Raw genomic sequence first — 127,137 nt, forward strand, 5'->3', positions numbered from 1 at the left:
TTTGACTATTTCTTTAACTTTATCACTTCTTTAAACTACGTCACATTGCAAAAGCAAACCATCCTCAAAGCAAACTATGACCATTGAAAATTTTTTATTAATATTTTTTTCATTTTCTCGATATGTATCGAAATTCAGCTGTCGCGCTCGTCAAATGTCCTAAAAATGCGTACTTCAACTGATTAACTGGTTAATCAAATTTTTTGCAAATCATTTCGGGAACTTGAAATAACTCGAAATATCCCGAAACACAAATAATTCTCGTAATGAGAAAATGAAAATTTGGGAAAAATGAGTTTCGGTTGTTACGAGAATCATTACGAGAAACTCGAAACCGTTCTCGTAATGATTCTCGTAACAACCGGGAATTTCCCGTAACGTAACCGAAATGTTACGAGAAATTAGTTGATTTTTCGAAATCGCTCTCGTAACTGATCGAAACCTCTCGTATCGTAACGTAACAATTTTCTCGATTGATTTTTCCCGAAACGTTTCGAGAATCCCTAGCTTAGTAAAAACAGTGTTTTTTCAGTTTAAAGATAGATTCCGATGATGACGTCAGTGAAAAAATGTTTCGCAAACAACATTGGGTGCCAAGAACTGTCCGTTGATCAGTTGGAAGATTCTGTTATCTATCAGTTGGAAGGTTTCTTATTGGTAAACTGATAAACTAATGCTAATGGTTTATTAAACAATTGTGATCAATAAATAATTCCTTATTATTTATGCATTTTCAAGACTATTGTTTACATTTGCACTGTTGATTGATGTTTTTTTATTTTAAAGCCAATCTATTTATTCTAAAATTGTAAATCCCTAAGATTATATTAAGAAAAAAAAGTTTCATTCGGAAAATGCTGTAACACCTCACTTCACACATGTCTGAAGACGTTTTTTTATCTATCCCCATAGAAATCATAGTTTGGTTAACTATGATTTCTATGCCTACTAAGGGTCTGCGTTACGACTTATTAGGATTTTACGTGATGACGTAACGACGACCAAGTTATTACGTTACACTTGGCAAGTAGATATAAATGAAAGGTTGAGTTGACGTGCTATTTAATCACGCGATATTGTACGGAAAAAAAAACGTTATCTAGAAAATGATCGATTTTTTTTACTATTAGTACTACTAGCTAATATAATTTTAAAAAGTGCGTACATAATACCTATAAAGGAAAATAAAATTCAATTCAAAAAATCGTTGTTATTTATTTGCCTATTAAACCAACTCAATGAGGAAGATAATAATTTATTTGTATTTAAAACCAACTCAACGAGGAAGATAATAATTTACTTGTATTTAAAACTTTAAAAGAATTAAGATAAATAAAAGTTAACTTTAAGATCTTTACTAACAAAGCTTCGATCAATTAAAGATCTTCAGTAACAAAGGAAAGTTCAAATGTTCATAAAGAACTTCATTCGGAAGTAAAATCCTGTGAAGACATCAAACTTTCTCTCTTCTTCCTTTTTAGTTTTTTTTTTTTATGCTCCTTTCTTCTCCTCCTCTGTTTCAACAACAGAAAAATTGGTCCCCAACTTGACATACTTCAAATTTGTAAACAATCCTGTTTACATACTCTGGATCCAGGTTGTATCTTTTGTCAGCTACCACGTTACCACCTGCCCAAAAAGGTCTCTCACTACTGGCACTGCAGCAATCTATTAAGTCTTTATAAGATAGCTGCCTTTAAAGAATGCATCCAATAGTTTAGCAAGTGCATACAAACAATTCTCACACCCAAATTGTGGGAACTTTAGTTGCATTTTGGTGTTGATTGTTAGTGCAAACCTGCAGTGTAGTGTGCCAACCTTCTTTGTGTAATTTTCAGCTTGCCTTGCAATTTTTTCAAATCTCGTCTGGATTTCATAGATTGCAGACACAACCTTTTGAATTGTAGGCATCAAATCAGCAAATAATTCATCGGAGAAGTTTCTAAACATGTTGAGAATTGGTTCAATTTGCTTTATTTTGGTCTAATTTTCTTCATTAACGAAGACAGGAACTATTAAATATTTAAAAATATTTAACGGTTCTTAAAAACGAGTTTAGCCAAGATTTTATTGAAAAATACAAGTGACAAATGTAATACTTTAAAATTTATTTTTTATTTACTAAAGCGATGTCTAATAGATGACGCGCCACTCGTATCGCATGATTTACCTCGCGCATGCGCACGATAACGCGGATACCTCGCCGTTACTCCACCTAACACCAAGAATTGAAATTATTTTACGACGCGACGTAAAGTATGTTGTAATTTTTTGATTACTAGCACGACGTAATGTTGTTAAGTCGTAATTTGACATAACTTTACGTATTGAATTTTTTTTTTGTGGTAAAAAAAACAGTTCTTTTTTTTTTGTTGCATTTTAACGGCAAAGTTTAAGTTTTGCATAAAGAGTTTTAAAGACCTTTTTTGAATAATTAAAGTAGGGAATGTCATCGGGTCCCGTTTGGCCACCGAACGGGTAATTTCATAAACGTTTTCAGGTCTCGAACCCTTTCGAGTATAGGCACGTTAAATACCCGATAGTCTGAGCACTCAAAACGATGACTGAACAGGTTAATGAGCAAAGGCAGTTAAGGAACCAAAACCAATAAATCATCGGGTACTCGATCAAGTATTGAATTTTTTAATACCCGAAAACCCGTACCCATTCGGTTTTTGGCTTCATCACCGTTAGTGTCTCGAAAATTATTAAAAGACATTTAAAAATTGGATAAATCACAATGTACAAAGTTTACAGCAAATGGACTTCCCCGACAGTTAATGAGTTCCTTTTTTAGAATCAGTTTTTTAAAAACATCTTGGAAATTCAGTGAAATAGGGAGCGCTTCCGTCTACGAGAACACATCAGTTTTTAGCGACCATCTAAGACAACAAGTTTAATAAAAATTAGGCCGAATAATTAAAATCAATTTTTAAACTTTGAATTCTTCCTTTTGATACCTTGCAACTATAAGAAATGCTTGAAGGCAATTAGCACCCTGTGTTTAATTTTTTAAGCACGGAACAAAGAAATTAAATTGATTAGCATTTATCACCTGGATTTTCTGCTTCGCTTTCATTGGGAAACAGGTCATCTGCATCGGAAGATAGTGTTGGAATGTCTTTTTCATGTTAACTTTCTTCTTCGTTTTCCGTATCAACATCGCCTAGACTTTATGATGACTGAGCACATGACTGGCTAGCAAACATTTTCGAAATGTTTTGCTCTTTTTGTAATTTTAAAATTAAAATCGTTCTATTTTATTTTTAAAATTACAGCCTTTTTCACATAATTTCAAAAAAAAAAAACGGAAAAGGAAACGGTTCTGAAAACACACAATGATACTTTACGATGGGTTTTGATGGTTTTGGCTTACCTTGGAATTTTTCGTAACAACCAATCAGAGTCGAACATTTCAGATAAAGGGTGAGATACAAGTAATTTTCCAATCAGATAGCACGAATAGCCTGACCAATAATATTAAATTTTGTTAATCTACAAAAATGCTTCGTGAAAATGCGATTATTGCGGTTATATACCTTTTTCACAGAATATTTGACAACAGAACCGTTCGGATATTATTCTTTTAACGGGTAATTGGGTTCCTGTACCGATAAGACCAATAACTTTCGGGTACCGATAATTTAAATTACACGAAAGATAGAGTCTGGTTGGGTAAAACATTTTTTGGCTCTTATTGGTGTCCGATACCCGTTTAGAGATTGCCCGGGTCTCGATCGGTTTCTATCGGGACCCGGACATTCTCTAAATTGAAGTAACTTAAGTGATTTATTATGTAATCACGGAAAATCTTGAGTGTTTTGAAGTAGAGGAAGCAAAAATTGCCGCTTAATATCGAAAATATATGTATGAAATTCTATTTCTAAAGGTAGCTTACAAAAAACTTTCGAAGGAACCTAATTACTTTATAATGCCTCCAAAAAGTGATTATGCAAAATCAAGAGATTTTTTCAAACTTTTCACAATTTTTTAGAACAGAATTGTTTGCTTCATGTCCTTGATCGTCCAGATGCTATTTACAATGTTGATTACATAAACTTTGAATTGAACTCGATCATGAAGAGCATTCTTTCAAGGAAAGGTGCGAAAACAGTTTAAAAAGTTAATTAATCGAAACATTAAGAAAACATCAGTGCCTGCTATTGCTTTGGAGCTAATGGTTCTATGTTAAAAATCCAGGTCATTTTGAAAAAAAAGTTTGCTCGGATGGGAGACCTTGTTTATGCTCCCGGAACTGTCAGTGGTGATTTTCTATTTACTTAAACTTAATCTGGAAGGCAAAAGCAACGCTCTTTCAAAGATTATATTCAGAGAATTGAAGAGGAATTGAAACATGTTGCCTGTTTTCATATTTTAAAACAACCATCAATGTTCATTTCTTTAAACCAATAAAGATGGAAAAAGAGAAAATAAGATTAAAGCCATCTAAATCTGTTGCTAAAAAGAAGCGTAGAAGACCAGCTAATACTCAATAATATGTTTTTTTAAAGTTTTCAGTGAAATTTTCAATATTTTGAAAAAATAGATTAAAAGTTCTTTAATTCTTATGAGATAAAATGTAATAAAAGCAATTTAGCCCTACTGTTTTTGAAACTTATCACATTTCTTCATAAAAGCACCTTTTTATGGTCATTTTTAAAATACCGCAAAAAAAAGATTTCATACCGTACAAATAGATTTATTAGTTAACTTCGTTTTTTGTTAAGACCATTAAAGCTGCAGTTAAAATGGGATATTAAGGTGTATGATATTTTCTTTACCACACTTTTTGGTGATGTTTCTTCTGAAAAGAGTAAACGACTCAAGAGTTGTAACAAAGTTTCTAAGAACGGAAGTACCACAAAAAACAAATCTTTTAACCAATTTACGCCAGATTTGAGAATTTACGCTAAAATTGGGAATAGTTATTTTGCATACGCTACTCCAATATTCTAAATTTCTATATGATTGACCCCAGATTTAAAATTTCCTTATTTACGGATCATCTCAGTGATATTTTTTTTGCCTGAAAAGGTCAATAAATTTTATTGATCGCAAAATTTATTTTATAATCTATTCAAAAACTTGTTAAAAACCGTTGATCGAACGAGCTATAATAATGTAAGTTTGCTGCATTAAAATAAACTTTAGTTCATCCTGATAAAGCAATGAGAGTTCAACGAAAGTTGGTCATCTGCTGTCAAGTTTAATAATGTGAGGAGGGGAGTCTAAAGTAATTATAAACATCACCTTTAAGTTTTACTCGACTCAAACATATAACGTATTCAATCGAAGAAAAGAGCGAGACAGCCGAAACACCAGGTGGACACATGTAGAATTACATAAAAAATAAAACAGTCAAACCATTAAAGTTTAAAATTGCTTTCGTAAAACGATCAGAAACTCAATTGTACCTACACTGATAAGATGATAATAGTTCAATTAGTAAGGTACGCAAAAAATCTCTTGATTTTGAATCATCACGTGAGAAAATCTATAGAATTTTTTTTTGGGAAGACTTTATGGAAGATTAACAAGAAGATATTATAGGAGAATTTTTGGGAGATTTTTAAATGAGAGTTTTGGTAAAAGAGAAAAGATATTTTGAAAGAAGAGCTAAAGAAAAAAGATAATCAAAGTAAAAGAGTAGATTTAGAAGTGAGAATAGTCCTAATATAGTTAGGCACTTTGGTCATGAGTACAAAAGTGGTAAGAGAAGATTTTTAAGTGACTTTTGATTACATATTATTATCTGTATTTGTAAGTATTAATAGAAAATACTCATGAGATAAATAGTTGAGATTGTTTGTTAAGTAATATATGTAAGAAAAGAAAAACCAATAGTAATTATTATTACTTTTATTATTATTATTATTATTATTATTATTATTATTATTATTATTATTATTATTATTATTATTATTATTATTATTATTATTATTATTATTATTCTTATTCTTATTCTTATTCTTATTCGTATTCTTATTCTTATTCTTATTCGTATTCTTATTCTTATTCTTATTCTTATTCTTATTCTTATTCTTATTATTCTTATTATTATTCTTATTATTATTATTATTATTATTATTATTATTATTATTATTATTATTATTATTATTATTATTATTATTATTATTATTATTATTATTATTATTATTATTATTATTATTATTATTATTATTATTATTATTATTATTATTATTATTATTATTATTATTATTATTATTATTATTATTATTATTATTATTATTATCATTATCATTATTACTTTTATTGATTTTATTATTTTTACTATTGCTATTAATATTTTATTATTATTATTGTATTATAATTGTTATTATTATCATTACTATTATCATTATTTATAACATTATCTTATTATTACTATCATTGTTGTTGCTGTTGTTGTTGTTGTTGTTGCTGTTGCTGTTGCTGCTGTTACTATATACATTAATATTTTTATTGAAAAATATCACCGTCATCACAATACTTTAGCCACATCTGAGACTGTTAGATTTAGGATATGAGCGAGGCGCCTAAAAGGCTCTTGTTGACTAAAAATTTTTTACTTTACCTTTATGTATTGCAAAATGAATAAATGCTGAATATAAAAACATACACGTTCTACATTAATGTGTTGAATGTTTTCTCGGCATTTTATTATGCAAAAAAAAAAAAAAAAAGATTAGGGAGTCAAGCAGTCGTTTAACTTGCAAATGCCTCGGGCAGGCCCTCGTTTAATATTACTAACATCAGTGATCCTGGCTAAAATTGAAGCATAATATTATGTATTGATAATTTATTTCAAATTTTTATTTGTAATTCTAGCGATAATCTGTTAAGGTCATTTAATGTAGTCTTACTAATATATGTTGTATGCGAAGAAACAGATTCGAGAATGTTTTGACTTTTTATGGTTTTGTCCTCAGCTTGTGTTCCATATTGAAAGTTGTAGAAAAGTTTGATACATTTGTAATTGAATTGAACCATCCAAAAAACCATCATCTAGGTGTACCCAGAAAGATATATTTTGACTACAATGATATAGTCTCAGCCTGCTGCAGTTTTTATCTACTTGTTTCAGTTTAAAATTCATACTTAGTTTATTGCAATACATTAGATTACATAGGTATAGTGTAAATTCATTTGTTTTTGGGTTGAGCTATTTTAAAAACTTTTTTGTAAGAAATGTTAACGTTCCATCCTGTTATTTCGGAAAATGTTTGTAACGAGGCAGTGCAATTGGTGTTCACTTTTATTTGTAGTCTCTTATGCAAAATTGATCAATAAAAACTAGTCAAATAAAAGTGAAGAGTTTTTTAATTTTACCTTGTTTAAAATGTTCTCAGTAAGAGATTTGAAAACCGCATTGGAAATCTAAACTTTCTTTACATCATAACCGGTGTTTTAAAGGTAGATGTATAATTTTTGTAAGTATATGAAATTTAAATTTTGTAATTATATAAAATGTGTAACTTAAAATTTATTTTTTCCACCCATTGTAAAATGGCGCACAGGCCTGCAGTACCACCCCTTGTAAAATGGCGCGCACTGCATTACTACTTGTCCAAAATATATATTTTCACCTCGTTAAATGCAGTTAAAAATATTTGAAAAAAGTTAAATTCCATATTAAGCTGCAAACGTAATTTTCTGTTTAATAAAAAAATGTATCGATAGTTATATTAACAAATATTAAAGATATATTCCATGAGAGTAATCCTTTAAACTTTTAAAATGGAATTTTAAAAAGATGATCAAATGCACATAGAAGGTCAAATCACATAAAAGAAGAATCAAATGGCACATAGAAGGTAGAAATTAAATGCACAAAGATTTATATCCGAAATCTACTCAATATAATTTAAAATATTCATATAACAATTTAAATATTGTAGACTGTTTGCTTAATTGCTTTTGAAAGCCAGCTCTACCAACCAATCATTTAAGTAGAAAACCGAACATAAGTAAACTAAATGGCAACATTATTTTGCTTGTAAACGCAATTAATTTCTAAAATCTTTTTTGAAACTCAAACATTTGACCAAAAACTTCAATACTGAGTTTGTAAGAGAAAACACCCCAACCATGCTGGTATAGTAAATCTGAAGACAAATAACTTAAAAGATAACTAGTTGGTTGCATGATTAAGCTCGAATGTCATCTTCTTTATAGATACTGCTGTGCAGTGTATGTAGACGCTGAAACTGCACATTCTAAATCGTTAAATAAACAATCATTAAGTAAATATTCATTATGAAAAATGATTATGAATTTAAAAAAATAAATAAAACCTGGTGCAGCTTCTTGTAGTAATTGGTAATTTCTCTCAGATCCTAGATGAATCATTTGTTTATGCTGAAAGTTGCGATATATTGCTGGGTCATGTTGCGCTGTGTAGTGAAATACGTTAGCAGAATAGTTATTTGCAGGAAGGTTTTGAGTTGACGTAGAATCAGTCGGGGAATGCTGAGCTATTAAATAAGTATGAAATCTTTTGTATATTTAGGTAAAAGATCTTTAAAAATATATATATTCTGAACTAGAATTTCTTCATGAAATGCTTAAAAAAAAGCTTACAAAATAAGTTATTAAATATCTTAAGTTTTTTCAAATTAGCACGAAGGTAACCTTGGCTAAAAACGTAGTTACATGGCGATGATATCGGTGAATAGCTAATCAAATTGTTAAAGGGATTTGGCGAATGAGCAAGAGTTGCTGGGACAAGCATCGACGCGACATTCTGTTGAAAAGCGAAATGATCATCTTGCATAGATCCTACTCGGCCGCAAATAACATGTCTATTCTCTAGCTTGACACGTTTGTTAAACACAAGCGTGCTACTTTCATCTTGGCGCTTAATATAAAAAAGTCAAGTTTACTTGTTATTTCAGCTTTTTGCACATTTTAACCAGGAAGTAAGAAATTATCATTTGGAACCCGGAAATGAAAATATGCAAAAATATAACATGGCAAATATTATCAATTTGTTAACATACTTGAGACTCGTATGCTTGCACAAATATGTCATTTTCCTCATTTGAAACTTCAACTAAACCCTCAATCAATTCAGATTTATTTTGTGGTCGGACAGTCAGCATGTTACGCGAGGTTCGTTGAGGAGATGTTGCCGTGTTGTTATAGTAGGGAGATTGAGGCGAGTCGTAGTTATTTGATATAACTGGTCGAATGCTTTGAAAACCATTTTGTTGAATTGGCGAGGAAAGGGAGTATAATGATTCTACTATATCTGCTGCTCTTTTTAATAAATCTTCCTAAACGGATTTACATTATTTTGAAAAATCTCATTAGAGAAAAATTGATTTAAAATATACAATATGATTAATTACCTTAGTTAATTTGATAGGATCATTAGGATGTCTTGGTATTAGTTTAGTTAATCTTGAAAATCCATAATCAAGAGAAGGTTCGCCTAAAAATGTTAAAATATACTCCAACCTTAAAGTAGGGGGGGGTCCAAAATTCTATATATTTTGTTTAACCAGTTATTCTTAATTAACTTTTGTAGAAAAGTTTTAAAAACAATTCAGTTTTTTCTATTTTTTTGTGGTTGGCCTTCTACTTCTATTTAAACATTTTTAAAGATACATAAAAAAAAAAAAAAAACATAAAAGAAAAATCTTTGCAGCGGTTTTTTTGCGTATAAAGTTACGCAACTTTATTTTAAAATTTATGCAATTTAAATTTTGATTGGATAAATTTGAATTAAAATGAATAATAGTTGCGTCTTAAAAAAAAATGTAATAAAACTTTTTTTTGTTAAAACGTAAAACTTTTATATACTTAAAAAATAGCTTATTATTGTTAACTAAATTTAGATATCAATTAAAATGAAAAAAATTGTAACAAGACGTAATAACAAACTAGTTTTAAATCAAAATAAACAAACTCCTTTAGAAAGTCTCCCTGTAGTTGATAAATTTTATCATACAAAGTTGCCTTTACTCAGAGATGTTCTTGCACTTGTCTTTAACGAAGTCAACAATAAAGTATCTTTTGAAAGTGCTTGTCGAAGAGTTGCAAAGTTAGTAGAAAGTCATTGGACAGAGCGTAATATCTACACAATATCATATCAGGCCATTTTAAAACGTCTGCAATGTGAAATCAATGAATATCGCTACTTAAAAGGTGTTGACAAAAACAAGCAAGGTGATAGTTTTTTAAGTAGATGTATTTCTATGAACAAATCCCTTAAAAAACTTTTTGACGTTTTCTGCTTTAATCCAGAACGTCGTGAAAAGCTAGAGAAGTTTTTCGGTATTTCAATGAATGCTGAAGACTACTCGTATCTAGAAAACATGCGTGGTAACAGAAATTTTACTTGTCAAAATGTTGATAAAACTTTCCATCAAAAAGTTGTTAATGAAAAAAGAAAAATGGAGAAAAAGATTAGAAATGAAACAGCAGTTTATCAGACAATGTACGTTGATAATGATGATAGTGAGTTAAGTGAATTTGAAGATGAAGATGAATTTCTTGAAAAAGAATTAACAAAAAATGAATATCAGTTCTTTGAAAAAGACACTGAACCAATTAAAAAAAAGAGAGTGATGTTTGTTGATGTAAGTGAACCAAAACAGCCATACATGACGAGATCAAAATCAAAATTAATGTTTGAAGATAGTTCTCACAATACTTATGTTCCACCTAATGTGCGACAATCAAAAAACTTAGTCTTAAGTGATATCTACCATGCATGTGCAGAGTTAGATGGAGAAGGATTCTCGATGAGGGAAATGCAAGTTGCACTGAAAGTAATCGGCAATCAAATTTTTAAAACAAAATGGAAAATTCCAGATGAAACTGACCGTACATCAAAGTACGATAAAAATAACTGTGAAGCTATTGAGAACACATTTATTGATTCTAACACACTCCCAACACGCAGTGCCATTCGTAAAAAACTAAAACAGATGCACGCGTATTCTCTTGGCTTGATTGCAGACAGAGTTGTTCAAGCTAAAAATAGTGGCGATATAATAACTCACGCAACTGACTCTACCACTCGAAAACATGTTGGGACCTTTGCACCTTCTGGTTTACATATTAACCGAGAATATTATTTTCCTTTGCCTACATTAGCAATTGCTTCAGAAACTACAGCAAATATTGCAGATGGAATAAAAACAACATTCGAAATGTTACAGGAAGCCTCAAAATACACCTCAGAAGAACTATACCAGAAGGTAGACGTTCATATGACTGACAGTACTGTTCATAATATAGGAATATCTAAAGTCACAGCTGATATACTCAATAGAGAAATTCCTGCTGGTCAACTGTTTTGCACTTCACATACAGCTTTAGGTTTTGACAGAGCTATTGAAAAAGTTCTAAATCAAATTGAAAATGAAATGAATATGGATAACCTTTTCAAAGGCTTTCTGTTAGATATATCTATTAACAAAAGTACGGAAACGTTGTCCTTAACCTTTCTCTCATGGGTACTAAACTTGTTTGGTCCGAGTTTTATTCAAAAACCATGGAATTATTATAAAGAATTTAAAACTTTTATGCAGCGTAAAAACAAAGATATTTTTCTTTTTGAATTTAAAGATGTTCGATTTGAATGTCTTTCGAAATGTTCTTCTATAGTTTGCTTTCACTGGGATGACTTTAAGGAGTTTTTGGACCAACATGAATATATTACAAATAAACTTGCTTGTTTAGTCCGAGATTCTATGAATTTTGATTACATTATAGTTACTTTAGTCGTGGTAGCAGCTTTTGGAATGCAAGTCATTTCACCATTTTTCTGTAAAACTAAAGGTAAAGCCACGCATTCTAAACTGCAAATATTCTTTAGCAAGATGCATTCAAGCTTATCTAATGATGTCATAAATCAACAATTCTTTGAATTTAAAGAGCCATGTGTTCAAGGAGTATCAAAGAGACTATTTGAAAATCTCATTAAAGAAGATTATGGCTTAGAAGTTGTTGATGTAGTTCGAAAATACTCATCAAAGAACTTTGATGATTGCATTATTCTAGCAAATATAGTTCGGAAAAGTTTAGCTATAGTTCTTCAACACCAAAGAGGAAAGCATTATGGGTTTGGAGAAAGAAACAATGAACGGTTACCTGATGAGTATTACGTTTTTAATCAAGTCGTTGGAGTTGATAAAGCAATTACAAATAATATTGAACTTGAGCGTCAGTGTGGAACTCATAGCAATCGACTTCGAAAAAAACCGTCACTTTCAACAGTTTCACGTGGTAATGTTCTTAAATATTCAAATAATTTAAGAAATGAAGATTCAAGTAATTTAGAACTATTTCGGAAAATGGGTCCTATTGTTAGAAAAATTGAAAGTATAGAATATATTTGGAACCAGCGACAGATTCAGCTGAGACAAAGCGGCTTAACTAAAAAAGAACAACAAGCTTTACATCAGGAGAAATTCTATTTTAACTTGTTTAAAACTACAAGGCGGCCCATTTACTTTTGGATCAGATGTAAGTGAATATATTGAAAAAGAGAAAGATCTGATAAAATGCCAAAAACGATTGAAGAATGAAGTAATTTATTTTAGAGATACAAGTAGGTCATTGCCGCGGAAATCAACTCTATTTAAAATCATGATTTTTGATAAAAATACAAAAAAGCGCCGTCTTATGACTATAGAAGAATATGCTACTAATTTGAAGGTTCTACTTGGAAAGTCATCACAGAAATCCACAATCACCTACGATGACTTCCACAAAGTTATTTTGCACTTTCAATAGAGATCGAAACAAGTTATTATTAATATTAGACTATCTTAATGATGTGCAATGTCTAATTTTTTGTGTTATTTATAAATAGGCATAATGATTACATATTTTATTAATAAAATGAAAAAAAATTTACTATGTGTTTTACATCGCTTATATTTGAAAATAATAATGATTTCATTTAATTTACCAGTAAATTCTTTTGTGAAAAAAATCACTTTTTTAAAAAATTGAAGTAGAAGGCTAAATATTGATAATGAAGTAAAAAAATTGTGAAATTCGAAATCAGCATAAAAAATTAATTAAGAAAAAGTGGTTAAACTACAAAAAATCTAAAAAAAGTTAATTTTGGACCCCCCCTACTTAAAGTGCCAAATAATAAAGAAATTTGACTTGTAAACTATAAATGAAACTTACAGCTATAAAAAAAATAAATTGGTGGTCCATTGAAAATGGGTTTTGAATTTACAGCAAGTACAACTTCAACAGTAGCTGGTATTGGATGAGATGGAATCTGAACCCTTAATGCAGACGTTGAAAAAACCTACAAGCAAATTCATTCGTCATTTGAGTTTGTGCATAAATTAAAAAGCGAGTTACGTCATTTAGGTTTGTGCTTAAAAAAGCAAATTATCTTTTAGAAAAAATCACCTCAACACTCCATACTAAAAAACTTCCAAATATGACTTGGATCCCTTCAAAAAAGTTTTCTCCTAAAATAACAACATGCATGCCACCAGTAGTCCAACCTTCGTTTGGAATCATAGCCTTAATTACAGGAGCTGCATCTGTTGTATTATCAAGTTTTAACTTTACCAAAGATCTGCGTCCGTGCTTAGAGTTGTTATGCACAAACATGTTAGTAGAAACGCCGATTACATCATTTGTGTCTGGGTTGGTCACAATTGCAATCTGCAAGAAAAGTTTAGCTAACGTAAATTTGACAATGCAAGTTTTACTTTCAAAGAAGTAATGAATTTGTTTACTTTCTGGGTGATTCAAAAAGACTAGATAGTACCCGAGATATACTTCAATATATATTTAACATTAGACGAAGTTTGTTTTTTTTATAGAAAAGAATGTCTTTCATTAACTTTTTAAAAAATTGCTCGATTTCTTGTGTTATTTTCACTTTGATACAGTGGAAAAAACAATAAAAATTTTATCTTCAGCATATTTACTTTGAAAATATTTAAATTATTTTGACAGACTTATTATTTGCAAAAAAAAAAAAAAAAAAAAAAAAAAAAAAAAATATATTGCTATATAAAAAAACAAACAAACAAACAAAAAAAAAAACAAGAAAAAAACTAAATTGAGTTTTATCATTTTAATAAGAAGATTTAATTAAGATTATCGTTTTTCAAAAAATTATTTCTTTTCTAAAAAAGATATTTAAAAGTTTTATCTATTTTGTTATATTTTTGAATTTACCTGAAACCTTCTTATATCTCTCGGGTTTCCAGCCGTCTTTAAACAATTTTGGTTACATTTCATGAAGAATTTTACAAAATACCGCTCAACTATTACGCAATCTGACGGTGTCTCGTTTCTGTTCCCACAGGATTTTTTTTCACAACAGCGACTGGAATGCAAAGTAATTTTTTCAATTTTTCTTAAATTATTACATTTAATTTAATCTTAAACAAAGTTCTTTTAATCTATTTTTATCTTAAATACAATTTAAAAAAAAGCAAAAAAAAACTTTGTTATCACCAATAACATTTTTTTAACTTCAAAAATGTTATTGGTGTTAACAAAATCGGATGGTAATATTTTGTCACCTGGCGCAAACTTCTTGGAAAAACACATTTTAGGAAAAATACATTTTAGGAAGAAACTTGAAAAGTATACTGTTTAATTTTTATCTATATATTTTTAGGTTTTAATTAAGCTCATAAAAACAAAAATTTAATTAATTAGATCCTTAAGCTATTATTTCTATAAAATCTTTAATCAAAACCTAATTATCCAAAGATTAAGAGATGATGATTTCGATGGAAGGATAAAACCCAGATGTATTAGATGTACCCAATAAAAATACTCATTATTTAGTATGCGTGGCCATTTTTATCATTTTTTCACAAATTTCAATACCATTTACATTTGTATTAAGACCATCTGTTGATGTTAATAGCAAATCTATAAAATATTTTAACAATTCTGATTTGTGTTTATTTTTAAATTCATAACAAACATTATATAGAAATTCGTAATATATTCAGTATATTATTTGTTCAAACCCCTAGTTAAATTACGCAAACACCGATCAAGGAGGGTGAGAACTCTCTACCTTTACTATTGATAAGAAAATAAAACTGTCTTATTTTTTATGGATTTTTATTAGGAGTTGTCAAAGTTGATTTGATATTGTTCTATTTAGCAGGACCCGAAGATATTTTATAAACGGAATAGTAAACGGAATAGCTTCCATATAAATTTTCCTCATCAGTGCTAATCTAATACTGGTAATGATGGTGGTAGTTCAACTTCAGATTCTGATGTATCTATCAACACCTCAATGTTTTAGCTGGCATCTGAATTAATGCTTTCGTTAAAGTTAAAGGTAGCCTTTTAATCGGTAGTTAAATGATCGTCAACTACGGAGGTAATATTTTTATGGAAAATATCACCAACAGAGTACGCAGCTGAAGATGAAGGGATTTTAAACAGTGATTTGGTATAGTAAGACTTCATCGTATTCTTCTATTTGGTCTTTTGAACTGAATATTTTTTCTCATCCTATCCAAACATTTAAAAAAGTTATTAATTAAAAAAAAATTAACATTTAAAATAACAAGCAAATTGTAAACAGCAAATCTAAAGTAAAATTAAAAACTTACGTCGGTCTCAGTTATGAGAGCTGTTCATCCCAATGATGAAAAATGATTTCAATGATGAAAACTTACTTCTCAGTGGAAATCAAATTAATCAATTCGCTGAACTTTAATGCAAACTTACACAATTAACTAATATTAAACAAAGATTTCCGCGTAAATATTTATAATTATCATTTACAAATATATAATTTTATTTGTAAAGATATATTATTATTAGATTGTTCGTTAAAATAAAAGTTGTAAAGTTCAAAGATTTAATTTATTACAATAACCATGAGCTATAAAAACAATAAAACTATATGAACACTTTGAATACTTTTGTTCTAAACATGAGCGTTTATATGATTAAAAAGCAATGTAATTTTTAAAAACGACGTTAGCAGTCTTTGCAAAATACCCCATTAACACCCAAAGCTTAAGTGTTTTTTTTTTAAACACCTTACAGTGAAATTTCGTATTTCCCAAACACTGAACACTGAACAAATTAAAAAGAGAGAACAACAAAATATAAAACTATTAATTTATATATATATATATATATATCTATATATATATATATATATATATATATATATATATATATATATATATATATATATATATATATATATATATATAAAAGAAAAGAATAACCTGCAAGTTGATAAAAAAAAAAAAATTAAATATCATAGATTAATTGCGTTCCTTTTTTCTTTTTTTTTGTTAAATCCTAAACATTAAACAAATAATACACGATCTGCACATCACTTACGCACGAGTTAGAAGTACGTTTACCTGCACATTACTTCGTGAGTTAGAAGTACGCGACACATCTCAGGATTCTTATCCTGTCCTTCGTAACGTATTACCTGTAACGTATACAAAAATACTTTTATTTACTTATTCACTTTTACAAAGTGAAGTAGTGAAAGAGTGAATTCTCATCAAAACACTTTAAAATTTTTTCTACTTACCGCACCGCTTTGTGCATCAATAAGTTTGACGTATATATCTTGAGTAGTTTGAAAACCTTTCAAGAGATTATATATCTTTTTAGAGATTGGATAAAAAGAGAGATTTAAAAAGAGATTCGAAATATGCAAAGAACATGCATAATAACAAGTGCTGTAATCATTTACATATATTTGCGCACAAATATTTTTTTCAAAACTTACAAACAAAATTTTAATTACTTACCGCTAGCAAATTTTAGGCTCAACTGGTATTGAATTCCATTCCGCTTTTGATTTGTGACGTCATTATCTTGGACAAAGCCAACAAAAATACCTTTTTCAACTTCAATTGCGGCATCGTTTTTATCGTAAAAGGAAAGCACAAAATGGAAGAAGTTGCTTTTGCGAAGATTTGTCGGTGGTTGCTTTTCAAATACCACTTTCTTCAGTGCGAAACTGAAAAAATATTGTTTGGTTGAAAAGAGATTTTCATGGTTTTTTAATTTCATAGTTTACAGCTAACTTAATTTTACGGTCAAACATCGATGAATTAAGAAATAAGAGGACATTTTTTACATACTCATAAGCTGGTGAGTTCTGCTGTAAAAGTGTTGATTTTATCAGCAATCGTGAAAGATTATCTTCTCCTGCAATAGTTGACGCATAACTGGTATCTTTCGAGGTTTCATCTAGGAATGTGAATATAGTATTGCCATTGATTTCCTGAAACAAGAACAATAAAAACGCTAACTCAAATCTCCTTGGAGTGAAATAATTTTAAATATGGTCTAATTTTCCCTCGGGGCGCAATAGAGTTATATGTTTTTCGATGGTAATTAATGGTATGAAGTTTCAACATGACAAAACTATATTTACCAAAGCCATCACTCTTTAGAAACAGCGAAAGTAAACTGAAGTCAGACTATCTTTTTCGAAAAAAAACTCAGAACCAGCAATGTATGAAACATTTTATCCCCTTAAAATAGCACAATGAAACTGCATTTGTCATTATTGTCTTTTGTTTACGCGTTATTTGTCATTAGACTTTTATACACTTTTTCTTACTTTTTACGCTTCCTTAAGCATATGAAATACAAATACATTTGCAATAGGCACGTGAAAATGGCTTTGTCAACTACAAAAATGTTTATGAGAGTTTCTTATAAATCACGACTTTTGAGTTTGAGATAATTATAAACAGTACAATTAGCTTAAACAATAATTTTAAAGTAAACATCTTTTTGGTTTTTTTACATTTGCTTTGGCGAGTTCGTCGTCTGAGTGCCGTTAATGCAGTCATTCTGTAGGATTGAATTTACAAAAAATACTCCTTATTTACATATTCAATAATATTTATCGTTTTTATTTTTTAAAAATACTTTTTTTTTCTTTCATGATGACTTTTAATTCGGGTTTAAAATTAAACTGTTCTTTTAAAAACTTCAGTATAAGTTTTTTAAACGAAGAAATATTCCCCGGAGTCAAAGTTGTTAGAAAAGTTCAACGATTTCCTTTTGACGATGACAAAAGTATTTTAGTGTTTTTTCATAGTCAATTAAATTTTAAGGTTTTCGCATCCGAAAATGCTGCACGGCAGTCTATTTACTAAATAGTAATTAAACAGTTAAACTTAACTGAAGTGCAATTTATAGGTAACATATAACCTATTAGAACGCAAAATATTAAGTTCTCAGGCCGAAAGTTACATTAAAAGTTTTAGCTGTATTAAGTTTAAGTTACGTGAATCTTATGCTATAAATAATTACATAAGTTTAATAGAACTTCTGCTTTCTGTATGAAACAAAAAGGTTTTTAACAATATATTTAATTTAGTTCGTACTTAACAATATTTATAGTTCAATTATGCATCTGTTGTACATTACCGGAAATGTCTTTAGTTACTTCAATGTATGTATATACTTTTAACTTTTACGTTTGTATAAAGCGTGTGTTAGATCTCGTGCATCTAGTCTCACTTATTGATTTTCGTCTAGTCGTTTTATAAATAATTTGGAACAGCACAACAAAATTATGCTTTATTGAAACATGCTATAACTAAAAATTTGTGTAATCGCTGGAGAAAGCTTTTTTTTTGTAAAAGAAAAGTTTAACGAACGTTGTCATTTAATTTGTGCCATAATGGCGATGGAATTTACTTAACTTTCTCTTAAAGTTTTTCACATAGGTCCATTTGATAACCGTGAGTGCGCTGGCCATTGGAGGATATAACTCAAAATCTGTTTATATCGTCCGAGAAAGGAAACGCAGTTCAAAATTTAGAGTAAAATTATCAAAAATGTAAACAGTATTGTTAATTTTGTATGTTCTGTTGTAATTTTATTCTGAAAACATCATCTCCAGCAAGATGCCTACCGTGGAATGGCTGCAGCTTTCTTTAAAGTAAATCATCGAATTTCCCTACTTCTTGCGCATATTGCCTAATTGCTGTACAGCGTCTGTTTTATGTTAAAATAAAAACTTTTTTTAAAAAACATTTTTTTTTTTTTTAACTTACTTTACAGGGTTAACAAGTTCTTCTGAAATCATGAACGAACTCTACGTAACAACCATAGCCGCGTCAGATTTTTCCACGTTTTTCTGCTAGTCATTTCAGCTGTACAACGTCAAAACACAGTATCTGTATTTTTCATAATTGGATATGAAAATGATTTTGTAAAGTACGTTGGGCTGCCTCCTTAACTTCATACTTATCACTTGAAGCTTCATAGTATGAAGCTTCAAGTGATAAGTATCATACTTATCACTTCATACTTATCACTTGAAGCTTCATAGTATGAAGTTTCAAGTGATAAGTATGAAGTTAAGTTGGCGGCCCAACGTCCTTTACAAAATCATTTTCATATCCAATTATGAAAAATACAGATACTGTGTTTTGACGTTGTACAGCTGATTTGGTAGACTGTCCTTTAACCTTTTCCCGAAAGCCTCAGCGCGTCGATAACTTTTATGGACAAATGTGTAGTCGGCCATCATAATTGAATAAGACTGACCTTACAAGTATTATTTTGTAGAATTTCTTAAACCATTATTTGAAGGTAGTCGTTGGTATGCCAGTCAAATTCTTTTTCCTATAGGATCCATTTGTTAAAGCATTTCGACCATACTGATATTACGCTTTAAAATCGCTACCAGTTTGAAAGATATTTTTAATTCTTTAAGGAACTGTCAATTTCTAAACATTAAAATTTTAAAATTTTAGCTAATAGTTTATAGATATAACTTTAAAAACTTTGAGTCAAAACTTTTATTACAAACTTCGTAAAAATCAGGGAAATAACTTGATACTTTATCAAAATTAAAAACGAATCAAAAATAAAATCAAAAGGTTGATATCAATTCGTTGCATAAAATAAATTTTGACCATAACAAAAACATGTTCCTTACACTAATTTTCGGAATTTTTAATACACTAATTTTAAAAATTTACAAAAATTATTTCTTTTTTTACCTGAAGTTTCCAAATACGTTTTCTTCCGCTCACATTGTAAAAAGATTTTGGGACTTATATCCTAGTAACAAGGGCACTTATATCCTAGCAACAAGCTGATTGATTCAAATTTTAAAGTAAAACCTGCCTGATCTTCTCAAGGCCCCCCTTGTTCCATATGAAATTAGTGATTTTAATAGTGATTTTATGAACGGATTTGAAGCAAATCTGATAATGTTTAGGGGTTGCTATGATTTTTAACATTATTGTCGTTTTGACAATTATAATTGTATAACTTGCGCGTTACAGCAACAGCTGCATAAGAATAAAATAAAACAATTCAGCAATAAAAATAAGTCTCAAACAGCTTGTTAAGCTATCTATGATAGTTTCACCTTCGATGCAGTTAGAAATTTTTTTCTGTGCAAATCTACAAGACGAAGTAGAATATTGTTTGCGGTCTTCATCTTTTGATATGGTCAAGTTGAATGTCATGATAAGGGCAATGCCTCTTTCCTCGCAATCGTTAACGACTTTCATTGATGAAGTGCCATCTTGTCGCTTTAGAGCGACTTTCTGCTTAGATGGATACTTTAAGTTCTTCTCCATATCTTTTTTTATAGTGATATCGACACGGGAATTAAAAAAAGCTAAACCGATCAAACTCTTGGAAAAGTAACAAAGATGGCGATGCAAAGCTTTTGCCGCAGCATCTGAAATTAAGCGGCTAAAATATTCAAGAACCCTGAGAACAGGGAATTCGAGGGCCTGAGCCACTGTTCCTATAACAAAGAGTGCACGGCGATCTGAGATATTGACAGGATCAAGAGATGATGCAACATTTGGAGAAAGGACTGTCATCTTCATCTTTTTTGTTGAACTGCCAGCATTAGAAGCAGATAATGTTTGGAATTCTACATCATCTTCACATTCTGAGGAACTAGAGCAACTGCTGGTTGTATATTCCATATTTTTGTGCAATTCACATCGCAGGCGCTTGTCTTCAGCTCGATTTTCTGAGTCTCTTTCGAGTTTCTATAGCTGCTAAAAATTGATCAATTAACCCATACTGCAGCTCGATGGATATTCTTTTGCCATTTTTCATACAACTGTGTGTATCCTTTGTTGAAAAGTTAAAAAGTGCTGCAAAATAAGCTTCGAAAACTTCTTCTTTCATACGACAGCTGTCAAAGTTTTCTTAAACAGCTGTCGTATGAAAACTGTTCTTTTTAAGAAAAAGATACTCATGATAAAGTTTCTTGAGTTTTCTTTCAGTTAACCCTCTGAGTTGGAATTCTGTCCCTTTCTCTGATTGTTAGTATTGCTTCAACTGTAGATCCAAAATTTTCGCTTCTTGTTTTTCTTCTTCTTAGTGATGGGAAAAAAAAACATCCGAAGAGCGTCTCCTCTCGAAGGTAGCCGAGCAGCGGAGAGTGTTTTGGTTGGTTTACCATTGAGCCACATTTCAGATGATGATCTGAACCCCTAAATATGCTTCAAATAGTCCAATTATTGGTGTGCATTACCATAATTGATAAAGAACCAGAGGTATCTTTCTAAAACATTTTTTTTTTTCCATCAAATGAATCACCGTACAGTGCACTCATGTATATAAATTCCACATAATCTCTCTTTTTTTTTTTTTAGGTTACATTCATTAGGTAACATCTCATTTTCTGAGCAGGGTTGTCTTTTTATATGCGAAGAGCTTTGATGTGCGCGTGAAACAGAATCTTTTCTTAATTGAAATTGAAATATAAATGAGAAGTACTAAATGACAAATTTTCTTAAGCAAGTTTGGTGCAAATAGTCAGCTCCCTATATTAAAAACCTAAAACGTATTTTACTTTCGAACACGAGTTGTTGCCTGTTAAAATTTTGTTTCTGGATAAAAGTTTATAAAGTTTTTGTCGATAGACGGCGCCAATTTGCAAATAACTCAGGAAACACACTATGCGCTCGTAGGAGAGGTGACAGTTTGAACGTTATTTTACGTGTCGTAAAATTTGTGAAGTGGTTAAAAAGTTATTTTTGTTTAAAAACGAAAAAAAGTAATAAAAAATGGCGCTATATTTCGCAATATTGTCATAACAAAGGGAAGAACGCTGCGCAAGCTTATGAGAAAAATTTGTGCTGTGTACAATGAAGCTACTTTATCAAAATCTGCTGTGCGGAAATGATTCGCTCACATTCGTTCTGGTGAATTTGATTTGTAAGATGACTCTCGCTCTTGTCGTACATTTAATAAAAAAGCTGACGAAGTTCTTAAAAAACATTTTTTGTACTACTAATTCAAAAAGCGATGTCCCTTTAAAAATTGTTTGATCATGTAAATAAACGTTAAGGTAGACCGGGGGTATGTTGGCTCCAAGGCCTGGAAGGTCCTTTTGAGCTAGCTCACAGATTTTACATGTTTTAATATTTTCTGTTGATGGGTTAAGGAAAAAATCATTTTTACTCTAAGCATAGCGATGCGGAAGGTTTTACCTACGCAAATGAGACACGTTTGCCATTTGGGCTAACGTATCCTATTTACGCGTACGCGTTTTTGACTCTTAATAAATAGTTTGTGATGGAAAAAAATATTTTTTATTGAAACGTAATTTTTAAATGTGTTTCAATAAAAACATTTTTTGAAAAAAAGAAATAAAACATGAAAAGCGAAAAGTTAGGCATCAAAAAAAAAAAGCAGGCCAACTTGCCCTATTAATTTTAGAATGATTTTCACCATTTAAAATTGGAATTGGATATTTAAAAAAGTACGGAGTTCATTAGAAGCGCATCTCCCGAAGCAATAAACTAACGATTAAAAACATTCATAATATTATAGTTTTTCAGCTTCTTTAATATTCTTTTCTTTTCTCAGCCTCCTCTAATCTCTCTTTTTACACTTGCTTGTCCTTCTATTTGTTTTTGATTAAGATTTTCATACAAATAAATGATTTTAAATTAGTATAAGTATCTCAATCAGGTACGAAGCCGAACCTCTCGAAGCACCAACGTTACCGTTACGACGTTTAAAAATATTTCACAAAACTATCCAACTATGGAAAGACACAAGTTTATAATGGAGAGCATATAAAATAAATTTTGAAAGTTATAAAATTAATTACAAATCATTATACACGCACGCACACTCATTTATAATATATAAAAAAATGCTGTCTGAAAAGAACATCTTTAAAAACTTCGCTAATACCTATTATATATCAAACAAGTATATAATATATAAAAATGTTATCTGAAAAGAACATCTTTAAAAAATTCGCCTATCGCATATCAAACAAGTAGTTTCTCTTGTACTTAAAAATCACTATCATCACTCCACGTCATTAAAGCAAAGCTTAAGTTCTCGCTTCTCTTTTTTTTACTTTGATTGTTTTCGCGGACTTTTGGAAGCCAATCATCTAAAATTTTTCGACCGCAAGTTAATATGAGTTCTTTTTTTCTCTGGCTAATATCGTGACATGAAGAAACCATGCGAAACGGTACGATGATATTTACATATTCGTTGTAACATTTTACCCAAGTATATGGAATCATCGTGTAAGCGTCGCACGTAAATAAGAGACCAAAAGATGTTCCAACGTACATTTTATTTTCAACAATAACCAGAGATTGAATTTGACTTTGATCAACTAAAAAAATGTGTTATAAGAAAAAAACAAAAGACATCAGATCACATGAAAAATCCAGTAGATTAATAACACCATTTTTTTGTGACGCGTTGAAAATAAGACGAAAGCTTTTGTGAAGCTAGAGAGGATGTTTGAAGACTTATAATGAGAAATAAAATCAGTCAGAGGATGGTAGTCGTCATACTGGTTGTTACAATTCAATTTCTTTTAAGCACCAACAAAAAAAAAAAAAAAAAAAAAAAAAAAAGAGGAAAAAAAAACGATAAAATTTAGTTCAGCAGCATCGTTACTTAATGATTATTGCTATTTTACCCAAATGCTACTTCATAAAAAAACCAAAAACGTTTTTCTTATGAGGCTTCCATAAGACATTCAGAGAATTGATCAAAATGATGATGATCAAGATCATTAAGTGGCGATGTTGTTGAATCAACAGATAAAAAGATCAAGCAAGGTTATACTTTCTAAAAAAAGTTCAAAAAGCACTTCAATGTTGAAACGAACTTTTACTATTGACTAAAGTTTTTAATACATTAAAGTTTTTATATAAGTTTACCTTTAGTTACTTTTATCTTTTGCATATTCGCAGAGTTCACTAAAATTTCAAAAGTAGTTTGCGAATCAAAGATAAATACGAATCTTTTAGGACAACATTTGAAAAGACATTATAGGGAACTAACCAGTGTGTGACTCATCATATCGACGAGTATCAAATACTCCTTCAACTACCCTCAAGTTTACATTCCATCTTTGTACTTCTGTACCAGGGAATACCACCATCCAAACATTACTGGATGAAAATTTCTTATTTTGGTTATCGGAAACAAAAAACCGATTTGTTTCTAAGAATGTAACTGTATGATTTATGGGATCTAAACCTGATGATGCTTTTCCTCCATGAACTGGTAAAGTCTCCAACTTTTTAAAAGAATCTGCATCTACATCAAGTATCTGAAGAATTCCCTTTTCCTGACCACACCATAGCTCATATTTGTCAGGTGTTAGACAGGAGTCATCTAATGAGATGTCAGGATCTTTTTCTATAACTATTTTTTCTTTTTTGGCTGGATTTGATTTGAAAATACATATACAGTGTATGGGACTGCATGCAGAAAAAGAGTGAAGAGGAGTCAATCGAACTATTTTAGTTATAGGGTGTAAATTATAGTCAGATGATTCTGGAGCATTAATTCTACTTGGTGAACGTACGTCATCACTATAAACAAGAACATTACCATCAGAGAGGGTAAAAAAAACACGTTTTATTAAAGGACAATGTAAAATGCAAAGTATGCAAGCATGATTGATTTTTTCACCATATGCAACCATCTCGTATCTTAAGGTACAGTAGACTTTAAAAGAACTTTCATCTGTACCTAACCACATATTATTACCAACTAAACATGCTACGACGATTTTTTCTTTTAGTTGAAAATTCTAAAAAGAAGGTAATAGAATATTAGAGAAATTTTATTTAAACAGTTTATTTGCACATAAGTGCTAGAACGCATACATGCTAGAACACATATACCACTGTTCCATAATTTGGGGGTGAGTCAACAATGAAAACACCCGAAAAAATCCTTTGGAGGAATCAAAGTACATACCCATGGGATATCAGAAAAAGGGATTTTAATCAATGATTTCCGCCCGTGAGAGAAATTTGCATTTTAAGTTTTTTCCTATACCGGCTAAATTTGAGAGATTGCTTTTTGACAAATTTTTAACTTTGGCAACTATACAAAGATTTTTTCTTTCAAAATGTTTATTTTCTGAATAAATAACAAAGAAACAAGAACAGACCAAGACATAAAACTGATTTTTACTTCAAGAAGGACTTCTTAGAATGCTTTACTTTAATAGCAAAAAAAGACATTTTTAAAAATATTTCTAAACATGTTTACTGTTATAATCTACAACACAGTTAGCCAAATGAGATCCATATTCTGGGTGAGTCCTGTCTCTCTTGTACCGCTGTCATTGAGGTTTGAAGTTTGAATACAGAGCTTCGGTGGCCTGCTCACTGTAAAGTCCATGAGCTTAATTACTGATAGAGATGAACTGAGACACATGAAAGAACACAGTGTGGGCCTTTGGAGTGATTGAGATTAGAAGTGCCAGACAGGCATCTTTGAATTTGTCAATGTGCTCTTGAAAATTGTCATCCAGTTCTGTTCCAAAGCAAGCTGTGACTACCTTTTCAAATTGTTGAAATGCTTCAACAAATGGAAGTGCTGCATCTACAGGTGCTTTTTGAACTTTTTGTTTTAGAATATCAACATTTTTCAAAAGCTTGTGACAGTGTTGTCCATGAAAATGACCACCATGAAAGGGTTGAAGAGGTAGGTTTAATTCCATAGGCCAATCCTTCCCATCTGGCCAAATGTTGATCAGATTCTTGTACAGATGGTTGACAACTCCCAACAACAAATGTGACTCCATAGGTGGAATTGCTTTCAAAATTAGTGTCTCATCTGTTGCATTGAGCAGAGGTGTGCTAATGACATTTGTAAAATGCTTTGCACCCTTCAAGTCACTTCCTTTCTTAACAAATGCTTGATGAACCTTTCTGATATTTCCAAAAGTTCTCAAGGAACCACAAGTGCCAAGGAGGAGTCAGGATTACACCAACACCAAGGATGTCTGCTGGCGTGGGAATGAAGACCACAGACAATGTTAGCTACTTTCATTTCACATGACAAGATATAGGAAATAGAATTAGCATCTGTCAGCTTCAAAAGGTTTTATATTCTCATATGTCTCAGGCATTCCATCTGATATAGCTATCATTAGCTGTTTCTTTACTACAGAATCCTTTAATGAAGAGCTGCTAAGCCTAGGAGACTGCAAAACAGGACTGTTTGGTGCTGCAGCTATCTGAAGAACACCCAAACTTATCTTTAGAAAGTCACCTCCACCATCTAATCCAACCTTTACAATGTGTTCTTCAGGGACAGCTTGTGCTGATAAAACAAACTGCAATAGGTGACCAACATTTTTACAATGCACAACATCTCTTAGAGTCTCATTGATTGAACATTTTATTTTAGAAACAGTAAAATGATCCTTGAGCATCTGTCCGTATTGTGCAAACTTCTTAGCAAAATTTGACTCAACAAGTCTTTGAGGGGCAATAGAGAAATAACAAGTACTGTCTTATCTAAGAGTTTTTTCTTTCTGAAATTAGAATTTAAGTTTGAGTTTTAATGAATATTGGCACATATAAGAAATTTACCAAGTTTTAATGGTAATTTAGGACCTCCACCTGATTGGCTGAGTCGATGCGTTCCATTTAGAGATGCATCTTGAGTCCCTAACACTGAAGATGCCATATTTCAGCAGTTTTTGTGTTTGCTTTTGTTAGGGCAATCAGATTTGAACTTCTGGCTCCAGCAGTGCATTTATGGGGTAATCTTGGCCCAAGTAATGTTAGACATTTTGCACATCTTTTTTCAGTTTTAGTTGACTTTTCATGAGTTGTATCAACTGCCAACGGAGATGGTGCTTTGCATTTTGTTTTGCCAATTTGACAAATGATACAATCACAAGACAGAGAGTTTCTTGTTTGTTGCTTCACAATGATTGAGTTAAAATCATAGAGCTTGGGAAATGGCTTTGTTGATGTTCCTTTGTCTATTTTTTGGAAGTGAAAACGAAAGTTTGTACACATGCCATATGGAAGGCGATCATCTGCAAAGTTTAAGGGTACAGGGTTATGTTTTGTCAATCTGTTGATCAGGAAAGGTGTTAAGCAGCGATCATTCAGAATGAGTTTTTGCAGAATTCGGCATATTCAATAAATTTAAAAGTTTTTTATGAAATATTTGTCTCCTAATGTGAAAACAAAGTAAAAATGGTAAAAATTATCAAATGTTTAGGATTAACTGGAAATCCAAACATAAGTAGAGTAGAGTAGAGTAGGGATGTGGCAGCTCTAATTTTGAGAAATGCATTAAATTAAAACTTTTAATTTTACATACTATTGCTTAGAAATTCCTGTAAAATAATAATGTTATTTTTGTTATCAAAATAAAAAAACTACATTTTTAAAGAATAAAAAGTATTGAATTATAGCCAAAGTTGAAATTTTGTCAAAAACCCATCTCTCAAATTTAGCCGGCATAGGAAAAAACTTAAAATGCAAATTTCTCTCACAGACGGAAATCGTTGATTTTAAAATCACTTGTTCTGATATCCCATGGGTATGTACTTTGATCCCTCCAAACGATTTTTCCAGGTGTTTTCATTAATGACTCACCCCCAAATTATGGAACAGTGAAACACTCACACATACAGTAAACTAATAGAAATCTGAACCAGCAACAGAGCAAATACTTTTAGCAACCAATAAAAATGTATAAGAAATTGAAAAAAGCTCTCATTATTGGATTTTTCGAAACACTGCAGCTGATGCCACAAGTTATTTAATTAAAATTAAAAACCACTAATAAAATTAAAACAAAAAAATATTATAAGCAGAACCTTTTTTTAAATAATCAAGTATTTTCATAAAGAAAAAGAAAAAGAACAAAAGAGGAATTAAAAGGAAAAGTTAAAAAAAAACAACAAAAAAAAACAACAACTTACTATCTCATGGGTATACTGAAAATCCTTATAGGAGAATACTGTAACAATAGTCTCCTGGCGTATAGAATACTGATTCTTTCGACTGTTAACAAGCCAGATATGTGAACCGATCAAACTTTGACTTGACACAACATTTCGATTACAAAATTTTGGTTCAGAAGTTTTAACACATTGCAAATGAAAATTTTCATTAAGTGCTAAAAAAAAAAAAAAAAAAAAAAAAAAAAGAATAAAACCTATTTTTCTTTAAATATCAAAAAAATATCAAAGCAAAATCAAAAATCAAAAACAAATAAGCTGTAGCAGTGAATACTTCATGCATGTTATCTTAATATCTAACAGAATAAAAAAGCATTAGAGAAGCTTTTCTGAGAAATAGTGAATGGAATATGCTTCAATTGTTTTCTTTGTCATCTTCCTTTTCACTTAACAAAGAATATTAAGTTAAAGCACTTAGTTAAAAAACTTTATTTTTACTGACTCTTGAGGTTTGTATACATTCAGAATGTGAAGCCAACTTTAACAACATACAACTTTAGTAACTTCACTCACCTAATTTAGGACAAGGTGTCTTTTTTATTGCAGGTAACTTGAAATAATTTGCTAATTTTTTAAGTAAATAAAATTGACTACATAATCAGGATGTCAAATACCCAAAAAGCAAAAGCATATCAGCTTTTCAACTCAGTAACTTGATTGGAAAATGTATAAAATGTTTCTTTTATCAAAACTTGTTAATTCTGGAAAGAGAAATAAATGCAAAGTCAAAGACTTGTGGTTGTTGGCAGTAAAAGTTAGCAATGGCAATATCCATACTAGCAGCGATAGATTTATGGAAAAACTTGATTTTGATTTTTTTATATGCAATTGTAAAATACTACTTTGTTCTGAGAATAATTTTGAACTAAAATTTAACAGAATGGCTCAGATCAAATGTACCTGAAAAAGGAAATAAAAACTCTTTGTCATATTGAAAAGAAAAAAGAAGGAACCAAAGGTATCCTTCAAATAGCAGGCATTGATGTCATTGATTCAATTAACTAAGAAACAAAACACTTATTAAAACAGTGTAAAGTAGAAAAACAGGCAACCCAAATGAAGAAATCAACAGACATCCCAAACAAAGAAACAAACAAAGAAACAAAGAAACAAAGAAACAAAGAAACAAAGAAACAAAGAAACTGAAAACAGAAAAGAATAAATCAAGAAAAAGATTTTATGTTGTGCCAAAGTGACTCAAAAATGAGGTCTCTGAAGATTCCAATAATAAAATGACAAAAATAGTTTTTGAAACAAGCAAAGAAGTAAATGGTTTGTATAATACCATGACTTTAAAAAATGTAACTTTAACAAGTTACATTTTTTATAATCATTTTTTTATAATCAGATTTGAGAGAACTTAACAATAATGGTTTTAGTTGTATTCTTTTGACATTTTTTCAATATTGAAGTTAGGAAACTCTTAAGTATAGTTAAAGTAAAATATTATACTGTGTGCAGACAACCTGGTGGAAATTATCTTTTTTATTTTGTTCCTAAAGAATGAGACTTTAAAAAACTCACAGAGATAATTGCAGTCATTTAGAGGAACGACTGAAAGAAAAATGCTAATTAGACAGCAGGTGGATTAAAAAAAAAACTACATAGAAAACTTGTACAGATTGTATGTGACATACATATTAGGGAACACCCACTTGTTAAACTTACAAATTTTTTTTCAGAATTGTTTTACTTAAATTATCTACCCCTGTTCATATCACCATGATTTACCAATATTGCAAAAGCAAAAGAAATATAAAATTTAAGCATTTCACAAATAATTATCCGTGTGCATGTGTGTATATATTTAAATGAATATATATATATATATATATATATATATATATATATATATATATACAGCTGCGGAAAAAACTACGTGAACGATTGCAAATAGTTTTTTTTAATGAAATTTTCAATGTCTTAAAACAAGTTTATAGTTTAATACTATATATGGTTGGATAGAGCGTTTTTTGCTCTATAAGACTGTGTAAAGTGTATTCTCTAATAATTTGTTTAAAATTAAACATATCTAAATGTTCAAAAAGCATCAAATATTTTGCGCGACAAAACCACGTGAACGATTATACAAACGTAAAAGAATAATTTTACTAACATCAACAAATAATAGATTCTAAAAAAAAACAAACATTAATATTTAGTTGCATAGCCTTTAGAATCGATAACGGCCTTGCACTGTCTTGGCATAGATTCTACAAGAGTTTCTAGTAACTGTTTTGGTAATGCCTCCCATTCATACTGTACGGCTCGAAAAAGTTCATCCGGTTTTTGAAATTTGCGACCTCCCAAGCGTCGCTCAACTTCAATCCATAAATTTTCGATTGGATTTAAGTCGGGAGATTGGGCAGGCCACTTCAAAACCGTTATGCTATTATTTATGAGCCAATTTTTTACAGTCAAAGCTGTATGTTTAGGGTCATTATCATGTTGATAAACCCAATTGTGAGGCATTTTTTCTAGAGCGTGTGGCAACATTTGATTAGATAATATTTCCCTGTACTGTAGTTGGTCCATTATACTGTTTACACGGTACAACAGACCAATTCCAGCCCAGGAGAAACACCCCCAAACCATTATATTGCCACCCCCAAATTTTACAGTTCCTATTGTATACTCTTTTGCAAATCTTTTACCTACTGGACGCCTAACATAACCTCGACCGTCGCTGCAAACCATGTTAAATTTACTTTCATCCGACCACAAAACTGTTTTCCAATTTTCAACCGTCCAGTTTAAGTGATCTTTAGCGAACTGTAGGCGATCTTTGACGTGCCTGGGCTTAAGGAATGGTTTCTTTGCAGGTCTGTGCCCATAAAGACCTCCTTCGTTTAAACGCCTTTGAATCGTTCGTGTGCTTACGTTTTCCATGCCTGTTTGCAGACGAATTTCAGGGGCTGTCAAATGTGGATTCTCAAGAGATTTTCGCACAATTTTTCGATCAGTACTAAAAAATAAAATGTTAAACATTAAAATTAACATTAACATTAATATTATTAAGATTAAATATTTAAAAAAATAAAATTAAAGGAATATTACCGCTTATCCGTAATACGTGGACGACCACCTTTCTTAACGATCTTTTTGCTCTTTTCTTGGTGTATAATTTTATGTATTCCACCTTTTGACATCTTCACATGATCTGCAATTTGCCCAATGGACCATTTTTCTTCTTTGCGCAAACGCAAAACCAAGCTTTCAATTTTTGAATCAGTTTGACGAACCATTATAGTTTAATTTTTTTAATTTTTTGATGTTAAACAGAATAATCTTGAGAAATTTAAATGATTGTAAGTTCTTAGAATACCAAAACCACATGAACGATTTTTAAAAGCACTGATTTCGATGTGAATATAATATAATTTGCATCAAAAATGACGCTTTTATAAATCGTTCACGTGGTTTTGTCGCGCAAAATATTTGATGCCTTTTGAACATTTAGATATGTTTAATTTTAAACAAATTATTAGAGAATACACTTTACACAGTCTTATAGAGCAAAAAACGCTCTATCCAACCATATATAGTATTAAACTATAAACTTATTTTAAGACATTGAAAATTTCATTAAAAAAAACTATTTGCAATCGTTCACGTAGTTTTGTCCGCAGCTGTATATATATATATATATATATATATATATATATATATATATATACACACACATATATACATATATCTGTGTGTGTGCGTGTGTGTGTGCATGTGCGTATGTATAACTCCCAGTTTATAGGGGAAATAGTGGTTTGCAGAGGACCTGCTGGAAACTTGAGGAATATTTATATATATATTTACATATGCATAGTAAAGTCCCCTGCAAACCACTAGCCCTTCTCTCTAAACTGGAGTTGTATATATATGATATATATGAAATAAATACCCAAACAGCACATGACACTGGGCAAGAATTCTGGTGAATCATGGCAAGCCAAGTTGACTATATTAGTAACGGGCCAGTACTGGCGCAATTCTGGCAAGCTTCTAGCAATTAGTCGTATCCCATTGCGGTTGCATTTGTTATTGGGCCAACACTGGCCCAATAAAGAAAGATAATAACAATATATATATTGTTATTATCTTTATTTTTGTTGTTGTTGTTGTTGTTTTTGCTGTTATTAATTTATCTTTGTCTTTATTATTATATGTTCCTTTATTATTACTTGTTATTAAAACAATCTAATTAAATTTAAATTAGTTTTAAACTCATTTTAAGTGACCTTGGTTGTAATCTGTTGTCATTTACATTATATTCATGAAATGACTTTGTCAATCATCACTTTCCTTATTTTAGCAATTCAATATAAGAGTGAAACATCCAAATTAAATCTTTATATATTTTTCTATTTTAACTTCTGGATAATCTATTGTTTTTGTTACATGTATAGTTAGAGTTATTTTAAAATGCTTGCAACAAATATTTAAAGATGTCAAATTTGAAATAGTTAATCTACAGAACTCAATTGGTGAGATAACTGTTACCCCTCTACAAAAGACATTTTTTCTTGCTATAAGTGAAAACATGGTAGATAATGATTCAGTTTTTGGAACTGTAGTTAATATATTCTCTGATAACAATTTTAATGTTGAAACTGAACTTGATCATATTTAAAATCTTAGTAGTGATAATGATGATGAAACATTCTCGTCAGATTTGACTACCTTATTGGCTGATTGGGCTGTTTAGTTTTGCTTTAACTTGACTGTTTTGTCATCTTTACTGTGTATTATCCATCTGTTTCATCCTAGTTTGCCAAAAGATATGAAAACTATTTTAAAAACTCAACAGAATTTTATAATTGCTCATGGAGCAGGTGATTATAATTTTTATTTTGGTTTGGCAATTAGTTTAACAAATATATTAAATCACATTTATGAAAAAATAATTTTTCAGCTCTTTTTATGTGCAGTTGATTATTGATGGTTAACCTTTGTTTAATAGCAGTAAAATATTATTTTGACCAGTTCTGTGTCTTTTGCAAGGTTTAAGTATTAAAAAACCTGTGTGATTCAAGTCTGTTAAGAATATTTTTAGAATCACATTTAGATAAAGTTGAACACATTGCAATTTTAGATGACAGAATTCTCAAGTATGTATTGTAACAAGTTGATGATGGTTTTGTTGTTTCACCCTTGCTTCACTTGTTATAATTTAGTTTATTGAAATCTGCACAAAGCTTATTTATTTATTTTATTACAAACAAAATTAATATGCTTATTTCATACATAGTTTTATATGAGATGGTAAATGAAATACATTTTAAACTTATTTAGGCTAACTTTACTAGTGTCTTAAGTAATTTTCTTTCCTAATAATAATAATAATAATTATATAACAACATTTTCTAAATTAATACATTCAATAGCTGCCAATTGGAAAAATGACTTTGGTAAACATAAATGGCACTCTCCTCATTTTAGCAGTGCAATATAATAGGGAACCATTCAAATTAAATCCTTATATTTTTTTCTACTTTAAAATCTGGATAATACATTATTGTTATACATTTTTACACACACACACACACACACACACACACACACACACACACACACACACACACACACACACACACACACACACACACACACACACACACACACACACACACACACACACACACACACACACACAATTTAGTCAAACATTAAAGTTAAATTTTGTATTTAGGTGCTGTAAAAATTAAACTTGAAAGCATCAAGCGAAGGGGTTGAGCGTTAACTGAAGAGTATTTTCACCTTTAAGAAGATCGAAATGGTGGACGAAAAGCTCGGGAAGAATAAAAAAAATTTGTTGAATAAATAGTACTATTTCAAACTATTAATAATATCTGTACTATTAAAATTTTTTTTGTCAATTTGAATTGGAATAAATTTCAAAAAATATTTATTTTTGTGTTTGCTTTTTGTGTGATATCACATTTTCTTCAGAAATGGCTAATAATAGCGTGCTAGGGTATTACATTGGTTAAAAGTAACGAATCAGTGCTGGCATACGATCACGGAGGAGTGCTGGAAAGTGATTCCAGGCCGATGCTAGTCGATTGGCCGTTTTGATATTGGGTTGTCATCAATTCCTGGTATCGCGCCGCTATCGCGCCACTGTTGCAGGCGTATCTGGGCCAGCATTGGGCCTCTAACAGGAGGCTGTCTGGGTATCTGATGTGTGTGTATGTATATATGTATAAATATATATGTATATATATTGTAAATCAAATTATTACTTTTTCTAAATCATGCTTATCTGAATAAGTTTCTTTAACATTTATGTAAAAACTTGAAAATTGTGTAATTAATAAAGTGACTATGAAGAATTTTTTTTTTGTACAAAAAAAATAGCAAGCAAAAAAAATTTGTATTAAAGATTTTTTTGCTAACCATATATAAATTAAAACAAAAACAAAAAACCACACCCTGAAATGAAAATAAAACTTTAATTCACCTATAACATCTAACAAAGATGTGAACTCTTTCAAGGAGGTAAGAGTTTTGATCTCCAATGAAGTTGGTCTATCATCAGAATTAACAGCCCAGCATTGGCGAAGCAAGGATAAAACTGATATTGGATATTGTCTAGCCTGAATTTTAATAAAAGTTTATGAACTAGATTAATCAATAACAAGATTGCTGATTAGGATTATAAACATGTTATGACAGCTGCATATCACACTATGATGTATTTCTAATTATAAAATTATCCTGATTGTAGTCCATTAAATCTAATTGATGAATTTAAAAAAGGAAATTTCAATTTTATATAAATATAAAATAATTATATAGTGTAAAGAAAAAACAAGCTTACCATTATTGATAGTTTGGGTTGTTTCCCTTCTAATATAAACTTGTTAACAAAATAACTGTTAGAATTTTTGCCAAAAGGCTGACGAAGGTTAATCAACTCGTACACAAATGAGCCAAACAAAAAACTTAAAACCTATAAAAAGATTGTTTCATGATTTTAAACTGCAAACTACAAAAAAACAAAAAACAAAAAAAAAAAATAAAATAAAAATTACTTTGCTTTTACAATTTTCTTTATGAAAATAAACATCTGGTGCTACATATCCTGGTTTTCCCTTAAATCCTCTCATTCCAATACACATTTTTTGGCTTGTTCCAAAATAAGCTAATAGTAACTGCACATTGCCAGGTTGATCAGGCTCAGGGAACTCACGAACTAATATATTTTCACTTTTTAAATTATAGTACAAGATGCCTAGAGAATCCAGATAATTTATTGCATCACTAACCTAAAAAAACAGTTTTTTAAACACTACACCAAAAAACAAACTAAAATCAAATTAATGTATATTTTAAATTGACTGGTCAAAAACCATGTTTCTGTTGTGATAATCAGAAGCATAAAAAAGCATAAAACCTGTTGCAGTGTTTGTGTAACTATATGTGATGGTATTTCTTTTTTTCTCTCTTTAAATTTATCCAAGAAACTACTAAGTGAACCTTGGGGAGCAAGCTCAAAAAACATTGCAATTGGTTTAAAAGACACTCCTTTATACTTGATAATTCGTTCATGTTCTATAGGTAAGATGGTGGTGAGTTCCTCACGAAAAACTCTACATGCAACAAATATTTTAAATCTATAAAGATTCATCATAAAACATCACAATTTCTTTATCATAAGTATTAGAGGAAACTTTAAACTTAAAATTTTTTTTTTCTCAACAAGAAAATGGCCAAACTTTTATTTAAATTAAATGCAACTATTTAAATTATTTAATTACAATTATTTTATTCTTTTGAATTTTTATTCAACATTTTTAAAAGAATATTTTAAGAGAATAAACTTTTTATAGAGGTTACTTCTTTAAAAAATCGTACCTGTAAGTCAAATATGTGTCTGTGTTTATCAACATTACTCTATTTTCCTCTATGATGTGATTTCCAGGAACTTTCATTGCAGCCTTAACAGAAGAACCTTCTAATGCAACTGTTACAGAAAAAACATCACCAAACTCTCCTCTTGTAATCAATCTGTCACATTCAACTTTACCATAATCAAAAATGAACTGAATATTGACATCTAGAAAAAACTGAAAAACAACCTTTTTTTTTCAGAGAACCTTTTTTCCCTAAATTATATATATATATATATATATATATATATATATATATATATATATATATATATATATATATATATATATATATATATAAAATTTATGTAGTCAGAAAATGTAATGAAAAATAGAAAGTTTTAACAACAAAAAAAGATAAAAATGGGCCTCATGTAGTTTGACAAATTCAATTACTTAAACTTTAAGTGCAAATTGAAAATACAGCCCACAGATTTCTAAAACCCATAACAATATTTAATCAATTTAAAACTTGAATTATTTAAATATTGAAAATTGATATTGGAAAAAACAGTAATATTAAGGGTAACTTAAACATCATTATAAACTTAATAAACATAATATAATAAATATATAAATACATAAATATTAATTTAAATGCAAGCATTTAATTCAAATCAAACATAAAAGAAATTGATTTTTTAAAAATAAATTTTATATGAGCAAATTATGAAACTTTAATTCATAATTTTCTAATGATAAAAAGACACTATACTTACCAGGTCAGGAAACATCATTTTTATATCTAACACATCATTTTCATGGGATGGGCAAACCAAGTCTTCAGTTTTCTTCAAACAACTTAAAACCTGTTCAAACTCAAACAATGATAATTCACTTTTATGTTTGGAAGAAATTTTTTGTCCTTCTATAGCACTCTCAAGACATAAATTGCAAAAAGAAACTCTTCTGACATTTTTAACACCACATGAACTAATATGGTTATCTAATTGTGGAAACCACTCAGACATTAGATTATCTATATGCTCTATTGCAATAACAAATAGCCTGCAGGCTGTTTGATGATTAACGTGAGTTATGCCAATAACATGAAAATTGTCCATGTTGTGATCATTAATTTGTGATACTTCATAATCATCATTCCCTGATTCTATAATAAAAGGACAAAAACAACATGTTTTATAGGATACTTTTTCCACAAAAAAAGAAGCATAAAAAACTAAAAAACAATGAAACTGTATTCATTCATGCAGTTGCTTCAACATCTTTTACTGAACCACAAAAATAATTCAAACAATTAGATCAATGAGTTCCAATACAATAAAGTCCAAATTAGGCCATTTTTATTTTATGTTACAAACTGAAATTATTTCATAAAGTTCTTGATCTCAACTCATTCTTCTTCATATTTAAATTGCAAACAGAAAACAAATTATAAACAGTAATCATGAATGCGCTTTTAGAAACTCAATAGTTACATAACTGTAGCTCAATGTAAGATTCAGTTTACTGAGGGCCTTAAGCTGAAAACTTTATTGAAGACATTTACAAATATTAGAGCATTTTTACACTGTTAATCATTATAATGGGTGGAACAGGAGGTTTAAGACAATCTTTAAAGTCATTTTATTTTTAAACGATCAAAGCTCTTTATTTTAAATTTTAGACAATTATTACTTATTACTGTTCTTTAATTTTCAATGTTTCTAATTTGGTTAGCCCATCAGAAATCAGAAATTTTACAGAATTTTCCCTTAATTCCTTTCATAATGTCTTGTAAAAGAATTTCATCAAACTCTTTTACCTTTGCTTTAATGCACAACATTAACTGCCTTTCAGTATGAACTGCTCATCCTCCCTTATAAACTTTCTAAGCCAAATATCCACAAAAGTTCTCAATTGGTCTTACTTGAGGAAGATTTGATATGTTTATGTCATGCGGTACATAACTAACATTATCATCTAGCCAGCATAAAACCTATATAGCATAATGTGCACCTGCTGAATCTGGCCAAAATAGTTATTTTCCATCACTGTGGGCTAATTTTTGCAAACTTACACCAACCTTATTTATGCAGCTCTTTTTAAACAACCATGATTCTCATCGTTCCACACCTTTAAAAGAAAACCTTTACATTGTTGTTTAATATCTTTACTTTCTCTGCATCTCTTGTTGTTATTGTAAAAAACAGCTCTTGTGTAACCCTCTTGCAAAAAATGATTTACCACAATAGCATCTGTAGCATGTGAATTTTTTAATTTTTTTTAAAAAAAAGGTTTGTTTTTTTTTTAAAAAAAAAATCTCTCTTCTTGAAAATTAAGATTCATTTTGATTTAAATTTTTTAGATAATATTCCTAAGTCATTGTTGCATGATTTAAATAGTTAAGTCATTGTTGCATGATTTAAATAATTAAGTCATTGTTGCATGATTTAAATAATTAAGTCATTGTTGCATGATTTAAATAATTACAAATAATTCCTTGTGATTTCAAAGTGTGGCAAAAAAAATTAACTTCTGCCTTAATCCAACTGTTCCACTTGTTATTAGTTGCAGTATCATATGTATGAACTCACAATCATGAGATCATAAACTTTAAATCCATAAATTATCATCATATGTAAAACTAAAAAGTCTAAAAAAAAAGTCAAAGTTTTTAAGTAATGTATTTCACATTAAATTGAACAACTAAGTAGTCCAAAAGTTTGATTCAAACTTTTAAGCTCAGTTTTCCAGCCTTTTCGAAATTTGTATTAGCTGCAAATTATTATTCACAATGATAAAATATTTTAGGCTGGTAAGTGGTTGAAGTACTGCAATAGTTGTAACAATAATTAAAACAGTATAACTATTGATTAGAATTTAAAAAGTAGAGATATGCACTTACCAACTTGTTGATTTTTTCCAATATTAAGTGTAATAATAGGAACAGTAATTTCCAAAACGACTTGGTTTGATAAATCTGTTGCAGGATTTAAAACAATGATTGGTATTGACAAAGCTAAAATGAGAATCTTCAAAAAAATATTACAATCAAAGTTGCTTCAAAAAAAAAAGTCTAAACTCAAGAAATTATAAACTTGAAATAAAGGATCTTATCACAGTTACATTTTTTTAGATTTATTTGCCAAAGCATGATTAGAATTGTATTTTATGAAAACAATTTGGAAAAAAATACAAACGAAAAAAAAAAATCAAAAAGAAAAGTGAAAAATTTGCACATTTTAGAATAAATTTCTAAAAAGGTTTTTGCCAAGAAGAAAGGCTTATAAAGTATTTTTTGGTAAAAAAATTAAACTCAACCCTTTTGATATTTATAGGCAGATTAATTTTGATGCTAATAAGTTATTTTTCGTAAAAAAGTCATAAAGGATTTACAAAAAATAGTATATGGTAAGAGTTTGATCTGAGCATCTTTGTGAATCAACCATTAAAAGTATTTATGAACCTATTTCTTTTCAAGGTATTTTACAGTTGTGATGTAACTAGGTTCTTTTATAGCTGTGACAAAAAAGAATGAAAATAGTAATATCTTTTCTTTTCAAAGAAGTTCTCATTAAAATCTGTAAAAATATTCTAGTTTTTGAAAATCAAAAACTTACAACTTGATCCGTAGAAAGCCACTCCTGCATCTAACTTACAAATTCTCAACAATTTGAATCCAAAAAAAGATATCTCAATCCCAGTTTTCCAACAAGACCATTTCAAAAACTTTTTTAGTGAATCCAAAGATTGCTGTGTCTCAGGAACTTGTGAAGATGCTGATGGTTTCAAATTGCAACATGATAACAAAGCTTCATATATGTGACTGTCAGATCTTATTCTAAATAGTGAAAGATAGTTAAAGTTATGTAAAAAAAAAAAAAAAAAACAACCAAAAAAAAACAACCAAAAAAATTGTTTAAAAAAAGATTCTTCTATGCCTTTTAATCAGCATTGCCCAGAACCCACAAGGAACATAGGACATTATATACTGACGGCGAAACACTTCATTTTGAAGATAAGTTTGATAAAGCTCAGAATGTGTTGAACAATCTGGTTGTTTGTCAGGTAAAAGTGATGGAATAAACAAAGTTTTACTTGATAGTTCAACAGCAATATCAAAGCGGTTTAAAAGATCTATGCATGTTGAAATTGAAAACTTCTCCAGGATAACACTTCTTTCAATATCACTTATTTCTATTAAACCTGAATAATTTAAAAAAATTCAAAATGTAAAGAAGATTTTTTTTTTAAAAAAAAAGCAACAACAATAACTATAACAACAAAAAAGCAAATACTGTGATAATATACTCTCAAAGGATAACAAAAATTTTTTTGTGTATATTTAATAAGAAATATATATTCATGATTGATGATTTTGAAGTTATGAATCAAAGACAATTTCTTTCTGCGTATCTATATATAGAAAAATCTTTTACAATAAATTGAATCATCTATAAAATAAAAAATCTAATTTTACTCTAGCTAGTCAAAGGTAATTACAAAGGGTTGTAAAGACCTGTGGAACTCATTGATTCTCTGAAAAGAATCATCTCATTTCCTAAGAACAATGCCTCTTGAGTTTGACTAGTCACAGGCAATTATGATGGCAACCTAATTTATTGTTGGTACATTGAAGCACCCAGGATGCTGGCTAACAGGCACTTTGTCAGCCCTGATTATGAGCTTGTGATTGTCAGTAGGCATCATGTCAATGGCTGCCTTGAACAAACCCACACAATGCATTTATGTATGTTATCAGTAACCCGCACAATGTATGTATGTATGTATGTATGTATGTATGTATGTATGTATGTATGTATGTATGTATGTATGTATGTATGTATGTATGTATGTATGTATGTATGTATGTATGTATGTATGTATGTATGTATGTCATCAGTAACCCGCACAATGTATGTCATCAGTAACCCGCACAATGTATGTATCTATGTCATCAGTAACCTGCACAATGTATGTATGTCATCAGTAACCTGCACAATGTATGTATGTATGTCATTAGTAACCCGCACAATGTATGTATGTCATCAATAACCTGCACACATTTTGGGTTGAGTGTTTTGGTGGGAAACTCAATGGTTTGGCAGGAAATTAAAAAAAACTTTCAACTTTTAAAAAAGTTGAAGTCTTTAAAAATAGAACATTATATATAGTAAAATTGGACATTTTATGGGGGTTTATTTAGTAAAAAAAATTTTTCTTTTTGTTTTGAAAATATGCAAGTTTCTTGTTTAAATATATATATTTTTTGTTTAAATATATATATATAAATAATTTGTATATGTTCTGAGTTACTTTACTATAAATTGATTTTAGTAAAATAACTTCAACATTGCAGATAGAACAATAAAACTTTTTTGTAATCGTAAATTACTTTTTTGCTACATTACTTGATTATTTTGTATCGAATTATTGCAATTACAACCAACTCATGCCAAAATATTCTCTTAACAATTTTCAATTTCCCCACACATTTTGAGAAAACGCAGCTGTGAGCAACTTTGCATGATCTATACAATAACATTTATGTAACTTTATAAAGTCAAGTTAATGGTAGCATGAACTAATTATAGTATTTTGTAAATGGCAGTAATATATTGATATTTTTCCTCAGAATGATTTTATAATGCTTTTTTTTTTTTAATTGTATTTTTAAAATCATATTATTTTATTTTATTCATTCAGTCTTATCTGCAGTTTAAAATCTGAGCTAGTAACAAAAAAGACTTAAAAAGATTCTTTTGTACACTTGCTTTAAGTTACTTTTATCTTGCTTTATTATTTTTATTATATTGCTATATATTACTTTAATCATGTTCTTGCCTTTAAATGTATAAAGTATACATAAATGTATAAAGTATATATAAATGTAGATAGTATATATAAATGTATAAAGTATATATAAATGTATATAGTATATATAAATGTATAAAGTATATATAAATGTATATAGTATATATAAATGTATAAAGTATATATAAATGTATATAGTATATATAAAGCTGAAATCAACTTTTAAAATTTTTTTTTTTCAATCTAATCAAAACAACCCTTTTCATTATCAAATATTGCAAAGTGAATTAATATTGCAACCTACAATATAATGTGGTTTTCATTATCAAATATTGCAAAGTTAATTAATATTGCAACCTACACTACAATGTGATTCTTAAAAGTTAAAACCTACCAAAAAAAAAAATCTCATAATTTATATATATTTAAATATGATACAACATAATGATACAACATAATGATGCAACATAATGATGGCAAGTTATAGTAATACACCTAAGTTTAACAATTTTTTAGGTTTTAGTATTTTAGAGTAATTTCACACAAACATCAATGATGTCAATCATGAAGCTTCACCATTTTCTCAACTTTTCCACTTAACATATTAAGAGTAGTTTAAGTGTCAATTTGTGAAGCTTTTCCATTTAACATATAAAGAGTAGTTTAAGTGCCAATTTGTGAAGCTTTTGAGAAGGAATTTTCATTCAGTTTCCAATTTTTCATGCTCAACTTTTTTTGGCATTTCTAAACATTAATTGCATTCCATATCAAATATTGAAGGATAGAAACCAGTCTTTGTAAGTGGTTTTTGTTAGAACATGCTCAATGTAAGCATTTAACAAATGATGATTTTTAACAGTATTAGAAAATTGTTAACAGTTCAACCAAGCATCACTTTTTAAATATCAGAGTATTATGAAGCATGTTGATATAAAAATTTTTTACAAGATTTTTAAAAATACTGAAAACTTTTTAAACTCAAAACATTATAATAATTTTATATTATGCAATACATTTAAAAAGCATTTAAAAAGCATTTAAAAAGCATTTAAAAAGCATTTAAAAAGATTTTGGCAAAAGTAAATCTATTTCTCAGAAGCAATTTCAAATTTTGTAGATGTTTTTATTTACAAATCAAATCAAGCAAAACTAATCGATTATTTAAAAATCAAGCAAGACTAATTGATTAATTAAAAATCAAGAAGACTAATTCTTTAGTTAAAAAAATCTTATTAAAACTTGTTGCAGTTTATTTTGATCCAATAATACAAATACACAATGAACTTATAGAGCTGTTATAGTGCAATGTACTGCTCAAAAAAGAATTTTTGAACCTCTTTTTTAAATATTTTCTCCAGCTAATTCAACTTTCTTTGCTGATAAAGTAAAATAAGTTATTACAAAAACCATCTGTAAAGACAAATAAAGTTAAATAATGCAATCATCACCTTTTTATTTATGATGGTATTTTTTACAATGACTTAAATTGAAAAAAACCCCATTTGACAATCAATTCATGCAAGAAACTAATTATATACTAATCATAAGAAACTAAATATATTGTATGCATGAGCACTAATCATATTTTATGCAAAAGAACCACATCTTATACAGCAGTGCAAGAAAGTTTAAGTGCACTTGTTAATTTTTAACATTTGGTAGTGATAAAGTCACATTAAATAAAAACTATATAAGAATTTTTAAATTATTTTTTTAAATTATTTATTTAGAAGATATATATAAAATTAAGGCAAAATAGTTTAAAAATATAACAGTAATGTTTATAATAATGATAAACTAGCACAATATCGCAAATAAAAGAAATTACAAATGATAAATAAATTTAATCACACTATGTTTTCAAAGACAAAAAAAAGCAAATTAACAAAAATATTCTCCATTTGCTTTTAAAGATAATTTCATTCTATTTGGTGATTGACTCAACTCGCTTCATGAAAAGTTCAATTGGAACTGAGTTCCAAACTTCTACTAAAACTGATTTTAAATGCTCCACAGAGGTTATTTTACTTTTGATACTTTTGATACATCCAAGCCCAAATGTTTTTGATTGGATTGAGATTTGGTGATCTGACACACAAGCATTTCACATTTATCTTTTTTTTTTGTAGCCCATTCTTTTACAGAAGTTGCAGTGTGCTGAAGCTTCATCTTGTTGAAAGATGTATTTTGAATTGAAAACAAAGAACCTTGTCTAGCCATTCTATAGAGATGGTGTTCATCTCTATTTGTCAACTTTTGAGGCCTACCAGACCTTGGTGAATCTTTGGCTTTATCTGCCATGCTATATTTTTTAATTGTATTCCTTACACAAAATTCACTTCTAATATTTTTCTCCTATTTCTCATTTACTCTTACTGCCTTCTTTGCTCAAACCAGTAATTTGCCATTTGATGGCTTCACTGACGCTTTTCTTCCCATTTTACCACAATTTTGAGAAATAAACTCAATACTTGACCAATCTTATTATTATATAACTTTTTCAGGCTTTTTTCAAAAATTTTTATAGAGTTAAGTGATAATAACAAATAGAGGTGTAAAGATTATTCAAAAAAAGAGTTTTCAAAAAAAATTCTGTCAAAAATAAGTTCAAATATACATGCACTTAAACCTTTTTTGTCAATTTCTTCAGCATTATTTTTTATATAAGTTCATAAAACTTAACATATTTCCTGTTCTGGTTTTCACTATTTGATATTTTTTTAAAATTACAGCTTAACATGATTAGAATAGATTTCCAAAGAAAGTTTTGTGAAATATTTTATAGTTTTTATTTCATACAACTTTATCTCCACCAAATGTTAAAATGTTACATCAAATGTTAAAAATTAACAAGTGCGCTTAAACTTTCTTACACTACTGTACAAAAACTTTACTGTAAAAAAAAGCAATCTAAAGATAAAACAAATATTATTAAACCAACAAAATCTAAAACATTAAAAAGAATTTGCAAAACTGTATAAATACAGATCAACATTGATAAGCTTAAAAATGATTATACAAATTCTTACCATTTTTCTCTGGCGAAACAATTGTTATTATAAAAGCAAGAATATCACATAACCATTGTGGATCAACAAAGTAAATACCATTTAGAGCAGAAGTTTTAAAGTGCAAAACACTACCTAAATATTATAAAAATTCGTTTACAGCAGTGATTATCAAATTTAAATTTTGATAAAAAAGAGAATCTCTCTTTATAAACTGATAAAAATAATAACAATAGAGTGAGCTTGGTTTAACAATTTTTCATACACTAACAGTAGTAATAGAGTGAGCTTGGTTTAACAATTTTTCATACACTAACAAAAATATTATTTGAACATTTGACAACTTTTTAAATTTTATTAGAAAAAAAAAATTTTCAAAAAACAAAACTGTTCACATTGTTTAATGCTATTGAAGAAGGGCAATCTCTTACAAAGACAAAACATTCTTAAGAAACCCTTCAGAAATTGTATAGACTTTTAGAATTCTCCTATAAAAAATCTCCTATAAAAATAGGAGATTTTATAGCACTTCTGTAAAATTTATATAGAATTTGTTAAGACTTTTGAAACATTATAGAACATTTTATCCTGACTATTATATAGACTTTATAATAAAAACCCTTATAAAAATAATACCAAACTTATGAAGAAATTGCACAGCTTCATCTATTTCTTCAACTCCTAATCTCAACTCAACATTTTGTAAATCCAGTAATTCATACATTTGCAATCTTTAAATGAATAATAATTACAAGATAAACAGTTACAACAAGGAAATTAATAAAAAATAATATTAAAGTAATATAAAAAACAATAAGAAAAATACAAGCAGAGAGTTAATACTAAATGTAAAACATTTCAAATATTTTCATTTGTAATCATAATTTAGCAAAATCTAAAAGAAAAATTTTTCTAAATTTTTTTTTTAAAAAAAAATTTAAGAAAAAAATTTGGCTAAGTTTTTGTCTTAATAATTTTTTTTTTTCAAAAGACTCTAAGCCTAATTATTTACATAGATCAAAAAATAATAAGCAAACCCTCTCAACTAAATTCAGCTTTGAAAACTCAACACAGTAACATTTAACAAAATATCTTGAAGAAAATATCTAACCTAAATGAAGTGTCATCAAGAAATCTGTTCTTCTCAACTTTCATTCTATCAGCCACCACAAAAACAGCTTTTTCAAGAGCTTGATATGAGTCAGGAAAAGTTTGCTCCAAAACAGACACATTTGCTGAACAAAGTAAAATTTTTAAAATCAAAAAATATTTTTTATCAGAGCATTAAACACACCAAAAAAAAAAAAAAATTACTCAAAATTTCTACCTAAACTTAAAAAAAGCAACCCTTTTTCATAATTTGCAGAAAAAATATTATCATAAAAATATCATAAAAATTTAATTAACTTTGAATTTGGACTTACAACAAGTTGGCTTTAAATTTAAACTATAAGAAAAACAACAACAAAATCTAAGTAACAAGTAAAACGACTTACAATTGTCTTTCAAAGTCATAGCAGTTTTAGCTATCAAATCACACAATATTTTTATACTTTGACTTTTGTTGCAATCAACTTCAATATAATCTATGACATTTGGTAAGCCAACATCTGATGGATTATCTATGCCACCACCATTAGTTTTACTAACAAACTTTTTTTTAATTTTTTCTGGAGGAACTGATGGCAAAACTTTATTATCAATGTTAATTCGAACAATAATAACAGCAGAGCCAGGAGCATGAGTCTAGTAAAAGCATAAATCAAATGTTTAACCAAAAACTGACCAAAAAAAAGTGTTTAAAAGATTTTTAATGCACACAACAATAAATTTCAGAATTATTTTGTGTAAAATAAATGTAAAAAGATGAAAAAATAGCACCAGGAATAATCATAGAAATTAAGTCATTTTTCTATTTAAAAGTTGGCAAATCAACTTTTGATATCTGCACACATAATCACATTGATAATGAGCATGATTACATTTTTTGCAGCTTTCAGTTTGGAACATTGCCATTAAGGTGATACTTATTCAAATTTTTAATTTTTTTTAATGGCCTTAACAGTAAGAGATGAAACTTTTTTTAGTGACCTAAAAATATACATAACTTGATGTTTAGCTTTTAAAAATGTCCCCCATAGACAACATTTTTAAAAAACTAACTTGTTTACTTTTTACAGATCACTTAATTCAGTATTTTTCAGTTTGTAATTTCGCTTTCTATATCCAAAGCCTTGTTAAAGTTATTTTTTAACATGTAAATTTTTTTAAAATGTACTTTATAAATTTATAAATTTAAAAAAAAATTATTTAAATATTTAAACATATTTAGGTTGAGATGTATTAAATAAGCAATGATACCATTAAAAAAACAAAACAAAACAAAAAAAGCAACAAGAAAACTTGGCAAAGCAATTTAGTTTCTTTTGAGAAAGCAAAGGCAAAAAGAACAGAAATCAATAAAATTGTAGAACTACAAGATAAACTTAAAGTTCCAAATGCACTAGTTGTTTTAGGGAGGTTCACTTACTTGGCCTCTTTAGAGAAATCTGTTTTTGGAAAATGCAAAGTTATTGCCTATGAATTAACTTCATTATGGACTAAACTGAATTTTCTAACCATAAAAGAAAAATCAGTTTCAAGTTTAAAATTTTGTGAATAAAAACCATGAAGAACAGAAGTCATAGAATATCAGTATCAGCAATTATAATGACATATTATTTGATATCACAAATTAAAAAGGTTTATGGCTGAGCACTGAAGAAAAAAAGTTTTACAATTTGCAAGTTGAAAGTAATAGAAAAGTAGGATATGTTACATCAAAAATTGTTTCAACTCATCCATCTAAATGTATCAAAGATAAAGAAACTGTTTTCAACAAAACCCAGCATCAAGTAGAAATCTCTGACTCTAGTAAAACTGAAATAGAGACTGATAATAGTTATGCATAACTAGCAATCGACTATTTATTTATGCACACTATTATGCAATCGACTAGCAATATTTGTAGACCTAAAAGAAAATAAAAAAAAGCTTAAACTGCTTCAGCTGTTTCTTTAGTGAAGTATGTTAAGTACACACCAGAGCAAAAATGTCACCAATTGTCAGAAGAAGATACTAATAATGCAACTCAAACACAGGCAGGTATTTACAAAGCAGTAATGAAAGAAGCTGATAAAATTAAAGAAAACTGTAAAAAGATTTTTATGGGCACTACATTTTGATGGCACAAAGATTAAACAGAGAGAAGTGCAAGTTGTATTTTTAAAAAACAATGATCAGGAAATAAAGTTGGCAGCCTTGCTTTTAGAGGATGGAAAAACCAAAACAATTGTTTGAGCATTGATTAATTTGTTGAATGAATTTGATATATGGAAAGTAATAAAAATGATTATTTGTGACACAGCAAACACAAATACTCGAGCAAAAAGTGGTGTTTTAGTATATTTAAAAAAAGAGTTTGTAGCCAAGAAATTAGAAGTTCCACAATATATTGGTTGCCAACATCATGTGTTAGATTTGTTATTGAAGCATGTCGTGGATGAAATTTTTGGAGGCAAAACATTGTCACCAAATATCAATTATTTTTTTGTTGATGAAGTAATAAAAAATTATGATGACTTGGTAAAAAATTTCAAACAATCAACATCAGTCATAACCATTCCAGCAAAGGTATGATAAGATAATATGAAGTTTTTATGAGCTGGAGCATTCTTACAGATATTATTTGGGAAAAAAAAAGATTTTGCAAAAAATTAATTTTAAGGTTCTTCCAAATAATAGTAATGCTAGGTGGAATTCCAGAGGAATTCTACATTACTGGCATTATTGACAGAACATCAGCAGTAACTGCAACAAGCATGTAATTTCATTACTAGTAAATAGAACAAACTATGAAGTTCTATTAGCTGCAGTTAACCAATATGCAAAAGCAAGAAAATGCTTTTTAAGACATTTTCTTGCTTTTGCATATTGGTTGTAATCAAGAAACTATCATAAATAAGATCCAGCATTTGTGCAGAATGCACAGTTGAAACAGTGCAAGAAATTATGGTTTATGCAAAAACTGAAAAAAACTGTTAATAAAAAACTAATTTTTTGTAATAAAATTTAAAAGTTTTACTTTTAACTTTTTAAGCATTTAGAATTTTTTTTAGGATTACAGAACTTTAAAAAGGCTTGTAATCACAAATTGTTTTTTCGCTTTATGGGGGAATTTCTTTTTAAAAAAATAGATAATCAAGATATCTTTTATTACTGTGAGTCTAAAACTCATTGTGTGGGACCATGGCCAAACAAGATTTTAAAAATTTATCACCCTAATTGTCATCTAACCCAGCTCCTAATAATTTAAATTATGTGATTTAGGGACATAGTAAGGGGTGGGTATACTGGTGTAATTACACCCCTCTAAAGATTTATTGAAATTTTACAAATTAACTAGTTTTTATATTCATAGTTAACAATATAGAAAATAAATGGTGTTTAAAAAAATTTTATAGTCTTTTTTATTGTTATTGCACTACAAACCACATGAACTAATAAAAAATTAATAGCAAAATTTGCTTTCATCATCTACTGAAAAAACAGTTATTCTGAAAAAACTGACTTTAAAAAAATTGAACTTTCTGAAAATTACATATTTATAGAGAGCTCAATATAAAATTTATTTCTTATTTATAAAAGCGCTTTTTTTTTTAAAAAAAAAATTCTTATATACAACCATTTTTCATTACAAAAATAACTTAAAACTGTGACCATTCAAGTTATATCTATGGGAAAAAAACTTTTCAAATTTACTCCTGTAGAGCACTCAAATTTTCATTACTGAAAATTTAGCAAACAAAATTGTAATTCTTCATTAGAATCCTGTTAATGCTTTCTTGATTTAATTTTTTTCATACAGAATTTTTTTTTTTTTTAGAAATTTAATTTGTTCAAACTTTATATGAAAATTAAATAGATATGTGATACAAAAATATTTATTTTTTTCAATGCAAGCATATTTAAAATATTTCTCTTCAAGGAAATTCTGATTCTAGCTCCCTTATTTCAACTATAGATCAAATAATTTCTTTTTTTTTTTTAATAAAAAAATAAATTCTGATTCTAGCTCCCTTATTTCAACTATAGATCAAATAATTTCTTTTTTTTTTTTTTTAAATTATTGCTTAAAAGTTATTTTGAATTTATCAAGAGCATTTATAACATTTACAACAGATAAAAAAGACAAAAAAAAGAATCAGTGTGCTTCAAAAATAAAAGACAAAAAAAAAAAGCGTGCTTCAAAAATAAACTTAAAAGTGTCCAAAAAGTATATTAATGCTTCTATTCTATACTTGAAATGTGTCATTAAATAAGACTTAGATTTTTAAACTCAATTTTGAAAATAGTTTGAAGGAATGAGTTGGAGAGGTTTATTTATTGCTACAGTTGCATGAAAAGATGAGTTGCAGTCAATTTTATATAACTTACTACTTTAGTATAATAAGGTTCACTAAAATATTTAAAATGTTTTAAAAAAAAGTACTTGTAATGTGACATTAAAATCAGTTGTCTAGCAAATCCTAAGCCAAGTAATGTTACATTTGCTTTATGAGGTTTTGATACCTAAGCATCCATTAAAAGTTTTTTTTTTTATTAAGGCATTTAGAAATTTTCTTCTAAAAATATGAGAAATGAGGAACTGTTTGCTTGTAATTCTGCTGAGTCTTTTATGAGGATATATTCAAATTCTTTATCAATACACCATAAATAATAACAAATATACAGCTATTCACGAAAGTTTAAACGATTGCAGAATTTTCAAATCTAATCTTCGGTTTTTCTTGAATAAAAATCTAATGGAAATAGATATCAAAATAAATATTTTTCCAATTTGGTAAATAGGTTGTTTGATAATAGAATAAAAAAAAGTAGGTTTTGACTCATTACCATTTACTCAGAAATTTCATTAAAAGGTAGGTGATACAAATAAAGAGGTTTCACAAAAGTTTAAACGATTTTATTTAGGATCAATTATTTGCTAATTAATTGATAAACCCGCTGCGAAATTTTTTTTCACAGCGAATTTATCAATTAATTAGCAAATAATTGAGTAGTTTTTCAATCAAAAAATTCATCACAACATCATCAGGCAGCTTTTAATTCATTAAAAATCAACTTAAATTATTGTGAATTTCAAATTAATTTCAATTGCGTGCAAATGGGTCGAAAATCAGTTTCTAGTGACATCAAATGGCAAGTTATTGGTATGGCGCGGACAAAAATCACACAAACGTTCAAACAGGCAAAATACTTAACATTTCTGAATATTGCGTAAGAAAAACCATCAAAACCTGGGAACTTACCAAGGACATCTCCGACATGCAGCGTACTGGGAGACCATCCAAACTCAGCAACCATGACAAAAATGGTATATTCAGAATGAGCAGAGAAAACCCCAGACTCAGCTACAAAAAGCTAGCACAAATCTTTAATGAGTCAAAAAATAATCCAAAAGTTAGCAGAGAGCTCGTGAGACGAACATTGTTGGACAAAGGTATTGGAACGTACATAGCTGCTAAAAAACCTATTCTTTCAATCATGGATAAACGTAAACGACGAGTGTGGTCCAAAGAAAGGCTGGACTGGTCTGTAGAACAGTGGGCAAAAGTTATTTGGAGTGATGAAGCTAACTTTCAAGTTGTAAACCGCAAGGGAAGAATCTATGTCAAAAGATTTGCAACTGAGGAATGTTCAGACATGTTTTTGCAACATCGTCGACAAGGCGGTGGAGGTTTGGAAAATATTCGAAATATTTGGTCTTGGATCGACAATCAACTGACATACCATGAAATTCAATCAACTCAGCATTTAAAGCAACTTTTGAATGAGTACTGGCTGAAGGTACCTTGCGTGATGTGCATGAAATTAGTTGAATCAATGCATAAACGAGTTTATCTTTGCTATAAAAACAAAGGAGGACACTTCAAATATTAATTTGGCTTTTTTTTTCAGTTTTTGTTCGAATGTTGCAATTCGTTTAAACTTTTGTGCTTCTTATTTTTCCTATAAGATTTTTTGTAATAGCTTTTTTCTAACTAAATATTAAAATTTTTATAACATGTTCATATTCATTTTAAAGCTAATTACTTTTTCTTTAATAAATAAAAAAAATATCATTTTACAGTTTTTCTTTATTAAACAAAAACCAAACATACTTGATAAAAATTGTGCAATCGTTTAAACTTTCGTGAATAGCTGTATTATCCTAAACTTGTTATTCTTAGAAGCCATAATGAAGAGGCTCTTTATCAACTACCAATATTGAAACTGATGAGCCAAAAAAAGCTTTCCTATATAATTTTAAAGAACTTGACACTTTCAGGAACTTGATATACATAAAACTCAAAATTCAATAAAAATTGGATTTTGTTTGATTTGCTCACCACATTTGTCTGTAACTAAAAATTAACTAAAAGATTGGGTTTAGGTTAAATGATAAATTATATGGGGTTTAGGTCAAATTGCTTCTAATGTATACTCTCCATGTACATATACTCTGTATGTGCATATAAGTACAATACATATACATTCAATTCAAGTATGTCTTAATAATAATAATTTGTTTTAATATATATCTTTGATTAAAGGGGCACACCTTTTTAAACCTTTTTCTAAAAATAAAATTCCAGAATTAAATTCAGAAACATTTTTAACTAAAAAAAAAACTGTTTATTTAAGAGTAAAAACCTGAATCATGTGAAGCCATGTTTTGAGAGTTCCCATTTTGTTGTGGGGCTCATTAGTTAACTGCCATACAAGCAAATAAACTGCTTCTTGACACAGAAAAAAGTGATGAGTCACACTGTAGTTGTGCTAAATATAAATAAAATACATGTTAAAATCATTTTAAATGTCTCTTTTAAAAATATTACATCTGTTCATTGCTAAACATGTATTCTTTACATTATAAAAGCATTAATTCTAAAGAACTATATTTGGTTCATAACGTAAAACTTGAATTGTTAATAAAGTATAGAAACAAATGTATTTGGAACAATTGTGTGACCAATAGTTATTTTTCCTTGAAAAAAAATTACTTGGAACATTTTGTCTACTACTCTAATGCTACAAAAAACAACAAAAATCTTCTGTTAGATAGCAACAAAACTCATAAAAGCTTGACAGTTTTGGGATATACAAAAGAAGATGGCATTGTGCTATTTTGTTTTCTAGCACACTGTACACATCATGTTAAACCACTTGATATTGGATTTTTCACTCCATTTCAAGTATATTTTGATCAAGAGTTTTAGGCATGGTAAAGGACAACATCCAGGTAGTGTTGTGACACTTTTTCAATTAACTGGTCTTTAAAACAATTGATATTTAAAAAGTGCTATGCCAGCCATTGCTGTTTATACTTTTACCAAAACTAGAATATATACCTTTAAGGGTAAGATCTAGTATACAGAAGTTATCTCCAGTGTCTTTAGCAACTTGTAAAACTGAATTAAAAAGGGTACAATTACGTGGAAAAATTAGATCTCTGAATACTACACCAGATACCAAAGAACTAAAAGACATAGCGAAAGAAAAAGATAATAAGGGAAAGAAAAATTTGATTAGAAAAGCAAAAAGAAAGATAGTGGAAGAAAAATAATGCAGTAAGAATAAAGCAAGTAACAACAAAGTTGATTTTAAACTTAATGCAGTATGTTTAAATTTTGATGAACTTGATTTGCTTTCTTACTCTAAAAAGCCATGGATTTGTAGTCAGAAATCATGGTGTCATTTTCTACTTTGCCTAATTTATTTAAAATGTACCATCATAGAAGCAGCTGGTTTCCTATGATGGCATACTTGTATTTATTTTATTGGTAATAACTTATAAAAAAAGGCAAAAAATGGTTAAAAACTCTAAGGGTATTATTCTACATGTTAGAGGGAATACACCATGTTAAAAAATGATTTTTTAAGGTTTTCATACAATAAGTGAGTGAAGTATTCAAGTTACGTATGCCATCATAGGCACCTTTCCCCCAGGGTCGATTTTTATAAAGTTTTCTATATTTCTAAATTGTTTATATAGTTTTTTTATCTCTTTTTCAGTAATGTTTTGCGTATTACATTACATTTAATTGGCTGCTAACTATATATCAAGTAGCTGGTTGATATTTATGATTACTTTATTGTAGCAATGATTCTTTTTGATTTGTTGAAACTTTAGATTTTCAACAAATAGTTTTCAGAAGATTGATTTTCAGGAAAGAAATTTTGTGTTAATTCCGATGTTTAAGTTTCAAATTATTGCTTTTGATTTTTCATTGAGCATGTTTCTATACAATTTATACTATAGTATATTTTTGATATTATGATACTTGCATGTGATACAGCTTTTTTAATAACATGTTTTATTTATTTGCAGCCAAACTGTAATGTTTCATGTACTTTAGGGCATCCTGTACTTTTCCAATTTGTTTGTCTTTAGGTCTACACATTAAGGATGGGGATATATAAATTTATTAAAATCAAAGCAACATTTGCAAAAATAGACCTTAAATTTTGCAAATACTAACTCAATTGGGGAGGAGGAACAATATAAAATGTGAAAGAGTATCCCATGATACAAAAAACAACTTTTCTTTCACCAGATTAGATGTTAATAAATATGGATTTTTTTGGAAAATTTGGAGTGGTGCATAAGCTCCACTTCATACTTCATGTATAAGTGCCAGGTTTGATAAATGCTTATTCTACAATACAATATCAAGGTTATAAAATTTAACAAACAAAAATTAAACTCATTTTTCTATCTCCATAATTTATTCTATTATAGGCACTAAAGAAGACTGAAATGAATGCTAAAATGAATAGAGGCTCTTCTTGTTATCAAAAAGAAACATTATTGCTCTATTTTCTGCTCTTGTTTGGATAAAACCATCTCTTTTCTCAAAACCAAAGACTGTTTCAGAGTCTGCAGTTACCTAAAAAAAGCTGATTTTACCTCCTTAACAGCCCTCTCAACTCCATGTGTGTAAACAGAGAACTTGGAACTACCATGTCACTGTAGGATTTCTTACCATTCATTCATTTGACAGTTTAAGATGGGTTTATAAGCTTCTTTCCATGTTATAAGGTTGGTCAATGTGGTTGAATTTAAATTAAGAAACTTGTATGCTCTGGGAGCTAGGCTTCCCATTTTCTGATGTTTTCTAATTTCAAGAATTTTATTAACAGCAAATGCCCTTTCAATCTTGTTTTGGTTGAGTAATGTTTGCAATAAGATTTTAGAATGAGAATACCATGCTGAAAATCTCACATACTTTTTGAATGATTTTCTGTACATTTTCATCTTGAAATTTGATGAGAGTGAGTTAGTTCAAGATATGTTGTGGTCCCTCTATCCAACTATGCTTCACTTTGATTTGGAACCACATAGGGAAGTAAACTGATACTAGAAACTTAACAATTAATTTAACTTTTTTTTTAGCTCATCTCTCTCTGCTCCATGTTTGCATACCCTTCCTTGTTATACCCTCTAATACCCTTCCTTGTTGTTACATTTTTCCAAAAACTCATATCTTCTTTTAAAATGGTTCCAATTTAACATCTCCCTTTCTTTAACCTTCTACAGATACTGTTCTTTCTTACTACTTTGCTCTATTGCCTTTTGCTTCCTTGTAATCTCTTTATAATCTTTCAACCCTTTGCACTTTGAGCTTTCTTCCCAACTTTTATTCTCTGCGCTTGAATAAATTTTAACTCCATCAAGGAAATCCTTGTTGATTTTTTACATGTAGAGTTGATTTGAACTTTTCTTTCACATCCTGGAATATTTGATTCATTACAGAAAAAAACAGAGCATTTGCAGTTAGCTTTGTCAAAAAATGGCATAAAATCTTCTTTTCCCTGGAAATAAAATATTATGATTGTGTTATTTATTAATACTATTAATTTTATTGCTAATAATGTAATATTATTATAGATTATTACTTTTTATAAGAAAACATTATTTATAATATTAAGATAATGCTATAGTATATTTATTAAAAAAATATATATGTATTACCAATTAAATCAGACATAGCTATGCTTGCCTTTTTTCTTATTTTCATACCATTAGTGTTTTCTGATGATAATTCTGAACCTTGTACTTGGAGTACACTCTTTGAAAAGATCAAAAGTCCTTTGATATGGAAAAATTACAATTTACTTGCATGATAATTTTTAACTGATATCACTAGCAACAAAGAAACCATTGACAACCAATTGCAATTATTCTTAAAGGTGGTGATGATGAAGAGATCCTACTAATTTAATTATGCAATGTGCATATTTAAATAAAAAATAATAATATAAAAAAATTGAATTGAATATTGATAATCCATGCAAGCTTCTTTTAAGTATTTGGTGGGCTATCTGGATTATTAGGTTGTGCAGATTATCCATAATCAACACAAACAGGAAATTGACAGATAACTCACCTGTCAGAACAGACAGTTTTGGGACAGAAGAATTGATTCCTTTTAAATCAATTTATGCTGCAATAGCACAAAACTTGTTTTTTTGAGTTTCTCTTCAGGTGACAGTTATTTTTTTGTTTGCTTTTTCAATGAATCTTTCACAATGACTGAAGCTTTAAAATAGAAAAAAAAAAATAGTTTAATTTTTATTTCTGGTGACTTTAGTTATGTGAAGAACTTTATTGATTTCAGTTATTTGACTTCATTTCTCTGAATTGTAAAACTTATGGAGTTTGATGGAACTGCAAAAACTTATGACAGCAGATTTGCTTGAAAATGTTAGGGAATACTCAAGTCATCTGCCAATGTGACATCAAAATTAAAGAAAATTGCACAAATTCATTCATTATTGTGAATGATGAAAATACTCCAAAAAGGGCAATTTTCTATTTTTGACCTGAAAATAGATCTCTAAGATTCGTTTCATAGCAAAGATAGAAGTATAGTCTCATCTAGACTTTTTTTTCCCTTAGATGAACTTTGTCAACAAGAAGTCCATGTTGAATTTTTAAGAAGATATGAATGATCTTAAATTTGAAGACAGTTTCAGTGGAGCTAATGTAATAGAATTACCTTAGGGTTAAAAATATCAATTGTCAAATTTGGTGTTAGTTGAGATTTTATGTAGCATGTAATTGCTTAAAAATTCAGTTACAGCAACTCCAAAATAGTGAAAGACTCCAAAATAGTGAAAGACTCCAAAATAGTGAAAGAACAAAAAGAGAACTAAAGCAAAAACATCACAAAGAGCACAACAACAAAAAATATTAGGAAAAAATAAGACATTGACAATCGGTATGTGAAGACAATCGGTCTGATATGTGAACACCTATAAGTACCTCTTTAATTTGCAAAGAATACATAAACGAGGATAACAGATTAATGAGCAGTCTGTTTATGTTTTACTTTTCCAACCAATAAAATTGCAATGAGAAACTTTACACTTGTTAATGTCATTTTCCATATAAACTTATACTTTGTGCATATCTTTAAAATGTTTACAGTTTGATGGCAATAAGTTAACCAGTAAAGCAGTTTTTTAAGGTATCGTGTTTTTGGCATTAAGTGAGAGCATCCAAATGGATAACATTTCCAGTAAGGTATAATGCCAATCAAGAGCTACCACCATCAGATACATTGTACAATCAATGGACTCTAATTTATCATTTTCTCAGTTGGTATCATAAAAAGAAAAATAGTAACAAATGTTTAATTTAAAAACAACTTACTTATCAACATTTTCTTACCTTGACATAAAAATGAAGTAAAAATGAACTTTGCTGATGAGTTAAGATCCAACAAAAACTTTAAAGAGCTGTTTTTTTTTTCTTGTTGGGTTTTATTTAATTCAACTTATTAGGATTTGAAGCAAAATTTTATTTGCCTTTATAAGGTTCAGCTCATAATTTTTCAGGACAAATCTTAATATGCATAATGACTATTTTGCTAGTTGATCAAGGAAAAATTTGATCAGTTTTTCAGTATTATATATTTTCCAGATTATGTTGTTGAGAATATTTTTATACATATGCAGTTAAATCAAAGTTACCTCCCCAGCAAAGTCCCAAGTGCTAAACTTTACACTCTTCTTCTCATATGTATATGTCCAATCAGAGACATCAACCCCAACAGTAGCTAAGGTATTAGTACTAACACTGCTGCCTGTAAGGTTATAAGAAATAACATTTTAAACAAGTAGCTGTTCTTTTTCACTCCAACACACCAAATACATGAGTAAAATTAAAAAAAAAAAAAAGAATTAAACAAGAAATATCATTGTTAATGTAATAAACCTGTTTGTTTTTTTTTAATATTATTACAATTTTAGACTATTTGTTTATTTATTTGCGCTACAAACTATTTTCATTGCCACTCATTAAACATCGCAGAGCTAAATTTTCACAACAGAAAATAGAAGTAACTTGTTAAACACCACAGAACTTAAATTGAAAAACCTGCTTTATAAATACTTATTACAAAAGCTTTATTTGGCAACTTGTTAATATCTTTTTTGATTAAATTAAATAGAACAAAATTTATTATAAATCTCTTTTATAACTGAGTAAAACAGAAAAATATAATAAAAAGCAAAAAAAACTTTTAAAAATTCAGCTTTTTTGTGATTATACTTTTTTTAAAAAAATTATACTTTTTTTAAAAAAATGTTACAAATAAAACAAATGAAACATATTTTTTCAAACATACCTTTGACCCTATCATAGTAATGTCCAAGATAATTCATTTGTTGATAGCTCCCTTTTCCCTCTTTCCGAAGTGAATTAAGAAGCGTTGTTTTTCCAACTTTTTGAGGACCAACTAACATCAGCTTGATGTTGGGAAAAAATTCTTTGGCTTCTTCAGCCCTCTGTAGGGATTTAATGTTTAAGTTTCTTTCACAGCCAGCCTTAATACTTTGAGAAAGTTGTGGAAGAATCATATTATCATCATAAGTCATATAATTAAGTAATTCAAGCAACAAATCATCTATATTAGAATTTTGAGTAAAAAATAATGAATTGAGTTTTCCCAAGTTTTCTATGCCATCAGGTAAACATTTTAGCAAAGTATTTGAAATATTAAGTGATGATAAGTTTTCACAAAACAAATGTGTTTGAGAAATCTTATCGTTATGATTAAATGATGTAAAAAAATTGATTGAAGATAGTTTGTTTCCTGAAATGTCAAGATAAACTAAGTCTACAAGCTGAGTGTGCTGTCGATGTTGACAGATGCCTTTTTCAAATGTTGAATATGTATTTTCAAGGTACGCATAACAGTTGATATTTTGCTTTTGTATTTCAGAAAAATCCAACTTCTCAATGTTATTCTTAGCAAGTTTTAAATGACTTATATGTTTTGGGAATGCAGATATATAACTGATATCTGAAATTTCATTATGACTTAAATTAAGATCAAATAAGTTTGGTGCAAGACATGCAATTCCATCAGGTACTTCAAAAAACTTATTATGTGATAAATCAAGCTGAATTAAGCCAGAGTTAGGTTGTTTAGTTTGAATGTTAATAAAAACATCTTCCCAAATTAGTTTTCTGCTGTAAAGAAATATCTCTTTGGCAAGTTGAAATCTGAATAAGCGATCGTCAACTCCATCAGCCACTTTTTCATTGTTTTTTTTCCTAAAATGGTATAAAAGAAATAATATTTCATAATTTTATAAGATAAAATTTTTTTTAATCAAAAAAAGATTTTTTATAACAAAATCCAACATAAAAACAGTAAAAGCAAAATTATAATTGTTTTTAAAACAAGATATTTGTTTTTTGGTATTTTTAAAGCAAAATAACAATCACCTTTCGAAATTCTCATTAGTTACTAACACAGGCAATTGACTTAAGCAGTTATGATGAAGTATCAACACTTGTAATGATTCTGAAAGCCACATTTCAAATGGCAATTTATGTACCTTATTATGACTGCAGTTAATAGACAGCAAATTGTACATTTGAAAAATGTAATCTGGAAGAACTGTCAGTTCATTATGCTGAAGCTCCAACTCTTCTAAACTAAGACAAGTGAAATTTTTATCTCTTGATATTTGTGAGAATGTATATTCTTTAGTTGAGCAAGGTAATTCAGCAAGTTTGTTGTTAGACAGATTTAACTTCTTCAAAGAGGGTAACTGAAAGAGTAAAAAGGGAACAGATTCGAGATTATTATCTGATAAGTTTACATCAGTAATGAGTTGACTAAGCAACTCATTATTTATTCCATTATTCAAGTTAGAATGTATATTTAATGGTGCAGCTAATATCCATTTCTCTTTTAAGTAACTGATAAAGCGTTTCTTCCAATATATTGATATAGGAGTAAGTTTATCTTCAAAATCATTAGAAGTGAGTTTAAGTGTCCCTTCTATGTTTAGAAGAATACCTATAAGAGAAACTCTTTTAAAAACATAGAACTTATTAAATATATAGAAGTTTGGTGTAAAAATCAATCATAATAATAGCAAATGTATACAAAAATACCTAGAAATAGTTTGCTTAAACTCAAATAATTAAAAAATTGAGTTACCTAATGTAACATAATAAAATTTGATTTATTTAATAAAAAAAAAAAAAGAATTCAAAAACACTCCTGAAGAGTTTTTTATACTTTTAGCTTTAAAATCAGCTGTAAAACTTGCCAAATGGTAACAAAACTTTGCAGTGAATAAAATTTAAATGTTTTTTTTTTTTTTAACTAACCAAAGTTTTCAAGTAAGTAAATTACTTGAAAAATTTACAAAAACCAATAGTAACCCTAGGATCTGTTGTACTTGCTTAAAATGGGACTAAATCCTACTGTAAGGATTGAACATAAGTTAATTTTAATACAAACAAGAAGTAAAGTGGTGCAGTATGCAAAACATTTTTTTGTACTTTAAATTTCCCCTTTATTTGTAAGAATTGAAACAATTTTTATTTATTTAATTGCAATGATCAATTTTAGATTACATTTTTTAATTTTTAAGTTTAACTTATAACATTAATTTGTATTTTTTACAATTAATAGTTTTTTTTCAATTTTTAATTTGAATTCCTAGATGAGTAGTTATTATATTTGACAATAATTACTATTACCAAGTTCAGTGAAATGAAACATAAAAAAATAGATTGTTACCATTGCTAAGCAGCAGATTGACAACCTTGTCTCTATCATTTTCCATAGCTTCTTTTAAAGAAATTCCATTGTAGTCTTCTGCTTTGTGCTTCAACAAAAGTTCCAACAGCTCAATCTTTTCATTTCTACATATGTATTGCAGAGGCGTGCAACTTATATCTGAGTCCATAAAAGGAATATTATAATCTGCACCATTTTCCAGCAAGAGTTCTGCAATTTCTACACATCCATTCTCCAGAGCAAGATGTAAAGGTGTTTTAGTTTTGAATTTACTATCCAAGATTAAGCAGTTTGGATACTTTTCGACCTCTCTAAAACCATGAAAAACTAAAATCAGAATAAAGTGAATAAAACATGAATAAAACAAAAAAGGGATTAAAATTTTCATGCTTAACACACACACACACAAAAAAAAGAAATGTAAAGTTTTAGACAGGAAACTCAAAAAATTTCTGATAAGTGTAAAGGTACAACTTTTGTTAATCAAATGTCAGACAGAATAATAAAAATACAAAACAATCTTACTTTGATTTGAGTAAGATTGTTTTTTAATAAAATCTGATATCAACACAGTCCAACAATGTATATGCTACAGTAAGTATAATCAACTTTTATTAATTTTTTGAGAAAATCATAAAAATGAACTCTATTCTTTCTAAAATGGCCTCATCTTTAAAATTTCTCTCTTTTACTTTATTGCAATAAATTTGGTTTATTATTCATGTATAGGTATTAAACAATAAACAAGTTCCTTTATTTATAGATAAGAATAGATGAGAATCTAATAAAAAATTTCTTGCATTTTTAAGTGTTTTTTTTTTTTTTTCTTTTAAATTTTAGTATTTGCAGAGTTTTTTTGATTATCTGGCCTTTTTATTAAGTTATTGGCCTGTCTCTATAAAGAGGCAAAATTCAGCTAGGTCCATTTTCCAAAATTTTTTCAGTATCTTTGTGGAACCTTTTTTCCTGTTTGACATATTGCATCCTAAATTTTTTAATGCCTCATTTAGATTTTGAACTAGAGTTACATTAATGTGCGCTTTATGCTTTCTAACAAAACTGTTGTACGTTGTTGTGAATCCAATTTATTTAATGTGGCTTGTACACATAGTCTTTCATGAACTTTTGTTTTTTGAGGTCCAACCAAGACTCTTTTCTTAATAGGTATTTAGTTTATCTGCAATTGTTTCCTTTGATGTCCCAATCATACAAAAAACACAAAATTTGTGCATTTAAGCTACTCAGTAGAGCAACCAACTATGATCATTGATTTAATTTTATGTAAAATATATGCTCTAGGTTATCACAAGTCTCTTTCAAAATAATTGAATGAGCTACAGGTTGGGAATTTATTTCCAATGTGCAAAAAAACAGATTCGAGGTTGGGATATATCCCATATGAAGCACTCTTTGCCGTAATGCCTCAGAATAAGACTAAATAAACAGTAATAATTATATTATAATTATAGCACTTTTTAATTAAATTAAAAACATTAACATTGATTACAGTTACAATTTGTATTGATACAAAATAGAAATAGAAACTTTGTTTATTTACTATATATATTTTTGAGATGAATTTATTCTTTTAGTTAAATATTTACTATATATATTTTTGAGATGAATGTATTCTTTAAGTTAAATATTTACTATATATATACTTTTGAGATGAATGTATTCTTTTAGTTAATAGGGAGATTAATGACAAATATTGCAATTTTAAAAAAGTTGTTAAACCTCAAAAAAAACCTAACTAAATTTAAAAAAAAATCAGACAATCTCAAATATTTTAGGTTATTAGTTAAAAAGAATCATCTTTGTTAAAATCAATAACTCACATGTCCTGTATAAACGGTTTGCAAGCCAGAAGCATTAATAGAATATTTTTATTTTTTTGGCTAACTGCTAAGTGAAGAGGTTTTAATCCAGATGCCATGGGCTGATTAATATTAACAAAGTAGTTGTTTGATTGCAGTGAAAGAGCTACAAGTTCATTAAAAAAGCAAATTAATATTTTCAATTTAAGTTCAATACTTTTGTATAATAGTAATATAAGTATAATTATTGGAAAATTTCTTTTGTTAAACCTTAGAATAATGTCCATAGATAAGATAAGCATATTAATTCTATGTGCAATTATTTTTACTATTAATGGTTTAAAATTTTAAAAATTTACCCGAGGAATCATTTAAACTTCTGTTCTTTTTCTTCTTAACTTGATCAGCCTTTTCCTCTCTTATGCCATTTCTTAAAGTCAATAAATACTCTACAATTGGTTCTTTGCAATACAGTATTGCTGCATGAAGTGGATATATTTGTTCTTTATCACATGGCATATCAAGAAGTTTAGGAAACTCTTGCACAAGAAGTTCTACAATATCAGAATGCCCATTGCAGCATGCAATATACAGAGATGTTTCACGAGTCTCTTTATTACGCTGCAGCCCATCAGCTTTATTATGTATCAACAACATGACAATATTTCTTTTACCAAGACGAACTGCACTGTAAAAATTTTTAAAATTTTAAATTTACTTTAGAATTCTGAAAGTCCTTCAACATATACAAGCATAATGAACTAAATAGAAAAAATATGTTTGAAACATGTTATCCAAGTAAGATAAAAAAGTAGTTTTGATGAAATAAAATAGTTTAAAAATTAGCAACAACTTATAACAATTGAGGATATAACACAGGCTTTATTTATATGTTTTATATACTTTGGTCAAGTTAGAAGTGCTTTTGAATGATTTTGTAGTGGTAAATCCAAAATTGACTTTCTTGATTATCAACCTAGAGAATATTTATACTGAGGATAAAAATTCTGTAGAATGTCTCATAAAAGCAATGTGGTTATTTTAGCAACATGTTAAAAATATTAGAAATATCTATATTTTTAAACATATTTTGTTTCTGGAAAAACATTTAGCCATATCATTAATTCCAACAACATTGTAAAAATTAAATTTAGCATCATTAAAAGCATAAGCACATTAATAACATACTTTTGGAATAACAACAGCAAAAAAAAAAATTTTCTGGCAATTCAAGCAATGTGTCATAATAATAAAGTGTTTTAATTATATTGGATTCGAGCAAAAACCTGTTTACAGGCATGAAAATGCCAATCATATTTATATACCTTTATAACTTTTTCAGCTGTAAGCAATTTAGAATTTAAGTCATTTTATAATGGATGGTGATGTGCTAATTACTGGGCAGGTGCTGAGAAAGTGTCAACAAAATCTGAAAGGGACAAAGAGCATGCTGGAGATACTTGTCGACGGCACACAGTGACTCAAAACAACAAAAAAATGGCAATAAACCCCTCATAACTTTTTTGTAAATAATGTGCCCTTTTTTTGATAATGATAAATTACAATGATTATCTATTTAAAAAGTAAAAACACCTTTTTCATGAAACTTGCATTTTGTATTTTATGGTTATAAAAAGTTAAAAATTTTAATATTTTCAAAGAAATCTGAAAAATGAGAGATTTTCATTGAGTAAAAATAGAGACTTTTTAATCTAAATAAAAGTCTTTATTTACTTTTAAAATAATCTTTTAACTTTATATATTTTAAATACATTGAAAAAAAAAATTGCAATCTGATTTTTTTTTGTTCAAATTAGAATTTTCTAAAATAGTATAAAATATATGCATACTTTTTTGTTTTAAATATCAGCTGAAAAAATGTTCCACCGAGTTCCAAGGAGATATTTTTTTTTCAGTTAATTAACACTTTTAATTTTAGAATGTCAAGGGATTGTTGCAGACACCTGCAGTATAGGGAGTTATTAAAGAAATACAAATGAATCCATAAAAACCTTGTTTTGCGCCATTTTTTAACAGTAGTTTATTATATTAAAACAAATGAAAATGGTGGAAAACAAGGTTTTTATGAAATTATCGACATTTGTATTTCTTGAATTTGATTTTTTTTACTTGTATAACTTGTTTTAGTATATCAAATATTTTCAAGTAACATAGTTTTATCATCATATGCTACTTACAAGCTTGTTAGAATATTTATTTTTAATTTTAAATAATGATTTATTATTCGATAAGTACTACATATTTGATAATACAAGTCCTGCATAATACAAATAACATTATTTACTTAAACATTATAGAAAAATTAATGTGATAATTGTCAAAGAAATAATAACATAAAATGTTAAACAGTGTAAAGTGAAAATTATATAAAGTACTCAAAAATGTTTCTGATATATATTAATGATTTTATTAACTTGGCGAATCTTAAAAACAATGATAATAAAAAGAATAAATCTTATCCCAAATATACATAAATTAGGAGTGGATAAATTAGGATTATAGAAAGATTTACTTAACGAAATCAAATAAAACTGAAGAAATTAGCAAAGGGAACATAAATAATGACTACTTTAGCTACATTTATTTAAAAGTGAAGGAAAAACTAGAAGAATATGGTAGAAATTATGATTCATTTATAGAAAAAGAATATCAATTACTTCAAGAAAATCTTTTGACCAATAAAAGAAGCCAGTTTAGTTCTAGAAAACCCCATAAACAATGGGTAGTCCATGGAACGAAGCAAAAGAGAAAAACAAAAGAACTAGGTATTGAACATTGTTGCTCTATTTTTAGTCTCTGCAAGAAGTTCATTTTTAAAAAATGTCAAATGTTTTACAGGAAATTCAAAAAAGTTAAAGACAATTTGAATAAAACCTTTCCTTTAAATATGAGTGTAAAGTAAGCTCTTGATTTAAAAGTGAATACTGACCTCAGCGATAAACAATATTAAATGATCAAAAATATATTTATCCTCCTTTTGCATGATATTTTAGTGAAAAAAGTACTATCCTAAAAATTTTTTTTCCTCAAATTTCAGTAGTTACCGTTAATATTGCTAAAGCTCTGTTTATGTAGATGGTATAACAATATCAATAGTATCAGCTGAAATAAATGGTGGTAAAGCAGAGTATTATGAAAGGCTTAATTCAAACAAGTCTACCATGGATTGACATTTGTATGTGTAATTGTCTAAACAAAAATTTGGTTTACATTTTTAAACATGTAATACAACTCTTAAGGTGATGAAAACATTTTGTGCAATTAACATTTGCAACAAAGTGTGAAGCTGTTTGTTAATGTTTTTCTTATTTTAACTTCAAAAGAAAATTCTAAAATTTATTATTGTATTGTAAAGAACTTATCAAGCATAAAAGTGAATGTCCAAAACAACTGTTCACAAAACAATTATTAATGCAAATTTTTAAAAGTTACTATTTAGATACTGAACATTTGGGCAATGTGATCCCTAGTACGTAATCCATCTTTTGGTAACTGCACTTCTAAATTATCATTACCTTCAAGATTAGGTATAGTAACATCAAGTTTTGGCAATAGGACGTTAACTAATGCACCATTATGCAAAACGCAACATCATAAAATTACTTTGGATGCAAAAACTGGACAAAGACAAAGTGTTCCATCAGTGACATCAAGACATCTGAACCTGCTCTTAAATACCCCAAGGTAACGCTCAACAACTCATCTGGTTAACCTTTATGCCCTATTAAACCAATTTATGTGTTCACTTGTTGACTCTAAATATGGTGTAATCATATGATTTTACAACCTAAATCCTGAATCACCCACTATCAATACTTTGGCAACATGCTTAGATTTGATTGCATCATATAATTTCAATTTAATGTACACAAAGCTGTTGTTTGCTGCTCCTGGAAATTTAGAGTTAGCATACAAAATTATTAACTTAGTATTAGATTCAATCAACAAGTTTAATCTATGGATGCCTTTCCAGCTCACATAAACATGCTCATTCAAATGTGGCTTCTTTATTCCAATCAATAAACCAACAATAGCCGCAATACAGTTTGGAAATTGTGCAATTTTGAAGAAGCCCTCAATTAATTTGTCTAATGCTGTTTCTTCAGTTAAAAAGGTAATTCATCTATTCTTAACTTTCACAAATAGTCTCTATAAATTGCTTCACACAATGACCAACAGAAGCTTTGCTAACACCAAATAATTCAGCTAAGCTTCTCCAGTGCATTTCCATGTGCCAAGTACTTCAGTTCAATTAAAATCACAAATTGCAGTGACAAAGCATCATTTCTGAAAGTAGATCTTTAGAGAAAAACTTGGTATTCTTGGATCCAAAGTTCTATCTGTTGTTGAGGAAATTGGTACAACTCAATTAATTTAAAATCACTTAGGTTTTCCACTGGGTCTTATCAATCTCGAAAAAGTCTCAGCCGATGAAGCGATCTGTTGTTGATGGTCTCCACCAATTCATCAAATTTAAGCAAAACTACATGCACAATAACTAAATAAAAATTTTATGCTGTAACAGATGAGTGATACAGAATTTAAAATAACAGCTGCTTGCTTGATGCTGTTAATTTAACAACGAAGTTCCACAAAAAATGCTCCTTTTTTCTAATTTTGCCAAAAATCTTTACTGTTTATGAGACAAAAGTTGCTTAACCACATATTTATCTTAGTTTATTAATGTGGTTAATCTCTAATGATATGGATAATGCTATATGGATTTTATGAGACAAAAACAGTTTATCCATATGTTAATTTCCATAGTAATGTCATTAAAAGAACCATATTGCTTTTATGAGACACCCTACTGACTCATTGTGACAATATTATACATGGGAATGGTAAACTTTCAAAAAACATTCAGACCTTTTTTATTATGTGAGTCAAAGCTTTTATAACTCCTTGATATTTTTGTCAAAAAAAATACACTAATGAGTAATAGGTTATGCAATTTCCAGTTTTAATATAGTTCCAGATTAATGGTTTTGACTTGCGCTAGTGCTTTTTTCAAACATGTGAAACTGTTACAAGTTTGAGACCTTATAAGTTTTTTTTTTATTTTATCAAGTAGAATATGCAAAAAACAAAAAATAATAATGTAATGCAATCAAGCAACACTATGATCAAAATTACTTCCAACCTTTGCAGGGTGGTATCTGCTTTGATAACATGGAGGTTTCACTAAATTTTCATGTTTCATTAGTAATTTGGAAAAAAAATACTCAGCACCATTAACTGAAAAAGATGAGGTGACAGTTATTAAAAGAAATGCTAATATTAAACCAAAGGTAGCAATCAAAATATAATACTTCCTTCTCTGCATATTAAGTTAGACCTAATGATACAGTTGGTGAATTCATCAGCTAAGAATGGTACTTGGTTCTATTGTAGACCTTTTCCTGGCCTATGCTCAGAAAAGTTTTCTGATTTAGGGACCATCAACACAGATGAAATGTTAAAATGATACCTGATTAATGAACTTAAAGAATAACAGTTCAAACAAGTTGCACTTGATATTCTGCATACTGAATAAATAATTTCAGATTCAGTGAAATTGTTTAAAATGACACAAAACATTAATTAAAGAAATTTAATAAGATAATACGATAATAAAGAACTTTAAATGCTCGATAGTAAGGAATTTTCTAAATAATAAAAGACTTAAGAAACTAAGTATTTATCAAACCAAAAACACAGTATTTTCATAGTTTCAAACTAAAGCAATTAGATTTCTCCTAACTTACTTGTTAAGCAAGGTCTCATTTCCATCATAACAGTATTCATTTACTATTGTGCATGATGATTTCATGCTATCCAGAGCCTGCTTTGCACCATTGAAATCACAATTGTTAACAGAACGATAAAGAGCTGTTAAAGAATGTTATAACAATGGCAAATAATACTTTTAACTAGAATAATGCAACTTATATTATTTGATATATAAAGTATAGTTGTAACTTTTAATACTATGATTTAGAAAAAAAAGCCATTTTTAACAGTGGGTGGTATTCTGTGGTCTCCAACATAATGTCCACATTCTTTAAGAATGTGGTCTATCAAACCCATTTCTTAAAAGTAATAATAGGATCTTTTTAATGATTTTTTAAAAAGAAATAGGAGCTTAACGAGTATGCTTTGGATATTGAAATTCATGACAAACTTTAATTGAATCTCTACGGTATCCAAATATTGATTATAAATTTAACATATATTTGACACATTTGCCTCTTAATTCTTTGCTTTAGGTTCTTAAATGTTGGAGACCATTGGCATAAACAAAATAGTTATAAGTATAAGGGTCAACAACTAAGATATAAAAATGATCAGATAACAAATTTACTTAACAACTCCATTGAGGATCATTAGAGATTAGCTGTTAGTCTATGAGTAACCCTATTTTACAAAACAAACAGATTTTTTAAAGTCTTGTTAATTAGATGACATATTTAATTGGATCATTAATTTAAGTGATGAAAAAAAGCTTTTTTGTAAAATTTCTAATCAAAGCGATTCAAATTCTTTCTAAAGTTAGTTAGCATAAGAAGTTGTGAGTTTACAATAAAGAAACACAATTGGCATTGATATCTTCATCTGAATCAATGTGTAAACCATTGAAGAGCTTGAAGAATTAAGTATTAGTCAGATTATGAAAAATATGACACCAAATCTCTTTCAATTGCACTTGACAAAAAATATATAAAAAAGAATACCACATAATTCAAACTGTGATGTGACAAAAATTAAAGTTGATCTTGATTTTCAGTTACTTTGAAACAATATTTTATATTACTTTGAATTGATTTAAGACAACTCTAAGTAAATATAAAAAATTGTGTTAAAGACCAGTATTAAAAACCTAAGTTTATTCTACCTTCTGCTTTTTTAAGTTCTTCCTCTTTCTCACGACGTGCTAAAATAAAAATAGTTATAATATTACAATTATAAAAGTTCAAAACTTTAAAAAATCAAAAAACAAAATAGGGTCATTAGAAAGCATTTTCACACATTTTTAATATTCTTTTTCTGATGATTTGTTAACTCCAATCGAATAAGAAACTTAGAGTGCTATAAATTAGAGTGCTATAACAAAATATTAGCATTGAAATTTTAAAAACGTTTGCAATGTACAAAATTACATTTATTGTCAAAATGGTAGTAAAAGTACAACTGAATAAGGTAAAATATGGCAACCAAAAAAAAAAGACTTGATAGGATTCTGGCAATAAGGTTTTAGATTGCACTTCTAGCATAGAACCTTCATTAAAATGAGTAATAAGGAAACACATTCTTATACTATAATTCTCTCATAGATATTAAAAGCTGAAACATACCATACATATCTTTAAGATATTCAATGCACGCTGTTGAGCCATTATCTTCAGCAAGTTCAATGGCAAGCTTGCCCTTGCTATTTCTCATGTCAATGTTACCACCATGCTTCAACAAAGCATCTATACATCCAAGATTACCAGCTCTAGCAGCATAATGAAGAGGAGTCTAAGTATACAAATGTTAGAAAAAAGAGTAGCAAAATTATTGTTTAAAGGCTTTTATTTAACTGTAAAGAAATTAGGAAACTTTATGTTGCAAATTGTTGATTTTGGCTATAGAATAGAGACTGATATTACAATTTAATTTTTGATAACATTTTTTTATTTAAAACTTAGAAAAAGTAGGCTCAGATGAAAAAAAGTAATTAAGAGATGTTTTGGATTGGGTGATCGTGGAATATATACAAAAAAACAATCTATATCTAAATAAATTAGAGTTTTAGGATTTAAATATTAGTGTTTAGCTGATAGTAAGGTTGCAAAACTGAATAGTCACTACCAGATGATGCTATCTTTTAATAAAATTTGATTTTATTAAATCTTATTTTATAAAATCTAGAACAAATTATTTTACTTAGTCAGACTGCTTAAAAACATCTTTTACTGTTCTACACTTGAACCAGAAAAATTGTGTTTTTTAACCATCCTTGTGTTTTGTCAAGTTAGGAAGATATAGTTTGCATAAATCATACTGACTTTGCAAATTTTACTTTATAAATTAAGTAAATTATCCAACACCAAATACATGAACCTAATAAATCGAGATAATAGAGAACAGATTAATATTTTTAACAGTCTTAAAATGACTTAGTACTTAATTCCATCTCCTGAAATGATTCAAAAATCAGATATTCGTATCACTTGCATTTTTCTACAATTTTTATTTTAAATTAGTGACTAAGTGAAATAGTTTTACACTAAAAATCTGAAAAGGTTAGGTTATGATAAATTGAAACTTATCATACTCTACATTTTTAGAAGCATCAAATTTCAATAATATTCATAAAAATAAAATATCAGCTCAAATTTTAGATAATGTGAAGTAATACTGAAACTCTATGTAAGTACATTCCACACACCTTTTGACAAACTTAAATAAAAAATTTTGTTATTTGCTTATAGAAAAATATTAAAAGTTATGTAAAATTTAGTATATAAAAACAAAATTTTCTTTTAGGATTACATGACAATTTCATACACATGCATAAAATTTCTTTTCAAATTGAATCCTGGATACTTCATCAAAAAAAAAATTTTTCTTACTGAACACTGGTCATCAATTCCAGAAACTGCATTAGGATCAGCTAAAAAATATATACCATTTCAAAAAAATGTACATATATTAGAAAATTCATTTTCTCAAATAATATAAACCAATTTAAACTTGTTTATTTATTTAACTTATCATAAAATGCAATTTATCTGAGGTTATAGAAAAATATCCTTGTATTATATCATTTGTACTTATGCAGCCAGATGAGAGTTAATTTAAAAAAAAGCTTTTTAAAAGTTTATCAATAAATCTTTTGTGATGTATATTTAATTTCTGTCTTGTTTTTTAATTGTGATTGTTATGGCTATTGAATTCATTAAGACTTTTTATTCTGTTTGAACCACACTTTAAATGAACAATATTGGATAATCAAAGGCTCACATGAAATCTCTCAACAGCAGCTGCAGTTTAAATTGAATTTTAAAATTTCTCTGATAGTGATACTGAGAACTGGGATAATAGTTCAGTTTCGGTGTCTGAAAAGTTAGAGCATAAAAGTCTTGGTATTCCTGAAGAATACTTGAGTAGTGAATACTGAATAGAACTACTTCATTGGATATTTTTAAAAGTTGAAAATATACCAACAAAGCCAAAAAGTTTTAAGACATTTCAGTATTGAAAGTTTATCTTATAAAAAGAAGAATATTGATTTGCCACAGTTTTTGTATCATTTAGTCATTGAGGGTAATAAAACTAAGAAGCTTTGCAAATTGAAATGTTATCCCATATAATTAAAGAAAAGATTTAAACAAATATAAAGATCCTATTTTCATTGACTGTGAAAGTATTTTTCTAAAGACTACTACAAGATCAGTTCTAAGAATATTTCTAGCTGAAAAAGAATTTGAACAGAAGCTGAAAAGGTATTTGAAGTCCATTTTTATTACAAGCCTTCCCTAAAACAGATTCTGTGGAAGTTTTATTTGAGTAAATTAATCTAAAATTCATATTTGAATTTCAGATTATATTATGATTACTATTGATGATTGACCAGATCAAGTGCAGATAAGTATTCATTTTAGTATGAATACTTATCTATTATGAAGCCTATGAATATAAACCTGTAAGGAATGACAAGATTGACAATAAAGCATAGCATAAAGATAAAGCTTGTGCACTTTAAATACTGAACATTCCCATGTGTGTGTATGGTTTTTTATTTTTAAAACCCTCTATATTATAAAACTAAAATCAACTTTATGTGATGATTTAAAGATGTTCTTAAGTCTGTGATGATATACTTTACTTAGGTGATAAAACAATTAATGCATTTTTTTTATATACCTCTTTTTTCTAATAATAATTGAACACAGGCTACATTGCCGCTGCCACCAATAACAAGGTGCAGCATTGTTCTTCCTAAATTGTCAAACAAATTTAAAATTCCCAAGCCTTTTTCATTTAGAAATGAAACCATTAATGTGACATTGTTTGATGCAGCAGTTATTGAGTCAACATCTTCTGATGTTAGAATATTCATATTTAAATACTAAAAAAAAAAAAAAAAATTTCATTTGCAGCTACTATTGTGTATAAAACAGGTGTTAATGTGTGTGTATGTGTGTCTATGTATAGGCGATACCCGACTTTCTCTCCCCCCCCCCCCCCCTAATTTTATGATTAATTCTGATGGGAGAATTTTATGCTGATTAAGAATCGTATAAAAATATAGGTCTCAAAATCAATGGTATATATATATATATATATATATATATATATATATATATATATATATATATATATATATAGACTGGTTTAACAAAAACCGGAAATTAAGTTCTTTATACAAAAAAATTAATTATTAACATAGCCTCCTTTTGCTTTTATGCATAAATGATTGCGACGAGGCAGTGATTCAATTATTTTGATGAAATAATACTTTGGCAATTCCGCAAAAATCTCTGACAACTATTGTTTAAGATTTTAAACTGAAGTTATTTTATTTAGGGCAAGTTTTCCGTCAATCAAGCTATAATGCATGCTCAATACATGTTGCATACAATACAGCCAATACATGCTCAATAGGATTTAAATCAGGCCGAGCGCACCAAGGAAAAACTTCGTTGCCTTTCTCGTTAAACCTGTCTGGAATTGAAAGCGCAATTTAAGAACTTTCCTTTATAAAATTCGAAAGATTAAAAGTTTAAATATTATAATTTGTATAGATTTGCCCTGAATTTCAAATATATAAACAAGTTACTAGTTTATGTCGAACTAGTTTTTTTTAGCAAAATTAGCATTCCTAAAAATTACAATGTTTTTAGTTAATATATGATTAAGAGAAAAGTTATCCCCAATAAAGAGCTGTTAAAAGTTGTAAATATTCATTATGAAAAAATATATTTAAAACAGATGAATTTTTTAAATTTTTCGAATATTTTTACCACTTAAAAATGGATTCCAAATTGAAGACAAATTGAAGACGTTTTGAAATTGGTTTTAAAGTTGTCTTTAATTGGTCTCAAATGAAACACTGTAAGTCGTCTTATTTAAAACGTCTTAAAGTTGCCTTATTTAACACATATTAAAGATGGCTTAAACTGGTTGTCGGAAGATGTCTTAATGAAGTGTTGAAAAGCCGTCTTAAACACGTCTTTAACTAGTTGTAGACGTCTAGACGAGTTAAAGATAAGTTAAAATTGTTTTTAGTATTGTAAATTGGCGCTTTTATTGAAAAAAGTACTTTCTCCTTTCGAAAATTATGGTGAAAATGTCATCATTTTCTGGCAAAGGGTTTGTAAAATTTTCGGAATTGAAATTGCATTTTTAGCAACTTTCTCTTTTGATTTTTTAACTTTATATTATAGTTTAATAATCTACGATAAACACAATTTGGTTTTGAACAAAAAATCCAATTTTCATGGATTTAAAAAGTAAGTTTCTAACTGCTTGTCATATAAATCTATGTGTAAAAAAATAGTTTTGTTTATGTTTTCTGCAAATTAAAATTATTTTTATTGTTATTTATAACATTATTGTGCTTTTACATCGTCTTTGGGTTTTTTTTGCATTTTCACCCAAAACTGACCACTATTGCGCTGAAAATTGGTATACCCTGCTGAAAATTTTCTATTTTTGCTTCTTCCATTAAAAAAAATGTGACCAACTGTTTTAAACACCTTTTTTGAGTTAATATGTAGCTATATTGATTGATTATAAATATATTGCTGAGACATAGAGGTTTGTAATAATTACATCCCCATATTCCACCCTGAAAAGTCTGTTTCATGTTATATATCTCTTTCACTTTCACTTTAGGATTCCGTGGGCCGTTTTTTGACATGATTCTCAAAAGTGGGAATGTGCAGCATTAAAAAAATAAGTTAACTTGCTTTTTTTTTTTTTTTTTTTTATATTTCGGGATTACGTTTACCTATCCCCGGATTTTTAAATACATGTTCTTTAAAGATTTTAACAAATTATTTTAGTAAAATTTTAAGAAAATTTATAACACACCCAAGTACGTTTAGAAAAAACTATTTATTAAATTACAAAAAAAATTCTTTGGTTTTTTAATATTTATACGTATTTAATATTATAATATTATACATATTTGGTTATTAAATTATAAAGAGGTCGTTATTTTTATAGATATAATATACATATGTAATTATTTTTGATTATTTTTAAAATATGTTTTGAGGGAGCAGAGCACTTCCAACATTTCATCGCCCAGACGACTTCTTATTTTTGTTGCAAAAAATCTGGCCGCAGAGAAAGCACGTTCAGATTCTGCACTAGTAGGCTTAATAGCCATTAAAAAATTATTCGCTTCTTGCAAAAAATTACGTGTTCCTCCATTTTCAAACAACAGCATTTCTTTTTGAACTTTCACTGACAAAGTCTCACATCGAATCGGTATACGAAGCAAATGTGCTTTTTTTACAGCTTTATTAAGTTCTTCTAATATTCTTTTGCTCTTTTCGAGAACAAAAGAAATAGATTCAGATGGAGAGTCAGAAGAATCAGAAGCAATTTCGAGTAGTGCCTCATTTGAAACAGAAAGTTCAACTTCAGATTCAGACTCATAAGCTGTTAATGATGTAGCTGGATTTAAAGCCTCTAGTTTTTCGAGTAACTCAATTTACTGTTGTACTGTTCAATTTGCTGTTAGAAAATTTACTGTTCAAATAACCAGCAATTTTAATTTAAATAAAGCTAGTACTATAAAATAGTCACAAACAGATAACGTCTATTCGAGATAAAAATGGTAAGAAACTTGAGTAAATCTGATTAAACGCCAAAAAATATAAAAAATGCCATTACAACTCAATTTTAATTATTATAACAAATCTAATCCCATTATTCAAAAACATAATTGCAAGAATTTTGAATTTCTAAAGTTTGAATTTGACTGCAATTGAACAAAAAATAATAATTCGGGAATTTTCAATACAAAAATAGTCAAATCTCAATAGAAGAACTTTTAATTTAAAAATGTTCAACCAAAAACGATTTAAAAAAAAAACACCCGGGATTAAATGCTTAATCCCCTAAATTTGATACACTTTCACTTTTACTCATACACTTTCTCGTTAATTTTTATATTCAATTTAAATTAAATATTCTTTCCAGTAAATCTAGTTTTAATACTAAAATGTTTTTCTTAATAAAATTTTGATTTTTTTAACGGAGCATGGAACTGTTTATCAGCTTTTGCACAATTATGTTTTCAATAAAATTTGAGTTTCTTCCTTCTGTTACATGTTATCATTTTTTTGAGTAAGTTACACTATGTAAATTATACTAAGTCTTAATAGAAAAACAACTGTTAAAAATTATATTCATTTTCAGTGAAAAGGCAAAGAGTTATAACGAAAAAACTGAAAAAATTCAACTGTTTATAAACTTTTGCACGCTACTACATACACTACAATCTATAACTTAACCCTACCATTAATAACTATTCGAATGACAGAGATTTTTTGAGAAATGCTTAATTTTTTTTTTTTTTTACTTCTTTTATTATTATTATTATTATTATTATTATTATTATTATTATTATTATTATTATTATTATTATTATTATTATTATTATTATTATTATTATTATTATTATTATTATTATTATTATTATTATTATTATTATTATTATTATTATTATTATTATTATTATTATTATTGTTTTTTGTAATATTGATAAATCTTGGTGTTATAAACACAAATAGATAATTTAAGTAAAAAAAATGCCAAATAAAATCTTACAACATGCTTTCATATCATCACAAGCGGGTAATTACTGTCTCTTTACCTAATTTTTGTCTCTTTTCCTAAATTTAATACCTCAATAAAATAATTTAATACCTAAATAAATTAATTTAATGTCTAAATAAATTAATTTAATACCTAAATAAAATAATTTAATGCGTAAATAAAATAATTTAATACCTAAATAAAATAATTTAATACCTAAATATTCTCTTTACCTAAATTTACTCTTAAAATAAACCGTAATAACTTCCGCGGTTTTAAAAAATAATGTTCATGCGTCAAGAGTTAAAATTCTCGTTCTACCGTTTAGGTTGTATCTGGTAAACAAACTCTCGTACCATATTTATGTTTGAGAGTAATCTCTTTTTGAAACATTACAAATTAAAATTAAGCTAAAGCGATTAAGTCTGCTAAGTTTAGATAACATGAAGTCTAACTTTATTAGCCATTACTTTAAACTTTTGAAATAATTGTGTTATTATAAAAGTGAAAAACTTTTAACAAAATGATTTATTAAAATTAAAATTTTCTACGGTTTATGTCAATCCAAATTAAACCAAAATTGTATGTATGTATGTATGTATGTATGTATGTATGTATGTATGTATGTATGTATGTATGTATGTATGTATGTATGTATGTATGTATGTATGTATGTATGTATGTATGTATGTATGTATGTATGTATGTATGTATGTATGTATGTATGTATGTATATAATGTGTACATTTAATAAATAAATGCTTTTAGTATAATATGGAGAGCAGAGTGATTCAAGAATCTATTGATAATGAAAATGTTGAACTGCAAAATTGTCACCTGAAACCATTTTCTGTACAATCTGAGAGTGTTATAGAAACAGTTGAAGCTGCTGGCACAGACCTATCTCTAACTAATATAGGCCCTGAAAGCATTGCTTATGAAATTGAAAAGTTAATTGATGTAAGAAAAGATGAGGTAGGATGTTTTTTTGCTTTTGTTTTCTGTTTTTGTTTTTTTAGCTATGATAAATAACATGATATTAAACTATTAATGTTTACATCAATTTTTTTTTAAATTGAAAAATTCTTCTTAGCAAAAAATAACAAAATAAACAGTTGAGTTTTTTCTTGGCATTACTTGTATTTTTTAAATTTTTATACATTTGTATACTAATTCAAAATTCTCAAACAAGTTATTTATGTGTGCATAAAAACATTTAAAAATTCTAACAGACTTAAATTTTTTTTTTAACTAAGAAGCCTATAGTTGTTTGTTTAAAACTATTATATGAAATAATTAGGAATTAAAAAGTTAAAATTTTAGAATTATAAATTTAGCTTAAATATTGTTTTACATTAACAAAAATGCTAGTTATAATTTTTTTTATATGATACTACAGTAGTTTAGGCAAGAAAAGGGACAGGAGTAACTGGGTATAGGAAGTGAATATTTTTATGAAAAACAGTAGTTGTCTCTAAAAAAGGCAATAGTGACTTATAACTTTGTTTAGACTGGACAACTTCTTTACCAGGCTAGGTGGGTTGCCCATACATGGATCCCAGAAGAGTATTTACTTTCATTTCCACTTCTATTAAAACAATACTGGGAGGACAGACAAAAGCACAATCTTCAAAAGTTTGGAGAGGAATCAGAATCTCAAGATAGTTGTTTGGTATGTCTTCCATGTCTTTAGTAGTAAAATTTTTATGAATATTTCTTTTATTTTGTTGTTTTGTTGTATTTTGTTGTTTTGTTGTATTTTGTTGTTTTGTTGTATTTTGTTGTTTTGTTGTATTTTGTTGTTTTGTTGTATTTTGTTGTTTTGTTGTATTTTGTTGTTTTGTTGTATTTTGTTGTTTTGTTGTATTTTGTTGTTTTGTTGTATTTTGTTGTTTTGTTATATTTTATTGTTTTATTGTATTTTGTTGTTTTGTTGTATTTTGTTGTTTTGTTGTATCAAAGTTTTTCATGTGTTAACCACAGTGGTATCAAGATTGATAGCTTAAAAAATTTAATATTCTTGTGCAGATTTTTTACTGAAAGGTATTGACTGAATGTATTATGTAAGAAAGCAGGTCATTTGGCACCTTTGGATTGCATGAATTATAAATTTGATGCAAATAAATACCTGGGGCAAATCTGATGTTACAGCTTTGATGTTTATTGTTGGGCTAATTTATAATTTTTTGTTGATTTATTTTCAGAATATTTCTGGCACATTTCTTGGAAATTAACAATCTACTTGTCATTTCTCTGTTTATGATTCTAGAGCCATACTTCATAGCTATTATCTGGCACTGTTACTTTAGCTACTACTTTTCAAACCCATTTCTATGCATCTTAGCTTTCAGATCTTCTCAAAATTTCAAAAGAAAGATCTAAAATGATAAGGTTCTTTTGATTTTTTTGAAAAAAAAATCCTAATGCATCTAATTTTAGTTAAGGCACAGTTAAGATATTTTTTATACTTTAAGATATTTCTAGTCCCACTAGAAACATCTCATATCAAGATCTTAGTTACTTTGTAAGAAGTGAAATACAATATAATCTCTCTAATTTGAATTTCCTTAATTAGAAAAACTCCATAAGTAGATTAAATGTAAAGTCACCGTGAAATGCACTTATGAAAAGTTAATTTTCTATAATTCAAAAATCTCTCTAATTCAAACATTTTTTTTTCTCTATAAAATTCGAATTAGAGAGAAGAGTTTTTTAAATTTTTATAAGTTTTTTATAACAAAAAGATCTTCCTTAACATTTCTATGACAATTGAAGCTATGCTTTTTTTCTGATCATTGTAATATAAAGTTTCACTTTTAGATAGAAGACTCAAGAGAAAAAGCAGAAATTACTTCACTTCATGGTGAACAAGAAAGCGATAGCCTTCTGTCTTCAATTGGTATGAGAATTTACTTTTTCTAGAAATTTTCTTTAGTTTTTTTAGAAATTAATTTAGATGGTAATAATATATAATGATTTTGTTTGTTTTTATTTATTATTTGATTTTTCTTTTTTAAAGATGTTAAATTTTTGTGGCCTCTAGGCTCTGGAATTATTATTTGATTATAGATTTTTATCAAGTATACAGTAATATTGTTAGCATATTGCATGCTTTTAAATGTTATTTTTTAAAATATTGACTTTATATTTTTAAAGCTAAATATCTTTCAGATATTTCTATAAATATTTATTCCTCTAAAAGCTGAAAATTATATTATGTCAAATTTAGAGTTATATTAGTTTCATACAATCTATGAAGAGCTTAGGGCCAAAAAGTGATAAACCACTTGTATGTGTAAAACAAATATATAATAAGTTTATTAAGATTATATACATAAGATTATTGTGGTATTTTCCTGTCAGTTTGTGATTCCTTTAGAGAACTGCAAGAATATTGTTTAGATATATTGTGACATAAGTAAAAAAATAAAATTTAAAGTTATCAATATCAATGCATTAGTATTAAATTGAGATCTTTTTATTATTAAAAGCATGCTAATATGCTTGTAATTAAGGTGCATGTAATTATGTGAAAAGAAATAAAGTGAGAGCTTAGAATCATATGAAAGATCATACTGCATAGCTTGTCATGGTATGAATGCATCAATCTAAGTAATGCATTAAAATCAGGGTTGGTACCCAAAAACCCAAACCCAAAAACCCACCCAAAAACCCAAGAGCAAAAACCCACCAAAAACCCAACTTACTGGGTTTTTGGTCTCAAGTTTTTCATTTATAACTTTTTCGATCATAAATTAGTTTCCATTTAACACTATAGGTTAGATGCTGCTCAAAAATTGTCCTAATGATAACAAAATAAGGAGTTGAGTATTATATATTTCATAAATGAAACTTTTTTTTTCCCTTGGAACAGCAATATTTAAACTTAAAATTTAAAACAAAGTTATCAAACAATTTTGTCATCAGCAATTGTGCATCTTGATCTTAAGTGTCTGTAAATTCGTACAAGCATTTCAGTTTTCTCTATTCCTAAACAATTTCTAATTTTGCTCCAAATCATGCCAAAGGATGAGAAAAATCTTTCAATGAATCCAGAACTAGCTGGGCAAGTGTGCAAGTGCCGTAAAAACCTTGCAAAATTTGCAGGTAATTTTGAAGACTTAGACTCCTTCATTTCTATAATTTTCCACCAATTTGTTGCTGACGTTGTGCTTTTTACACTATCATTAAATAAATATGTCGGAAAACAATTAGCATCTTTTAGTTTAAATGCATAGTAGCCAGGCATAAATTCAGGATAGATTTCATTCAACCATTCCCCAGCTTCTTCTTCTTGACTTCTATTCAATGTTCTTCCTAAGTAAATATTGAATATATCATCATATAAGTATAATATAACATTATATAAGTAAGGGTATAAGATTAGTAAACTTAAATTGAAATTTTATTTTCTGGGAACTCTATTATTTGTTTAAATTTGATCACATTCAATTTTTTAATTTTTTTACATTTTTATAGTATGTTACCTTCATATTTTGGATCTGTTAAATTAGCCAGAAAATGACATGGAATGATTGCTTTCTTAAATCTTTTTAAAAAATCATCTTTCTACAGAGCCAATTTTTTATCATGTATGAGGCTTTGCCAAATCTCAACTGCTTCAGACAATGTTGTATCATCTGCCTGCAACTACAGCAAACACAATAATTTAGTTTATAATTATGTAAATAAAGTTAATGGTGCCAGAAATATGTAGTTTTAATATATTTACTATATTCAAATTTAATACATCTAGTAAATAACTAAGTAAACTAAATTATAAACCTTATCTAATGCAGCACCAATAATTTTTAGCTGTGCTTGTAAATTAATTGCTTCTCTTTGTATTGACAGAATGTCAATTAATCTTCCAATTGAAGGATCAATGGACTCCATATGCTCACCTCTAATGGCAACATACAGGGAATGATTAGATATGTATGTCTTTATACAATCTAATTGGGAGTTCCAGCGAGTATCATTGGGTAGCTGTGGCATTAGTCCACCTTTTTCAATTAACCACCCCTATAGAATAATTGTTTAAACAAAATTCAACAAAGAAATGTTAAAAAATAATCTTTGTGTACATTAGCTAGGATCTCATTTGCCATATTATTACTTAGGCCTATATCATTAACGCTGTTTTATTTCATAATATTGCATCACAAAATATGATCAGTAAGTCAATAACAATCTAAAATTTGGTACATACATGTGGTTGGTGATGATTACGAAAATATTTATGAATTTCTACAATATTCTTTATTATGGACTTCGAAGAGACATCCTTTTCAACTAAGTTTAGAAAATGAGCAGAGCAACCATATGTTATCAGCTTAGGGATTTCAGCTTGCAAAAGCTCTCTCATTTTAGACATTTTATTTTCATTGTCAGTGCATACTGCAAATACCTAAAAATGAAAGTATAAATATATTTATTTTAATTAGTTTTCTCCTCATTAGTTAACTTTACTTAATTCAAACTTTAAATAGACTTATGCAAAATTATTATGAAAATATTCTATATAATATGCATTTTTCAAATTTTTATTGTAATTAAGTGATTGTAATTATATATATATATATATATATATATATATATATATATATATATATATATATATATATATATATATATATATATATATATATATATATATATATATATTAGGGGTAGTCATTTTGAGGGAATTTTTGAAAACGAAGTACATACCCAGCTAAAGTTGGAGCAAATATGCTAAAACTTAGTCAAAATTTTTTTTAGGTCAATCGGGTGACTTTTAAGTCCCCCTCAAGACTAAAGTTGTTAAGAAATTGCACTTCAAAAAAGGAAAAATAGGGTATGTTCAGAGTGTTTGAGGGGGATCTAAGTGAAAAAATTATTTCCGTTTTTTTTTTTTTTTGTTATTTGTTATCTATATTTTCATTTTAAAAGGGTACGTCATCATGTATTTTACATATTTTTGGTTAAAACGATATTTACGAAAGGAAAAAATGAAAATTTCACGTTACGCAAGAGGTTATGAAACCAGCAAATTATGTATTTTCATACTTAAAATTCATTCAGATTGACAGCCGGAAAAATTCCCGCTTAAATCAACCAAAAAAACAAACTATTTTGAACTAAACAAGTAATTTACCATTAAATAAAAATCTTTACAAATACTATCAAAACAAAAATTATGTATTAATTGAAATAAGTATTTTAAAATGAACAACAATTTCCTAAGTCTACAATTTCCTTTTCTTCAGTTTAGAGAGTGACATCAGGCTTTCTGATAGTTTTTTTTTTGTAATATTACTTTTTCTCACACCAAAAACCTTGAAAGTTGACCTCACTTTGTCGACAGTTAAAAGTCTGTTCTGCTTGTCATCTTCATTTTCGTATATTTGCACAAACTGCTGCATCATTCCGATTGCTCGTTCAGAATGATCATTGACAACAATTAACATTTTGGCAAAGTTTTCAAAATTCTTAAACGAGGACTGGGTGTGCCAATATTGGGGTGGAAGTGACAACCAGTCTCTAACTCTCTGATTATCCAACCCTATCATTGAAAAAATTAAATATGAAAACTCATTAACCAAAAGAGAGAGGGTTGGTACCTTCATATTGTTTATGATATTAATCTCGTCTATTCGATCTTTGCTTCTTTGTTTAAAAAAATCTGGATCCGGCATTTGGAAGGAAAGCAAAGCATCTGCAATGGCTGTTTTTTTATCCATAGAAATATTTTTATCCAAAAGAGCCAAGGGAATAATCATTGAATCAAGATACCATGTATGCTTATAAAGAGATGCTAACACAGCGTCTACTGCCTCCGGATTGGAGCAAACTTTCTTATACTCATTCATCTGAAAGATTGCATCAAGGTCAGGCGCAGGAGATTGAATTGCTTTATGTACTTGAAGGTACCACCTTGTGTAAAAACATACAATGAACTCGCAGATGAGTTTCAAATCTTCACGTAGATTATCATTTTCTTGCACAAATGTCAATTGCTTGCACAAAAGCTGAAGTTTAAGGTAGTATAAACTCTTGCCTAAAAACCTAGCATGATGAACAGCTCCAGTTTTCTTTAATTTGAAATGTGCAGAAGGGGATAAATACTGCATGGTTAGTTCAGCCAACTCTCTTCGGTCATTCCTCATATTGCGTTTCTTAGTAATATAAGTCTCACAGTAATCTAAAGTTTTCGTTGCAGCTTCCTTCAAAACTGTTCCTTCCACGGTTTTCCAATCAAAAGAGGTCAGGTTATTTTTGTCGTATTTGAATTTAGGGTTCTCAAACATATGTTTGAACTTTACGAATAAAGGATTTTCAGGCCCTACGCTATTCTCTTTTATCACTGCTTCACAGAAATGAACCATTCTAAGCTCAACGATATGATGCCTACATGCTAGTAGAAGAAGGTATTTGTCTACCTCTCTTGCAATCCTAATAAGTGATCCTTTCTTAGACCCAGTATTACTTGAAGTTGTATCAAAGCATACTCCGCATACTTTTGAAATGAGGTCATATTCTTCTAGTATTTTCATGATTCCTATATACATATCTTCACCTGAAGAAGACGGCAAGGCAGGTACTCCAAGAAGATGTGACACCCCCTCAATGTTAACAAGTACAGCTAATCTTTCATTCTTCAGTCTTTTTCCATGATTCATTTCAAACAAAGTCTTTCCGTCAAAATGAATTATACAGGGAAAACGGCTTTTTTCCACGGCCTTCTTTATATCTAATTTAGCAATTTCTGCAGTATCCTTGGCAGTTTTTTTCATCTTCCTTAATGCTGTTGAAGCACTGGCTTTGCATTTTGCGATATCAACTCCACAATCTTGAAGAATTGCTCCAATTACTTTTTGTAAGACATTGGGGGAGATATCATTTGCAGTAGCTATGATAGATACATTTCCATCAAAAATATTCTTAGGGACTTTGGCAGTAATGTTATGATCATCTGCTCTTCTATGATTCCAAACTTCGGGTTCAAATTCTGAATCAGAATCAGCGCTAGTGTCAGTGAAACTCAAGTCTAATTCTGAGGTAGCATCAATCTTAGGAGATTCATCTTCTAGCCTTGTCCTCTTCCTCATACCTTCAGAAACCTAAAATTTGTTTTAACATAGTGTATGTGTATTAACAAATAATGTATGTTAAATTAGCAAATTTTAATAAAAAAGGTCAAATTAACCCACTAAAAACAACATAAAACCTTTTTGCTAAATTTTCTATCTTCTGATCCCAAACTAAAACGTCTCAGTCCTTCCTGGTCTTCCAAAAAAGTTAAATCATCGTGCTTATCTTTATCTGAGCGTTTTTTATCCTTCCTAATTTGGTTCTTTAAATCTGTAGAACCAATCCAAAACAGCTTTTTCAAAAATGAAATGAACTCCCCTTGATTAACCTTGTCTCTAGCTGTTCCTCTGTATTTATTTCTACTCAAATCTGAATACTTCTTGTCCATCTTCATTAGGTTCTTGATAATATTTTTATCTGACATTACTTGAAATCCCGCTTTAAGCCATGGTCTTTTAACTAAGCCTAAAATGCATTCACAATCATCTACTTCACATCTCTTGTAACCCTGAATCTTGTTAGGAGGGCATGATAAAATTGTTGACTTCTTAACATTATGAGGAAGTAGTGATCTTCTGTAGGAAATGTTTTGAAGAATATCCATTCCAGTAGGGAGTTGAAGACCTTAAGAAAAAAAAAATCAATATTTTAATTTTTAACATAAAGTTTAAAATTCAAAACAATTTTTTTAAATTAGATATGTACATGTAATAGCTGGTTTAGCCTCATTTATGATAAAAAGTTTGCTTTTGCTTGATCTGAGAAACTTCCTCTTGCCAATATCTTTTACAATTTTTTTTTCCATTTTTGTATTCAATCTAAATAGATTTTATGGTTTGTAATTAGTTAAAAACTTCAATACAATTTTACTTTATATTGTAATTCAATTAATAACAATCAAGTAAATACGAAAGTTATTTACAAAAATAAAATAATGTAACGCAATTTCATGTACAGCTTGTTTATAAAAACTCTTAGTGACTTAAAAATAGAGTGCAGCATCTTCAGCACATTTTCTTCGGCATTATTTTATAAGAATTTTTTTATCGTTGCCGATTTTCATAACCTCTTGCGTAACGTAAAATTTTCATTTTTTCCTTTCGTAAATATCGTTTTAACCAAAAATATGTAAAATACATGATGACGTACCCTTTTAAAATGAAAATATAGATAACAAATAACAAAAAAAAAAAAAACGGAAATAATTTTTTCACTTAGATCCCCCTCAAACACTCTGAACATACCCTATTTTTCCTTTTTTGAAGTGCAATTTCTTAACAACTTTAGTCTTGAGGGGGACTTAAAAGTCACCCGATTGACCTAAAAAAAATTTTGACTAAGTTTTAGCATATTTGCTCCAACTTTAGCTGGGTATGTACTTCGTTTTCAAAAATTCCCTCAAAATGACTACCCCTAATATATATATATATATATATATATATATATATATATATATATATATATATATATATATATATATATATATATATATATATATATATATATATATAGACACACACACACACACACACACACACACACACACACACACAATTTAAATACAAAAGTTAGCTTACACTTACGTATTTATTGAAGGTTTCTTTTGCAACTTTGATTGCATCCTTAGCAGCCAGAGTGCAAAATCTGCTGTTTTTGAATGGCTTCCAGCATCAACTGCAGAAATGAGATAGGGTTTACTTCCATTATGGATACTATGAGCAATTATAGGATCATTACGGACTGTACTCCAACCATCTTGAATTAGGGTAATAGCACAATCATCAGCAAGATCACTTTTCATTGAACTGATTACTTCTTTATTTACCTTTACTAAGAGTTCTGAAGATATCTGCTTTCTATTTGGTGGCTCGTATCCATGTCTTAGTTTTTTAATCAGTTTGATAAATTCAAGATTTTCTACTACGTTGAATGGTATATTTGCTGAAAAGAAAAACCTTGCAACTTGCAAATCCAGTTCATCCTTCTGATTACTTGTTGTTGTAGCAACAAATTTAGAAATGGATGTTTTTCATTGCACCTTCAATGGATTTGAATAAAAAATTGAAGAATAAGAATCATCACTAATAACACTAAAACAAACTTGTTCTTCATCTTCTGACTGGTTAGACATATTTGATGATGCAGATGTAGATGGCCTTGACTCTAAGACTGATATATTGTTAAATACTTCTATGGAATCATTTGCACTTCCTTTTTTTATTCTTCTGCATTTGTCTAAATGGCTCTTAACTCTCTCTATTTTTTTAGTTATGCTCTCTTTGCAATAATTACATATTACTCTATTTGGTTGATCACCTAATATGGTCACTTCATTCCACTCATTAGCCTTATTTCTTCCTCCTGAATGATACTTTGGCATGTTGAAGGATATGTAATCTACTTATACTTTATATTTAATTAAAATTCTAAAACAATAACTATATTCAAAATTATCTTATTGTATTAGAAAAAATGTAATCTAATTACTAACTTAGCTATTGTATAAGTCAACATACCTGTAAAAATTAAAATAGCTTTTAGATAACTATAAGTTAATCCAACTTTGTCACTAAAGATTTGTATCAAGCTAGAGATTTGGTTTTAGCAAAAACCCAAAAAACCAAAAACCCAAAAACCCAGTTGGGTAGGGTTTTTGCTCAAAAACCTGGGTTTTTGCCAACCCTGATTAAAATAGAAAAGAAGAGTTCATGTTTAAGATTTTAAAATGTAATATTATCACAATTCTACTTTATTATTTGTGGATTTATTGAAATCTATCATGCATCCCTTCTAATGGATTTTGAGACATAACATGCCAAAATAAAATCAACTGTTTACAGGTTCAGTGTATCAGAAAAGAACCTAGTTAATGCAAAATGTAACAAAAGATTTGTAGCCTTCTTCCAGCTTAATGAATGTTTAATGATGTATATATATTACTTACCTGTAAATATATTAAATATATTTAACTATAGTTAATTAGTGCAATAATTTTTGTATGACAAAACTTCAATGTTTATTACTAGATAGCAATTTTGGTGATTTAAAGCAAAAATAACAGCAATCTTTTTTTAAAACAGAGAGCTACCTCTCAGATTGTTAGATTGCTTATATTGTATCAAAGTTTCTGGAATATTATTCAATTAACCCATTATTTTCATGCTGTGAAGCATGACAAACATGCTGTGTAAGCTCAACTTAAACAATGTAGTTTTTGAAAAAAGTTTAAAAAATTGTTTGCTTAAGATTTTTACAGTAGCTTGCAACATCTTTGCTGGTGACTTCAACATTGGATTTATTGGTTGTTTAAAAATGATTATTATTGGTTGTTTGAAAATGATTATTATTGGTTGTTTGAAAATGATTATTAGAATTGTCCTTGCAGAAGTTACACTTATTGCTGAAGCAGTTTTATTATTTGTGTAATGCAAATGAAGTTTAATTATATCATATACTATTTGAAGAACTATGAGTTGATTTAAATAAGTTCTCTAATTTAAATCTCATATTTTCATGAGAGCTGCAAACACAGTTAAAGTTGGGTTTTTAGTTTTAATATTTTGAATATCTCCAGAAGTAATATTTTTTTAATAATATGTAAAAAATCTTTGATAATAAAACTTAGCTTATAAAATATATCAATAAAGCTTATTCATTTCATATTATATTGACCTGTGAGCTGTCTGATCAGTTACTTACAACAAATAATATATTTTATTAGTAAATTAATATATTTATATTATAAACAAAATAATATAGTACTCATAAACTTATATACTTATAATAATGAATAAGCAAAGTTGTCAAATATTAATAGATAGAGAAAATTATATAAAACCAAAAAAGTTTTCAGTCATAATTTTTTATTAGATTTTTTTTGTATAAGTTCTAAATATTTTCTTTAAAATTGAACAGTTTTATTATATTATGACATCTGCAATTCAACAACTTGATGCAAAAAAAGTATTTGCCCAACAATCACTTTATATGATAGTCAATTTATATCAAGCATTCAAGAGTTGACTTTGTTAATAGTTGACTTATAGTATAATTCAACTTACCTGATCAAGAGGTTTTCCTGTACAATTTGACAACCACTTTTTTCCAGAACACTTTGTGATGATAATTGACCATCAGGATATCCTTTAACATTTGCTTTAATCTTTGTTGTATAAAAACTTTTGATTTGGTTTAGCTTCTTGAAATATGGCTCTTCTTAGCTGGTTATTGATTTTGATCTTGCTTAGCTAGTTACTGAGCCAGTTATATCAAAGTGTTTGATAATAGAATTAATTGTGGATTTCAGTTTGGAAGTAATTGTTGACTGCATGTTTACAATAATATCAGATGAGCTGTAGTCTGTTATCTGTTTAAACCATCTGGGATGTTTTTTTTTTTTTTTTTGCATCAAATTAAAGTATCAAAAGGTTGATAAATACAGTATTTAAGGATTACATTTGTCAGCTGTTATCTATTTTAAAAGAAATACTTCAAAATAAATTTATTTTTAAAAGAAATACTTCAAAATAAATTTATTTTAAAAGAAATACTTCAAAATAAATTTTTTTTTAAAAGAAATCAAAATAAATAAGTGAAAAAAAAAAAAAGAAATTTGTTTGAGATTTTTTTTTTTTATTATAAAAATAAGAAAGTAGCTGACTATAAATATGAAATCTTTGTTAAAATAGTTTGTGATAGTTTGATATATTGAATGCTTGTCCATGTAAACTTAATTATGTCTGATTTTTTATATTTTTTTTACTCCTGTTTATTTTTAGTAGTTTAAATTCTTTTTTAGTTGCTCAAGCTTATCCTTGTGAAAAAGCTATTGAAGATTCTGTTATTAGTTGCCAAAAGTGCGATCAAGACTTTTTAAAAGTCAACCATAATGCTCATATTGAGTTTTGTAAAGGAAAAGATGAACACATAGAAATCCAAAGACCAGAAAATGTTGGTTATCTTTCATTAACTGAAAATTCACCATGTGTAACATGTATAACAAGGCAACAAGATAGCATAAAAAGTAATCTTACAGTTGAATCTCAGCTGTTTGTTAATTGTCATCTAAAAGTTATTGCTGACAATACACAAATATTTGAGTGTAATGAATGTCATAGAGATTTTTTGAATAAACAACCCCTTTCAGATTTCAGCATGAAACCAATTCTTTATTCTAACTTAATCCATGGTTCTAAATCACCAATAAAAGAATTCATTCAAAAGGACCTTGAAAAAAACACAGCAGAGATTCTTGGAAAGCCATTTAAATGCTGTGTTTGTTGCAGGGTATTTTCTACCAAAAATGAAATGAAAGAACATGAGATGAAGCATGTTCCCACATCTTCTCGGTATACATGTGCAACTTGCAGTGCAAAGTTTGTTACAAGAGTTCAATTGGAAGGCCATTATGATTCTGACAGTAATGAGTGTTCTCCTAGAAAATGTGAAATTTGTGACCGAAAATTTATTCATAGCAATCACTTAAAGAGACATATGACAATCCATGCAGGTCTTAAACCTTTTATTTGTCCAATATGTGACCATGAGTTTAACCAAAGAAGTGATCTTCAAAGACACCAAAAAAGACATGTTTTACCAGATGGATCTTATGCATGTAACAAATGTGCAAAGTGCTTTGAAACCATAGATAAGCTTAAGGATCATATACTATCTGAACACAAGCCAGATGAAAACTCTAAAACTAGTTCATTCAAATGTGAACGATGTGGCAAGGTGTTTGGTCGAAAGTCTCATTACAAGCGTCACCTAACTATCCATGAAGGCTTAAAGCCACATGTTTGTGAATTATGTTGTAAGTCATTTAATCAAAAGACTGATTTAAATAGACACACAATGACTCACTTGAGGAAGCATATGAAGATCTATGGAGAAAATTCTATGACTGCAAATACGTGTGAAGTTTGCAATAAAACATTCACAACACAAGCCAAATTTGTGGAACATTACTTAGGGCATCAAAAAATAATGATTTATTAGTTGTTATAATTGTTAAAAATCTCAACTAAGAATGAAACAATTTTAAATATTGTTATATTGTTATTTTGAGTTTAAAATGTTTTGTTTATAGTTGTGGTGGTCAGGTATTGAGTAATCTGTTAATGATTTTTTTGTGTTAGTAACCCCAAATTTTTCTATTATATGACCAGATTATCATTAACTTAGGTTTAAATTTTTTTGTTAAGTTTTTTTTGGTGTACTTCAGCATGAAAACATCAAAAAGTTTTGTTATTGCTACCATTATGAAAATTGATTGTCAATACTGTTATTTTATGATAGTGAAAGCAGGTGGTCCTAAAGTAATTCGTAAGTGCATAAAAAGTCATAAATTGAAAATAAAGCTAATATTTTTCAATGAAGTTCTGTAATGTTTTATTTAACATTTATTTAACTTTAAATCCAATTTGTTTGATCACTTTTATGTATTTAGTTATTTAACAAATGGTCAGAAATGGATAGATCATTTAAAGTTTTTGGCTATTCCTTATCTGTAGTTATAGCAATTATATTTGGCACATTTGGTATGTTGAAAGTTTTTCCATCTCTATCACCAGAGATCAATAAGAAGTTTGTAAGTCTCAGTGATTTTTTAACATATCAAAAATTTAAGTAAATAGAATCAAACAATCTTAAAAAGGTTGTGAAATAAAATTAATTACGTTTAGTTTAAATATTTATTTCTTTAAAAATTGTTTGAACTTATTTCAATGATATTGTCTCCTACAGGTGTTATTTTGTTTTCAGATGGGAGAGTTTATTAGATATGCTAAAATCCACCCTGCTACCAACTATGGCTATGTCATTGATGCTGGTAAATTTATGAAGCTAACTGGGGTAGTTGAAATTATATCTGCGGTTTTGCTGGTAATTGGTCCTCGCATTTTAAAGTTACTGAGCTGTACGATATTTATTTCAATAATTATAGGAGCCTTGTACTTTCAGTACACTCTGAATGACCCTTTCTTATATTTGTTTTTAAACTCCATGCTGCTTCTCATTCTGTTCTTAAGATTGAACTTTTTTCATCTACAATTGATGAATAATCACGTACAGACTGAAGAACAACCTGGTGGCCAGAAGCAAAAAATGAACTAACCTTCTGTGTGTGTGTGTGTGTTTTTTTAATTCATTTTAATTTCAAGCATTTGGTTTCGAAAAAATAGCTTTTTTTGTTGAGTAAAAAAAAAAAAGACATTTGAATAAACTTATATTTGTAGTATCGTACAAATATTTATATTTGAGTGCAAGTATTTATGTTTAAGATTTTATGTATAATTATTTATATTTGAGTAAAAGTATTCGATTAACCCTTAAATGCATGAATTTTAAAAAACGTCAGAACAAATCGTACAAAATGTATTTTGGTGTTCGTTTAAAAAAATTTTGAGAATGATATTTTAAAACAATAAAATTTTTTTCAAAGAAAAACATGTGTTGCATATCTGCAACATTATGCATCAAAATCTAATTCTATTGAGAAGTATGGTAATATTTAAAACAATTGTTTTTCTTATTGCAGCGCAGATGCTCCACACATTTCTCATAGAACGTTTGTGCATATCCTTTGGATTCAGGAAATTTAGGAAATTTGCGTCTGACTCGTCTATTTCGTATTTTTCCTTATTTTTTTGTTCAAGCGGTTTATGGTAGGCAATCGAAGCTTGCCTGCATATTTGGATAACAGACTAACTGCTTTATTATCTTTCCAGACTAAGGAGCTTATTTCTATTCCGTTTACTTCTCCAAAAAACTCATATTATGTCCCACAAGCATCTTTTTTAACTATTTTTTCTGTCGGAAGTTTATTATCAGGTATTCGATTGCGACGTCCCTAAGCTTAGTATACCTTTTTTAGCTAGATATGCTAATAGAGCAGGACATTTATAGTAATTATCAAAGTACAGTCTGTAATTTTGGTTTGCTGGGATAATGATAATACAACAAAAAAAGATTAGAATGTATAAAGTAGCATTTCTGCAACATACAAAGTTAATATCATTACTAGCTGTAACTTAGAGTTCATAAACAAAAAACAAGTTTTAAAATTAATGCTAACTTTTAGAAAAACAAAAGTAACTTTACTTGTATATAGATGAATTTGTATATACAGTAAAAGTCATTAGAGCATCAAATAAAGTAGTAAACTCAGGAAAATATGATGCGACGAACTAAAACCTCTCTTGTTCAGTGGTTTTAAGAATGTTGGTAACATGAGCATGCGCACATTTTAGTATAATTATGTGTCAATACGACAACACCATGCATTGCTTATAAACTAATTTTGTAAACGAGGTATATGTGTTAAACGAGATATGTGATAAATGTGTTAAACGAGATATGTGATATATGTGTTAAACGAGATATGTGATATATGTGTTAAACGAGATATGTGATAAATGTGTTAAACGAGATATGTGATAAATGTGTTAAACGAGATATGTGATAAATGTGTTAAACGAGATATGTGATATATGTGTTAAACGAGATATGTGATATATGTGTTAAACGAGATATGTGATAAATGTGTTAAACGAGATATGTGATAAATGTGTTAAACGAGATATGTGATAAATGTGTTAAACGAGATATGTGATAAATGTGTTAAACGAGATATGTGATAAATGTGTTAAATAAGTATGTTGCATTTCAGTAACACTATACATTTAAGTGTTAAGAAAATTACAACTTTTTATATTTGTAAGTTTGTTTGTGTAAAAATATCGAGTGTATAGATAAATTATAAAAAAAGTAGCTTGATTTTCTAATAGTATGTTGCTACAAACTTTATTTCTATCAGAATGTAAGATGAGAATCGACTGTAACGTAGTGGCAAATTTACATTCATATCCCTAATTAGAGTTTGTCATTGACGATTAAAACAAATTGATGGAGCAAAGTATTTCAAATTTTCCACAAAAATAAATAAAATAAAAAAAGTCTAATCAATAAGCAAGAGAGTCGTTTTTTACTGTAAACTAATTACTATATTTATTGTTGTTAGATCATGAAAAGTTCATAACATAAATTTATTGTTGGAAGGTATTTAAATGTTCAGAATATAGATTTTGTAGTCTTATTTTTCCTACATCGCTAAACAGTTGAAAGGTGTCAAAAATTCGACTACCAGGTAAAATCCATTATTTTAATACGGTTAGCAATATTTTTTGATGTCTGCCAGGTTCCTCCACAAAACAACAGCGTCGCTAATGTCGATGTACAGCCCATTACAACGTCACCTTTGTCCATCTTGGTTTTGGAAATATTTGCTCAATGATGTCGCAGATTGAACAATTTACATTGTTTGCAACTAATGGTTATAAAATTTAAAAAAAATGAAGAAGACTCAGTTCAAAATAAATAAACTGTGAAAAGGTAAAACTATTTTAGTAACTTTTCTTTTAAATAATAACTTTGTTAAACAACATAGTTAATCAAACATTTTTTTTTTAACATCATTTCCAAGATGTTCAGGTCTTATGTTAGGATGGCATTTGCTGTGTAATTGTTAATTTTTTCTTTCTTTTGAGATTTACGACGCTAAAGTTAACTCTTACCACTCCTATTTACCCAAAGATATTAAATCCTGTAAATAGGCAGTTTTTCTCTTTTAAGTTTGAAGACATTCCCTTAGATAAAAAGGTACCGTATTTAACTAATTCACAATTAATGTTTTTGGTAAAATCCTAAATTAATTATAGCTTAGTCATGATGATAAAGAACTTTAAGCGAAAGTTGTTTTTAAAAATTAATTTTACAAGTTCCAAAATTACTTCTTTGAGATATTTAGTCCAAACGCTGGTTTTTAAATAGTTTATATCTGTAATATGGTTATTAACTCAGTTGTAAATTACACGCTCAAGGATTTTAGAAATATTATTGAATAATATTAAGAAATATTATAGATTATAAAAAAAAGTTTACCTATCACTGCTTTAAGTTCTTTTGCTTGTTTAGCTAAATTTTTAGGCGTGTTGAAAGTTTGTGTCAATTTTGTGTCAGTTAAACATTCGATTGAATGTGATACCAATCACACAGTAACCGAATATATTTAAATACTAAATCAAAAAAGATCCTGTTAAATTGTCATAAAATTTCGAAACTCAACATACTTACGATAACTACTTTCGAAGATTTTTTTACAAACCATTCGTTACTAACTTACTGTTAAAGAATATTACACACATGCATTAGAACAGTTTGGCTTTTATTGAAGTTGTCATAAAAATGTTTAGAATTTTAAACTATGTTAAAAATGTTAAACTTGTTTGTACATGTATTTTCTAACAACAATTGCAACTTGTCATTTGACTGTTTTGGGTAAGTTGTATCTTCTCAGTTGTTTCATGGCTGGTGTTCTGACATGCTACTCTGTTGCTGAGTACTGAGACTGAAAGGTGTTTTGAGAACCAATTGCTCCTTTTTTTTACTTTCATCATCTATCTCCTCCTCTGAATCCGAGACCCCAGTGTTTCCTTTCGCTTACGAGTCATCAATTGGAGCATGACTAACCTCGCTAACCTTACCAAACCATCGCCATTTGGAGGATTTTGATATGTTAATGACGCTAGGACTGTAGAAATTTATTTTTTTACATATAATTAACAACAAGGTTTTCCCTGGGATTTTTGCTACCTCAAGGTTTGCTAGGTATTCCATGTTGAGTGAAAACCCTGTATATAGCACCACCTTTAAGCTCCATTCGTAACAATCTATTAATAACAAGCATATTTAACAATCATAAGATTATAGCTGATCTTTTTTGCATTGACTAATAATTCTTACCAATTACTGCTTGAGAACTCCCAGTTGATAAAAGCCTTAGCACTATTAGTACTTTTGCTTCTGAAGAAATTGAGTTGCTTCTCAATGTAATTGGTGAGAAATGATTGTGTAAAATGTTGAACTTACGCCAAACTTACGCCAAACTTACGCAAAAAAAAAGTTTAGTGAATAAGCTCCCTGAAGACCAAAATTTTCTTGAAATTTGGTTTTCCAATTACTGACATTTAAACGCCAGAAAGCTGACAAGGCTTAAATTTGATTTGCTTACAACATTTGTTTTAAATTTAAAACAATTGAAGGCAGCTTTAGTTTTTTTGTTCCACCCCATTTTCTATAAAAAAAAAAACTTTCAAATAAAATAAAATATTATTTTATCTTAACGCATACCAAGAATTCTCTTTCCAACTATGACGTTAAAGTATTACTTTTTTTATCAGCTTAAGTTAAAGTATGACGTCGTGTATATTATTTTTACTTTTCAACGGTTTCATGGTTGAATCAGTCACGCATCACTGTCTCCTTCAGACAATTGATAACATTATCTTTGTCTTTGTCAAATTACAAGTATCTACATAAGTACGACTTTGATAAAATTGATTAAGATATTTCTTATCCAAACGTTTCTAACACTTTCGTCGTTATTGCAACCAAACCTCATAAATATCGATTAATTTAACAAATGTCAGAACTTTTTTATGTAAAATATTTTTTTAATCTTATCTAGATTCGTTATATTAAACGTTGGATTTACTTATTTTAGTGCTACGTTATTGTACGAAGAACATATATTATTAATCCATATGACAATCGTTCCATCGTTAGATACTTTGTTTTATGAGATCGTAGCTGCTAGCGAACATATAAACAACAAGGTTTTTTAATAAGGGAGATGAGCACTTCACGTAAGTCGTTTGAAGACTTTTTTAAGTCCGCTCAAAATTTTGCAGTGGAAGTAAAAAAATTTTTTTTTGGAAGCTTAAATGTGGATGATTATGACACTTTGTCGTTGAAAAGTTTTTCAAAGAAAATAAGTCCTAAAGACAGTTTTAAACCCAGTACTCCAAATGTTGTCTTCAACCAAACAGAAGCCATCGACTGTTCAAGGAACTTAATAGTTGATGCAGATAATTTGTTTCGAAAGGGACCTATACCAATAGAAAAGCTTGAGTATAAAGATCAGAGCCATCTTTCTTTAAAAGCATGCTTAAAGGAAATGGATGACACTGAAAAAAAGAGTACTGGTGTAAAAGAAGCATCGGATCCGGCAAGTGAAATGCTACTTTCGTATTTTGCAAGGTAAAAATTTTTTTCCAAAATTATTAAATTACGTTAAAAGTCTCATATAATTAATAAACATTAAATTATTATTTCTAAAACCAAATTTATATTTCTGTACGCAGTGCTGCGTAAAACACTGACATTTTTATGTATAACTTATATACGCATACGCAATTTTAAAAGGTGATATCTTACAGAAATCTCAAAGGATTTTGGTATTTGGAAAGATTTGTTGGTGTCTTAAAAAAGGATCTTATAATTTCTTTGAAATGATAGAAATTAATGAAAATGTATTTCCGCCTCTTTTTCTAAATAAAAATTTTAAGCACTAGTCAAATGCACTATGTCTATGTACTATGAAGTGTTAAATATACTATAACTTGGTTAAATAAATAGTTGATTACTTCAAAAATTTCAATTGCATGTTATTAAGGATTAATAAACAGACTCGACTACGAAGAGAACGAATCATTTGATGTATATCCTGATGAAAAAACTAACTATTTAGGGATTGGGGAAAATTTTTCCTCATTTTCTGTAAAAATGTCATATGTAATAATAATAATAATAATAATAATAATAATAATAATAATAATAATAATAATAATAATAATAATAATAATAATAATAATAATAATAATAATAATAATAATAATAATAATAATAATAATAATAATAATAATAATAATAATAATAATAATAATAATAATAATAATAATAATAATAATAATAATAATAATAATAATAATAATAATAATAATAATAATAATAATAATAATAATAATAATAATAATAATAATAATAATAATAATAATAATAATAATAAAAATATTAATAATAATAAAAATATTAATAATAATGATGATGATGATGATGATGATGATGATGATGATGATGATGATGATGATGATGATGATGATGATGATGATGATGATGATGATGATGATGATGATGATGATGATGATGATGATGATGATGATGATGATGATAATAAATCATTATTATTATTATAAAAACTAAAAAATTAGCTGGATTATATAACATTATTTAAAGTTTCATGCAATAGCGATCATCAGATGTTATAAACCGTAAAAAAAAATATAATGTACATATACGTGTGTGTATATATATATGTATGTATATATACACACACTTACATGCATATATATATATATATATATATATATATATATATATATATATATATATATATATATATATATATATATATATATATATATATATATATATATATATATATATATATATATGTATACACACACACACACACACACACACACACACACATATATATAGTTTTTTGTATATATAGTTCAGTTGAGACATTGAAAACATTTTTTATTCAAGATATCAATTTGTAATTTTATTAATTAAAACTTGATTAATTGACATTTTTTTATAAATTATACCAAATAAATTTATTAAAAAACACATGTATTAAGACGTTTTCAATGTGCACTAAAATGAAACTAAAGTAGCAAGCACAATTTAAATTTTAAAATATTGCTTAATTTGTTATCAAACAATTGGAATTCGACATTCCTATATTAAGAAAGATGGTGTGGAGAACCTAAGAAAGATAATGTGAGGAACCTAAGAAAGATACTGTAGAGAACCTAAGAAAGATATTGTGGAGAACCGAACGATACTGTTAATCTCAAAGGTAAAACAAAATAAATTGACCTAAATGTGCTTGACTAGTGTAGGCTTTTCTAGCGTAGATATCTTTCAGCTTTACGGAAAATGTGTTCAAATGAAATGAGTTTGTATTATCGTAATATAATATTTTTGTTTTTTGTATGTAGGGCCCCCGAGAGAATTTTTGAGGCCCTTAATAGAATAAAAACTGTTCAGTACCTCAATGGCCTAGAGTGGGTTTTCCAAACGTTCTCAATTACTATAAACAAGATATTTTGTTCAGAACATTCATAGATGTTAAATGCCTTCAACTTTTCGTTACAAGTTCTGTTTGCATTGCTTTAAAGCCAGAGTTTTGGAATATTGATGTGTCCAGTGAAAACTCAACAAAAAAGTTTGAACATTACATTGAAAAAATGATAAAATTTGAATGGACCGATTTTAATTCTTGTTCAATTTAAAAGATGAGACCTTTAGAAGAGTCTTTTAGAGAAGATTAGGTAGAGATTTTTAGGGATGGGAGTTAAGGTTAGTGCTAGCCTAACTAAAATTAGCCGACTAACTTTTAAGTCTTACTAGATTTAGCCGACTAACTTTTTATTCTAACTAAATTTAGTCGACTAACTTTTTAGCGTAACTAAAATTAGTCGACTAAAATTTTAGTCTAAAATTAGTTGACTAACTTTTAAGTCTTACTTGATTTAGTCGACTAACTTTTTAGTCAAACTAAATTTAGTCGACTAACATTTTAGTCTAACTAAAATTAATCGACTAAGAATTTAGTCTAGCTAAAATTAGCCAACTAACTCTTTAATCTAACTATACCCAGCAAGCACACAACGTTGAAACAATGTTGAAATAACGTTGATCGACGTTGATCGACGTTGATCAACGTTATTTCAACGTTGTTTCAACGTTGTGTGATGCTGGGTAATTAGTCGACTAAACTTTTAGTGCAACTAAGTTTAGTCGACTAACATTTTAACGTAACTAAAATTAGTCGGCTAACTTTTCAGTCTAACTAAAACTAGTTGGCTTATACAAGATTTAGTGCTAAAAATAACTGAATAACCTATACCATGAAATTATATGAACATAATATGAATTATAACAAATAAATTAATTTGTTTTTAAGAAATTTAAAATACGTAAAAAAAATGTTTTTAAGAAATTTAAAATACGTGATATAATTTGTGACAATTAGGTAATAAAAATGTTTTGTTTGTACTTTGTATTGCCCTAAATTTTTTTTATTGAATTAAATAAAAATTGGTTTGTTAGCAGAACAACTCCGTCAAAAACAGCTGATATTTTATACCGAAAACATTAATAGTTATTAGCATTTTAATAATAATTTTTAAAAGAAAAACAAAATTGAAAGTTGAACGAGGTATATACTCAATTACACAACATAGAAATAATAAAAAACATTAATTGCCTAACTGTTTATTGCCCTATTGTTGTCACTGTAAATATCTGCGTTTTTATTAGTGTAGAACGAAATAAATTACACATTATTAACTCAAAAAATTATTGCAGGTATTTTATAAAGGAAATCCGAAAATGCTTCTGCACATAACGCACCTTTCAAAAAAATGGCCCCATTTTTTTTTATATAAATTGATTTGACGTGTGTTTTATAATTTGTAATTCACTTAAATTAGAAATTGAAAAAATCCAGATCTGAACCGCTTTTCATTGAAAGTTAAAACAAATACTTAATAATAACGGGGGACTAATTAGATAAGTTTTATTACAAAATTCCAAGTGTCTATGTCGCAAACCTTTCTCCAAAAACCTGAAAAACTCTGAAAATCGAACCTTGAAATAGATGCCCTGCAGATAAAAATTGTAACTTACAGCAAATTATAATTAAAAAGTTACGGTTAGTTACGGTTTTTTTAGTTAAGTTAGTTACAATTTTTAGCTTGGTCACAACACTAGAGATTTTTGTTGAATAAATTCATATTTTTTAGCTTTATTTTTAAGAACTTGTAGCTTGATAACAACAAAAAGTTTAAGATTAATGAAATTCCAAGATAATTGTAAACTTTTTCAAATAAATATTGAATAAATATTGAATATTCTAGGATGAATGAGAACATTGCCAAACCATGCTTTTCTGAATTCGTTGTTTGTTCTCAAGTTTTTTTTCCATGAGCCAATTTCGACCTCTGTAATCAATGTTATCAACAATAATGAGTAACTAGTATGAGCGATTATTATTTGATCATAGATAGGAAAGATCAGCAATTGATCTTATATGCGACCGTATTAGATCGCTGGTAAAAATGACTAATTAACAAGAATAGCGAATTACGAGATGGTTGATTAAAATCAGATCCTAAGCGGGTAAGAACGACATGCAATTAATCCGTTTATACTCACTCTCAGTCATTTAACCAGATATGAAAACATCTGGAACTAAACTAATTTTATTTAGTTTTATTATCACACTGCTACTTGAGGAAGAATGGGTCAAAATTGTCCATAAAAATCTTTGGTTGTTTTATTAAATATAAACCCTTCTGAACATAAAAATGTAACTATCAAAATCTTTCATTATTGTTTTAGAAAGAAGTTGATTTTGAAAGTTCTTTATAAAAATATAATATCTGTTCTTATACTTATGAGTTTTAATGTCCATTGAGGATACTGCTACTTCCATTTCTACCTGCTGGGGTCGTAACCAGGGTTTGCCATGGTTACCAGTTTTTTTTTTTTTTTTAGTTTTTATTTTTCAGGGGTAAATTTTTAGTATTTTTTAACTTTACAACAGAATTTAGTTACCTTGTACCATAATGTCCATTGTTCAGTGGCACTGCATAATGGGTCCATACTTGGCTAAACTCATAGGGGACTGACTCTCTAACTTGTTCTGAAAAGTATCCGAGTCCTTTTCACTTCAAATTGTATAAGTGAGAGACATGCTGAAAAACTGTATGTACTTTTGGAATAGCAGAAGTATTAAGTGTCCTGTATGCCATTTTAAAGGCACTAATATCTGACTGAGAAAATGGAAATAAATCTTGTCCAAAACATGAAATACAAATATTGTTAAACAGCTTAATAATATTGGCTAGTTTTTTAAGGGGAACTGGGGGAAGAGATTCTAACTCTGAAACTTTCATCTGTAGTTGCTTGCACTCTGGTGAAGCAATCAAATAAATTATTTCAGTTTAATCCTTAACATCTAAAATTAGCTTATTAATGTCGTTATAATAATCAGATGCCTTGCTTAAAAGAAGACCAGACTTTTGGAAACTTCGTCATAAAGGTTTTATTCTTCCTGAGGTTTTTAATCTTGAAGGAGTTTTTCATGGGGTAGACCCTTCACACCACGTAAAATAATATTTTGAAACATGGCTCTGAAGTCCAATTAAAATATTTGCTAATTTGAAATCAGTTCAAACACAAAATTTCTAAACTAGAAAGTTGTGGTGCATTAAACGAAGGTTTCAAGATATTCATAAAGTTCTTGAGCATCATGTGCAATAGCCAAAATGAAAAATGAAAATTTTATTTACACCTGCAATAGAGTAGTAGATCCACCAATATTTGGTTGCTTTTTTACAGGTGATTGACTAGGACTTATTTGATGAGTTATATTAAGACAAATTTTAAAGGATCCTCCACCACCATCTATTTTTATTTTCACAAGGTAGAAACCATCTTGTGGTTTCTGACATACAATCAATAAGTGCAGGCTCATCTTTTCAAACAATAGCAATTTTTTCTTTCAAGATTGTCTTTCCTAGATCAGGAAAAAAATTTAGATTGATAATTATTGTGAAAGCTTTTAGAAAGAAAAGCTTTGAACTTATTTTCAACAATCTACCATTGTTTTCTTAAGATGAGGCTCAACTGTTGCTCTACTTTCTACATCTTCTCTGATAGTAGATTTTGCTTGTAAGATTTTTCTGTCATCTAAGTTTAGGGGTGTTTTTTATTTTATAATTGTGTCATGAGATAGAAAGAAAGCAAGCTTCCTCTTTGCTGAATGTAGATCAAGATTTATTGACGTTGGTTTACAAAAAGTTGAAAGCTGGATAGAGTTTGCAGGTGATGAGTTATTTTCTCTTTGATATGCTGACTAAAAGTTAAATCCTTTGTCTTAGGTGAAGAAATGTTAACATGAAAAAGTAACTTTTGAGCAGTTATGAGGTTTACTGTAAGCAATTTTTGAGTAATAATATCTGCAAATTTGGATAAAAGCTACAATATCTTTATGTGATAATGGGTTAACTCTTGTCCTACCAATTGGGTTTTTTAATTCCTATGCACTAGTAATGCAGCCAAACTTTTGTCTACCAGCCTGACAAATGATAAAAGAACAAAGTGGAATTTGTCTTATTAGAAGAGGAAGATTTTTTAAGTCAGCTACAATTTGTTCATAGTTTAGCATTTATAATAGACATGGATAAGAAGTATTTTTTAGACTGAGTAACAAGACAACAATTGCTACAAATACCAACAGGAAGAATGTGGTCATTCTCAAGAAATCCATAGAAAACTTTAATAATGATCATGTTTTAGATTTTCAGAAAGTAGTCATTCTGCATTCCCCACAATTATACTAACTAGCTTTCTATTATCATTATGTGATTTAGGCATCTTGTTACATCTATCTGAATTTGTCTCATAAGCATCCTATTTATTTAAAAAAATATTGCATTTTTCTCACAGCAAATTTTAATTTTTCTGGCAAAAACTCCCCCTCTGCACTTATTGAGTGTCATTGAAGACTCTAATTTTAAGACACTGATTAAACTGATAGAGATAACATTTGTTTCACAGTTGCAAAATCTCAGTAGATGTATCAAATATAGTTTCAACATAAAATTACTGAAAAACAGTTACTTGTTTTTGAAAAAATCTGCTGAAGAGTTTTATATAAATTTCAAAAATTTCAAAATCACTTTTCTTTCTTAAACAATAGAAGAATTTAATGATATATTTTTATGTTCAAGAGAGTTCATACCACCTCTAGCAGAAGTGTGTTATATTTTTGTTCCAAGCCTTGTAATACCAAAAATCCTGCACTTTTTAATATATACATTTTTCAATATGAATAAAAGATTGTAAAAGTCAAAACTTTTGAGGCAAATTTTTAAAACATGCCTTTCAGAGAAAATACTTTTTTCAGCCTATCAATGAGTTATGTAAGTAAGATCGTTATCTTAAATATTCATATACTAAAAAAAGAAAAAACAACTTACAAAACAAACTTACTAAACTTTTTAGAAATAATGAAATTAATTTGAAAATATATAAAGAAAACTAAATTTAAATGCATTTTTTCAAAAGTTTAAGAAAATGAGTGTGTATAAATTGTTATTTGTTGCTGATGGTTAGATTGGGCACTGGAGAAGATGACGAGGACACTGTCAACTTACAATTTGTTCAAGCTTTGTTAGATGGAGGGGCGAACCTTAATTTTACAGATGAGTATGGCCAAAGTATTTTTTTTGCAATAGTTAGAGACTGGCATGTTAATGTTGGAAGTTTTGCAATCCAAAGGGGAGCTAATGTTAATCATAAAGACAAGTATGGCCGAACTCCATTGCATCTTGCAGCTGCTATAGGATATTCCGAAATGATAGAACTACTTATTCAAAATGGAGGTAAATTTAAACTAACTAAATTATCTAACTATAAAATGCCGTAAAATTTATTGCATTAGTCTGGCATGAGTCTCCAATCTGTGAAACTGAAACTAAAAAAGTTAAATATATTTACTGTTTTTTTTTTCTCCCTTATTTCATCCCATCTATTAAAATTTTTTGTACTTTTAAAGATTATCTTTCCAATCAAATGCTGTAACAATACACATGGAAAGTTATATTTTAGGAGTTTCCTTTTTTAAAAACCTTTTTTAAATCATAAGGCAGAGTGCTAAAAGTGAAAATTTAAGTTTGACATGATTTTCTGTTAGTAGATACATTTTAAACACAATATAATTATGCAGATGTTACTCACAAGAAGCAAAAGAAAAATCATATCATGAATATTTCAAACTTAAAATGTTGTCTGCAAGAATTGCTTGATTTAAATAATATAATCTAAATTAATTTAAATCACAATCTTTTAACTAGAAAAAAGCTCATGATTTCAACAAAGAAAGAAAAACAAGTAAATAATGCATTAATTTATAAACCTCAGTACTTTTTCTTGTTGCTTATTTAATAGGTGGCAGATATGCAGCTAAAAAGTTTTATTTAGATAGCTTTTAGTTAACTTCTACTATCTGGAAAATCACTTTTTTTTATTTTTCTAAAGTTTTTTTAAACCTGAGATCCTATTTCAAGAGCCTTATCATATATGTTTTTTATAGACCATATGTTTGTATATTTTGATATGAAAGAAAAGATACAATGATAAAGTTTGTATGGTCTATTTAGTCAACATTTTAATCTAATATCTTAGATGACTATTTGATCTCAATCAACATATTATGTTTTATTGTCATAAAACCACTGAAAAATTTTATATCTTCTATATGACCAGCAAATTCAGATATATATGGTGATTACATTGACATTGAATTTTCACTAAATAGTTTTTTTTGGTAAGTAAATTTTGTAAAGCCTCTTTAGCATTCATACATATTTTTTGGGTTTAAAATTAGAATTGTTCTAAAACATCTCATAAATTTATGAAATTGCATCAGATTACTTCGTTGGAGTTTTATTTCTTTAAATACATAATTCATTTGTGAGCCGCTATGGCTGTGAGTGCATATGATATATATGGACTTGGAGTTCTACTTTTCTTGTTCACATATTTTCTAATATGACTTACATAAATAGGTAAATTTATAAATTAAACCATGTTGCACAATATAACAGAATATTATAAAATATTGATGTGTTCTAATTTTTCCTTGTCTCAATTTGTTTGACTAACTCATACATTTTGTATGATGAATTTTAATGTGTTAAATTGTTAGTCTTATTACTAAAATGCCTTTAACTTTATGCATAAGTAAAAGAAAAACAAAAATATGAAACGCTGTCTTATTTTTATATAATTTTTTATTTCTTCAAAGCAATAATTGATGCAGTGACTAATGGTGAAATGCAATCAGTTTTACATTATGCTGCTCGTTATGATGCTGTTGAGGCAATAAAAGTTCTTATTACTCATGGTGCTAAACTTGATTGTGTGGATTTTTTACAAAGGACCCCTCTTCATGTAGCTGTTGAGTTTGGTAAGTTTTTTTTTTCTGAAATACATTCATGAAAAATATTTAAATTATCTGAGATTGTTATTTCCTAATAAATATTTATTTTAAACTTATATACTAAAAATATTTAAACTATATAAAAATATAAATGAGTTGTATATATTAAAGTTAAAAATATGAACTTAACATATTAATTTAGTAAAAGAACTCATTACCATGTCTATACAACTTTAAAACGCCATTTGTATATAGCTTTAAAATAATAATTAATGAACCAGAGTAAGGTTCATTAGAGAAAAAAGGCTTCAAAAGCAGCTGATCATTTTTGTGCATACTAAAGAATCATAGAAAAAATAGTTGAGTATAAATTTTTGATATTTATAGCATGATGAAAAGTTATTATTTTTTAAACTTGATATATAGATTTTTATTGCATTTGTTTAGGTAGTCATAGAGTCATAAGATATTTTTTAAAGCTGGGAGTACCTGTTGGTACATATGATAGCTATGGTAATTCAGCAGTTGGGTTAATGGTAGAAAAACTACCAACCTATACTTATGAAGCTTTGAATCAGTTTATCGTAAATAACAATTCAATGCGAAAAAGATATTATTACTTGGATCGTCTACAATTTGATGTAAAATATTCTTCAAAAGATTCTAAATCTGTTCTTCAGGTAAAAGCAAAAATATTTTGCAAATACTTGTTGCTTATATACAGTGGTTTTAAAAAAAATTAAACAACAATATCAATAAACATGAAAATTAGTATTTAAAGTTTACCCTGGCCAGTTTGATTACCAGATTTGAATCCAATCAATTCTGTATGGACTTGGGAGGACAAAGATTTAGTAAATGTCTAAATAAGTTCCATATGTAGTTGAAAAGAAGAACTAGATAATATTTGGAAAAGAGTTCCGACTGAAACTTGCAACATTCTTGTTAATCTATGCAAAGAGATGTATGGATCCCTCGTATACTTTTTGTGACCCAATTCTTTGTCCACCCAAATTCAAATAGAATTGCAGTGAATCAAGAAATCTACTTGAATGAGTGCACCAAGAAAATTATTTGTTTGATCAAAAAACATTATTCTGATGATGTTTATGTATATTTTGGCCTGATCTCACAACATCATGTTATGCCAAAATATTTATTGACTATATGGATGACAAGATGTCAATTTGTAAAGAAAGAGGAAAACCCTACAAACTAGCCAGAAATATGATCACTTGAAATTTTTTGGGGTGTGTTAAAAAGAGAAGTATATGTGCATAATTGACATGTTAAAAATCTCAATCATTTATGTAACAGAATAAAGTATTGCTTTAAAAAAATTGACTATAATATTGTATATGGCCTTTCTCAGTTAACACAGGGCTAACTCAATAATAGTTGCATGAATGATGTTATTGAAAAACATTAATTAAGTAAATAAAAAATGCATTTAAAATAATTTTATCTTCTATTATTTATATCTTTACCAATTGAATTAAAGGAATGTTCTTTCAAAGTTTTTAGTTATCACCTGTTAAATTAAATCAGCCCTAAATGCTAAAACTCCCACCACTACCTTCAACCTTAGTAAAACAAAGTGATTGCTATGCTTTTCAAATTTCAATCTTTTAACAAGTACCTTTACTGTTTATTACTTCAAAGTTACTTTCATCAGTGAAAATGATTTGCTTCCGCTTTTCCAAAGACCAATCAGTTCTCTACTTACAACAATTTAATCTTGTGAATCTCTTTCTTTCATCATGGGTTTTCTAATGTTTGTATAAACACCAAATATTTTCTGAAGTACTGTGTTTTAACTGTATTTAAAAAGATAAATTTGTCACAGTTTTTTCTAAGGTTTTAGTAAATTTATGATAAATTAATCTTGGATTGACACTTACTGGACTAAATATAAGACTTTTTGCTCTCCTTTGTTTTGTTTTTTTCATTCTGGATTCTGAATAGCATTAGATCCAACTTGCTATTTGTTATTTCTCTGTTGCTGATCCTTTAGACCTCCTTCACACCTCTTTTGGTCAGATTGTTGTTTTGCTTACTACTCTTTGACCCATTTCTATGTATTTTAACTTAAATCTTCTCAAAATCTCCAAAAATAAGTCTTAAACTTGGCTTAGCTGTTCATTATTAGTACTTTTGTACAAACATACAAAATGAAACTAACATTAACTAATTAAGTAGTTATTAATAATAGTTTGTTTATGAAGAAAACAGAATGAAAAAAAATTTTAAACTTTGTTTTCCTTTTTTAAAAAAAAAAATTTCTGGTATGTTTTATTATATGCCCTTTATAAAACTGAATTAATAAAAAAGTAATAAACTGGTAATCTTGTTTGTGATGTCAGTTTTAGAGAAATCTTTTTAGGAGATATTTTTTAATGATGTTTTCAAAAAAGAACTATCAAATAATCTTAATGAAACAATCCTTTTTTTAAACCACTGTATATGTAATTGCATACATACATACATACATACATACATACATACATACATACATACATACATACATACATACATACATACATACATACATACATACATACATACATACATACATACATACATACATACATACATACATACATACATACATACATTCATGCCTATATTAACTTCTATTTAGTATTGCAATGACCTTACTTTTAATGAATAGATGGTTGTTATGTACAATAGACTTGATCTGATAATGCATCCTGTTTTACAAAAGCTTTTAAATGTGAATTGGCTTTTATTTGGTAAACGTCATGCAATGATTAGTAATTTTTGGAATATTCTATACACAATGCTGGCGACAATTTTAGTTTATTCAATTCCATATGACACCTATGACCAGCAGTATTCTCCAGCCAAGAAAAAAGCGTGGAAGATTGTTATAGCTTGTGTATTCTTTACTTTGACCTTTTACTTTTTTATCAAAGTAAGATTTTTTATTTTCTCTTTTTTTTTTTTTTTAACTTTTATTTTATTTTAAGTAGACAAAAGGAAATATGATGTCCATATTGAATAAGGTAATTTTCTATAGCTTAAATTTAAAACAGTAACAAAAAAACTGTTGTTTCTTCCAGCAAATGCTGTTAGTTAATCAAAACATAAAGAGCATCAATGCCTACAAAGATTACGAAATTGCAAGACTTAAGAAGCAGCAAAAGTATTTCCATCCAGCATGGCATGAAGAACAACAGTACTATGAAGAAGAATACAAACGCATTAACACTCTTTCAGCTAAAACATGGAAAGATCGCTGGAACATCTATGAGTTCATCCTGGTTATTGTTGTACTTATCACATTCACTTTACACATTATAAACATAATACAACCACAGAAAAAACTTTTTAAAGCTGCAAACTTCATATCATGTATAATGCTTTTGCTCGTCTATTTTCATCTATACAAAACTTTAAGAATTTTTACAATATTTTCCAACTTTGCTGTGCTCTTAGGTATGTAAATTTAGATTTCATTATAATGCTTTGTTTTGCATTTATAAGTTGTTGGTTAATCTTTTGGGTTTTTACAATTTTACATTTTTTTTTTAAATACAGAACATGTTCTAGAAGAAACCATTCGCATCCTATTACTCTTCTTAGACATCTATATTCCTTATTTGTTCATCATATTTATGCTTTTTGGAGGGAGTGATGCTTACAAACAAAATGGAATACTTGAAAGTAGTGGGTTAAAAAACTTTGATGATGTTGTAAGTTAGACCATTGCAAAAAGAAATCTTTTTTTTTTAAATTCATGAAGCACCCTTCCTATCTTGTTTCTTTTGGCAAAATATGAATGTGTACAAAACTTTAGATCATTCGATGATGTCATTACCCTCACCCAACCCAAATAGCTGAGTGGTTATTCTGTTCACCTCCACTGAGCAGGATTTTCACTGTCTGGTTTATATTTAATTTTAATTAAATTGACTTGTAATTTACAATGTAATTTTACAGTCGTACAAACTATATTACCTTTCAGTTACCATGTAATTAATCTTTATTTTTTATTAAACCACACTGCATTAAAAATGTTTTGTTCATGATTTTAGTGTGTATTTTTCTTTTCAAAATATGAATGTGTACATTTGGTACACAATCATATTTTGCCAAAAGAAACAAGATAGGAGGGGCGGACTATATAATTTTAAAAAAAGATTTTTTTTTGCAACTGTTTATTGAAAGTTTAATTTTTGTTTTAGGTTTATGATTTTTTTTTCCTGTGTAAATAAATACTATGGATAAAAGTAAACTTATAAAATAAAAATAAACTTATGCTGAATTTTTTTAAAATTTATCCAATATATTAAATAATATCATGGATTAAAAAAAAAAAAATTCAGTATAAGTTTATTTTCATAAAAAGACAAAGGAGATTGAAAATTAAGATTAATCTGAGATTTAGAACATCTAATCATATAAATCAACAAGGTTCTAAAAAGTGAATAGAGCTTTACATATGTTTTATTCAAGGATTATTAAGTAGCTACAATCATTATATTTAGTTATTATATGTTAACATAATGATTTAGTTAATTGAAAAATTGGTCATTTTTCCTGATATTTTTTACCTTAAACGTTTTTATCAAGAATTTGTTTGGTTTGTATTTTTTTAAAATTCTTTTATCTGTTTGGCTTTGTTTTTAGGCTTACAATATGTGGATGATAATATTTGGTAAATCTTATCCCCATAAACCTTTAGAAGAAATCAACATATATGTTTCCCAGGTTGCATTTGGTGTATACTTAATTCTAATGACTGTATTTTTTATATACATTTATATTGGGAGAATGAATCTGGTATTCTGTAAAATTCATCAACGAACACTTGCTACATCCACCATGTTGCTTGCTTCTATTATTGTTAATGAAGAGAACAATTTGACGTTAAAGAACAAGCTGCAACAAAAAAAATACTTGCGGCATTTTTGTGGTCCTATGGTATGTTGTTTTGAAAAAATCAAAATTTGCTTCTCTACTTGATTTTTTTTTAACACTGGTTTCAGTTATTTATGATTGCAGGAATAAAAATAATAACAAAAATAGGTTTAATAGCTTAAATAGATTATGAATATACTGTATGTTAATCTTATCAAAAGCTACTTAAAAATGTTTATAATTATTGTATCACTATTGGAGATATTTTTATTTAAGTAAAGCTCATTTTAGTATCTCTTAAATTGTGCAATCTTTATCCGATAAATCTATAGCGTTGATTCTTTAGAAAACTCCTCTTTAAAAAAAATTAAAAAGTTGAACACTTTGAAAAAAATCTGTAGAATTGCTTATTTTAAATATGGTTAAACTTTCACAAACATTGGTAATATATTTTAAATTTTTAGTAAAGCCCAGAAAATCTTGATGAATTTTCCAAAATAGTAACATCCCTTGTGTTCAAGAAAATGGTCGTTCTTCTTAATAGCCTACAACTTGGCAACAATATTTATTAAGAGTCCGTTTTCAACGTTTTTCTCTTTGGTTTTTGGTTCTTACTTTAGCCTTTTTCAAGTCAAGTTCTTCCCAAAATGTTAATAATTTATTATTAATTACATAATTGAATCAAGTTAGATTTGATTTTAGTAATAGCTATAATTTTTAGTATATTTTATAGGTTTTTTTAATTCTGTTCCTTGTGATTGTAAATACATCATGCAGGCATTTTATTTTGCTGCACTTTTTTGGGTGATTTTACTTGAAGAACTGCTTATTCCGCTTTAGTTAAGCATTTGATTTGTGTTTTGAGTTGCCAAAGTTTAATTTAAGCCCATTTCTTGTAAGGATAGCACAGCCCAACATTTCTGCTTGTAATAATAACAAAGCCTAACATTTCTGTCACTTAATCAGCAAGATTGCTGGGAATCTTTTTTTTACCATTCAATCGAAAAAAAGCTGAACTAAAAACTGAATAGGAAGAAAGTTCAAGTACAAACATTAACTTTCTCCAAAATAGTGATATCTTATAACACAAAAACTAGACATGTAATGATATCTTATAGCACAAAAACTAGACATGTAGTGATATCTTATAGCACAAAAACTAGACATGTAGTGATATCTTATAACACAAAAACTAGACATGTAATGATATCCTATAGCACAAAAACTAGACATGTATTGATATCTTATAGCACAAAAACTAGACATGTAGTGATATCTTATAACACAAAAACTAGACATGTAGTGATATCTTATAGCACAAAAACTAGACATGTAGTGATATCTTATAGCACAAAAACTAGACATGTAGTGATATCTTATAGCACAAAAACTAGACATGTAGTGATATCTTATAGCACAAAAACTAGACATGTAGTGATATCTTATAGCACAAAAACTAGACATGTAGTGATATCTTATAGCACAAAAACTAGACATGTAGTGATATCTTATAACACAAAAACTAGACATGTAATGGTATCTTATAGCACAAAAACTAGACATGTAGTGATATCTTATAGCACAAAAACTAGACATGTAGGAAAAAAACTGATGTCATTTTTGAAATATGCACTCTAAAATTAATTTACAGTAGACAAAATCAACTCAATATTGGTGTTGGGCTTTACTATAATCATTAATTTTTAAATTATCTTCTTTTTAAAAAGACTTGCTCAAATTTTAATATTGGTTTTCAGGAAGTAAAGTACGAGAGTGCTACTACTGCTGACGTAAATGAAGAACGTGAAAGCTCTAAGATTCTAACGGATCACATTGCCGTAAAAGTGAGCGACATTTCAGCATTTCTCTGTAAGTTTATTTTTTAGTTTCACTCTTACGAGAAACTTAAAATTTAAAAAAAACACGCATGCACAAAAATGTCTATGGCATTATGTACAAAAATATTTAAACTTTTAAACTGACATTTTATATGATATTTTTATGTTTTTAACACGAGAAAATGTAATTTTAATGTACAAAACTTCAAATTTTCTTTTCTAAATACTATAGTTATGTTGTTATATTACTACAGTTTATGTGGTTACATTACTATAATTTATGTGGTTACATTACTATAGTTTATGTGGTTACAACTTCTGTGCTTTTATTTATCAATATGGTTTAAATTTTCTTCACTATTATTAAAATTATTATGATGGAGGTCGCTTTAATCTTTTAAGTGGAAATATTTCTTAAAATTCCGATATAATTTTTGTTTTTATTTTATTATTCCATTATTCTTTGTTATTTTGCAGCGAAGAACAAATTGAAGAAGAAAAAGAAAACCAACATTAACTTAAACAACCTTTCAGTTTTCAACACGGAAGTAGAAAAGTTGACCCAGCGGCAGAACGAAATTGAACACGAGTTAAACAAATTAAGGAAGCGTTTGGCTGCGGAGCAGCAAAAAAGTTTAGATTCTATTAAAGAAGGTTGGTATATCAGCTTGCATATAAAGATAGCCGGTAATTTGAAGCAAATATACTTGAGACGATATATTGTCTCAAGTATATTTGTTGCGAAATACCGGTTTTTTAGTTCAGTACACGGTGTTTTTGTTCCGAAATGTTGTTTCACTCTGCATATAACGAGCACTTTAACTATGTAAATTTACGACCAAAAAAATTTTTTTACTTTTGTCACAGATATTTTTGTCACAAACTTTTAGTGGATTAAGCCATTTGATATAATAAATCTAGTATTTTTTGTCACAAACTTAGTGGATTAAGCCATTTGATATAATAAATCTAGTATTTTTTGTCACAAACTTTTAGTGGATTAAGCCATTTGATATAATAAATCTAGTATTTTTTGTCACAAACTTAGTGGATTAAGCCATTTGGTATAAAAAATCTAGTATTTTTTGTCACAAACTTAGTGGATTAAGCCATTTGATATAATAAATCTAGTATTTTTTGTCACAAACTTAGTGGATTAAGCCATTTGATATAATAAATCTAGTATTTTTTGTCACAAACTTTTAGTGGATTAAGCCATTTGATATAATAAATCTAGTATTTTTTGTCACAAACTTAGTGGATTAAGCCATTTGGTATAAAAAATCTAGTATTTTTTGTCAAACTTAGTGGATTAAGCCATTTGATATAATAAATCTAGTATTTTTTGTCACAAACTTAGTGGATTAAGCCATTTGATATAATAAATCTAGTATTTTTTGTCACAAACTTTTAGTGGATTAAGCCATTTGATATAATAAATCTAGTATTTTTTGTCACAAACTTAGTGGATTAAGCCATTTGGTATAAAAAATCTAGTATTTTTTGTCAAACTTAGTGGATTAAGCCATTTGATATAATAAATCTAGTATTTTTTGTCACAAACTTAGTAGATTAAGCCATTTGATATAATAAATCTAGTATTTTTTGTCACAAACTTTTAGTGGATTAAGCCATTTGATATAATAAATCTAGTATTTTTTGTCACAAACTTAGTGGATTAAGCCATTTGATATAATAAATCTAGTATTTTTTGTCACAAACTTTTAGTGGATTAAGCCATTTGGTATAAAAAATCTAGTATTTTTTGTCACAAACTTAGTGGATTAAGCCATTTGGTATAAAAAATCTAGTATTTTTTGTCACAAACTTTTAGTGGATTAAGCCATTTGATATAATAAATCTAGTATTTTTTGTCACAAACTTAGTAGATTAAGCCATTTGATATAATAAATCTAGTATTTTTTGTCACAAACTTTTAGTGGATTAAGCCATTTGATATAATAAATCTAGTATTTTTTGTCACAAACTTTTAGTGGATTAAACCATTTGATATAATAAATCTAGTATTTTTTGTCACAAACTTAGTGGATTAAGCCATTTGGTATAAAAAATCTAGTATTTTTTGTCAAACTTAGTGGATTAAGCCATTTGATATAATAAATCTAGTATTTTTTGTCACAAACTTAGTAGATTAAGCCATTTGATATAATAAATCTAGTATTTTTTGTCACAAACTTAGTGGATTAAGCCATTTGATATAAAAAATCTAGTATTTTTTGTCACAAACTTTTAGTGGATTAAGCCATTTGATATAATAAATCTAGTATTTTTTGTCACAAACTTAGTAGATTAAGCCATTTGATATAATAAATCTAGTATTTTTTGTCACAAACTTAGTAGATTAAGCCATTTGATATAATAAATCTAGTATTTTTTGTCACAAACTTAGTAGATTAAGCCATTTGATATAATAAATCTAGTATTTTTTGTCAAACTTAGTGGATTAAGCCATTTGATATAATAAATCTAGTATTTTTTGTCACAAACTTAGTAGATTAAGCCATTTGATATAATAAATCTAGTATTTTTTGTCACAAACTTTTAGTGGATTAAGCCATTTGATATAATAAATCTAGTATTTTTTGTCACAAACTTTTAGTGGATTAAGCCATTTGATATAATAAATCTAGTATTTTTTGTCACAAACTTAGTGGATTAAGCCATTTGGTATAAAAAATCTAGTATTTTTTGTCAAACTTAGTGGATTAAGCCATTTGATATAATAAATCTAGTATTTTTTGTCACAAACTTAGTAGATTAAGCCATTTGATATAATAAATCTAGTATTTTTTGTCACAAACTTAGTGGATTAAGCCATTTGATATAAAAAATCTAGTATTTTTTGTCACAAACTTTTAGTGGATTAAGCCATTTGATATAATAAATCTAGTATTTTTTGTCACAAACTTAGTAGATTAAGCCATTTGATATAATAAATCTAGTATTTTTTGTCACAAACTTAGTAGATTAAGCCATTTGATATAATAAATCTAGTATTTTTTGTCACAAACTTTTAGTGGATTAAGCCATTTGATATAATAAATCTAGTATTTTTTGTCACAAACTTAGTGGATTAAGCCATTTGGTATAAAAAATCTAGTATTTTTTGTCAAACTTAGTGGATTAAGCCATTTGATATAATAAATCTAGTATTTTTTGTCACAAACTTAGTGGATTAAGCCATTTGGTATAAAAAATCTAGTATTTTTTGTCACAAACTTTTAGTGGATTAAGCCATTTGATATAATAAATCTAGTATTTTTTGTCACAAACTTAGTAGATTAAGCCATTTGATATAATAAATCTAGTATTTTTTGTCACAAACTTTTAGTGGATTAAGCCATTTGATATAATAAATCTAGTATTTTTTGTCACAAACTTTTAGTGGATTAAGCCATTTGATATAATAAATCTAGTATTTTTTGTCACAAACTTAGTGGATTAAGCCATTTGATATAATAAATCTAGTATTTTTTGTCACAAACTTTTAGTGGATTAAGCCATTTGATATAATAAATCTAGTATTTTTTGTCACAAGCTTAGTGGATTAAGCCATTTGGTATAAAAAATCTAGTATTTTTTGTCACAAACTTAGTGGATTAAGCCATTTGATATAATAAATCTAGTATTTTTTGTCACAAACTTTTAGTGGATTAAGCCATTTGATATAATAAATCTAGTATTTTTTGTCACAAACTTAGTGGATTAAGCCATTTGATATAATAAATCTAGTATTTTTTGTCACAAACTTAGTGGATTAAGCCATTTGATATAATAAATCTAGTATTTTTTGTCACAAACTTAGTGGATTAAGCCATTTGATATAATAAATCTAGTATTTTTTGTCACAAACTTAGTGGATTAAGCCATTTGATATAATAAATCTAGTATTTTTATTTATTTATATTAAACTTTGTTATTAAAGCAAAAAATAAAAGCTAACATTTGTCAAAAAAACTACACATGTTATAAATAATTATAAGTAAAAAAATGTTATAAATAGTAATTATAAGTAAAAAAATGTTATAAATAGTAATTATAAGTTAGAACGTAGGCTTTAAAAACTTTTTGAAAGTCAAAAAAGTAAATACATTTTGTAACTCTCTTTTTGTAGCAGTAGAAACGCGTATGAATGAAGCTGCAGCAACGAAAAGAAGGACTGAAAGTTCATCTGAAAACCATTAAATGTAATCAAAATTTTAATAAGGCAATTTTTAAAAAGATACTGTTGTAAGAGTTCGTTCTATAACTCCCCGCCCCACTTCCATCGAAAAAAAAATTACAGCTGAGGAGTTTGTACCTGAACGATATCTGTTTACATTAATTTATTGGAGTAAGGTTTTGCGCATGTGTAACAGTTTAGTGGAAGTTGTTTTTAAGACACCTACATGAAAATGTAAAATGGTAAGAGTTATGAAAAAAGTCTTTTAATGATATTTTGAAAATTTTGTGTTCTTTTAGTGTACAATTTCACTTAAGACTTATGCAGAACATACAATTATATTAGTTAAATCAAATTTGATTTTGTGTATTCAATACTACGTAATTATGGCGAGGCTCTATAATTAATGAAAAACCGGAACGCGGCTCTTATTGACCTTATACATATCCACACCTGGCATAAAATGTTATTCTAATGTTATTTTTCACGATGAATGATTTATGTAGTCAGACTTTTTCCATCGATTACCGTTTTTAAACATTACTTAATTGGACTTTTATAGAAATGCCAGAAATGAAATAAAGAGGTTTATGTGCTGCCTTGGTATTCTTTTGCTCATTAGAATTTTTAAATGTCTCCCTCCACAAGAGCCAAAATTTTTGTCTGATCTTATTAAAATAGTATTATTAAAACTTGGATTTAAAAAATGGCGAAACATCTAATAATCATCTAACAGACTTGATTTTTTACTCTTAACTTGTCGATAGTTGCGAAAGTCTCGTTTTGTAAAAGGTATTTAAACAAGAAAATCTCGAACGAGAACTTTTTTTTCGTGTGTAACTGAGGTAAATCGGGACGGAGCTTGAAATCTTTAGCCACGGTATATATGTTTTGTATCACTGGAATTAAGTAAATTAATAAACTTGATTAGTTGCATTTTCTAAAATTTATAACAATGATGCTTAAGAACTGTTGAATTTAAAGAGCTAATTAACTAATAAGTTGTTTTTAAAATGGTACGTGATAAAATTCAAGAGACTGTACATTATGATATATCGAATGTCTTGATGTAATACGATGTAAGAAAGTTTATGAATAACTGTTTTAGAAAACCCTATTTTCATCTGTTCTGTGGTGGAAATTTCCGTATACAGAAAGTTTACATAAATTTTATGTGTTCAGCAAGATGTCTCTAGATTCTAGATAATTAAATATTCAAGAGATGGTCACACTATGAGCCAGTAATTTGCGATGCTGCTCAACGACTTTCAATAATAATGTTGATTTCGTACATACTGTAGGGAATATTCTTTTGAAGATGAGAACCTAGCTTATGATTTGCATCAAAAAATAATGGTGGCACATTTTCAGTAGGCCTGAAAAAATGTACGCTTTTATACTTCTTACGAGTTATAGATTGCAACTTCTATGTCACAAAAAATCATAAGTAATAACATCCTTCATGATCAGATGCTATGCAAGTAAATTGGATGAGAAGCTTATTTATTTAAATACCGGTGGTATGGCAATGGATATAAAGTATGATAGAATAAAGAGGGGTCTTTAGGTGTATCAGGACACTACATAATGCGATGTTACAGGCCTAATAACACTATGTAACACAACTTTTGTCCTTTTTTCGAAGTGTTTAATTTCAATTGCTTACGTCTACAAATTGTGGAAAAGCAACTACATTAAGTACAAACTTTGATTTTATGACCGCAGCACAAAGAAAATTCGTTTTTATCGAGACAGAATTCGAAAAGTTTCATATTTTCATTCGTTCTGTCTGGTAAGAAATAACAGTTACTTATTGAATAGACAAAGACAGTAATAAATCGCTCAAAAAAACGTCAGAAATTAGTAGATTTTCTAAATTTGCGAGTGTAAATCACTTTCACGAAGTAGACCTCAAATGTAGTCCCCCATCATGTTTTCGTTATACTGCTTTTGATAACGATTTTCAAAGTCGAACGTATCTTGATGAAAACGATAGCCTTACTCTTCTGAGAAAGCTTCCGTATTTTCCTTGAATTTATCGAAATAAGCGTGGAGTATTGGACTTTTAGTGACATTCTTGATCCCATTTTGGCTTAACTCTCTATGAAAATCTGAACAAACTTCACATAGTTTTAGCCTTGTGATAACTCAGGAAACCATTAACTACTGCAACTATTCCAAGCTCCTCTCTCCTTCCTGTTCAGAAGCTTGGCGAACTTGTCATGCTCTATAATCCTCTTTATCTGTGATACAACGAAGATTTTCTGCACAACGGGTTAGGAAAACACACTTCCAACCCAAGGATAAAACGTAAGAAATTATTACAATAGTGTAATTTGAAATTATGGTAATCTTTGTTTAGCTGCATAAGAATTACCAAATCACGCTCCAGAAAACAAACTGCTTATTCAGTTGATAGCATGGTTTAGCAGTATACTATTTAGTTGATAGTATGCTTAATAAATACGCTATTCAGGAAAAAAATTGCGATCACTGACAATCCAGCAAATATGCAATTAAAACTTCTTTAAGTAGCAATCATAGTGATGATGTATAAATTGACGAAACATAAATCTGAAATAGTCTAGCGAAAAATATTTGGTATCATTCGTATTATCTAAATGCAGTAAAATTTGATTTATGCTGCATAAAGTTCCATGACATATTTAAAAAAGTTTTTTGAAATGAGTATGAGGATCCCTGCTGATCCTCATACTCATTTCAAAAAACTTTTATTTTATAAACTGGTATTTTTTTTATTATTTATGGCATTTTTGATTGTGTCAAAAATTCCCACTGGGGATATACCGTACAACTAATTAGTCATAATCGAAAATTTAAAAGTTTGAAAACAAACTTCATAAAATGCAGCGGACTAGTACAAATATCTGCACTAGTACAACAGGCTTTTACTTTCCCAAAAAAACTATTTTGCATAACCACTACATTTAAGAAAGAATAGCAAAAAAAAAAAAAAAAAAAAAAAACTGATTAAAAATAATACTAAAAAAAAAATAATTAAAAATGAACATAATAAAATCACCATAATTATAAGGCACTTCCTGACTTTGCAAAAACTTGCATGTCTACATGACTAAATGTTTGTATTAGCTATAAAACAACGTGTTTGCTTTCATGAGGCTAGTAATAATGTTAAAAATATTATTTTATTAGTTATTAATTTCACTTTCAGTTTACTATATGATATTTCAATGATTTGTATGAACTTGTATTTTATACAAAATATGATATATATTGGGTTGCAAAGAAAGTTCTTACGCACTTGCGTACAAATGAATCTCATTAGAACATGGGAAGTGCACTAGGATATCCGCACATTCTTGCTCTTCAAAAAGTGAATTAGCTTTTTCTTCCTAACATCATAACGGCTTACTACTTTTGTTAACAACTGGAAAAAATCTGTCAAAAAGTCACTCAAACGTAGCCACAGCACCAAAAGATTTATTCTCTGCACGACAATGTGCGGTCACGCACAGCAAAACTGACATGTCTTAAGCTTGTAGAGATGAGATTGGAGTTTTTTTCCCTACCGCCATATTCTTCAGACTTTGTTCCAAGTGACTAACACCTTTTCCGTGCCCTAAAGTTTCACATGCCAGAGAAGAGCTTTGATGATGTTTGCCAACTCGAAGCTAACATTCGTAAATTCTTCGAGAAGGTGCAACCAGGCAGTTTTTACAAGAATGAGATCCATTCCTTACCTAGCATATGGAGATTGTTGATGATAATAATGACGATTATATTGTAGATTAATCGTGTTTTTAACTTTTTTTCCAACGTTACAAAACGTTTTCAAAACGTTTTAAAAATGTTATTTTGCCGGCTGGGTAGGTACGTTCACTGTCACAATAACCACAAGCTTAGTAACGTGAACACCTCAAAAACCAAGTTAACAGGAAACCGAAAGTTTACGCGAAGTTTTCAGCAACTTTAAGTAAAAAACTAACAAAAAATTGGGTTGACATCGCTCGAGGCAAAAATGGTCCTTTAAGTATAACAACTATTCATTTTTTTCCACTGATTCATGTTGCTACTTTTCAAAATTGACTTTTTGACATTGTTAAAAATTTTTTCTGTATGAATTTGTATTTTTGTATTTATTTGTAGGTAGCTCATTTTTCGTCAAACTTTATTCATGGTACTATATATCACAAAGTTTTCAAAGAATGGTTTTACATGCGCATTAATCTGTTCTCAGGACAATACCACCTACTGAAATACTTTCTGAAGAAAGTTTTATATTTTTCTAAAACGATTTTTATATTTTACGTTTTTAAAGAAAAGAGGAAATGTTCTGTTTTTTAAAAAGAAGAAATGTTGTGCCCTTTTTTCTGTTTTTTTTTACTGATTTCAAAGTTAAACTTTATTTCCTTAAAAACTATGCAGGGTCAGTTGTCCTTAATTAAATGCATTTAATTAGATAGCTCAATTAAGGACATTTCGTTATTATTTATTCCGAACCAGATTATTTAAGATTTGAATGTTCAAAATTGTGTATTAACGTGGTTGTAGTCACATTCGCCATCCATTTTCCAAAAAAAATCTTCTGAAATCGAAAATCGAAAGTAAACTTCTAAATTTCGTTCAACAGCCGCTTTCGAAATTAGTTCGAAAAATCAGCTACTGAAATATACTGAATAACTTCTGTTGGATTATATTCGAAAACCGGTGACGGAATAAGATATATATTGAGATATATCCTTTATATGGATATTATTGCAACAATAGAGTCCTTTGCTTTAAAATAATAACAAGATTTAAAATGCGCAGGCTTTGGGAAAAAAATGTTCTACAAGAACTTAAAAAGGACAAAAAAAATTCAACCGATGAAGCTTTAGAAAAAAATTCGCGAGCAAATCGGTCTAACAAGAATTCTAAGTGAACATCCTGCTTCTAGCCATGCAGTTAAAGTTAAAATCTCTCACAACTTGATAAAAAGCAGCGATTTTCAAAAAGTGAGTTCCATAGTATATATCCAAGAGACCCCATTCCATCTCCTATGTATGGTGTAATTACAACAAACTTGAAAAATCCTATCCTATAAGAATAGTTGCATCAACTACCCGCACCCCCAATAATGGAATATCTAACTACTTAGTGAAGATAATACAACCTGTCTTAAACAAAATTCATGAATTGGAGAATCAGGTCCTATAGGTCTTTCATTCATGGTCATACTGGCGGAATATTTTCTATAATATCACGAAGAAAATGCTTTTAAAAACGCAATGGCATTAAATCCTCCTTCGATTTAAAATCATATCTAAGATACGTTAATGATAGTCATGCTTGACTTTTAAAAAGTCAAGAAGCAGAATAATTCCAACTTATCTTAAACAAACAACGATAAAACGCAATACACAAACGAAATCGAAATAAAATACACAAACGAAATCGAAAGCGAAAGTAAAGCAACAAACTTCCTCGATGGAACAATAATAAATAACACCCAAGGTAAATACGAATTTAAAGTTTACAGAAAAGAAGCCATTAAAAATATTCAAATTAAACATCACTCAATTTCACGACCCCAAAATTTTAGGCGCAATATTTAAAGGTTAGGTTCACACGGTTTACTCCATATGCAACAATTCGCATTTACAAAATGAGATAAATTTCCCAATTCAAGTATTCAATGAAAATGGTAAGTATTAGAAATTTAAATTGAAAATTGAAAATAGAGTAGATTTCAAATCAAATCTTGATTTAAGATAACTGCTAACATGTAAAAATAAATCTAAATTACCACGCAATAGCCAACCTGGAACTTATTTAATACAACTGCTCAAAAATAATGCAACTGCTTAAAAAGATACGTAGGCGAAATGAAGTTACAAATTAAAACTCAAGCTCAGTAGTATCTAAAACGTTACTGAGTTTGAATTCTGATTTGTAACTTGGCAACAAAGGCAAAAATGAGGACAAACACAATCAGTCTGCAATACCCTCTTATAGCAAGTTTTTTACGGAAGAAATAAACTGGGAGAAGACTAAAATTCTTAAAGTGGAGATAAAAAGTTTTGATCGAAAGCTCCATGAAATTTTTGAAATATAGATGCACCAATGTCCCTTTTTAAATGATGGAATTATTATCTTGATAATGTACAGATTGTTAAAACTAAATTTTGGAATCCATTTTTCACATTTTTACCTAAAAAAGAAAGAAGTCATTAGCTGCTGATGTCAGTTAATTCAAAACTTTTTTTAAAGTTCAAATAATTTGACGAGTTGATGATATTGGTGAACATAATCCAGCGAAAATTTCTTTTAATGAATTATTATTTGTTTTAAGAGAATTTGTTTTATTTGATGTTTTTTTTACAAATATAACATACACTCTTTATACGTGATGTCAACACTCAAGTCATATTATACATATACATATTTTATCTTTAAAAAAAATTTGAACTTGATAAACATTTTTAAATAAACATTTAGGAGAAGGTTTTTTTAAAATTGCAATTTTTTTGCGAACCATTTGATATCATATCTTTGAATCTAGCCATAAATGTGTCATACCCATAAATGTATCATACCTGTTCTAGCCATTACAGCTACGAGCACCGATACAGGGCGGCAATATCAATATATTAATATCAATATATTAATATCAATATATTTTGTGTTCGTAAGGATGTTATAAAAAACACAGGTCATTGCAAATAGTAATTTACTAATAAAACGCAATGACGTAAATAAGAAAAAGAAAAGACAAAAGAAAAACATTAGAAATAACTAATCACATTATAAAAGTAGAAATTGACAAAAGTTTTATAAATAACACCCATAAATAAAAGTAGAAATTGACAAAAGTTTATAAGTAACACCCATAAAACAGACTTTTAAAAGAGATAAAATATAGATCAAATAATTAATATAATGCATTCACATATACATGTCCATATACATGAACATATACACATATACACAAATAAAAAATTATAAAATATAAATAGAGGAAAAAAGCTATAGAGGTAAGCAATGAAGCGTAATATTTTAGGTTCAAATGATGGAATGACTTTTATTAATACTTACTATTTACTAGTCACATACCCCCACCAAAAAAAAATGTCTTGAAATATTAAATCATTTTTGAAAAAAGTAATGCTAAATCTGATCTGGTAAAATTTTGACCAAATGGGCAAGAAAAGTATCCTTGCGTTAAATGTCAAATTGTTGCTTTAAGTAAACAAGGAAGCCAATGTAATGTTGCTATTGCAAAATTTGTTGGTGTTTCAGAGGGCTGCATTTGAAATACAGTTTAAAGACACTGAGACTGTCAAATGTTCTCTAAGGCCTGGTAGGCCTTCAACGTTAACTGAAAGATATAAAGATGTCGTTTTTCGCACGGTCCGATCAAATCTTAGGATAAGCATTCGTAATCTAACCAGAGAATTCAATGATTCTTTAAAAAATGTTAAAATTACCAAAAAAACAGTGAGAAAGATGTAACTCAACAAAGGCATAGGATCATATATTGATTGACTGAATCCATACCTCGCCGCATCCGAACTTGCTTAAAAACAAATTGAAGTTTTTTCATATATTAATCTTTTTTTAGAAAAAACTTTTTTGAATTGATTTGTTTAACTTTAATTGCTAGTTTTTGTAAAAACCAATTTATTAGTTCATATTTTGCTCTTGTATCTTTATGTAGCTTTTAAAAAGCTTTTTAAAAGCTTTTAAAAAGCTTTTAAAAAGCTTTTAAAAAGCTTTTAAAAAGCTTTTAAAAAAGCTTTTAAAAAGCTTTTTAAAAAGCTTTTTTAAAAAGCTTATCAAGAAAAAAAAAAGGGTTTAAAAAAAAAAATCTTTTGTTTTAACAATTTTATCATCAAAAACTTGACAAAAAAAATTTGCCCTCGTATAAACTTTCTGGACATACAGTATGAAATTGTATCATAAATAAACTTCCTAAAAAGCACTATTTCTAAAAGTTGATTATTTCCTAAAGTATATGTAACACTATCACTATTTTTGAAATAGAACATTTACTAAAGTTAACCACCCTCTCAGATTTCCATTAAATTTTATTCAATCGTACCTATCAATCAAAAAAAAAAAATGTAAAATTTGAGTTCCCAACTCCAAATGGTTCAAAAGCTATAATGTTTTGAAATTTAGCCTAAAATGCCATATTTAAAACCATACGAAGCCAGTAAAGTTCATCATATTTGCACGATAGGTTTTGTGATAATATAGTATTGTCAATCTTAACCGTATCCTTTTTTTTTATTATTGAAAAAATCAAATATTAGAGCAAAATCATCATCCTCAGATAACTGTTTCATCTTTATGAATGAAGTAGATGAAAGTGTATATTGATGGAAGCTTGTGTTCCAGTAATAGTGTTTGCTATTGAAAATCTGTGTAAGTTTCTTTCGTGTTCGTTTCTTTCGCTTCATTTTTTTTTTCTTTGCCTTCTGAATTGCTTTTGGAAACTGAAAACTCTTTGCTGCTTTTCTGACAGACCAGGATTTTGGAGCTAATGTCAAAGTTTGAAGTTGCTGTCATCTGTTATAAACATTAAGTTTTTCTTTCATGCAGTCAACAAGGTTGTCTTCAGGTTTTTTCTTTCATGCAGTCAACAAGGTTGTCTTCAGGTTTTTTCAGATCATCAGGTTTTTCTCTCGCAACGCGTCGATGAGATGACAACAATATTCTCTTCAAACAAAAACCTATTTTTATAAATTTCTTTTTTTATAAATTCCTTTTATACCAGACAATATCCCTCAAAAACGTCATAAAAACCAACACATATTTACAATTAACACATAGTTACAATTATTTTTGTAACAACTATAAAAGTCATTAATTCCGTAACGTTCTACTAATTTTCGCAACGGAACTACAAAAACTAAAATAATTTTTGGGTTAATCACAACTGATTTCACATAACTATATTTAGACAACAAACAGTATATTGGTAAAAACAAAATCTATTTTTAAACTTGTAATGTTCGGCAACTTTGAATTGGGTTATTTTCTTTTTTTTTTTTTTTTATTTTTCATTTTTTCATTATCTTAGTATAGACGCATCCCATCAATTAGATCCAAAAATAATAAACGAAAATTTAAAAATAGATGGAAATGCTTTTATTTGTTAAAATTCTTCTAACTAATATTTGAAAATCTTCAACTTTAAAATAAAGATCGCATCTAAAGTCGTATCCTAAATAAATTTCTCTGTAAATTGAGAAACAACTTTAGATCATTAATAACGACGAGCAGTGTCCTTGGGAGTTTTAAATAATTGAACACCTGCCTTCTTTCCTTGAAAAATACACTTTTAGATTGCGGAATGTGCTTCAACTCCACTGCCTCCAAAATCAATTTTTTAAACTTTTTTTGATGTAGAAATCACTCATGTTAACAGAAATATTAAAAGCTAATATTTACCGAGATACATAACCCGAGAATATTACATCATTTTTAAACACTATATTAAAGGACTGCGGAGAGTGTGTCTATTAAATCTTTCGATTTTTTGAAATTAACTTTTTTAGTTACCGTGTAAAACGATAAATCAGGTCTTTTACAATTTTAAGAACCACTTTGAATTGGATGTTCAAACTTCAACTGGAAAATCATTTTATGAGCACTTGAATCAAATATGTACCAAATTTCAGTACCAAAACAAGTACCAAATTTCAAAAATAATTACCAAATTTCAAGGAAATCTTAAGGGTGAGCTTAAACAGCCTTATTTAGTTGATTTGGAAATACTCTTTTCCCCTATAAAAAGTAACTCGACTTTTTAATTAAAAGAACATAACATAGCTTCAGGTTTGGATACAACTATCTTATCAGGAGGAGGGAGTTTGCACTGCAGCTATTCCTCAACAACGTTTTCCACTCAACTTAGTTTAAAACACCTTTTTTTAAGAAAAAGCAGTTAAGTGAGGAGGAAAAAAATAGAAATGTAAGCATACCCGTGCTGTTTTAGTTACTGTTGTGTTACTACACAAAAAAGTATATATTACTATAGGAGGAGGGGCCGCCGCACAGTGGAAAATTGTAGAGCAACAGCATATCATAAATGTTTTTTACTAATGTCGCTACTGTCATTATACTTCAGTTTTATTTAATAGTTTAATAGTCAATCATTACTATAATGCAGGAATTTCACATAATTTTATGTAAAAATAAAAGTTTTGAAGCCCTATTGTTTATTACTTTTGCGGATGTTCATTTCAAACCTGTTCGCTTCATCACTTTAAAAGTTAATTTTTTATAAAACTTTCTAGGAATAAATATAAAGTATTATACATTTTTGAAAAGCTCATCTTATGGAGATTTTAAGAAAATTATACATTTTTACTTAAATGGTTCAGTTTAGGAGTAATTATTTGAACAATAAAATAAATGAAAAAAAAATAATATTCTTCAAGTTCACTGAGACTTTTGGCAGTTACCCACGCTTCCCCACGCTTTAAATTTAATATAGTATTGTAGCCTTGGTGTTTATTAAAAACATGTATAAGAATCAGTTGCAGAAACGTGCGGTTTCCGAAATTATCGAGAAAAAAGTGATAAAAGTAAAAAAAACAGAAAACCGCTTTTTATCGTGGTTT

The 127,137-nt window shown here is 28.3% G+C and overlaps 5 protein-coding genes and 3 pseudogenes across 17 annotated transcripts; 3 read left to right on the forward strand and 5 right to left on the reverse strand.

Annotated features, from left to right (window-relative positions):
• Nucleotides 1-7,801: 7,801 nt before the first annotated feature.
• On the reverse strand, nucleotides 7,802-20,972 carry LOC145202546 (transcription factor unc-3-like). Of its 4 annotated transcripts, XM_090082868.1 has the most exons (14): nucleotides 19,977-20,972; nucleotides 19,023-19,700; nucleotides 17,088-17,230; nucleotides 16,752-16,963; nucleotides 16,529-16,584; nucleotides 16,350-16,423; nucleotides 14,170-14,320; nucleotides 13,387-13,647; nucleotides 13,153-13,279; nucleotides 9,351-9,433; nucleotides 9,000-9,275; nucleotides 8,632-8,857; nucleotides 8,295-8,474; nucleotides 7,802-8,216 (listed from the first exon to the last, which is right to left on the reverse strand). In XM_090082868.1, exons 6-14 carry the CDS (start codon nucleotides 16,385-16,387, stop codon nucleotides 8,170-8,172), a joined length of 1,389 nt encoding a protein of 462 aa, XP_089938994.1. In that variant the 5' UTR covers nucleotides 16,388-16,423; nucleotides 16,529-16,584; nucleotides 16,752-16,963; nucleotides 17,088-17,230; nucleotides 19,023-19,700; nucleotides 19,977-20,972; the 3' UTR covers nucleotides 7,802-8,169. The 4 variants fall into 4 exon arrangements, with proteins under 4 accessions (XP_089938994.1, XP_089938991.1, XP_089938993.1 ...); XM_090082865.1 differs by lacking the exon at nucleotides 19,977-20,972 and having other exon boundaries at nucleotides 18,881-19,058; XM_090082867.1 differs by lacking the exons at nucleotides 19,023-19,700; nucleotides 19,977-20,972 and adding an exon at nucleotides 17,384-17,531 and having other exon boundaries at nucleotides 8,653-8,857.
• A 2,044-nt stretch (nucleotides 20,973-23,016) lies between these two features.
• On the reverse strand, nucleotides 23,017-73,002 carry LOC145200419 (leucine-rich repeat serine/threonine-protein kinase 1-like). 5 transcript variants are annotated; one of them, XM_090083619.1, is made up of 29 exons: nucleotides 72,736-72,999; nucleotides 71,442-71,482; nucleotides 70,179-70,344; nucleotides 69,719-69,757; nucleotides 68,592-68,715; nucleotides 63,183-63,511; nucleotides 62,845-62,989; nucleotides 61,007-61,317; nucleotides 59,695-60,274; nucleotides 58,589-59,520; nucleotides 57,933-58,045; nucleotides 52,608-52,733; nucleotides 46,370-46,619; nucleotides 45,985-46,108; nucleotides 45,510-45,604; nucleotides 44,895-45,008; nucleotides 39,993-40,257; nucleotides 39,672-39,892; nucleotides 38,957-39,070; nucleotides 36,828-37,219; nucleotides 36,074-36,261; nucleotides 35,613-35,808; nucleotides 35,251-35,484; nucleotides 35,037-35,168; nucleotides 34,677-34,812; nucleotides 28,181-28,377; nucleotides 24,274-25,030; nucleotides 24,150-24,188; nucleotides 23,017-23,593 (listed from the first exon to the last, which is right to left on the reverse strand). In XM_090083619.1, the coding sequence occupies exons 1-29, from the start codon at nucleotides 72,929-72,931 to the stop codon at nucleotides 23,259-23,261; spliced, it is 6,891 nt and encodes a 2,296-aa protein (XP_089939745.1). In that variant the 5' UTR covers nucleotides 72,932-72,999; the 3' UTR covers nucleotides 23,017-23,258. The 5 variants fall into 5 exon arrangements, with proteins under 5 accessions (XP_089939745.1, XP_089939743.1, XP_089939747.1 ...); XM_090083617.1 differs by having other exon boundaries at nucleotides 36,074-36,285; XM_090083621.1 differs by lacking the exon at nucleotides 68,592-68,715 and having other exon boundaries at nucleotides 36,074-36,285; nucleotides 59,695-60,023; nucleotides 72,736-73,002.
• LOC149890799 (uncharacterized) lies at nucleotides 54,591-57,340 on the reverse strand (annotated as a pseudogene).
• A 4,369-nt stretch (nucleotides 73,003-77,371) lies between the features above and the next one.
• LOC145202375 (uncharacterized) lies at nucleotides 77,372-90,840 on the forward strand. 2 transcript variants are annotated; one of them, XM_090081209.1, is made up of 4 exons: nucleotides 77,372-77,619; nucleotides 78,155-78,316; nucleotides 79,465-79,543; nucleotides 89,519-90,840. In XM_090081209.1, the coding sequence occupies exons 1-4, from the start codon at nucleotides 77,419-77,421 to the stop codon at nucleotides 90,715-90,717; spliced, it is 1,641 nt and encodes a 546-aa protein (XP_089937335.1). In that variant the 5' UTR covers nucleotides 77,372-77,418; the 3' UTR covers nucleotides 90,718-90,840. The 2 variants fall into 2 exon arrangements, with proteins under 2 accessions (XP_089937335.1, XP_089937336.1); XM_090081210.1 differs by having other exon boundaries at nucleotides 78,176-78,316.
• Nucleotides 80,635-86,436, reverse strand: LOC145197200 (uncharacterized; annotated as a pseudogene).
• LOC149890800 (uncharacterized) lies at nucleotides 82,759-85,657 on the reverse strand (annotated as a pseudogene). Its single transcript, XR_016450557.1, has 3 exons — nucleotides 85,426-85,657; nucleotides 84,857-85,344; nucleotides 82,759-84,749 (listed from the first exon to the last, which is right to left on the reverse strand). The product of XR_016450557.1 is annotated as an uncharacterized LOC149890800 (transcript).
• Nucleotides 90,738-92,053, forward strand: LOC145202377 (transmembrane protein 35B-like). Its single transcript, XM_080075295.2, has 2 exons — nucleotides 90,738-91,309; nucleotides 91,483-92,053. The coding sequence occupies exons 1-2, from the start codon at nucleotides 91,190-91,192 to the stop codon at nucleotides 91,831-91,833; spliced, it is 471 nt and encodes a 156-aa protein (XP_079931421.2). The 5' UTR covers nucleotides 90,738-91,189; the 3' UTR covers nucleotides 91,834-92,053.
• Nucleotides 92,054-95,985: 3,932 nt separating this feature from the next.
• On the forward strand, nucleotides 95,986-116,606 carry LOC145202312 (uncharacterized). Of its 4 annotated transcripts, XM_090081205.1 has the most exons (12): nucleotides 95,986-96,096; nucleotides 96,281-96,816; nucleotides 103,813-104,081; nucleotides 105,506-105,667; nucleotides 106,088-106,320; nucleotides 108,312-108,575; nucleotides 108,724-109,099; nucleotides 109,202-109,356; nucleotides 110,294-110,587; nucleotides 112,282-112,393; nucleotides 112,840-113,016; nucleotides 116,498-116,606. In XM_090081205.1, the coding sequence occupies exons 2-12, from the start codon at nucleotides 96,410-96,412 to the stop codon at nucleotides 116,566-116,568; spliced, it is 2,520 nt and encodes an 839-aa protein (XP_089937331.1). In that variant the 5' UTR covers nucleotides 95,986-96,096; nucleotides 96,281-96,409; the 3' UTR covers nucleotides 116,569-116,606. The 4 variants fall into 4 exon arrangements, with proteins under 4 accessions (XP_089937331.1, XP_089937330.1, XP_089937334.1 ...); XM_090081204.1 differs by lacking the exon at nucleotides 95,986-96,096 and having other exon boundaries at nucleotides 96,116-96,816; XM_090081208.1 differs by lacking the exons at nucleotides 95,986-96,096; nucleotides 96,281-96,816 and adding an exon at nucleotides 98,377-98,482.
• Nucleotides 116,607-127,137: the final 10,531 nt, after the last annotated feature.

This window comes from Hydra viridissima, unplaced genomic scaffold, assembly GCF_058129835.1.
Source record: "Hydra viridissima isolate aposymbiotic clone 2 unplaced genomic scaffold, HvirCarnegie_v1 scaffold_3, whole genome shotgun sequence".
Classification (NCBI taxonomy): domain Eukaryota; kingdom Metazoa; phylum Cnidaria; class Hydrozoa; order Anthoathecata; family Hydridae; genus Hydra; species Hydra viridissima.

Bases quoted from the DNA above. Each gene is read 5' to 3' on its own strand.
- LOC145202312 (XM_090081205.1), top strand. From the start codon at position 96,410: ATGAGCACTTCACGTAAGTCGTTTGAAGACTTTTTTAAGTCCGCTCAA. The intron at 108,576-108,723 runs GTAAGATTTTTT...TGTTTCTTCCAG, and splicing joins CCTTTTACTTTTTTATCAAA to CAAATGCTGTTAGTTAATCA. The intron at 110,588-112,281 runs GTATGTTGTTTT...ATTGGTTTTCAG, and splicing joins GGCATTTTTGTGGTCCTATG to GAAGTAAAGTACGAGAGTGC.
- LOC145202546 (XM_090082865.1), bottom strand. From the start codon at position 18,916: ATGATTTACTTTAAAGAAAGCTGCAGCCATTCCACG. The intron at 17,231-18,880 runs GTAGGCATCTTG...TTCTTGTTTCAG, and splicing joins AAAGCTGCAGCCATTCCACG to GAAATCAATGGCAATACTAT. The intron at 8,217-8,294 runs GTTTTATTTATT...TTAACGATTTAG, and splicing joins ACTACAAGAAGCTGCACCAG to AATGTGCAGTTTCAGCGTCT.
- LOC145202377 (XM_080075295.2), top strand. From the start codon at position 91,190: ATGGATAGATCATTTAAAGTTTTTGGCTATTCCTTATCTGTAGTTATA. The intron at 91,310-91,482 runs GTAAGTCTCAGT...TTTTGTTTTCAG, and splicing joins CAGAGATCAATAAGAAGTTT to ATGGGAGAGTTTATTAGATA.
- LOC145202375 (XM_090081209.1), top strand. From the start codon at position 77,419: ATGGAGAGCAGAGTGATTCAAGAATCTATTGATAATGAAAATGTTGAA. The intron at 78,317-79,464 runs GTATGTCTTCCA...TTTCACTTTTAG, and splicing joins AATCTCAAGATAGTTGTTTG to ATAGAAGACTCAAGAGAAAA. The intron at 79,544-89,518 runs GTATGAGAATTT...ATTCTTTTTTAG, and splicing joins TAGCCTTCTGTCTTCAATTG to TTGCTCAAGCTTATCCTTGT.
- LOC145200419 (XM_090083617.1), bottom strand. From the start codon at position 72,931: ATGAATATTCTAACATCAGAAGATGTTGACTCAATAACTGCTGCATCA. The intron at 45,009-45,509 runs GTATTATTTTTA...TATAATATTTAG, and splicing joins GCAATTTCTTCATAAGTTTG to GTAGTGTTTTGCACTTTAAA. The intron at 36,286-36,827 runs GTAAGTATAGTG...GTTGTTTTTCAG, and splicing joins AAATGATGTTTCCTGACCTG to TTTTTTCTAGATGTCAATAT.